The 144,179-nt window shown below is 39.3% G+C and overlaps 1 protein-coding gene across 1 annotated transcript; it reads right to left on the bottom strand.

The window, feature by feature from the left end:
- Window positions 1–34,150: 34,150 nt before the first annotated feature.
- On the bottom strand, window positions 34,151–143,387 carry LOC130141893 (rapamycin-insensitive companion of mTOR-like). The gene is given in 40 exon segments (XM_056323190.1): window positions 34,151–37,028; window positions 37,181–37,319; window positions 38,251–38,374; window positions 39,186–39,329; window positions 40,798–41,031; window positions 42,411–42,495; window positions 43,683–43,860; window positions 47,126–48,152; window positions 48,932–49,161; window positions 49,788–49,894; window positions 50,896–50,988; window positions 51,767–51,854; window positions 51,982–52,091; window positions 56,826–56,904; window positions 57,016–57,092; window positions 57,510–57,674; window positions 64,081–64,194; window positions 64,196–64,208; window positions 65,212–65,248; window positions 65,251–65,410; window positions 66,028–66,163; window positions 68,250–68,296; window positions 72,139–72,240; window positions 72,646–72,808; window positions 75,789–75,889; window positions 80,272–80,352; window positions 80,460–80,526; window positions 80,661–80,751; window positions 81,771–81,858; window positions 86,142–86,224; window positions 96,275–96,342; window positions 97,151–97,218; window positions 97,450–97,619; window positions 98,592–98,718; window positions 103,019–103,082; window positions 104,092–104,223; window positions 116,561–116,625; window positions 128,930–129,027; window positions 142,513–142,560; window positions 142,733–143,387. Coding segments are annotated over 40 exon segments (5,127 nt in total). The 5' UTR covers window positions 142,782–143,387; the 3' UTR covers window positions 34,151–36,953.
- Between the last annotated feature and the right edge of the window lie 792 nt (window positions 143,388–144,179).

The raw sequence follows: 144,179 nt of genomic DNA, 5'->3' as shown, positions 1-144,179 counted from the left end.
CCATGACCCAGCCACCATTTTTATACCTTTGGCCAAACAGGACTTTGATTTTTGGGTTAAGCAAAGCCTCTCACTGCAGTCTGCTCTGGCCAACTTTAGTGGAACCATTGCCTTTTCTATTCCTCGACATAAATTGCTTCACTCTTTAACTGATTTGTCCTTACAATTGAAAATGCATATTTCTCATGTACCTATCCCAAATGCCCTGACTGTTTTCATCGATGGCTCGGGACCTTTGGGAAAGGCTGTTGTATCATGGAAAAATGAGCAAGGGTACTGGGACTCAGATGTTATCTTTGTTACTGGCTCTACACAAATAGTGGAGTTAGCTGCAGCTGTTCGTGCCTTCACATTGTTCAGACAACAACCTTTAAACCTAGTTGCAGATTCTTTATATGTTGTAGGTATAGTGCCTAGATTGGAAGCTTCATTTTTAAAAATGGTTTCTAACCAACAGTTGTTTTGTTGAAACATCTTTTGTTCCTATTGGAGCATCACTGTTATGACTATTTCGTTTTGCATGTGCGGTCACACACCTCATTGCCTGGTCCCATTGTTGAAGGCAATAAGGTGGCGGACATTTTTACCACGTCTGTTGTTACCCCCGGTGCTTATCAACAGGCTAAGCTTTCACACGACTTTTTTCACCAAAATGCTAAGGCGCTGCAACATTCATATCACCTGACACAAGAATAGGCCCGGAAGATTGTGAGGGCCTGTCCCGACTGTCAAAACGTCAGCCCTTTACCCCTTTATCCCAGTGTTAAACCCTGTGACCTCCAAGCCCAAGAAATTTGGCAAACTGATATCACACATTCCCTTGTTTGGGAATCTTAAATATGTTCATGTTTCAGTTGACATCTTTTCACACTATGTTTTTGCCACTGTACCAGGGAGAAAAGACGTGACGTTTACCGTCATTGGCTTGCTTGTTTTGCTACCATGGGAGTTCCTGCTCAAATTAAAACCGACAATGGCCCAGCATATATAGCACAACACACATGCCTGTTTTTGCAAAATTGGGACATTACCCAAGTGGCAGGCATTCCCCACTCGCCCACTGGACAGGCTATTGTTGAACGAACTCATCGGTCTCTTAAAGACATGCTGCAAAAACAAAAAAGGGGGAATAGTGGTTTGCTTGTGAGTATTGATTTATGGTGTTTTATTAAAGTAATCATATTAATCACACAGTGAGTCCTAGTGTTTGGTTGCACCACCCGGGTCTATAACAACAGGTGAAGCGGATTCCCCACTCTGGGTAGCAGGCAGGAAGTCTGTTGAGTCACAACAGCAGCCCAGGTTATTAAGATATTGCAAATTATAGTCAGTAAATACTATGGCAGCAATAAATTATAACAACAATTAATTACAGCAACAATCAATATTATGGCAACAATCATTATAATAGCAAAACCTAAGTAGGTATATACTATTACAGCTTACTACAAACTTATCATTAGTAAAGCAAACTTATCAACAATTTAACAGCAGATATACTTGTGATAGATTACTTGCACAGATATATAATACTACCTCTGAGAATGCCTTGACTGAGACCAGGATGCAAACTACATCTGAGACCACGATAGCAGAGGCAGGGACCCAAACTGCATTTGAGGACACCATGGGTGAGATAGGGACCTAAACAACTACATCAACTGCTTCAGTAGTGAAAAAGAAACAGTGGACAAGGAGGTCAACAGGTGTTACCATCAATTAGTAAGGTGTCGTAGTTTAACCCTAGCCAGCAACCAAACACCACGCAGCTACTCGTTCATTCCCTCCACAGCGGGATGGGGGAGAGGGTCAGAAGAATAAAAGTAAGAAAACTCGTGGGTTGAGATAAAGGCAGTTTAAAAGATAAGGTAGAAGCTGCACATGCAAGCAAATCAAAACAAGGAATTCAATCACTACTTCCCATGGGCAGGCAGGTGCTCAGCCATCCCCAGGAAAGCAGGGCTCCATCACTCCATCACGCATAATGATTACTTGGGAAGACAAATGCCATAATGCCAAATGCCCCCCCCCCCCTTCCTTCTTCCCCCAGCTTATATACTCAGCATGATGTCATATGGTATGGAATATCCCTTTGGCTAGTTTGGGTCACCTGTCCTGGTTGTGTCCCTTCCCAATTTCCCATGCCCCTCCAGCCCTCTGGCTGGCAGGGCCCAAGGAACTGAAAAGTCCTTGACTGAATATAAACATTACCCAGCAACAACTAAAAACATCAGTGTCCTATCAGCATTGTTCTCACACCAAATCCAAAACACAGCACTGCACCAGCTACTATGAAGAAAATTAACTCTGTCCTGGCTGAAACGAGGACAGTATCCACCCTTTATTCCTGTCACGGGAAAGGAGGGGGAGATTTTATCAACCCCTAGCGTTTGATCTGTCTATCAGTGCCCCAGGAAAGCTGAGACCCTTGTGCCTGACCAGTCTGTCAGCATCCCATTATAGGGACCCTTCACTGAACAGTCCTGCTGGATCAGAGGGCAGTTCAACTGACTTGTTTAGAGAAATGCACCAACAGCATAAGGGGGACCCCTCAGCAGGTCTTCCCACTTTATTTGAATATGTTACCTGCTGCTGGCAACTGGTAGTGCCCACAAAGGACTAACACTAACAGTTTACAGAATAACACTATTAGTATAAAATCGTGACAAATCAAGATTCATGATTGCTAGTGATAGGTACTGTCTGCAAAAAGAAGCTTGAAGTGATATACAACCAAACTATAATCACTAATAACAGCTAGCATGAGTTAATTATTGTTGTGACCTGACAAACTTCCCACCTGCTACCCAGAGCGGGGAATCCGCTTCACTGGTTATAGACCCAGGAGGTACAACCAAACACTAGGACTCACTGTGTGATTAATATGATTACTTTAATAAAACACCATAAATCAATACTCACAAGCAAACCACTATCCCTGTTGATATAATGGAGGTAATGATCATATGCTGATCACCCTTGATAGTATTATAATAAACAACACACAGAAAGGTAAAGAAATAGACTACAAAGTTGATCGACACATTATAGTAAGCTACAAGCGGACAAAGTAAATAGACATATGACCTGCTCAGAGGGAAAGCGCTGCGTGACAATAAGGGATCTCAGGTCAGCTGAGAGGGAGCTCCATAGAGCACTCTCTGAGCTGAGATTTTATATCCTCACAGTCACGTAGGCTTTTCATATGGATAACTTTGATAGGCAAGCCTTTTTTATCAGTTTAGACACAACATGGAGGTGTTACAAAGCTGGATGTGTGCTCCCCTTTAGATGATAGATAGTTTTTGTGTTTGAGCTTTGTTCCCCTTGAGACGGAGGGTGTGAGTGAGGCATTGTTTTCACAATACACAGGAGGGATTGAGGGCCTCAGAAAGGAGAAACTACCCAGCCTACACCCAGTTCTGTTCCTCTCTTTATGGCTTCAGTGGTGTTTCCCTTCTTCAGCACACTTCTTTGTTGTTTTTTTCCAAACAACAGCCTGTACCTCACAACAAGTTGTCCAACTATGAGATGAGCAGGTACGCAGTGTGCTGGGTGAAGAACTGGCTGAATGGCAGGGCTCAAAGGGTTGTAGAGAATGGTGCTACAACTGGCTGGCAACCAGTCCCCAGTGGTGTTCCTCAGGACTCAATTCTAGGGCCAGTTCTGTTCAATAAAATTATCAATGATCTGGATGCAGGAGTTGAATGCACCATTAGTAAGTTTGCTGATGATACCAAACTGGGAGGTGCTGTTGACTTGCTGGAGGGATGAGATGCCATGCAGAGGGATCTAGATAGACTGGAGCATTGGGCAATCATCAATGGCATGAAATTTAACAAGAAATGCCTGATTCTGCACCTAAGATGGAGTAATGCTGGGAACAAGTATAGATTGGGGGAGGAATGGTTGGAGAGAAGTTCTACAGAAAGGAATCTGGGGGTGCTGGTTGACAGCAGGCTCAATATGAGTCAGCAGTGTGCCCTGGCAGCCAAAAAGGAAAACCATATCCTGGGATGCATTACACACAGCATAACCAGACAGTCAAAAGAGGTCATTATCCAGCTCTATTTAGTGTTTGTGTGGCATCACTTTGAATATTGTATTCGGTTCTGGGCCCCACAATTTAAGAAAGGGTCCTTGAATGTGTCCAGAGGAGGGCAACAAAGCTGGTGAAAGGGCTGGAAGGCATGTCCTATGAAGAGCTGCTAAGGACTCTGGGTTTGTCTAGTTTGGAGAAAAGAAGGCTGAGGGGTGACCTCATTGCTCTACAGCAGGGGTCCTCAAACTATGGCCCGCGGGCCAGATACGGCCCCCCCAGGGTCCTCAATCCGGCCCCCGGTATTTGCAGAACCCCCCCGCCCCCCCCACCGGGGGTTGGGGGGGAAAACCAAGCAGCCGCAGATGACTGCCTGCCCCTTCATCCGCGCCGGCCCCCTGGTTAAAAAGTTTGAGGACCCCTGCTCTACAGCTTCCTGAGGAGGGGAAGCAGAGAGGGAGGTGCTGATCTCTTCTCCCTTCTATCTAATGACAGGACACGTGGAAACAGCTGAATGCTGTCGAGGAGGTTCAGACTTGACATTAGGAAACATGTCTTTATCGACAAGGTAGTCAAACATTGGAACAGGCTTCCTAGAGAGCTGGTCGATGCCCCAAGCCTGTCAGTGTTTAAGAGGCATTTGGACAATGCCCTTAATAACACGCTTTATCTTTTTTTTAGTCCTGAAGAGATCAGGCAATCGGACTAGACAATTGTTTTAGTCCTTTCCCAACTGGAACTATTCTATTCTAACTAACTCCACAAAGGGTCAGAAAAGAAAAAAACAATTATAAAAAAAGGGAAAGTTATTTCAGTTTGTTGAGATGAGTGAACACATGACAAATTTGAGAGGATTTGAGAAAGTTAGTTATCTACCAACCTGGCAGATGAAAGACATGGAAAACCATATGTATCACAAGAAATAATTTCTTCTACTGTAAGCAAACAATTCATAAAAAAACCTGGTGACAATATGGAGAGGTTTGTGCAAACAACCTTTGTAATGTGCAGGGACAGGTGTGAGATTTTAAGGGTTATTAATGCATATGTGCATATAATACCAAATGGATTAGAGAGTCACTCTGTATATCAGTGGTGTACTCTCTTCTATAATTCTGGGTACTGTAAAAGAGATGCAGTAACAATAGAAGGGATTCAAAAGAATAGCATAACATGAAAAGACTTCTATAAGAAAAAGAAACTAATTCTTTGGCATAGTTAGCTTACAGAGGATATTCAGGAGAAAAGAAATTACACATTCCAAAACTACATGAAGTAATTTCTTTTTGCTTTCTCAAAATTACTATAAAACCAAGAGGCTATTAAATGACTGAATATCAGCTAATTAAAGGCAAAAACCATTATTTTATGCAAAATAGTAATAAAGCTGTGAAATTCATTGTCACAAAATGTCAATGCATAGGACTTCCTAAAAATAATATAAGCATGTCTTGTCAATGAAAAAAATAGTTTAAATATTCCAAGTCCCTGTTTCCAAGAGGCATGAAACTGTCATTAGCAGCTTGGGTCAATTGAAGAAAAATTCCCATTACTGGAATTGTTCACTGTTCTTTTGAAACACCTGACAGTGGCCACTGTCAATGAAAGGAGACCAGCCACCAGCTGTGTATATGCTGCCACAGCCCCACTGAAATGTGATCGATGACACAGATGAATTGAGGATGTGACTCCTATAAGGCTACTAACTTGACTTGAGCACTCCCAGTGTCCGTCCTTTTAAAATAAAAATTATCAACAGCTACTATATAAGACCATTTTGCAAACGCTTGTCCACAGTTAAAAGATGTTTGTGCAATCTTCAAGCACTAATCTTTTATGTCTTTTATTAGCTAGAGAGCTAGTGATAACCTGTAACCTTTTCTTGTTCTTCACCAGAGGGGGTGCAGGATTTTTTCTGAATCTCAATAAAACAGAACAGCTAGAACTCAGGCTAGCCATTGCTGAAAAAGATAACAAAAAATGTTTTTACAAATACATTAGAAACAAAAGGAGGGCCAAAGATAATCTCCATCCTTTATTGGATGCTGTGAGGAACATTGCCACAAAGGATGAGGAAAAGGCTAAGGTACTTAATGCCTTATTTTCCTTAGTCTTTAATAGTAAGACCAGTCACCCTGTAGTTATCATCAGTAGTGAATGGAGTTAAATCCAATTGGCGGCTGGTCACAAGCGGTGTTCCCCCGAACTCATTATTGGGGCCAGTCCTGTTTAATATCTTTATCCACGATCTGTATGAGGGGATTGAGTGTTCATCTGCTTGAGGGTAGGAAGGCTTTGCAGAGGGATCTGGACAGGATGGATCAATGGGCCAAGGCCTATCGTATGAGATTCAAATGGCTAAGTGCCAGGTCCTGCACTTGGGTCACAACAACTCCATGCAACACTACAGGCTTGGGGAAAGGGTGGCTGGAAAGCTGCCTGGCAAAAGAGGACCTGAGGGCGTTGGTCAAAAACCACCTGAATGTGAACCCCCAGTGTGGCTTGCCAAGAAAGCCAATAGCATCCGGGCCTGCATCCAAAATAGTGTGGCCAGCAGGACAAGGGAAGTGATTGTCCCCCTATACTTGGCACTGGTGAGGCCGCACCTTGAATACTGTGTTCAGTTTTGGGCCCCTCACTACAAGACAGACATTGAGGTGCTGCAGTACATCCAAAGAAGGGCAATGAGGGCTGGTGAAGGGTCTGCAGCACAAGTCTTATGAGGAGTGCCTGAGGGAACTGCGGTTGTTTATCCTGGAGAGGAGGAGACTCAGGGCAGGACCATATTGCTCTCTACAACTACCTGAAAGGAGGCTGTAGACAGGTAGGGATAAGTCTTTTCTCCCAGATAGCAAGTGACAGGACAAAAGGAAATGGCCTCAACTCACTATGTATATTCTTCTATTTCAATCTTATTATTAAAGCAATTCTACTATGCTGTTTCATAGCATCATAGAATCATTTAGGTTGAAAAAGACCTTTAAGATCACCAAGCTCAACCTTTAACACAGGACTGCCAAGTCCACCACTAAACCATGTCCCTAAGCACCTCATCTATGGGTTTCTTTAAACACCTCCAGAGACGGTGATTCCACCACCTCCCTGCGAAGCCCGTTCCAAAGCTTAACCACCATTTCTGTGAAGATTTTCCTGATATCCAATCTTAACCTCCCCTGGCATAAGTTGAGGCCATTTCCTCTTGTCCTGACAGAGGACATATGTGTCCTGGTTTCAGATGGGATAGTTAACTTTCTTCTTAGTAGCTAGTACAGTGCTGTGTTTTGGCTATGATGTGAGAACAGTGTTGATAACGTGCTGATGTTTTTAGTTGTTGCTGGGTAATTTTTATACTAAGTCAAGGACTTTTCAGTTTCTTGGGCCTTGCCAACCAGAGGGCTGGAGGGGCATGGGAAATTGGGAGGGCACACAGCCAGGAGTGCTGACCTGAACCAGCCAAAGGGATATTCCATGCCATATGACATCATGCTGAGTATATAAACTGGGGGAAGAAGATGGAAAGGGGGGGACATTCAGCCTTATGGCGCTTGTCTTCCCGAGTAACCGTTACAAGTGATGGAGCCCTGCTTTCCTGGGGATGGCTGAACACCTGCCTGCCCATGGGAAATAGTTGTGGTGACGCAGGTCAAGGTGGACTAAAAAAACACTATGTCTGCATGGCTGGGTTCGGACAAAATGGCCTTTATTGTTTATACAAATTATTTATATATCTTAGACAGTACATGTGTCAGACCCTGATAGGTTTTTGTGTTCTTCTTCTTGCTTGCTATTTGCTGTTGCTGTAGGTGCCCGTATGCTGCGGTTCTAAGTTCCGGTTCTTCACACCCTGTTTACATACCTGACAATTTGTGGTTGTCTTAAAGGTACACGGCTAAGTCTTTGAAGTCAACTAACTTGTCTGCAGACCCGCTGCAGACCCCAACAAATAGTGAATGAATTCCTTGCTTTGCTTTGCTTGCATGCGTGGCTTTTGCTTTACCTATGAAATTGTTCTTAGCTCAACCCTTGAGTTTTACATTCCTTTCTGATTCTCCTCCCCATCCCTCTGGGTGAGGGGGAGTGAGCAAGTAGCTGCATAGTGCTTGGTTGCCAGCCGGGGTTAAACCACGACAGTATGGAATGGAATATTTCAGAAATACTGAAAAGGTGTTAATGGAAAACTTTAGCCAGAATATGCAGGTTTAATTAGGACTTATGGAATAGGATCTGAGTAACGGGAGACATTAAAGTTCACTTTTTTATCCAGCTGTAGCAGGACAAGGGAGTGGGTAGGGGAAATATCTTCTTTGACCTACACAAAGGTCTTTTCTGCTATAAGATTCTGTGGCAATATTTTCCCACTAGTAGAGCTCCACCAGTGGCTGGAGTATTTGTATTGATAGGGTGATGTGAATCTATCAGTCTTCATCTGTTGCCTAACTCCATCCAAAAACAGTCTTAAAACTCTGCTGGTGGGCAGAATTACATTTCTGCTACGGCTCCATTGCTGACAAAGTAGAACACCTATACCTATAAAAGTGGCAGCAAGGTGCTTTTGGAAAAACAATTTTAGATTCAGGCCAAGTCTATCAATAAATGCCCTGATCTGCACATTTTACATGTGTTTAACTTTAAAGCACTTGAATAGACCTCATGCACATTCAGGAACTCTAGTTAAAAGTATACATCCATGCATAGGCCTTTTAAGAGATAAAGGACAAGATATTTGGAGAGTTATTATCATTAATCAAATGTCAAAGTGAGAGGAAAAAGCAAAAATAAAATTAAGAAGAGGAAGTCTGAGTCTTGTAGCAGAGTATCACAATTTGATAACTCTATTTTTTTTTAGCTTCCTTGGTATATCTTTGTTCCAGGATAGGATGTAAAAAGAGGTTTTTGTCTCATTTTAAATAGACCATGCCAGGTTATGGTTTTCTTATTTTTTTTATAACTAGGTATTTTAAATAATTAATTTCCTGCTAATTTCTGTGGATAACAATCTCACCCCAGGATCATAGAAGGAATATTTGACTAGTTTTTCTGCTAGCACAATGTTGCAACCATCTTTTCTCACAAATTGATAACTGACTGCTATAATCAAATCAAGCTCAGAGAAGTTGGTCTCTCCTTGTTTGATGTTTGATACTTCTGTTTCAGACCCAGATAAGACTTTTTTGTGTCCTAAATCTTGTTGATTGGATATTTTTAAATACTAAACCAGTTGGTGTATAAAAAGGCTATAGCTCCTCCCTAGAAACTTTTCATTTCTAATCCTAGACCTTCACACCCACACCACCACTATTACAAAGGCAGGTAAGTTCCTGATTCCAACCAATTACGGATGATTTACTTGCCTTCTGTGCATCTGAAAAATCCATATTTTCTTAAAATTAGGTTTTATTTTCACTTGCCTTTTTATTCTGCTACATGCCAATAAATGTGTATTTTACTTGGTCTAAGCATAACTGCATTTGACTCATTGATATGAAGCCTTTGCTTGCTCAGACAATATATCTGTCATTCTGAAGGAAGGAAAAAGAGTGAATTGACCATCAGGAAGCAAGGCAAGTATATCAAGAGAGCTACTGCCTTCTTTGAGTATATTGCCACTAAAATTTAAAAGCAGAAGAAAAAATGATTGAATTAAAGTATCAGACAGTCAGAAGCAACTCTGTTCTCAGCATAGAAGTAATTGCTGCATTGTTCCACTTCAAAAAAAATAAAAATTCTGTGATGCAACAAGAAAGTCCTTTTAGGAATGAATTAAGCAGTGAAGACATTGTACCTAGCACTATATTACACAAAGAGAGGCTACATGGCATTGTACTATGATGCAAAGACTTACTGCAATGCTGTCCATCCGGAGCACTGCTAGTATTATTGCACAGAATATTTTCTGGACTCAAGTGAGCTAAAATCTAACTGTGCTGAACTGGACTGTAATCACATTTACCCTGGAGAAACTAAGTGACAATGAATTATTATTTTATTATGATGATGATTATATCAGTATATGAAACCTCTCTACACAGAACAAAGAAAATCAGTGGCTAAAATGTAGAAAATAAAATCTCTCTTACTTAAAATTGCCTCTGTTTCATGGCAGATAAGATGAAAAAAACCAGAAAGGGGCTAGAATAACCAAAGGGAGTAATGCTAAGCCAAACTCCCTCATACCCATTACCACTTATGCGAAAAAGACCATAAACAGTCTTTAGCTCAGTACTAGCTACCAGTCACTATTTACATGAAAGCTACTTCAGAGGAAGCAGAAGTCCCACTCTTTAGAAAACATTCTCTTCTTCTGAGAACATCTGTCATATGCTTCTCATAATGGTGGGCACTTCAGCTTGTTACAGACAAGAGAGCAAAGGAGACATTTTGCCCTGAGAATGAAGCAACAATAAACTTGCTCCTGTTTTGTCCTTTGTAAGGGAGCACATTTTTTTTTTATCTAATGAGTATAATATCAACATGAGTAAACCTATTTTAAAACTTTTGCAGCCTTAAGGCATGTGATTACCTGAACATCAAGAGTTATAGCAAGCTTTTTGGGGAGTTCATAACTTCAGAACTACAGTGATTTATTGACAACACTGACCGTTGTCTGAGTTGCTTGCCAGGATGAAGGCCAGTTCCATTCATGACAGACTGAGGTTATCGAGGGGGAGAGGAATGGATCCTGTCATATATCCTTCATCAGGTTTTCATTTGTCTGTGAGTTAGGGTTTTGGTAGCAGTGGGAAAAGGGTCTCATCTGAATGTTTATTTGTCTAGACTGAAGGGCTCTGTTCATTAAAAGGGCATGTGTTTGATACCTGAAAAGGAGACATTGGCATGAGTGACTCAGCTCACTGACATGTACTGCCAGTCAATTTTCCTGAGTAAAATTAAGATTTTAGAAGCAAATAAATAAATAAATAAGTAGATACAAATACTAGATAGAGCACTCCTGATCTCTGAGTAGTCACATGGACAAGCCTTTGAAATCAGAATGCACGTCATGTGCATGTTACCCCAAGTAGAGAATCCTTCCAATTCACTGTTGAGTCTGTGTGCTTTGTTCAGCAGTGCAAAAACAACTAGAAGAGAGAGATCCTACAAAAAATGTATCCACATTATACCTCCATGGAAAATGTCAACAATTAGTCGTATGAGTGGGGATTTGCAAGACCAGGACTTTCTACTGGTGGACAGATAAATTGATTTGCTCTTTTGCCTCACAGTAACAAATTCACATATAAATAGCAGGTACCAGGGTCCTCACATTCAAGCATCCTGAAAACAACATTATGCCCAAAACTCAGGACTTTTAATTTCTAAAATGCCATTCCCTCCAGTGTCAACAAAAGAAAATTTATTCTCTAAGGAGCATTTTCTAAAGGCAGAAAACCTCAAAAGCCATAATCTATTAAACTACTGATATATTCAATCTGCCATCTTAGAAATGCATAAAACATTTGTGAAGATGGTACCTTTAGCTTTATATTCTCTAAGCCAGTCTGAGAAAAAACTAATAAATTTAGGAATAATGAAAACTTTATAACCATCAGAAGTTCTAGCACTGCAGCCCAGAACTTTGAAACACTCAACAGATGCAAGCAGCTTCTCAGTAGTAACTTACATCAGTTTTACATTTCACATATTTATCAATTTGTGTGGGTGCATGTGTGTGCACTAGAGGCACAAGCCCCTGTCACTGGAGCCAACGGAGAGATTGTGTTAGTCCCCAGTGAGTGGCAAGTTGTTGTCTTTGCTAAAAAAAAAAAAAAGCTCTCAGTCAGCACACTACAGTTGCAATAACTGAATGAATCCTTTCTGATGGCACATACAGTCTTAGAATAACAGTTAAAATATCAACCCATGGCTAATATTTATCTATGTGGCTTTGTTCCTTTGTGTGCTTCTCTTAATATAATTGATGAGCACTCATTAAAAATCCTCCCTTTTCCAAAAATCTCTTAATAACAACACAGCCATCCTCACAACCCAGTTGTGTCTCACTCTATATTAATGACTTGGATTGAGACTAAGTAAAGGGGATGTTTTTTTCCCATTAGCACTATCTGATGCAGATGTAACATGGTGAATGCAATATAGCCCTTCTTGCACTAACTCTTTATACTAGTAGGAATCCACTTTTTTCTATGCTTTCTGCAATGTGATGGGTGTTTTCCTTAAAGGATTTGACAAATTGTTACTTCTATTGCATTAGTGACAAATTCTCCTTTGAAAGCTTAGCTAGACACCAGAGCCCGAGGAGCTGCACTGTCCATATCCAAGAGAGCCTATAACTGAAAACTAAAAAAAGTTCAGAACAAAAACTTATTTCATTAATAATTCATGAAATCCCAACAGAATAGGACCTATTAAAAGAAGATATCTATAATAAAGCTATAATAATGTTCAAAAGCAGCTTATGCCTGTAATTGTTCTGACAGATTGTATTGGGTCTGTCTGAGAAGGAGTTAACTTTCCCCACAGCAGCCCTCATAGTGCTGTGCTTTGTATTTGTAGCTAGAAAGGTGTTGATAACACACCAGTGTTTTGGCTATTGCTGAGCAGTGGTCACACAGCATCAAGGATGTATCTCCAACATTCCCCCCCTCACCCCTCAAAGGCCAGTAGGCTGGGGGTGAGCAAGAGGTTGGGAGGGGACATAGCCAGGACAGCTAACCCAAAATGACCAAAGGGATATTCCATACCATATGATGTTTGGTCAGCTATAAAAGCTAGGAGAAAGGAGGATGGGGGCCATTCATCATTAAGGCATTTGTCTTCTGGAGCAACTGTTACATGTACTGAAGCACTACTTCCCAGGAAGTGGTTGGACATTGCCTGTTGATGGGAAGTAGAGAATAAATCTTTTGGTTTTCTTTGCTTCTGCACATGACCTTTGCTTTTGCTTTATTAAACTGCCTTTACCTTGACCCATGAGTTTTTTTCTGTCATAATTTCTTCTCCTCCTGTCCTGCTGAGGAAGGGTGTGATAGAGCAGCTTGGTAGGCATCTGGAATCCAGCCAAGATCAACCCATCACAGTCCTTTGTGGAGCCCAACTTGGGTCATGAGGAATTCAAGATAAAGAGAGTAATTAAGAGCCGTAACAGGCAAAACACGGACTGAACTCATCTAGAGAGCGAAGAGCAGAATGACTGTAGGGAATTTCGTATTTTGTAAGTTTGTAATTGTGGTGAAGGGACGAGGGGTGAATTGTGTGTAAATTGTCCACTTTTGTCGGCATTGTGATGTTATTTTGATTTTAGTGTGGGGTATTCTTTTTGTTGATGTAAGTAAAGTTTGTGAAGATTATGTAATGAATGTGGATTTTAATAATAATTCTTAAATATGTGATTCACAGAGGCAAGGGGTGGAATGGTGACCCAGATGGGACTGATACCAAAACTTTGCCATACAAATCCAATACACATTGATAGGATGGCACTGCACAGCAAGGTCACAGTATGCAATAAATGTACTGAAAGCAACTGGAGATTTCCTTGTGGGATGTGCTCCACAAGACAGATGCGAAACGCCAGGTGACACCTTAGTGCTTTCTGAAACATCTTGGACCCAATTGATGTATGGAATTAGACTCTATAACTCGAAAGTTATAAAGTAGGTATGTTTATTGCGCGCAGATGCACGGGGGATCGCTCCTCCACAAGCGTGCATGCCCGAAGTGATGAACCATCTCACATTTATACAATAAAACAAATGAATATTCAATTAACGCCTATACATATTCGTTACCTAAACCCCCTTACTCTCGCTTCGTATGTTAATTAGCTTATCAGTCCTTTGCCTGGAATGTGGTGGTCTTGCAGGTTTATAGGTGATTCATGTCCTTGTGACCATCTGATCCTCTCCAGCAAGGAGACTTAGCACTCCCTCCCTCTAGATAACATTGGAATGTCTCTCATCCTTTTCTCATCCTTTTTATAAATAGCCCCTTTGTTAGAGGAAGAAGGGTAGGTGTCTCCTCAAAGCTGTGTGACTATGTGACCAGACACCACACCCATGACCAGTCACCATACCCACATTCCTTGAGCAGACATATACAATCATGATCGATGTCCATTGTCCCCATTTCACACTATTTCTCCATATCAATCCCCCCTTTTCAATCAAACTAAGTAAATTCTTTTACTTAAGCAGTCTTCCCGAATGATATAAAGCATCATACGTAAGTGTTAACCTTTTAAACATTCTCCAAACCCACAAATATAACATAATGGTTAGTATTAAGGAAATTCCTAAACTGATCAATAAGATCACAATGGGGTGTACCAGAGTGTTAAGAATTCCTGTTGCAGAGGGTGACCAGCCAAAGAGAGTATCCCACCAATTATGGTTTCCATCCTGTTCTACCTTTTTTAAAACTTTCTTGATCCCCTCTACATCATGATGGATCATAAGAAGAGTTTCATGTCCCTTTTCTTTGGTTTCTTCCAGTATACGTTGTAAATCTGCATGTCTTATTAGTTCTTTTATACTGCTTATATTTAGTCCTATGGGGGTAGGAATTATTATCTGTGATAGGGTAAAATTGGATTTTAAGAATTGATGACACTACTGGGGCTGAGTAACTAAAATCGCATCCTGTGATAGTAGTAAAATTACAAATACAATAATTTGAATACTGTGCAGTCTCTTTTACCTCCCCATCTATGGTTATTGTGTTACACTTAGTTCTCAAACACGCACATCCCTTCCCTGCATATATAATTACTGTTTTCAAGTTTGCATTTGGTCGGGCCTCGAAATGACATATTTTTTGATCTGTATCTAAACAAGTATCCTGAGCCATTATAGTATTGCTTTCACAGAGGAAGCCCTGCTGTTCTCGCATAATACAAGATTCTAAATCTACTGTTTGCCACTTGTCGCCTATCTTTCTGGCCCATGTTCTATGTTCAAAAGGGTATAGGAGCACCCCATTATGGTTAATTCCAAGGGCTACAATGGGGTGTATGGTAGCTATTACTGCATTATGTATGGTTAATACAAAAGCTGTGATTGTGTGTGTGTTGGGGTCGTAGGTGAAGTTCACCATACTCCACCATGACTGGAGTTTTCTTTCTACCTCCGTAGCATTGTCCCAAACCATCTTTCGAATTTCCGTAGGAAATATGCCTTCCTCTCCTTCTCTTATTATGGATGCAGCTATTGATTGCATCCACATTTGGGCTTGGATACAACTTAGAGCCAGGGCGACATCGTCCTGTAAACCACCTAACGCCTTAGTGATGAGTTGATGATCTTCCATGTTTATTTGTTCCCACCTGGGGAGTACCTTCGATATCAACCATTGGTGTGCCCCTAATGCTAATAATGAAGATTTTAGTGGTTGTTGTAGTTTTGATAGATCGGCCGTGGTGGCGGCTAGTTTATTCATTATCACCTCTGAGTCTATGTAATTTAATACTCCGAGTCCTGTTCCCAACATTCCAGTTACATCTCTCACTATTCTGTTTCGATAAATATTTCCCCTTTTTCTTAACCAAGTTGTCCATCCCTCATAAGAGGTCCGTAAGAAGGGGGAACAGGATGGCTTAACATCAGAAACATTGACTTGTATCTGTAACTCTATTCTTTTAAGAGACCATTTGACGAGCGAGGGGAAGCGCGCGGCCGACTCAATATGAGTGATAGAGCAAGCTTCGATTTATCAGTCATGGGTATGTCCTGGCTTCCCGCATCGATAGCAGGGGAAGTCTCGGCGCGTGGTGGTTGCTGGCTTTGGGGGCGCGGTAGCCCCAGGGGGGCGCAGAGGCGCAAGCGCTGCAAAAGCCTGACTTTGGGCTTGCACTAAATCTCTCCCTACTGCTTGGATTGCTTCCACTAGCAAGGCTTGCTGACCTACTGGCACCCAACTCATTCGCTCTAGCATTGTTTCTACAGAAGAATCTAAGGGCAGGGTTACTAAAATGCCTTTGGTGTAACTGTTACTATTCTCCAGAATACACTGGCACAATAACGGCCCTTTCATAAAGTTAGGTATATCTGGTGGGCTCACTGTGGAGGCCTGACTCATTCACTGTACTACGTAACTGACTTAATATTTTCCAATCAAAGCCTCCCAGGTTCCCTGTCTTTGGTTAGCGGCATTCATCTGATACGTTACAGGGAAAGCTTGTGGAGGGTTGACTTGCTCAGCAATATCAAATATTCCCTGAGCAACTGCTTCTTGTGCTATTTTTTGCCAATTAATGTGCGTAGAACGCACCAGTTTGTTTACTGTATTTTTTGTTCCTTTTTTTTTTTTTTTTTTTTTTTTTTTAGAATTTTGTAATGACTGCCCACTGCTATTTTCTTCCTCAGCAGCACTTTCGTCAGATATGTCCCCGCCCTCTGGCCCCCCCGAGGCTACTGTGGCGGGGGGGGAGGGGGGGGGCAGTGGACACGAAGGGTCTATAGGTGGTACAGTGGGCTCTATAGGTGGTACAGAGAGCACTGTTTGTGATAAAGGGGGTATTGGAATGTAATTTTCACATGGCATAATTTTTCCTGCATTATCAACAGTGTAAATCACTGGATAGGCTTGATGATTAATTTGAGCTACGACATCAAAGTCTTTTTGTTCCATCGCTTCTCGGACTATTTTGTCCCAACCGACTCGAATTAGTCGTGGCTGCGGGTGAAGGCAAGGAGGTTTAAAAGTTTTATTAGCTGAATCAGTTTTTAACTTCCCATCGTCTGCCCTCTCATTTTTGTCACATGTCTCCTCCTCAGTTTCACTTTCTTGTGATTCTCCCTGCACCTCCTCTTGAGGTGGTGCCGAGGGACAAGCTTTTTCCTCTGGAGGAGGAGGGGGAGGAGGATGGTCTGAGGGTCGGCGAACAACAGGAACAGGGATTCCCGAGGCAGGGGGGGTAAAATAATCACCTCCTGCTGTAAGACACCCAGCAGCCGGGTCAGACCGTTCGAGTCGGCTGGAAGCAGCTGCTGCCATTTGTTTTTCAACTTTATATCTTTTTAAACAATTAATAACTTCTCTCCAAGGTTTCATTAATTTCTTAGCAGCTTTATCATCATCAGTTACTGAATCCCATAAACAATCCCCATAATTACGCCATTCTTCTACTTCAAACATATGCTCAGGATCTGCAAAATATCCTTTTGCTCTACCTAATGCAATTAACGCGGCCAGATCTTTTAAAGGGCCTACTCCCCGCTTTTCTAAAAAGCGTTGTAAAAGAGCGAGTGCTACCTCTTTTTCCATAGTGCGCTTTAAACAGTTCTTTTCCTTGATTAAGATGCAGCCTTTTCCCTGGGTAGTCACTCACGGACGGCGAACCTTTCCTTGATTAATGTTGGTTCAAGCATGGATCGGGCACGATGCCAGCATCAGTCGATCTTTGCTCCCTGGTCGCTGCTACCAGTGCTTCTCCGTCCTCGCTGTCCGGTGAAGAACAGGGATTGGGGGTCCCTGTTCGGGCGCCACTTTGACGAGCGAGGGGAAGCACGCGGCCGACTCAATATGAGTGATAGAGCAAGCTTCGATTTATTACGGCGCGATTATGTCTTATATACAGTTCCAGTTAATTATGCCTACTAGTCATCTGCTGATTGGCTGAGCTCTAAAGGGTTACATTTTCATACGTCCTCCTACTTGCGGTTTCTGCGGATAGCTAGCTACATATTTTTTTTTCCTCTCTTGTCTACGCGAATTCCTCAAAGTTATTTACAACATTAGGCACAAGGTCAGTGTTTTTCTCAGCTTCCTTATCAGCATGCCTCAGCATAGCTGCAAGGCCTGCTTCAGCTAACTTACGCTAACTTTGTTTCACAAAGATCTTTAAGGGAGTCATGGCCGTGATCACACAGCCATTCTGCAACAACCATTCTGGGTTAAACAACATTTGTTGCTGACCTGTATTTCTGATTACATATGGTCCAATTGTACAAATTTTTGGATTTGGTTTAGTTAATTTAATATCAAGCGTTAATGGGATTGTTGTAACTGTGGTGGTGGTAGGAACAGTGGTTAGTATGATTGTTATTTTAATCTTATAAATCAGAGCTGTTCTTGGGGATTCCTTTCCTAGGCATATTATAAAGATGGGCTCGTTTAAGTTAAAATTGTGCCAACATTCCCGTGAATTAAAGCACATGGTTGTATTTAGAAGGGTAAATTCCTTATCTACCTTTCTGACATTAATCAGGGTGTCTCCCGAAATCTTGGTGTTATCCTTTTCATTATATGTTTGACACCCTACTTTTATCCTATCTCCTAATTTTCCCCATAATCGGTCGACTTTGTGTACATCCTCCCGGTCCCATTGATTCCTTTGGTACACCTCATTTTCAGAAAAAAACTACCATAGCTAGTTTCGTCTTTGAGTCCACCTTTCCCATTATTCCAGTGTGTTTTTTCTGGGCATGATTCCAAGGCCAGTTATCAGGCACTTGGTTGTAGGCAAGAGAGAGGGTACAAAAAACCACAAATGATTTAAACCCACTATTGATCATTTTAAGAATCTAAACGTTCCTCATATATACATATAAAATCTGTTTTGATCAAAATATCTTTGTTTGAGTTGGGGCTTACCGATAACGAGTTGGGCAAGACTGGCCACTGGCTCAGTCCCAGACTCTTTTGTTCTATATTGTTTGTTGTGGTGCCCTTCCCATATGGTGGATCCACAACCGCTCAGGTTCACTTACTTGTCACCCACATTGTTCCCATTTGTCCGAGTAAATTTGAGTTTCAGTTCTTTTCTATCTGGGGTTACTTTCCACGAAGTTGCAGGGGCTTTCTTAATCCGGGTATGATGAATCCAAGAATTCTGTCCCTCAACCTTGATTGCAGTGTAGGTGGCGAGTAGGACTTGAAAAGGTCCAGTCCACTGTGGTTCCAGGGTTTTATCTGCAAAACACTTAACGTATACATAGTCCCCTGGCTGTATATGGTGAACAGGTCCATCCAGACTCCTACTACGTGTTCCCATCACATGCTTCTCAATTCTTATTAATTGTTTGTTTAGTGCCACCATATAGGAAGTCATTGTTTCTTCACCAATCTGTGAAGACATCCCCTTTTGCACCCCACAGGGTCATCCATATAAAATTTCAAATGGGCTAAGCCCCTCTTTTGCTCTTGGTCTAGTTCGTATTCGTGTAAGAGCTAATGGCAAAGACTGGGGCCAAGTTAGATTTGTTTCTTGACCTAACTTGACAATCTGTTGTTTGATTAGATGATTCATCTTTTCCACCTGGCCACTCGATTGTGGTTGGTATGGGGTATGCAATTGCCAATCTATTCCTAGATGGTGGCTGATCTGTTGTACTATTCTGGACACAAAATGTGGTCCTCTATCCGAGGACATTACCGCTGGGACTCCAAACCTAGGTATTATCTCTTGGAGTAGTATTTTGGTCACTTCCCGGGCTTTAGCAGTTCTGCACGGGAAGGCTTCTGGCCAACCTGAAAAGGTATCTGTTAGTACCAACAAATATCGATACCCCCCTTTTCTAGGAAGTTCCGAGAAATCGATCTGCCAATGTTGCCCTGGAACATTTCCTCTCCCAGTTTTTCCCAACTTTGGCCCCTTGGTAATCTTAGGATTAGTCTGGAGACAAAGGTCACATTGTTGGGTTACTTGTCTAATAGTAGTATACAAATTTCATGCTATTATGTTTTTAGTGAGATCCTTATATAGAGCTTCTGCCCCCCAGTGCCTTTTTCTATGTTCTTCCCGGACTACTGACCATACCATGTAGGAAGGAATCACTATTCTCCCATGTGAGATTATAGCCCACCCTTCCTCATTATATGATCCCTCTAGGTCAGAAATCAGTTTGCGATCTTCTTTAGTATAGTCTGGTTTACCTTCTAGAGATATTTGTCCATCGGGTATTAGCGCACCCTCTACCTTGATTGCTTTTCTGGCTGCCTGTTTTGCTTCCCTGTCCGCCAGTTCATTTCCTCTTTCCAATTCTGTGCTCACTTTCTGGTGTGCCTTAATGTGCATAATTGCCACCCTTTCAGGAAGCTGGACCGCATTTAGGAGTTTCAAAATTTCTTCCGCATGTTTGATGATTTTTCCTTGGGAGTTTAACAGTCCCCTTTCTTTCCATATTGCTCCATGAGCATGTACCGCTCCAAAGGCATATTTAGAATTAGTCCAAATATTTATAGGTTTTCCCCGAGCTCTCTCCAGAGCTCGAGTAAGGGCTATGATTTCAGCCTTTTGTGCCGAAGTGTCAGCCGGTAGCGGCCCCGATTCTATCACTTCTTCAGAGGTTGTAACAGCATATCCGGAATGTCGCTTTCCATTCAGCATATAGCTGCTCCCATCCGTGAACCAATGTTCAGCTCCATTAATAGGAACATCCTTGAGATCTGTCCGACTAGAATAAGTGGCTTCGATTGTTTCTAGACAGTCATGATCAACTGATTCTCCAATATTCCCATTAAGAAATGAGGCCGGATTGACGATGTTTGTAGTCACGATCTCAGCATCATCTTGTTCTACCATTATGGCCTGGTATTTTAGGAATCTCTGTGGGGAGAGCCAATGCCCCCCTTTTGTTTCAAGGACTGCAGACACTGTGTGGGATACTAAGACAGTCATTTTCTGGCCCAGGGTAAACTTCCGGGCCTCCTGGATGTTTAGGATGACAGCTGCTACTGCTCTCAGGCAACCAGGCCATCCTTTTGCAGTGGCATCCAGCTGTTTAGAGAAGTATGCCACTGCCCGTCTGTATGGTCCCAAATCTTGTGCCAATATTCCTAATGTCATTCCCTGTTTCTCATGGGAAAATAGGAAAAATGGCTTACTCACATCAGGAAGTCCTAGTGCTGGTGCCGACATCAAGGCTTTCTTCAGTTCATGGAAAGCTCTGTCTGATTCAGCATCCCACTGAAGATCCTTCTGATTAGCTGCTATCAGGGAATATAATGGTTTAACAAGCAAGCCATAATTACATATCCAAAGCCGGCACCATCCTGTCATTCCCAGGAATGTCTGTAGTTCCTTTACAGTTCATGGTCGGGGGGCTTGGCATATGGCTTCTTTTCGGGCCTTCCCCAGGACCCGTTGTCCGGCACTGATCTCGTACCCTAGGTATGTGACCTGTTGTAACACCACCTGTGCCTTCTTCTTAGAAACCCGATATCCTTGTAGTCCCTGAAAGTTCAACAGACTCACAGTCCAAATAATACAAGATTCTTCGGTTCTGGTTGCAATAAGAAGATCGTCTACATATTGTAACACTTTCCCTTCTCCTGACGGTGGTTCCCATAACTCCAAATCCTTTGCTAATTGGTTTCCAAAAATTGTGGGGCTATTTTTAAACCCCTGTGGCAACACCGTGCATGTGAGCTGGGTCTTTTGACCGCTTTTGGGATTTTCCCATTCAAAAGCAAAAATTCTTTGGCTGGCTTCGTGGAGGGGGAGGCAAAAGAAGGCATCTTTTAAATCTAAAACTGTGAACCAAGCTAGGTCAGGTGTCAGGGTGGTTAGTAAGGTATAGGGGTTAGCTACTACAGGATATAGATCCTCTGTTATTTTGTTAATGGCCCTTAAGTCTTGAACTATCCTATAGGACCCATCAGGTTTTTTAACTGGGAGGATAGGTGTGTTAAATTCTGACTCACATTCTTTTAGTAGTTTCAGTTCTATGAATCGCTCTATGTTTGGACAAATTCCTTCCCTATCTTCCCTTTTCAGTGAGTATTGTTTAATTCTTACCACACTCTGCTCTTCCTTCAGTTTTACTATTACGGGTGATGCATTCTTGGCGCTTCCCGGTATGTCAATTGCCCATACTCCGGGATATACCTGATCAATAATTCTGGTATCAATTTCCCTTTTTATAGGAGTACTGGCCAAAGATAGGCTCATAACCTGTATGTATTGATGATCATTTACCTCCAGAGTAACTTCCCCTTTTTTAAATTTGATTGTTGCCTCTAATTGTTCTGATAAGTCCCTACCAAGAAGGGCCTTTGGGGAATTTGGCATAAATAGGAATTTATGGATCCCTATCTGTTTTCCCAACTTATATTTTAAAGGTTTACAAAAATAAGCCTTTTCAGTTTGGCCAGTTGCACCCTTTACTGAAACATAATCATTTCCCAAAGGCATTAAAGCTTGGTTAAAAACCGAATAGGTAGCTCCCGTGTCTATTAAAAATTCCACCTCCTCCTGTTCTTCTCCTAATTTTATTTTTACTAATGGGTCGGCTAGTCAATTTTCTTCTTCTATGTGAGCTATTGTTTTCCCTTGATTATTGCGCCATTTAGTGTTTTCTTGATGTCGGTGTTCAGGGCATTCGTTTTTCCAGTGTCCTGTCCTTTTGCATATTGCACACCGATTCCTACCCAGGGGTGTCAGCCCACGCCTTGATTTAACTTTAGATTTTCGATTCTCATTCTCTCTTACTACTGCTAATATTTTCTTTTGGTCCTGCTTGTAACCTTCTTCTCGATTACTAAATATTCTCCATGCTTCCTCTACTAATTTTTCCAAGTCTTTATTTTCAGGAGGTCTCAATTTTTGCAACTTGCGCCTAATATCCCCCTGTGATTGTCCCAAAAAGAGGGATATTAGTTGCTGTGTGCCTACCTCCGAATTTGGGTCCAGAGACGTGTGCCGGCGCATTGCATCTCTTATTCTGTCTAAGAATTCTGAAGGTGTTTCAGAGGGACCCTGTCTAACCTTGTATAATGCTGCCCAATTTATTGTTCTAGGAATTGCTTTCTCCATTCCTCTGAATATCCATTCCTGGTATGCCTGTAATTTTCCCATTTCAGCGGCGCAGTTTGGGTCCCATTCCGGGCCCAACAAAGGAAACCATTCTCTATAAATATCTCCCTTTATATTATAGTGTTCCTTCGTGAGATCCCCCGCTGTTTTTATGACTAGTTGCTTTTCAGTTTCAGTCAAACAATCTAATAATAATTGTATATCACTCCAGTCAGGATTGTGCTGTTTTATTAGAAATTTAAAATTCTGTGCCGTCTTTATCGGATCATTACGGTATTCTCGGGCAACCTCTTTCCATTCTCTCAGATCAGCGCCCGTGAACGGAACTTTTATTTTCATTGTTCCTCCGTCCGGATTTATGGCTTCTCGGAGGGGTGCCTGTAAGATAGACTTCTGTCTGGTGCGTGAAGACACCGGACTATTTGGAGCCGTAATGGCGGGTTTTGTGTTTCCTTGTGTGGGAGCGGGTGTTTGGCTTTCTTTAGAAATAACTTGTGGGATTTCTTCTTCTTGTTCGCCTGGGGGTGGACTGGGAGCCCCGGCCGAACCTTGTCTCTCCACTCTATAAGGTGGATTGAATAAATCATTTAATTTGGGCTCTTGTTCTCCGTTTAATTTGATACACCTTTGTCCAATACTACATGCTGAGGAACATCTTTTCAACCTTCCTTTATGCTCCCTCCTATCCTCTCTTTGTAGTGCTAGTACGATAGGATCCCGAGGGGGTACTAATCCACAGTCCTTTTGCCACTCAGGTTTGTCCTGGAGGACGAAGAACGTGTCTGCATATGATACTTCGTCCCATTTTCCCTCTCTTCTCAGAAACAACATTAATTGCAGGAGAGTGTTATAAACTAACGTTCCTCCCTCCTGAGGCCATTTCGCATCACTCCCTGATTTATACAAAGGCCACCACTGATTACAATATTTAATCAATTTCCTTCTATTTTCGGTACCACCCTGTCCTACGATATCCCTCCAATGTTTTAATATACAACCCAAGGGTGATTTTTCACAGGGCTAACTTCTTCCATTTCCCATTTCGCAATTTTAATTACTTTGTTATTCTCCGGCCACCTTAGCCACCCAAGGTCGGAAACGCGGATAGAGCTCTTTACTCGTTTTGCACTCAAACGCGTGTCTCAAGCACTCTTGCACTCACACTCAGTCAAAATAATTAAGCTATACACAGAAAATCAAAATGTGCATCTCAATCACACCATTCACACTCTCCGGGCAGCCCTCAGTCACACAAGCAGTATGTTATACAGTACCGTGCACTTGTGTACAACCAATAGGAACAGTGACAGTTCACAAAGTATGCATTTCAATGAACAATTGCCAAAAAAACCAAACAACAAACAAAACCCCAATTTTTTCCTGGTCTTAAGCAGAGTGTTAAGTTTTCCGGTATTTGCCTAGAATTACCAGAATATTATTATTTTTCAACATACATTTCATAACTCCAAGTTTTCAACATGTAACAAGACAACACATAGAACAAACAAGACACAGAGTGCTATTTCAGTTGTTACATTCTAGGAATTCCCCAATTCTAAACCTAAAGGAAGTTTTTAACTTCCCCCTTTTTTTTTTTTTTTTTTTTTTCCTACGCAAAAGTTTCCTTTTTACTTTTGCTATGAGGTCCCTCTTGTTACTTGTTACTGTGAGATTCCGCCTTATTCCGTCCTGCCCCCCGCTTTCCATCACGAGGCCTCCGGGCTTTTAGGAATGGCAGTAACCTCGGGTTTGCTCGATCTGCCCTCAAGATCGCTAGCGGCCACCCCTTGGTCAGCAAACCCCCTCCCAAGGTACCTTTCCTCCTGGGGACTACGCTGCGCGCCGGACGTCTCCCTGCGTCTCACCAGCCGCCCCGTTTCTAAACATACTGTTTTATCCGTGGATCCAGGGGTTTCTCTTCTGCTCCCGGGTGAACAGCTGAGAAGAGGAGGCTCCTCCGAGGAAATATCCTGGGGCGCGCCTAGGAGCGTCCGCTCTGCAGCTGGTCCCTCAGCAGAGCAGAAATCCTCCTGCCTGGCTCGTCAAACTGACGTGCGGAATTAGACTCTATAACTCGAAAGTTATAAAGTAGGTATGTTTATTGCGCGCAGATGCACGGGGGATCGCTCCTCCACAAGCGTGCATGCCCGAAGTGATGAACCATCTCACATTTATACAATAAAACAAAAGAATATTCAATTAATGCCTATACATATTTGCTACCTAAACCCCCTTACTCTTGCTTTGTATGTTAATTAGCTTATCAGTCCTTTGCCTGGAATGTGGTGGTCTTGCAGGTTTGTAGGTGATTCATGTCCTTGTGACCATCTGATCCTCTCCAGCAAGGAGACTTAGCACTCCCTCCCTCTAGATAGCATTGGAATGTCTCTCATCCTTTTCTCATTCTTTTTTAAATAGCCCCTTTGTTAGAGGAAGAAGGGCAGGCGTCTCCTCAAAACTGTAGTTGTCTCCTCAGAGCTGTGTGCCTATGTGACCAGACACCGCACCCATGACTAGTCACCATACCCACATTCCTTGAGCAGACATATACAATCACAATCGATGTCCGTTGTCCCCATTTCACACTATTTCTCCATATCAAGATAAACAACCAAAATAAATGACACATGGCTTAAACATATGCTTTCAATTTCCTTAGAACTATTAAATGGAAAATACTGCTCTGTCTTTAACTGTTTTCATATATATTATTCAATATTTAAAGTTAGAACTGGATCATGTTTCCGCGGCAATTAATGTAGAAACAAAAACTCATTGTTCCATAGTCTTATATTAATTAAAAACTGTAGTAAAACTAAAAAACCCTATTTAAACATGTTATTTAAATATCTATTTCAAGATTCAGGAGATTCATCCAAATCAAAAGATGAAAAATACCAAATATCATACAAGTCCTACCAGATCGTCTAGCACAGGCTAAACTAAGCCATTCTTTCTTTTACCAGAATGCTGGAGGTGTCAAACGGCAGTTTGGGCTTACCTCCCATCAAGCGTCTATATTATCGCTGTATGTCCTGACTGCCAAAGGCATTCTTTTCCGTCCATAGCAGGAGGGGTTAATCCTAGAGGACTACAGAGCTTACAACTATGGCAAATGGACGTTACACATTATCCAGAGTTTGGTAAATTAAAATATGTCCATTCCTCTATTGACACCTTTTCAGGTGCTCTGTTTTCTTCTTGTCACACAGGAGAGAAAGCTCGCGATGTCTGCAAGCATTTGATGCATGCTTTTGCCACCTTGGGCATACCCTCCCAAATAAAAACGGACAACGGTCTCGCATATATCTCAGCTGCAACAAAGGACTTCCTTGCCTCATGGGGCATAACTCACATTACTGGTACTCCTCATTCCCCTACAGGTCAATCTTTGATTGAACACTCTCATCAGTCTTTGAAACGCTTACTACAACAACAAAAAGGGGGAATGGGGACTGCAACCCCTGAGGAACGACTAAAGAAAGCTCTGTATGTTTTCAATTTTTTGAATTGTTCTTTAATAGATAATAATCCTCCGATAGTTCGGCATTTTAATGCGAATGCTTCACTTGAGGCATGAATTAAACCTCCGGTGTTGGTCCGTGATCCAGAAACAGGTAAGATTATGGGACCATATCCTCTTGTGACATGGGGAAGACGTTATGCTTGTGTTTCCACAGAAAAAGGCCCCAGGTGGATTCCGGCAAAGAACGTACGACCCTTCCGTTAATCCCTACCACAATCATCCGGTGAGGACTCCGATCATCCTCCGGATCATCCCCTCGATCAACAAGCTTCTGAACCTTCTGGGATCATGAATAACTGAAGCAGTATAAACTGAATGCTGTGGACTGAAAATGTAGAGAAGTATCAGTCGCAGGAATTTCTTGTACTATATGCGGGCGCTGTAAGCCTTGGGTCTTATGTGTGTGTTATAACTGTAAAAAGGAATGGTGGTGTAGAGTAGTATTAGCCAAACGATGGTGTGAAGGCTGTCTTGTTAATGAAATTAATAGTTAGGTCCATGTAGCCTCGGATGCCTTTCTGTCCTGACTCCTAATACATCTATGATTTTACAGCACCGTCTCTCTCATAGGGCAAAGCGTGGCATTCATGCATATGCTCCCGATTGTGATGACCACGTGGAGTTTTGGTCTTTTAGCCAACGCTTTGCTGCCTCCTTTTTTAAACCTGGAGCGGCCGCTGGAAGAGCATTAGCGACTTTAGATAAGCTTGGCTACTGGCTTGCTAAAGAAACGAATGCTACTAGCAATGCATTGTCTGGTCTTTTATTAGATGTAGACAGTGTTCACCATGCTTCACTGCAAAATAGGGCCGCTATAGATTTTTTGCTTCTAGCGCAAGGACACAGCTGTAAGGATTTTGATGGCATGTGCTGCATGAATCTCTCTGACCATTCGGAATCGGTTCATGCCAGCATTCAACAACTTAAAGCTGTAGTCTTTAAACTTTCACAAGAAAACAGCTGGGATTGGTTGGATAAATTTTTTGGAGGATGGGGGCTGTCAGGATGGTTAAGAAGTTTAGTGAAGACGATTGTTTATGCCTTAGTCGGTTTTGTCTTCTTGTTACTCTTTTTACCCTGTTTGTATATAGGAATTTATGGATCCCTATCTGTTTTCCCAACTTATATTTTAAAGATTTACAAAAATAAGCCTTTTCAGTTTGGCCAGTTGCACCCTTTACTGAAACTTTTACTTGGTGTATAAAAAGGCTATAGCTCCTCCCTAGAAACTTTTCATTTCTAATCCTAGACCTTCACACCCACACCACCACTATTACAAAGGCAGGTAAGTTCCTGATTCCAACCAATTACGGATGATTTACTTGCCTTCTGTGCATCTGAAAAACCCATATTTTCTTAAAATTAGGGTTTTTTTCTTAAAATTAGGTTTCTCAAAATTAGGTCATGAGAAACCCACGCAATGCTACAGCCTTGGGGAAGAATGGCTGGAAAGCTGCCTGGCGGAAAAGGACTTGGGGGTGCTGGTTGACAGCCGGCTGAATGTGAGCCCCCAGTGTGCCCAGGTGGCCAAGAAGGCCAACAGCACCCTGGCTTGTATCAGAAATAGTGTAGCCAGCAGGACTAGTGAAGTGATTGACCCCCTGCACTTGGCACTGGTGAGGCTGCACCTTGATTACTGTGTTCAGTTTGGGGCCACTCACTACAAGAGGGACATTGAAGTGCTGGAGTGTGTCCAAAGAGGAGCAACGAAGCTGTTGAAGGGTCTAAAGAACAAGTCTTATGAGGAACGGCTGAGGGAACTGGGTTGTTTAGCCTGGAAAAAAAGGAGGCTCAGGGCAGACCTTATCACACTCTACAACTACCGGAAAGGAGGTTGTAGCGAGGTGGGTGTTGGTCTCTTCTCCCAAGTAACAAGTGATAGGACGAGAGGAAATGGCCTCTAGTTGCACCAGGGGAGGTTTAGATTGGCTGTTAGGAAAACCTTCTTCCCTGAAAGGGTGGTCAAGCATTGGAACAGGCTGCCCAGGAAAGTGGTGGAATCACTGTCCCTGGAGGTATTTAAAAAACGCGTAGATGTGGTGCTTAAGGGACATGGGTTAGTGGTGCATTTCAATGTTAGGTTTACAGGTGGACTTGATGATCTTTTGAGATGTGTTTTCCAACCTAAATGATTCTATGATTCTATGAATGCTTATAGCCCTAAGGAAGTCTGTTAAAAGTAAATTGTATCCCATCCCAAGTAAAAGCAATTTTTCTTTTATCCTCCTCTTGCAGTGGCACCATAAAGAACATATATTTTACATGTCGTATCACCATCCAGGGGTGAGCAGCAGCTTGTAGGATAGCAGTTAATCTTACAGTGTTTGGGACGGCAGCCGTAAGAGGAGCAGTGTTTGCACTTAACTTTCTATAGTGTAGGGTTAAGCGCCATCTCCCATCTGTTGTTTTAAGTGGCCACATGTGGAGTGGCTGGAAGACAAGGGACATATTATGAGCAATCCAGATCAAGTAACTTTGTTGTAATAGCAGGCTGAGCAGGTCGAAGCTGTAACAAGCTGCAGGTGTTTTGAAGGACATATGCAAGGCCAAGGGAGACAAAGAAACTGTGTATTCACAGAGAGATAAGAGAGTTGGACAGAAAGATCAGAAAAAGCAGGATGCCTGCACAAGGGGGGAGCAGCGTGTGGGTGCCACACCGGGACCAATCATAGGGGAGATGGAAGCGTGTGAACGAGTAGTTTTAACCTATCACCTTTACATAACAAAGCCTGAGTAGCGTGTGTATTTTTAGCTGGGGGTATAAATTGGTGTGGGTCTATTAATAGCACCTGTAGAGTATAAATTGCTGTGTAACCCTTAATAAAGTGGCACTAACTTGATCACATTGGTCGTACAAGTTGTGTCCGAGCCTTCCACGTCAACAGCCACACTGGGGAATTATATGAGACTGCATTTGGGAGATCACGTATGTTTTTCTAGGTCAGCTATGAACTCTGCAATTCCCATCTGGTCAGCTGCAGAGATAGGATACTGAGGGACATTCATTATTTTTGAGTCAGGCAGTGTGGATGCAGCTCACAGCAAGCAAACTATGCCAGTTCACTGACACACACGGGTAGCTGCTAACCAATTATGCTCTCGGCAGCCAAAAGACCAAACACTACTGTCCGGCATTTTCCAAACTCGTCCTTGTAATACATCAAAGCCTAAAACATTTTCCTTCCCTGAAACTACTGCTAATTGGTGCCTTGATATCCTTTTCTCCCCTGGCAATAACAATTTTACTTTAGCTACAGGGCATATTTAACTTTTGCTGGTAAATCCTATTATTTTAACCCTTTGTCGGCTGGGCTTAACATTAATTCTTTGAGCATCCAAATTTGAAAGTATTGAAATTTGAGCTACTGTGTCACTTTAAAATGTCTCTAGTTGTCTTTGGGGGCCAATTAGAACATAAATATGAGGGCCATCTGTGTTACCTCTTTGATAATCTTCCATTGCAGGGTTTAAGAGATCGGGGAAAGTGTCAGGGGTTCTGCAGAGTCTCTTTTACTTGCCAGATCCATCTGGTGTCTGCATCAGCTCAGGATTGCCCTGCTGGTGTTGGTTCATCCCACCCCATTTCTCAACTATGATTTACAATACCATGCACCACATCTGTCCAGGTCGGGATGGGTCGGAGGTGGGAGTGCCTGTCCTGACCCTCCTGAGCATTATGTTCTATGTTTTGTCTTATTTCATAACTTTTTGCAATGAGGCAGGATTTTAGAACATCAGGGGCTCCCCTTATCAGCAGTCTCATGGCTTAGGGACCTACAGGGGCAGAGACAGGGATAGCCTCCAACCACCACATCACCCATAAGTTTTTCTCTGTTCATAAACAGTAGGTCAAGTGGGGCATCTCCCCTGGTTGGCTCACTTAACAGCTGTGTCAGGAAGTTGTTCTACACACTTCAGGAACCTTCTAGACTGTTTCCTCTCCACTGTGTTGTATTTCCAGTGGACATCTGGTAAATTGAAGTCTTCCACAAGAACAAGGGCTAGCGATTGTGAGACTTCTCCCAGCTGCTTGTAGAATACTTCATCTTCGTACCAATCTTAATTGGCATACTCACTTCCCAGTCCTCCTACTTATCAAACTCAACCTTTTAAGGCACATTCTTATGATAAAACGCCATGGTGCATCACAATGCCCAGACATACAATTTTAACGGGTGTGGGGGAAACAAGCCAGGTTCCTTAGATGGTCTCAAACCTGATCTCCTACAGTGGGCGGTTCTTCATTCTCCCAGTCCCTGCCTTTGCGTACTGCAACTTGGGCAGTGTGACTGGAGCACTTGTTGGTGAAGACCAAGGCAAAGAAAACATTGAGTATCTCAGCCTTCTCCATGTCCTGGGTAACCAGGTCTCCCGTTTCCTTCCAGAGAGGGCCCACATTTTCCCTTGTCTTCCTTTTATTGCCATCATACTTATAGAAGCTTTGCTTGTTTTCATGTCCCTGGCCAGATTTAACTCTATCAGGGCTTTAGTTTTCCTAACCTCATCCCTGGATGCTTGGACAATTTCTCTGTATTCTTCCTGGGCTACCTGTCCTTGCTTTCACCTTCTGTAGGCTTTCTTTTTTTTTTTTTTTTTTTTTTGTTTTTGTTTGTTTGTTTGTTTTTTTTATTTTGTCCAGGAGCTCTTTGTTCATCTATGCAGTCCTCCTGGCATTTTGGCCTGATTTCTTCTTTGTTGGGATGAATAATTACCATATGCACCCCTGTTGTACATAGCCTGAGAGCAGGCTGCTTTTGTAGCAGCAGCAGAAAGTTCACTTAATGATCTTATTGGTATAGCACTGGGCTCCCCGCTGTCCTGAGGGTCTATGCCCCCTCCCTGATATGCTACTCGCCATGTAATAGAGTGTGGTTCAGTGTTAGGAGCTGGTCCCTCCTGGTCCCCAAAAGCCATACACTTCACTTTGATCTAACATAATATGATCACCTCCACTTAAGGAGACATGCCACAGATATTCAGTCTTGCTTTTTCCAGGCTTCCACCCACATTTTTAGTGCAGATTGGCCATTTGAAGGGGGTCCTATGGAATAGCCTTTATGGTATCTCTCTGGTTGCTCCCTTGAGATCCAGCAAATATCTCAATTTTAATAATAGGGGCTACCTTAAATTCTGATTCATCTAATTCACTCTCATCACAAAGTTCTTGGTGGGAATCGTCCCAAAGATCTCCATCCCAATCTTGCAGGGAAACAATTAGCTTACAAAGTTTCACAGGATCTAGCAGACTGGGAGCCAAAATTCTCATAAATTCTAGTTTATCCTCAGAATTCCTGCATTTTTATTTTTCCTCCACTAAATGTTTCTGCAATTGCTCTATTCACAGATATAACAGCATTTCTTGTTGCTTTCTTTGTTTAACCACATCTTGTAACACTCTCCTGTTCTTTAAATTTCTTATACTGTTATGAAGCTCCCAAACACATTCCAAATATTTTGCATCTTATCCTCTTCTCTTTACCATCTTTCAGTTTCCCTCTTACAAGGTTTAACTGTTCTTTTATCTTATTCCAATTATCCTGCTTTTCTCATGCCCAGTCATCTGAAAATTTTGGTGGTGTTAACTCCATGCCTCTGTAAGTAGTCAGTGATTGAATCTGCCATGGTGCTGACTATGCCAATTTTTGTCGCAGGTGAATTATTAAAAGAAGTCATTGTTATGGAGCTACCTAAAAGGGGTTTATTAATCATCAAACAATAATCAAATGGTAATTAATCAATGACTGAATGAAAATCAAATGGCAATCTTTTGTCTTCTTGTTACTCTTTTTACCCTGTTTGTTGCAGTGTCTACAAAAGTGGATAGCACGCTCTATGAAGAAAGTTCTTTTTGTGCAACAGGAAGGGGGAGATGTGAGACAGGGCCTGAGAGGCAAGTCTCCAAGTATGGTCCAGCTGATAAGTGGGGATGTGCTGGAGCTTGTCAGCCATAAACCTTGGGAGGACAGCTGTAAACCTCGGGAGGACAAGGAATGTGAATAGATAACAACCCACAGGCCGAGAAAAGATAAGGGAATGAGGAACTGATGGTGCCAAGAAGTAACATGTTGCTGTTAATTGATGACTGTAGAAACTTACTTAAAGTGTTCTTTGTTTGTAGTTAACCAATTAGGGATTGCCTAGTATGTAATGCTTAGTTTAAAGAACCAATCTGTTTAAAGAGCTTGGCCTCTGATAATATATATAAACTTGTGATTGTATACAATAAATTGACATTTGCTTGCATCAAGCAGTGTCCCGTCTCTCATCGCGGCACCTCTGGATGGCACCCCTGTCCTTCAGGTGTGTCAACTGCACCACTCAGCTTGGTGTCATTGCAATTTTGCTGAGCGTGCACTCAATCCCATTGTCTATGTCATTGATGAAGATACTGAAACAGCACTGGTCCCAATATAGACCCCTGAGGGGCACCACTTGTCGCTTATCTCCATCCAATTCCTTATCCACCAAACAGTCCATCCATCAAATCCATATCTCTCCAATTTAGAGAGAAGGATGTTGTGTGGGACAGTGTCAAAGGCCTTATAGAAGTCCAGATAGATGACATCCTTAGCTCTTCCCTTGTCCGCTGATGTAGTCACTCCATCATAGAAGGCCACTAGGTTGGTCAGGCAAGACTTGCCCTTGGTGAAGCCACGCTGGATGTCTCGAATCACCTCCTTGTCTTCCATGTGCCTTAACATAGCTTCTGGGAAGATCTGTTCCATGATCTTCCCAGGCACAGAGGTGAGGCTGACAGGTCAGTAGCTCCCAGGGTCCTTCTTTCTATACTTTTTAGAAATGGGTGCAATGTTTCCCTTTTTCCGGTTACCAGGGACTTAACCTGACTGCCATGACTTCAAATATGATGGAGAGTGGCTTGGCAACTACATCAGCCAATTCCCTCAAGAGTCTGAGATCCATCTCATGAGGTCCCATAGACTTATGTATGTTCAGGTTACTCAGGGGGTCTCTAACAGTGGGAGGGACTTTGCTCCCCAAGTCCCTGCTTTGCAGTCCATCCACTTGGGAGGTGTGGGATGAGAGAATGCCTTTGAAGACTGAGGCAAAGAAGTTGTTGAGTACCTCAGCCTTCTCCTCGTCCATTGTTACCAGTTTGCCAGTCAACAGAACAGAATAGATGCCTTCATTTTAAATGTGTTCTTCATGGTGAGGTGAGACAATTTGGCCTGGTTGGAGTTCCCACCTCAGCTCTGGCAGACACAGCTCCCTTGGTCTTTTCCTGGGGAGATTTTGCACTAATGAAATTTCATTATCTTGAAGCAAGGAAACAGTTTGCTTGGTGATGCGATGAGAAGTTAGCTCCTTTTTATCTATAAATCTGCTTGCTGGTTCTGACAGGTGGTGTTTCATGAAACTACCTGTGCTTAAAAGCACACAAACAGAAGATTCCAAAGAGCATAACGCCAAAGTCAAACAATACAGTCCAGGCACTAGAACTAAAAATTAGAAAAGGATTTTTGCATGGGTGGGTGGAGGGCATGTATAATTTTTTAAAACATCTGTCTTACATTAATGGTTGAATGATTTCAAAACTGAAAACTGTTTATTTCTGTCATTGTTTATAATTCAACTTTCACATCTGTTGTCAAAATGCTAATACTTAATGTGCAAACATCACATAATGGAAAATGATTTCTCAGTATCAGTACTCTTTTTTTAATTTTTAAAAAAGGCAAACTATGAAACTATTTTTATAAGACATCTTACAAACCATTAATGTAAAATATATTTTCGATTAAAAAAAGTTTATTTGGAAAGCTTCAGGTTGTTCTAGTTAATTAGTAACTTACAAATATCAATAAAATTCCAACCCATTTCTAATGCTGAGAGGTACAGATGAGAGCAGAACAACTTTAAGAAGTTTAAGCACATTTTATTAACAATGCATCCCTTTGATAAGATTACACTTCAGGAGGCTTTTAATGTGCATAGAGATGAACTGTACACGCTATACAAAAAAAGAGGAAAAAACTACACACACAAAAAATCAAGGTAGGCAATATCATTTTGGGACAAACCTCTGTTTAAATTATACACAGCTCAATGCAATATTCTTATGGAAAAAATATAAATACTTTTTCTTTCTATATTACAGGTATACAATATAAATCAGATTTCAATGTCTGTTCAGTGACCTACAACCACTAGAACCTCCAAACATGTAGCAGCGTGTTACTAAAAAAAAAAACCAACTACCACCACCACATGGGACAGGGGAATAAGTCTTGAGATTTTTCTTGATCCCTTCCCTCCTCAGAATGATTAATTTACATCATCTCTTGTAATGCATTTTTAGGGATGCTGACAGCCCAGTATTGAAAGAATTTTTTCAATTAAATCTAGAAGACATCTGCCTTCCCCCCCCCCCCCCAAGACATTTATTCCTGTGCTAAAACACCCTATTCAGTAGCAAAATGGCATGTTACGCTTTTTTGGCATAAATTACATTTCTCTAATAAAATAGTGTATTTTACAAAGCAATTCAAGCAAAATGTGCAATTTCTGCATGCTGTGGCATTGCTATCCATCTGTGTTACAAAAATAGTCCAAAGAAAATCCACATTCTTTACTGAACATACAAATCTGTTCAAAATAAAACTATCCAGGGAACCAGAATCAGGAGTTAATAACCAAGGAGATGGGGGGCTTCTAGCAAATTACAAACGTGGTTTCTAGCATGTCCCCAAAGGTCTTTTACAGTTATCAGATTTTACTCTCACCTAGTATACCTTTAATAAGCACATGATAATAGAAGTGTAACTGGGAAAAAAAAAGTTATGGGACTTGCTTTCAACTGGCTCCACAGCAAAGCCCTGAATAACAGGACTTCTGTGCAGCCCTGTCAGGAGGCAATAGGAAACCTCAGAGATGCTCTGAAGCCTGGCAATAATTCTTTCACTATGCTCAGCTTGAGCTCACACTTACAAGGTAATACCAGCTTCCTGAAGTCCAAAAAGCCAAACACCAAGATCAGGACATAGACTAAGAAGCAGCAACAAGTCTTTCATCTCTCACTAGGCTTTGATTATTACCTATTTGTCAAATTTTTCTCTTGAGGCACCTAGTAAAGGTGCTATAGGGTTTTTTTCAGCTTCTCACTGCAAATTACAACTCTCTCGTTCAAGACCACTAGATATGTTTTGAAATAAGATGACAAAAAGACAAGCAGTATTCTCACTGCTGCCTTTTAAAATGTTTACAGGGGCAGCTTACCTCAATGTGCCAAGCCACTGTACCCTAAACTACTGAATACTTTAACACTTCATTGTGCCTTGGGAAAAAACCACTGCCACCAGCCAATGAGAGCACATTTAGGGTACATAGGTCAAACAAGAATTGTCAGATGAGGAAAAGTGACTGTTTCAAATACAACATGCCAAGGGCCCAACATACGTCTCCAGCTCCAAGCAACGTCCATGACAGCTGGGAGCATTCTGTATCTCTGAATTTCAGACAGCTGAAAAAGTTTCTCTCTCCAAAAGGACACTTGCAGCACCCAGTTTTGTCTTCCTCCCCACTCAGTGGAGAGAAACAGACCCTTGTGGAAGTAATTGGGGAAGTCAAGTCAAATGCTAATATAAAATTATAATTACTGTTGCTTCAAAATTTGCTACTTAAGGCTTTTCACTACAATTATTAGTACTATTTGATGCTTGATCACTAATCCATTGAAAATTCCAATTAAAACTTTGTTTTTATAAAAGGCTGTTTCCATGGAACTTGGAAAACACTCATGTCTTCTCACAAAAGCAGCAATGATTAAATGTATTCAAGTTTAATTTATAAAATATTAATTTATCTGATACAAATAATGCTTTTTAAAGGTTTTTAGTTAAGAGTAAGACCAAAATTCATAGTATATGAGCATGAGTATAGAAACTGCAAACACGTGCATATCATTCAGGGAAAACAATCTGATTTCAGCATTTTAAGTTTAAATGATTTGTTATTTCTAAATTAAACTGTAGTGAAAATCCTTAACTGGTTCAGATAAGATACATGTACGTAAGTGTAATGAAATTGGAGAGACTGCTAATAAAATTGTTTACAACTATAGTAATATTAAAATAACTTAAAGGAAACCTCAGATTCAGAGGCTTTTCTTTCTGTTTGAAGTTAACCCCCCCCCCCCCCCCCCCAGGTAGCGTTATAAACAATACAAAAACCAACAGAGAAGGGCTAACATTAATCCCCTGGTGTCCATAATTACAGCACGGCTCCCCATTGCTGGCAATGGAATGCACCCTCATCTCTCCGATTCCTGGTATCCAGGGACTACAAAGCAAGGCATCATTCTGCTTCTCTGGAACAGAATCAGAAGTCAATCATAAAAGATGTCTCTGTGTGTTGTCCTTTTTTTTTTTTAATTTATGGCAAAATATGAAATGAAAACTTGTGGAGGTGTTCAGTGCTCAGCTCTTGCATATAATAGCAATTACTATTATTAAAACTATGGTAATATTTAATAACTCCCCAAAGGGCACAAAAGACTGGGGCAGTAATTGGTTAAGGAAAAGTTTTCAGTTCAGTCTTCAGGTACCAATAGCTTCTGGAACAGTCTAGAAAATGATGCTCTAAAGCTTTTTATCTAGTCATTCGGAGGTTGTTTGAGGATTTCAGAAAGTCTATATGCAATGCACTGCATGAGACAGTGGTCAGGATTCAGCTGATGTATCAATTACTGGCTGTTTTGTTGGTGTTGCTAAAATAGCCTCTGCTTCCTCATGCATCTAAAAGACAAAGACAGATAAAGTATTAATGTCACTAGAAAAACATCATAAAATGGTTTCCTTTAAGACATATCTGAAAGCATTCAGAACATGAAACCTGAACCCAGCTGGCACATTTTAGTGCATTCAATGCATCTGAACTTTCCACTTACTTGTAAGAACTGTACATCTTGAAATAGCTCCTGAATGAACCTTCGAGATGGAAGTCGAAATGTACAATGTGCTAACAAGTAGGACACCTCAGAGTAAAGGCATATGTCATCAAATGCTTGGGGATATTTCTCCTTAATTCTGATCAACAGGAAAAGCAAAATTTTAAGTCTTGAACAATTATCATCATATTTTTAAAAACTGTTCAATTAAATTTTGATTGACATCATTAAGAAAATAGAACTCTTCAGTAATAGGCGTTATACATTCTGGATCTGATGAAGCAAGAAAATCAGAACAGAAAGCATTATTTTGTGCCAAACTGGAAGAATTTCATATTAATGAGATGAAACAGAATATATAAATTGAAAGTTGCACAGAATCTCTGAGATCACCTAGTCTTAAAATAATGATGTTGAAAGAGAACAGTATATCAAAGAATAGGCATCCACATGTACAGCAGTAATAAAAAATACTAAAAGCTAACTTAATTACCTGTAAGCATTTTTAAAACTAAAATTAGCATTTCTGCATTTTCTTTTAGCAGTTGTATGTCAGTTTCCAACATCACTAGCCCATATACCTACATTTTTTATCATCATGCATGGTCCCTGGATTTATATTCCTATATTTTAACATGAGATTTTCTATAAATTAATTCCAGTAGTTGTACTCTTGTTTAAAGCAGATTTGTGTTTCTCAAGAAGTTACTTTCAGATTGTTATTCTGGTTATCTGATATATATTATTTGGCACAAATAACAAAAAAGAATTATCATTTCTTTTTTAAAGATGCATGACATACTGGGTACGTAATGAAACATCACTACAGTTGAATTATTGATTTGAAAAATAATGGGGAAGAGTAAGAAATTAAAGACAGAACAAACATATTAAAAGGCAAATTCTTTGCTTAGCTTTTACATTACGTTCAATCATCCCCAATGACCTACAATTATACCTGCCTGACAATTTTTTGAGAAGTCAGAAATAAGGTGAATCACTATCTCAGAGATCTTTGCAAATACATACAACTAAATGTTGCTAAAACATCTGAAATGTATTTAACTTACGTCAGAAGTCCTGTTTCATGACCCTTAGTTCCTACTGAACTACTCAAATTGATTACTAAACGTAAGACTTCTTTCCGCAGAAGTATTCTGCACACTGGTGTATCATCTGGGATTGATTTTACTCCTAGAAAAACAAATTCAGCAGTATGGAGTTTAACCAGAACAGTCTTTGATTGTGCTAATCTTATGCCACATAAGTCTGTTTTAGCATTACACACACACACGAGTACATATTTATGCGTGTATTCTGAACTACCACAAATGTTCCCATTAAAATTAAACCAAACAAAAATATTATTTTCATTAAATTTAACATGGAAATATTAAAAAAAAAGGTAAACTAGCATTTCATAAATGCTGTGTGACATTTAGAAAAATCTGTGAGATTCAATTACAGTGCTGTCTCTATCACTAAATCATGTTACAAATTGGGTGATTACCTGTTCTGTTTGTATCAGATACTGGCGAAGTTAGCAACCAGCTACTTGATAAGAAATTAAAATAATTCAAAATGTAAAACACAAGCCTAAAAAAGAAATGTCTTTCTCTTTACAGAAATTCAGTAATTATTTTTTTAAAGTGTTTGTTTTGGTTTTTTTTAAACTACCAACACTCTGGGGGAAAAAGGCAATTGATTATAATGTCAGATACAGAGCTGCATTTACATTACCTGCAAAAAAGTCATAAAGCTAAAGCAGAACAGTTTGAATGTATGCCATCTGCCATAGTCATTGATAATGCAACTACCTTCCTGGATAATGATTAGGGCATCCAAAGAGGGGCTTTTGCGGTTTTTTGTTTGTTTGTTTGTTGTTGGTTTTTTTAAATTAAGAGCATTACTTTGTTGCAGTATATATAAATATTATTTTTCCACAATACCTAAAAAATACTTTAAGAGTTATAGTCTCTAATAATCATAAGGCTTTCAAACTTACCTAGTACAAGATCTGTACTCCTGATGCTGCTAGATGAAACACGGGATACTGCATCACTACAGCTTGAAATTCCAGAAAATTTGGAGGAATGCACATCTAAGTGATTGTGTATGGTCTGCCCACACCAGTCAGTATATGGAATGTCTGAAAAATATGAGAGAAACAAGATTTTGCATCTTTGTTATTCACACTTTTCCTCACTTCAAATGCTTTTCTTATTTTTTAACAGTGGTAAGCATGCATATGGTAACTATCAGCATATAAACCAGCTGGAAACTAGATGTTTGATTTTGGACAAATCATACTCAAAACATCTAAAAATAACATTTTTAAAAAAATCTTATAATACTCGAGTGAAAATAATCAAATTTTTAGCACTGACAGAAGCCTAAAAAACTGTAATCACATGTAGAACTCATGTAAAATAGAGCATGGATATATCAATAACATAATAAAGATGCTCTTGCACAAGCTTTTTGTTCATACAATTACCGCAGGTCTTGCAGAAAGGGCTCTGACTTCATCAACAGAAAGATGTGACAGGTAAGATACTTCTGGGAGGTTTCACTATCCATAGCCTTTGGTGTTTTGGATGTAAAGAGATGAATGTAAAATCCAAGCTTTTAATTATTGTGCAGTTAACAGTACCATAGAAAAACAGGTCTGAAGGGACTTCTGGAGATCAACTAGTTCAATCTCTTGTTCAAAGAAGGGCTCACTTCAAACTGAGATCAAGTTACACTGCGAAGAGTTTTTCCCCTTATGTTTAACTGGAATTTCCATTCCTATAGCACATATCCATGGTCTCCATCCTTCAGCTTTGTGCTTCTGACAAGAGCCTGGGTCTGCCTTGCCTGTAATCCCCTCATGCTAATTGAAGACTATAACTGGAATTTTATTTGCCATCTCTTCTCAACACTGAACTTGAGCTCTCTCAGACATTCCTCACATTTTGTGCATCTTCCCCCTTGACAACAGTACTCTTTATGTGTTACTACCTGAATGCATAACACTGTTGTAAAATGGTAAGGATTCCTACTAAGAAATTGGAATTTCCATTATGGGATTATCTTTTTATGTAACTGCAAGCTCTGCAGAGGAGGTTAGGAAGAAAATCATTCTGAATCTGTTCTGAATCTCAAAATATGAAGAAAGATGACTAAATCCCAGAAGTTACAGCTCAACTGCAACAGACTCCTCAATCAGATTTCCTTTGTTTTGTTTTACAGTACAGACTTGCTTTGAAGTCAGACTTTTCATTGGTTTGACCGCAAACCTCATTTTTCAGGACATCAATTTGTAAGTACTAAATAAGCTTCTGAATTTTATATTTTTATTAGCTTTTAGAAATATTAAACTACTAACACCACTAGAAACAGAAAAGATGGAAACAACCATAGAAATACCATTGGTTACATAGCGAGCTTATTAAGGAGAATTAATGTCAAGGTCAATAGTAAGAAAAAAATCCCCAAACCACCCCCACCCCCAAAAAACCCCAATCACTCTAAACCCACCAACAAAACTCCTTATAGATTCATCAATTTTAAAGATTAACAAAATTCAATATTTTTATTCAGTTTTATCATACTTTCCCACAAGGAACACTAACCTGTATGACTATATGAAGAGTTCACTTTGTTGTTATGCTGGTAATCCAGTATTTGAATGCAGACACAGTAAAGGCAGTTCTCATCTGTGTGCTCCTGTAGCCCTGTATCCTCTGTATTTTCTAAAAACTGAGAGGCGTCTGAACGGCTGGTATTCATTATTTCTGTGAGACTGATCTGCTGTCGGAGCGTCTGAAAAGGACTTTTGACAACATCACTTGTACCTGATGGAAGACCTGTATATAAGCAATTAGACATCAGAAAAAAACCCCCACACAACAAAGAGTTAATAAAATATTATTTGAATTAAATTTCCCCTTTTAAGCTTTTTAAGGCTGAGAGGGGGGTGTGTGTGTGAAGATCTAGAAACTTTTTTTTAATGGTTAAGCTCCAAAGATTTGTTGGCATTCGGGAAATAAACATCACATTTTAGCCCTGTCTTATCATATATAACGAAACATTGCAACGGACAGAATACAACCTCTAAACAAACATACTGTTAAGAAGATATGTGGTAAATCCTGACATATCAACATTAGTAATACCCATGGAACATTAATATGTTACGAATTTTCATAGTAACAAACAAGATTAGTACAACAATATACCAGATGTATAAACAACATATGCACCAATGAAACCAGAAACATAATTTAAACCCCTGTAACTTAGTGCCTGTAATAGGATGAAACTAGACTCAACAATGCAGAAACAAGCCAAAGACAATGTAGTGACATGCCCTTCCCTGGGTGGAAATTACCAACAAATACAATCTTAAACAGGCGCTACTTTACACTGAAACAGTAAACTACAAAACCACACTTTCGGGAAAGTCATCTTTATATATTACATTAACAACACAAAAGAAAAAGAAATATCAGTAAGATGTGTCTTTTAGGATGTTCAAAGTGCTTGCAATAAAATTCCAGTTAATTAAGAAGCAAGACAATAGTTATCCTATACTACTTTAGGACCAGTACTGATGTTTCTTTTTCAGTTGTCCTACTGAAAAGATACATATTGATGCCCTACAGATTTTTGACAACTCTGGAGTAAAAAAACAAAAGTGCATTCCAGAACAAGCCAGGCATTACTGAGCACTTGCAATTTTCTTGTACCATGTTCCATCACCTCCACTGATCAAATGTCACAGAAACATCACAGAGAGACAAAATTTACTTTCTGAAATACGCATCTAACACTGTTATTGGCTCCTATAAATTCACGTGTAATCAAAGGGGAGTCAAAATATAACAGTTCAATATATATATGGCATACATATTTTATCTTAGCTTAAATTGTTACTTTCTTTAATGCAGTATCACTACCAGTTTTCAATTAACATTAGCTCATATTATAATCAAAGATATGTAGACTTTCCTTCTTAGTTTATTAGAGCTGGATCAAGCTTTGAAGCAACACCACATTGTCTTGAACTACATAAACCAGGGAATTAATAGCCTGCTATCCTGAATCCAGAAAACAGCTCTCAAAAATTAACAGCTAAAAATAACCTTTTCTGTAAAGAAAAATCAACAAATAAACCCCAACACTTCACCCCACCCAATGTACAAACAAACAACAGAAAGGTACAGAAGAGGAACAAAACTAATACCTTCTGCATCAGGTGCAAAGACCCTAGCTCCAGAGTCATCAAATGGGGGTGTAGTTTTCTTCTGGAAATATGGAATTTCCTTTACCTAGAATATTCAAATGAAAGTTAAAATAAGCACAGGTGGAAATAACATGTTGTCAATTTTTTACTTCAGGAAAAAGATCCAATTGGAGGAAGAAATTAAGAATGGGCTCCTAAGTAGTAAGGAAAAGCCAATGAGAAAAACATACATTTGTGAATGAACATTTATTAAGCAAGGCTTATGAACAGTCAGTAAATAGTAAAACATAGTGGTGACAGGCTGTAAGGAAACCAGTGACCCAGAAGTGGCTATTAATGATCTGTCCACAACCACTCTACAACACTGGAGAGCTCGGGAACGTAGAGCAAAACCACCCAGACATCTAAATTGTTGCCTGTAAGATGTTATCTACAAAAACAGTTGAGAGAAAAGAAGTGATGCAACATAAATATGCCATAAAGACTGTGGAGGAGAGAGAAATGAAGTAGTCTTTTCATAAAGGGGAAATAGAAGCAGGTATGATGGAAAATCTTGCATTTGCTCTATCTTTAGTAAGAAATTTAGGTTTGAAAGGCAAAGACTAAGTAAACTAAAGATAAGGAAGCCACTGATTTACCTTTGACATAGACCATATCCTGGTTTTGATAATTAGGTAACAGAATATTAAACATTGTGATGCATCAGTTTGTTAGATGGGAATGTGTTTTAACTAAGTAGAGAGAGGAAGACAATTGATACTTAAGATAAACTGTTTTAATTTAAAGAAATATACCTGTAAGGTTAAGTAAAGACAATATATTTTAATGCTATGATGATAAATATACAAATAAAGTAATATTAAATCAAGATCATGGTAGCAGAAAGTTTACTGTGGGATTATGCACATAATTTATGGTTGACCAATGAACATATGGTTGGCTAAAGAGATATTAACAAATGCCCACAGACTATGCTAATTTTAGTATAAAAGCTAGCTGACAACTAAAAATCTTATGACAGCTTATTTATGCTACAACTGTTGAACACACTTCTAACCTAGTGTGTCATTATTTGCCTAATAATACAAAACAGACTAGCACTTTTCTGTAAAAAGGGTTAGAAAAGTAACTCTTGTTCTCCAAAATGCATTCCTTGAAAGTACTACATCCAGTTTTCCTCATTTCTGTAGATCTAATCTATTCTGATGATAATGCAACAGTTAACTACCTTCCAGTATGAAAATGCAAATTAATCTGTTATCACATACATACCTGGAATATTTCATTGATATTCACTGGGAGAGCAAGGCCAAGGTAATCATCAGAGCTACCATACGTAGCATTAGAAACCATGGAGCGAACAGAGGAGGAACGCTGAAGTGTGGTTTGGTTAATAGGACTTAATAAATCTTCTTTATCTAAAGAGGCATAACTTAAAGCTTTCATGAACCTGTAACATTGAAATAATAAATCACAACCTTGGTAAATGTCTCATTCTGGCACATTACAAATAAGGAGGACTGCTGACACAAAGACTATCCTCATCTTCCCACTGTAAAACCCAGAGCTTGTTACAATATCAAATTACAGCTATAGGCTCACTGCCTTTGTTCTGTCTCATGTTGTATTGCATGGATTGGTAGTACCTCGGGTAAAAATTTGTGATTTTTTTTGTTTGTTTGTTTAAAGTCCTGGGACAGGGACTTGAAAGATAGCAGGATGGAACTTCTGCTTAAGGGGTTGCCAACCCTGTAAAAACACAAATTGTCTCCAACTTACCAGGCTTTGAAGATTTACAGCCCAGACACAGTCAATAAAGATTTAGGCTTTTAAACTGTTAGCACAGAGCTTGAGCCTGCTGAGTACCAGAGATGAGAGCAAAGAACATTTTTTTTCCTGTATTCTAAAGAAGCCACCCACTAGGTCACCCAAGCACGGAAGAAGAATTTGCTCAACATGAACAAAGAATAAACTTGAACCTGAGCAGTGAGCAGAGCTGACTGTGACAAGCAGCCTGAGGAACAAAGAAAGAAATAGGTTGGGAAAGGAGACAGGAGAGAGGAGGCTGGAGAACAAGTCCTCAGTGCTGATAAAAGTCCTGATAATGGAAATCTCTCTTTTGGCCATCTGTCATTTTACTTCTCATTGAAGATAAAATGCTTTCTGCTAATCAACCTAAACAGGTGGTCTATGCAGTGGATTAAAGCTTCCTAGTAAAAAGAGATGCTCCTTAGGAACAGTAAATTCATATTATATTAATGCAAATTATTTTAAATTGGAAGGTAAATACAGTGAACGTTTTATTTCTTGAGCTGGACTTTTTGCCTTAGAAATAATTTTCTATCATTTTTTTTTTTTTTGTTTAGATGGGCAATTAAAATGTCTTCTCATCCATAGCAGCTTAACAGATTTATACCAAGATAAAAATAAATTATTATGGTTTTACTATGTGTTGTTCAAGACATTATTATGCGATGGGAATGTGCAGAACGCAGATTATAGGACATCAACAGTTTTCTTGCTACTAATTCTGACCAATGCTAATTAAGGTAGCAGTGGACTTGCAATAAAACTCAAGCCATACTTCAAAACCCAAAGTTACCAATTGCATTAGTTATTTCATAATAAAGTATTCTATAATTACTCTCAATATAAAGATATATGTATTAATCCTAAACATTTGTCCCTGCTTCTGTTGGAAAAGCTAACACATATATCATCAGTAGTGATAAACACTGATAAGTTTTCATGAAATCATGTATGCAGGTGGATGGGGCAAGAGCCACGATCAGGATATGAGACATGCACCTTAACGTTTTTGGTTGGTCTTTAAAGACAGAGGTGGAAAATTTATCCTCATAAAATAATTTGTGCAAAGAAATAAGCCTTTCAAACTTTTGAACGCATGGAAGAACTAGAAACATCACTGAAGTCAATTTACAGCTGCTACTTGCTATGAATACCTGAATTTGTGAATGAAGCATGAATCAAAGAAAATTTCTGCAGACTGACAGAAGAATAGCCTTAGAAGACAAAAAAGGACAGAATATTTCTTTCCAATTTATTATTAAACAGCAGTTAAAGACAATATTTAGCTGGAAGTAGTAACATACTCTGAAATTAAAAGGACCACAATTATGCAGTGGAGATACTGAGCTATAACCAATAAGAAAAAACCCCATATACTAGTTAAATCACAGTCTTTCCAATCAATTATATCAGTAACCAAGACAATCTGACAATCTTTTGTAATATGTACATCTGTAATTTTTTTAACCTTCTCAGATATGAGCACTCTGGTCATTTCAGTTAAACATTAAAACAGGTCAGCTCAAATCCTTGCACCTAACCACTGATATGAGAGATCATGAACAACTAAGCACCATGAATACCGTTAGTATTACACTGCATGCTGAGTCTCAGGGTGAAAGTCCACTGCAGGGAGGCTGCTTTACATATCAAGGGCATGACTGCAAGGAACCGTACAGCATGACTACAGCCAGAACAGAATCTACTGCTACTGAAATGACACTGACTTGTTCCTGCATTAGCACAGGAAGCCAGTGACAAAGCAAGGAACAGCACTTCTGATTTCCAGGATGGTGCAGCTTAACTACCGAATCATCCTTAATTTAATTGGCACACACAGTCTAGTTCCAACTTAAAAGAACAAAGGGAACAAAACTTATCTTTTATGGCATCTTTGCAGAATCATGTGAAAATATAAATAAAATTAATGTTGCTCTTAACCAGAAAGGAAACTAGTAGTAATAAACAGGCACTACAGACATTCAACTTGGTATGTGGATTGAAATTCAGGGACCAGCATTTGCTCTTCTGTGCAGTAAGGAAGACTAATGTGCTGGTAAATTCCCCCCTTTCTCTCATGTGAGACAGGATATTCAGGTAAATACAGAGATAGAAAGTGTCTTTTCCCTTTCAATAATTATCTGAAAATCCAATCCACTAGCTAAAAGCTGATTTGAAAGGAAAAGTTTGGGAAGTAGAAGAGCTTTTAAGAGAAAAGTTGTTAAGCACTGACTGTAGCTGCTGGAACAGTGTCAATGTCACAAGCTACAGATATATAACTAATTAGTCTTCAGAAGAGCTAATATTACTCAAAAATAAAGAGGTGACACTGCAATCTAAAAATTAACCCTATGAGTAAAATCTTTGCTCTGTTGTAGCTAAGAAGCCAAACTCACATTCATATCAGTGGTACCAGTTTCTCATCACTGGCCTCAGTGCCACAGGGAACAGCAATATAGCATACTGGCAGGAGTCCCTGTCCTAAAACCTCACCAAATGACATTGAAAAAATTCTCATCTGAAATACAGCTCTGACTGCACGAGCAATTTTGTGTGATTGTAACTTCAGCAATGTTAGCAGTACAGTTGCATTTAAATATTAAAAAAAAGTTAAACAGGAAACAAATGTGATAGAAGGAAACATACTCCCCTTTGTCACTAACAGCATTAAAGGGACTGAGGACAGCTATGAAAGCTGGGCTTCTCTGACAGCACTTAGAAAATTCAGACTTCTCATTAGCCTATTCTCCTCCTAATATTGGTACTGCTTTCAGCAAAGTTATGAATCGTCCTGCAACAACTGTCACTTTTAGATGAAGATGGAAAAAAATATTAGAAAGATACTTTTCTTATTTAATTGCTCTTACATCTTTGAAGCAAGAAACAAGCACATAATAATCCCTTACCGGCTTGGGGTCAGCCGAGAATCCAGGCTGCCAGACTTCATGGTAATAGTGTCAGTAAACAGCACATCCTTTGCTGGAGATGCTAGGGCTTCTGAGTGAGACAGTGAAGGATGCATTCTCTGCTGTTGTAAGCGTTTTAGTGTAGCATAGCCAAAGGCATCTCGGGAACTTGCATAGCTAAAGTTATAGTCAGCAAGATTTTTTATTGTAGCAAAAGAAGGAGCCTTAAGAGACTGGGCTCTTCGGGGAAGCGTATGAGAAGTCCCTGGGAGTACCAGGGATACAGAGCTGGATTTTGAGAGAGTCAGGTGGTTAGACTGTGGTGTTGAACAGTGACTTGGTTTAACTGTTTTTGTGCTTACCACAGTACTCAAACTTCCACAGTCAGTATCTATGTTTGTAGTGTCCACACCTACAGTCTCCCTTGAAGGGCTAGAGCTCATTGAGCTTATGCCACTTGTTGTAGTATCTGTATTAAAACTTAGGCTACGACTCTTGAAATGTGTTTGTGTAGTACCATCTCCTATTAGCCTTTCTCTGCTTGTGTTTTCCTGATGAATTTCATTTCCAAGACCTTTTGGCAGCTTTAGGTCATGTTCTCCAATACTTGGAGTACAATCAGTATCTTCCATGTGCTTACTTCCAACAAAAGAAGTTTCTAATCGTAAAGCCTGGATTTTAGGAACTCTGAAAACAGGGTTTAATTCTTCCTCAGCAAGAAAGTCTATGCTACTGGAAGTTTCTGTTGCAGTACGATTTCGCCTCAGGCCTGATTTACTGTCCGATGTCAGCTTTCCTCCTTTTGGATCACTGCTACTTTTATGTTTTTTATTAGGTAGAGTAAGAGAGCTTAGAATACGGTTTTTCACAAGTCTGCTAGAAGAAAAAAAAGGAAAGGGACTACGGTCTTTGTCCTTTGAAGGTCCAGGTCTGTCATAAAATATTTGTTCTGCATCTTCAGTAATATCTAGGAAAAATGTACTAGTGGAAGTACTACCAAAACGGTCATCCTCCATGATGAACATACCTGAAATTATATGAAAATTTGTCACTGAAAATGGATGTTTCTTCAAAGTGTATAAACTATGTTGTGAAAAAGTAAGCAATTCTATAAAAGCTAAAGTGGGAGACACTGTGTTTTACCACAATTTGAATTCAACATTTTTTCTGCAGAACTTAGTACTGTAAATTATCTTCAGGTGTACTTGAGCTGAAGAAAAGCCACACTATCTTATTTCAGTGCAAATATTCAGCTACTAGGATTACAACTGATGCGTTCCTTTAACGATATCTAAATATGCTATATTTCTGGATTTAAATTTCAAATATCAATAGCAAAATTAAAATGTATTAAATACACAAAATATACAAGAATTTAAATACAGCAATACTATATATATGTGTGTGTATACACAGAATATATATTCAAAATATTCCTTTATTCCTTTGAGGACAAACAAGTAAATGTATCTTTATACCTAAAGCATGGAGATTTCTGAAGGGTATTATAGCAAGCTGCCATAACTTGACATAAAAACCTAGTAACTTACCCTAATGTTAAAATTTATTTCTACACCAAATGTAAATTTAAGACACTGTTCTCTTCCCTCTCACTTGATTACATCTCTCTGAATGCATATAACTGTCCCCTGGCTTGTACTCTTCTTTCTTGCAATACCACCTTTAAACCATTTCCCTGAACCTCATCCTGCCAAAAAATCAGTAAGAACACCAAAATGCATTTTTGTGGTGGTTTTTTTTGTTGTTGTTTGGTTGGGGTTTTTTTGTGTTGTTGTTGTTACTTACTTGAAGGCATAGATTCACTTTCACTGTTATGCCTAGAACTGGTGGACTCAGAGTTCAAGCTAAGAGTACTGGGTATAGAAGAAAGTTCATTGCAGAGCTGCTCCATGTCATCAGGGACCACTGGCCAAGGCTGTCTACGACTGTGTCTGACTGCATCCCAGTTATGATGCTTCAAAATGTCACATCCTTGTTTAGTTTTGGCTATTAGACCAAGCACGTAGACACAGGTTCTGTATTTAATGTATATATAGAAAAAAAGCAACAATAATAGCATCAAATTTAGCTAAACTTATTTCTCTCCTGAAAGGAAACAGTTTCAAAACAATTCAGCAGAAACTTCACAAAATTGCTAAATAGCTTTTTGTTCCTGATTTTTATTTGCAAAACAATGGAAGCTTAAGAAATACACTAAAATACCTGAGAACAATACACTAATAAAAAATAAAAAATAATTATTATGAGTGCCAAATACATAAAGTAGAAAAGTACCTTTTTTTTTTAAAGGACAAACATTAATGCAGTAGCAGTATTAGGCAAAAGATCATCTATTTGAATAAAAATTATAATTAATAAATAGATTCCAACAGAGATATAAGTAGCAAATATTTAATTATTTTTTTAAAAAAGGAAAAAAGTAGTATGCATCTTTTTTCATAAGTTTCATTTGCTTACTGCATGTTCTTTTAGACTTCCTATACAATTCTGAGATTGTATAGGACTGGGATTGTTCAATGATCTTTAAAAATTTATTTTCAAGTAAGTAGCAAAACTATATTCACATAAATTAGGTAAGGCTATTTGAAAACCTACTGGAACTACCATCTGTAAATTTTATGTATAAAACAGATACACATACCCTCTAATGGAGAGAACCTCACAATGTTGCGCAAGTGCCATTATATCAGGAATTACATTCTCCTCTTGAAGCAAGTTAAGACCCCAATTTGATGATCCGATATTGCCCTGGAATAAGACAGTTTGTCAAATAAGTTTTGATTTTGATGTTGATGTGATCTGCAGCACTATCAGTGTAAAGCTTTTGACATCTTTGTTTGGTGGGTGGTACAGTTTCAAGCCATATCTCCTCAAAGCAATTAGAGATTTGAGCACCCTTTTGGGCATTTCCTAGTCATGCAAATCCAAAAAAGGACTCAGGACACCATGTATAATACCTAAAACTGGTCACAGTTTACTACATATTCCTCATTTTACCAATTCTAGTACACTTAGCAGTATGATCTTGAATTACTCATTTTACATTCTTCTTAAACAGGTATTTTATTACATACCTACAATATCTTCCAGTAATAGTCACCTTGGATAAATGTTCCAAAATAAACTTTGGGGAAGACAAGAAAGAGGTAGATAAACAGTTGAGGTGGCAAAGCGACTTTAGAAGTGTAGCTTGTATAGGCACAGACACTAGGTTTTCCTCATATTATCCCAAGTATCAGGGATGTCATGACCATATATATTCACACGCATCAACAGTGGCAGCCAATTTTCTTCCAGAAAAACTGAATTTTGGAACACCACAATAAATATATTAAAAGTAGAAAAATAGATCACAGCAAGTGGCAACTACTGGTTCCATAGTAATACTGTTTCTATACGTGGCAGTCTGTTATTTTTATTTGGTTTAAAACAAAAAAAACCTCAAAAAAACCAACAACATCCCCTGCCTGCCTGCCCCTCCCAAAAAAACCCAAACCAACAAACCCACAAACAAAACCCCAAAAAGAAAGACAAACTGACTATTAAAAGACTCAGAACAAAACAGGTGCAGTGAACAATTTTCATCTGAAAGTCCAGTTAAAGTACTTTCCACTAATCTGGAAAATCACACACATTTTATGACAAAACCCCCAAAGAATGATTTTAAGGGATTTTGCTTAGTTATTTCAGAATCAAGTGACATAACAGAACTCAAACAGCTGCAAAAAGATTGTAAATCTATTACTAACCAAGGCCCAAAGGGCTGCTTTCAGCTGCTTAATACCTTCCCATTTATCCAGAACTGGGGAATGAACAGTGTAACTTAGATCTGTAACAATATTCTGAAAGAGAAAAACAGAAGAAAAAAAAATACTCAGTTGAAAATTAAAAGGAGACCTCAGTAAAACAAGTTCTCTTGCAGTTTTAATAAAAATAAAGTGCTAATTTAAAGTATGTACCCTAAAATAAAATAGTGGTAGTTCTAGCATAATAACCGTAAATTAACAGCGATAGTAATGCAGGTAGAAAATTTTAACGTTAACATCAGGTTAATTCAGATTTCATAAAGAGAAAAGATTAATCAGATTAACACTCTACAACATATAAGCTTTCTCTTGAACTTTTTAACTATTATATAGAATTCATTACATCATCTTGCAAACTCACATTAAAAGTAAATTTATTTAAGCTACTATGAATTGGCTTAGGGTTTGTTTTCTTAGCTCTTCAGGATATTAGAAAGATTTTATTCCCTCATCTCCATGTTTTTGTATGCATAAAAGGATAGGTACAGTTTTACTTGTCAATATACAAAATTCACTCACACACAGACTGAAACATTATTTCTGTTGATGAGTTGATTTCCATTCTAAGCTTTGGTAGCCATTTTAAGAAAAACGTTGCAAGGTATTTCTCTGATATTTGTGCTCAGGAAGGAATTTTACATGAGATGGCAAAAACTGTCTTCACAACTTTTTGGCCCCATGTAACTTGAGACTTTCATAAACTACCTATTTTGCAAAGACTGTTTAAATTCCATCTCTTTTAAAACATATTTTAAAAGGATTATAATACTCTTTAAAAATTGTTCAAGTTATAAGTAGTTATTATTATCCTTACCTGAGACTCCAATAAATAGCAGCCTGTTTTATGGTGCACCAGTTGGCCATAAAGGTGAACTGGCAGGTAGACATGTGGTCGTTGTAATCTGGTAGAAAGAGAAATCATGTTTTCTCAGCAATTCTGAAATTTTCTTTTAAAATACACTGCAGTGTAATGCAATGAGTTACTGTTGAGTTTTTTTCAGATGAAGAGGATTCTTTTGGAGAGTTTACCTTTGGTTGCTCCGACGAACATAGTTATCACCATCAACAGGTTTGCGATAAGTTGTAAGTGCTTCATTAAGTTGTTCTTCAATCAATTCAACATACTTTAAATTATATTCCTAAAAGATGACAAAGGTTGACAAAATACACTGAGGTGGTACAATTCAAATGGTCCTTAAGGAAGGCTGAATTTCTTTATGATTTGAAGGTGAGGCTCATCAAAATTACTGTACTTCATACATACAATGAGTTTGCAGAGAGTTGACAACTGATTCCATAATTATTTCAGTGAATTTATTAAAAAAGGAAGGAAAGAAGGAAGTATTCCACATGTGACTAACCCAAATAATCTCAACAGATCACCATGCATTTCAGTATTCCTAGAGAAGTGACAGCTTGTAAGTTATTAAAAAAAATGCTGAAAAGCCTACGGGAATGAAACCAAGCATTTGTAATGGATTATAAAAACAAAATAATGTATGAAGAGTTTTATTCTAGTCATGACAATGAAGTCTTTTTCTTAATGGGTCATGTGTTCCTATTTACTTCCTAACAGCATAAGCTCTTCATGAGATCTAGATTTAACTTTAATTAGCGACAACAAAGACCAATTGTTCTCAGGGTACCCAACCCCCTAAGCTGGAACACAGGGATGGGGAGCAGAATGAAGCCCCCATAATCCAAGGGGAAATGGATAGCGACCTGCTGCTCCACTTAGACACACACAAGTCTATGGGGCTGGATGGGATCCACCCAAGGGTACTGAGGGAGCTGGCAGAGGAGCTCACCAAGCCACTTTCAGTCATTTATCAGCTGTCCTGGCAAACTGGGGAGGGCCCAGTTGACTGGAGATTAGCAAATGTGATGCCCATCTACAAGAAGGGCAGGAAGAAGAATCCAGGGAACTACATACAGGCCTGTCAGTCTGACCTCAGTGCTGGGGAAGGTTATGGAACAGATCATCCTGAGTGCCATCACATGGCATGTGCAGGAACACCAGGTGATCAGGCTCAGCCAGCATGGGCTTATGAAAGGCAGGTCCAGCTTGATAAACCTGATCTCCTTCCATGGCAAGGTGACCCACTTAGTGGATGAGGGAAAGGCTGTGGATGTTGTTTACCTGGACTTTAGTAAAACCTTTGACACTATTTCCCACAGCATCCAGTTGGCGGCCAGTCACAAGTGGTGTTCCCCAGAGCTCAGTATTGGGGACAGTTCTGTTTACCATCTTTATCAACGATCTGGATGAGAGGACTGAGTGCACCCTCAGGAAGTTTGCAGACACCAAGTTGGGGGGAGAGTGTTGATCTGCTTGAGGGAAGGAAAGGTCTACAGAGGGATCCGGACAGGCTGGACCAATGAGCTGAGGCCAATTGTATGAGGTTCAACAAGAAGTGCTGGATCCTGCACTTGGGTCACAACAACTCCATGCAATGCTAGAGACTTGGGGAAGAGTGGCTGGAAAGCTGTCTGGCAGAAAAGGACCTGGGCGTGTTGGTCAAGAGTCAGCTTAACATGACCCAGCAGTGTGCCCAGGCAGCCAAGAAGGCCAATAGCATCCTGGCTTGTATCAGAAACAGTGTGGCCAGCAGGACAAAGTAAATGATTGTCCCCCTATACTCACCACTGGTGAGGCCACACCTAGAATACTGTGCTCACTTTTGGGTCCCTCACTTCAAGAGATGTAAAGGTGCTGAGGAATGTCCAGAGAAGGACAATGAGGCTGATGAAGGGTGTAGAGAACAAGTCTTATGAGGAGCAGCTGAGGGAACTGGTGTTGTTTAGTCTGGAGAAAAGGAGGCTGAGGGGAGACCTTCTCACTCTCTACATCTACCTGAAAGGAGGTTGTAAATAGGTGGGTGTTGGTCTTGGTCTCTTCTCCCAAGCAGTAAGTGATACTGCTGTATGCCCTCCTTGCTGCCCTAAAGATCTTGAACTGCACCATTTCATGCTTAAGGGCAGCCTTGGCTGCAGGGACCATGAAATGGTGGAGTTCAAGATCCTTAGAGCAGCAAGGAGGGCATACAGCAAGATCACTACCGTGGAATTCAGGAGAGCTGACTTTGGCCTCTTCAGGGATCTGCTTGGTAGAGCACCATGGGATAGAGCCCTGCAGGGAAGAGGCGCCCAAGAAAGTTCGTTAATATGCAAGGATCACCTCCTCCAAGCTCAGGAGCGATGCCTCCCAACAAAGAGGAAGTCAGGCAAAAACACCAGGAGGCCTGCATGGATGAACAGGACAAACTCAAACACAAAAAGGAAGCCTACAGGGGGTGGAAGTAAGGACAGGTCGCCTGGGAGGAATACAGAGAAAGTGTCCAAGCAGCCATGGATCAGGTTAGGAAAGCTGAAGCCCTGATAGAATTAAATCTGGCCAGGGACATCAAGGGCAACAAGAAAAGCTTCTATAGGTATGTCAGCGATAAAAGGAAGACTAGGGAAAATGTGGGCCCTCTCTGGAAGGAAACGGGGGACCCTGGTTACCCAGGACATGGAGAAGGCTGAGGTACTCAATGACTTTTTTGCCTCAGTCTTCACCTGCAAGTACTCCAACCACACCGCCCAAGTCACAGAAGGCAAAGGCGGGGGACTGGGAGAATGAAGAACCACCCGCTATAGGAGAAGATCAGGTTTGAGACCATCTAAGGAACCTGAAAGTGCACAAGTCCATGGGACCTGATGAGATGCATCCACGGGTCCTGAGGGAACTGGCGGATGAAGTGACTAAGTCACTCTCCATCATATTTGAGAGGTCCTTGCAGTCCGGTGAAGTTCCCAGTGACTAAAAAAGGGGAGACGTAACCCTCATTTTTAAAAAGGGGAATAAGGAAGACCTGGGAAACTACAGGCTGGTCAGTCTCACCTCGGTGCCCAGCAAGATCATGGAGCAGATCCTCCTGGAAACTATGCTAAGGCACATGGAAAATAAGGAGGTGATTGGTGACCGCCAACATGGCTTAACTAAGGGCAAATCATGCTTGACAAATTTGTTGGCCTTCTATGACGGGGTTACAGCACGGACGGATGAGGGAAGAGTGACCGATGTCATCTACCTGGACTTGTGCAAAGCATTTGACACTGTCCCGCACGACATCCTTGTCTCTAAAATGGAGAGACATGGATTTGACAGGTGGACCACTCGGTGGATAAGGAATTGGCTGGATGGTTGCACTCAAAGAGTTGTGGTCAGCAACTTAAAGTCAAAGTGGAGATCGGTGACAAGTGGTGTTCTTCAGGGGTCTGTACTGGGACCAGTGCTGTTCAAAATCTTTGTCAGGGACATGGACAGTGGGATCGAGCGCACCCTAAGCAAGTTTGCCAATGACACCAAGCTGAGTGATGCAGTCGACATGCTGGAGGAAAGGGATGCTGTCGTCCAGAGGGACCTTGACAGGCTAGAGAGGTGGGCATGTGCAAACTTCATGAGGTTCAACAAGGCCAAGTGCAAGGTCCTGCACCTGGGTTGGGGCAACCCCCAGTATCAGTACAGGCTGGGCAGAGAATAATGGATTGACGGCAGCCCTGAGAAGAAGGACTTGGGGGTGCTGGTGGATGAGAACCTCAACATGGGCTCGCAATGTGTGCTTGCAGCCCAGAAAGCCAACCGAATCCTGGGCTGCATCAAAAGAAGTGTGACCAGCAGGTTGAGAGGTTGAGAGGTTGAGAATCACCTCTCTGCTTTGCTCTTGTAATACCCCAACCTGGAGCATTGCATTCAGCTCTAGGGCCCCCAACATAAGAAGAACATGGACCTGTTGGAATGAGTCCAGAGGAGGGCCATGAAGCTGATCAGAGGGCTGGAGCACCTCTCCTATGATGACAAGCTGAGAGAGTTGGGCTTCTTCAGCCTGAAGAAGAGAAGGCTCTGGGGAGACCTTATAGCAGCCTTCCTGTACTTAAAGGGGGCCTACAGGAAAGGTGGGGAGGGACTCTTTATCAGGGAGTGTAGTGATAGGATGAATGGTAATAGTTTTAAACTGAAAGAGGGTAGATTTAGATTAGATATTAGGAAGAAATTCTTTACTGTGAGGGTGGTGATGCACTGGAACAGGTTGCCCAGAGAAGTTGTGGATGCCCCATCCCTGGAAGTGTTCAAGGCCAGGTTGAATGTGGCTTTGAGCAACCTGGTCTAGTGGAAGGTGTCCCTGTCCATGGCAGGGAGGTTGGAACTGGATGATCTTTAAGGTCCCTTCCAACCCAAACCATTCTATGATTCTATGTTTGTATGATTAGAGGAAACAGCCTCAAGTTGCCCCAGGGGAGGTTTAGATTGGATATTAGGAAAAATTTCTTCCCTGAAAGGGTTGTGAAGCATTGGAATAGTCTGCCTAGGGAAGTGGTTGAATCACCATCCCTGGAGGTATTTAAAAGACATGTAAATGTGGTGCTTAGGAACATGGTTTAGTGGTGGATTTGGTAGCGTTAGGTTAACAGTTGGACTTGATGATCTTAAAGGTCTTTTCCAACCTAAATGATTCTATAACCAGAGATGACAGGAATCTTGAAAAGCAGTATTCCTTTCCACACTTCTCTAGAGAAGACCTTACACAACAATCTACTTTGACAAGTCAGGAAGTCACGACTGCTGAAATATTTGCTGGAATATCTAAATTATATAAAAGGCCTGGGTAAATCAAAAGCACGCATGTACAGAGGAGCTATGGAACTTCTAGTCCCTGTCAACCATTTTCAGCAAAATCATAAGTCACTGAGGTAAAAAAATGTATTGGCATTAGCAATGCAGATATATGAATGTACACTATTTTTAATACTCTTTGACGTTCTAAACCTGCATATTCACACTCTTCCTCTTCCTACTTTCAAGCAAACACACATTTTATTCTTAGCATTACCTTTTGCCACTTTTCCATTTGTTTTGTTACATAACCTCTTTCATTTAGATAAGAAAACCCCTTTGGAATGGACAGAAATCTGTAAAGTAACATCAGACAGTAAGTACTCCACTTAAATTGCATTATTTGAATAAAAAAAACAACTTATTGTTTCCACAGTGCAAAGTCAAACAGCATATTCAACATTTACCTTAGGAGTAGAAGCAAACCTTTGTCTCCAAGGTGAGAAAGAGCTGGTTTCATTTGGATAAGGGCATGAAGATTGGCCTAAAAGAATTAAAAATGCATAAAGAATATCCAAGCACTATATAATTCTGAAAACTATAACAATTACAACAGTCTGCAAGCAATGAGGTAGCAAGTTTTTCATAAAAGTATCAAACAGCACTAACCTCATCCTAATATTATCCCCTTTACAAAAACTATAATTATCAAAATATCTGAATTAGTCTGAATTAATATTTAAAAGTAAGCATGATCCAGAAGTCTACATTTTCTTGTCATTAATACTGCAGTATTTTCAGTAAGGGGTCTATAAACTATTATGAAGTCCATCAGTGACAATCAAGAAAGAAAATAATCAGTAGCTTCTTGCATACTTTTATTTTGCTGTTGGGCAGAGGGTGGGAAACAGTTTACAGAGTAGCATACCAAAGAGAAGTTGAAAGGGGAAAGGATGCTCACCTTGTCTTCACATGCCTCATCTAGAATATCAAGTGCCTCAGAAGAAATAATTTTATTTTTATCATGTAACTGGGTCACCAGTAACTCAATCCCCCAGTTGCTGAAGAACTCTACATTTGCTCTCAGTAATACTCGTAAGTGTTTTGTTGCATACAACCTGCAGCTCTGCAAAAATAAGGAAAATACTTTTTTGAATGAAAGAAAAATAGCTAATGTAGTTAATGATTTATCACTTTTAAAAATACATTTCAATTACCATATTTTATAGCAAGTAACTGCATTGCACACCTTAATGCATCAAAACTACAGTCTACTTGAAAGCTATTTCTATCTTATCAAATGGGAAATTTGAGTCTGAGATCACAAGTAATCTGGTCACTGCAAATCTCCTTGGAAAGCCCTTATCAATTAGTCATTCGCTGTGATGGCATCACATAAATTCATCAGAATACTCAGTAGAAATACCTTGTAAATGACCAGTGCAATTGTATATACTATCATGTATGTAATGTTTTGAAAAAAACAAGAAAATCTTAGAATCTCTGGGGAATTTATTGTAATAAATTTTATTTCCCAAAAGTATCTGATCTTCAAAGCTTCTCAGAAAACCTTCCAAATATAAAAATGTTATTTTCTGTAATATGATAGTCTCCCAACACTTAGTTTACTACTATGAATTTCTCTAAGTGACAGCAGAAAGTACCACCTTGTCAGTTCCTTGCCAAATAAACAGCACAAACAGATTAACATAATTTTTATTAGAAAAATTACATGCAAAATAGAAGCAAACAGGCTTAATCTACAAGAATTTGCTCTGGAGTAAGCACAGAACAATCCTGAAAACGTATGCTTACCGGGAAAGGTGTTATCTTTACTTAGACAAGCATAGCTATAAAAGACAAAATCCTTCTTCAGGTCTTCAGTCCTTACACCTTTAAGGCTATGATAGCTATAATCAAGTACATTTTTTATATGTTAAATTATAAATTATCTGTGATGGGATGCATGTGAATATCTTTAACAGATAGGTGAATTGGTCCAGGTTGGACAGCACTACCTAGGTTAACAATATCTTCTGTTTTGTTGGTTTTTTTCCCCCCTCCAGAAATACTTGGCAAGCAGGACTTGAAAGAAAATGGGAGTAGGAAATGTCAATGTGCACAGTTAATTTAAAAAATATTGTCTTGTTATTTCAATTTCAAGTATCATGTGCACATTTCTATTTATTCAATATACAGAGGCTTATTTTTTGGAAGGGAGGTGGGAATGATGTCACACAAGTACCAAGAATGACTGTGGCAACAGTGATTTGCAATTCTAATCTAGGCTGCACAACTGTTTTGAAATGGCTTGCATCCCATTTGTGGTATACCTTGTATATGGAATAGAGGACTAGCAGCATACCTATTAAAGATGAGAACAAGAGCTACTATGCTGAAATGATCACTTGATCTAGATGTTAAGTCTACAGAATAACACAATAACGTGAAACCAGAATTCAGTGTCATTGTAGTTCAAGTGTTAAAATCTGTCTATAAAAAAAAAATCGTTACTACTATAACTATACTGAATGGGATACAGAGAACAAAAGATAATAATCTTCACTTCCTGAAATACTTCCTGAACATAAATTAATCTATCCAGATAGCTAGTGCAGAAATAGCACAATTTATTTTCTGCTTGGGGAAGGAAAAGATGAAGCAAAATCCTGGAATGTTTTTACTTTTGATGGGAAACAAAAGGAAAACCAGTGTAAAGGATATCTGAGGAAACAGGCATTCCCCTCTTTCCCCCAAGCATGAACTACATAAAAAACATAGATAAAGCCCTGTACTATATCTGTCAGAAGATTCTTACTTTTAATAGTAAAGGTCTTTGTGACCCACAGAAGTGATGACACAAGTCAGAGGTCACTATGCTCAGATGATTACATAAAGCTCAGCATAGATGCCAGTAGATATAGGATAAATCTACCTCTTGGTCACTCATGAAGAAAAAAGGTCATGAACTGCAGCACTTGAGGAAGCACTGGCTACTCTGCTATTTCTACCATGAGCTGGCAGAAAGGCAACTGAGGCAGTATTAATTTGCTTCAGCATGAATGACCAAAGCACATCTGGAAGTAGGTTAAGATGTTCTTCTGATTCGCTGATCTGTAAAGATATTGCTCTGTAAATGTTTCTGTTGTATATAGTCACCCCAAAAAAGCTACTCTCCCCTTCTAACACTAAACTGACTACAGAAATGACTTTTCCTTCTTCTGAGACACGCATTTGCAATGGCTAACAAACCTGCTTCACATCTTTGGGTAACTGCAAAAGGTGTATGAGGCTATAACCTCAGTTAGCTCATGAAATAGAGCATCTTTAGCTCTTAAATAAAGATACTAAAAGTAAGATATTTCATTTAAAAACTTCTCAGGGAATTAAAATTTCTGTAGGGAAGAAGCCTTACTGGAGATGGTCTTTCTCCCTTACAGAACACATCTTTTTAGAAATTATGCCCAGTTCCATGCATTTTTATTGTTTTTAAACATAATTTAGAAGCCAGAGGTAGCATACAGAATCAAAAAAATCACAATTTGTCTTCTAGATTCTGAATCAATACAAACCGTTCCATAGGCATTTGCTTACTATATGGGGTCTACTCATCCTACCAGATCCTCATCAGAAGTCCTTGAAAAGGGAAGTTGGAAGGGCTTGCAAGTGCCTTCTTTGAATGGAACTGCATGTTCATTTTTAATCTTAGGATTCACTTGTCCAAGGTGACAGAATGACAGTTTTGGTAATATTAAAAAATATATACTCCCTGTGGGACAGAGTAGTTGAGTGGTATAAACTGCACCAAGTTTCAATATTTTCCTATTGTGCTTACTAAACACAAAGGAGTAAATCTTTGTTTGTTGTTGACCATGCTGCTGTTTCAGAATTCCAGATGGTAAACATCAGAAAATGGCAGATACCTTCCCCTAACATCTAAGCAGACATACTTCCAAATTATTCCTCATTCAGTGAAACTGCCCATGCAAGTATCTGTCAGTTCATTATTTCCATATTCTTTCTGGTATCTTATCCTCTCTGAATTGACTACTACTTCCACCTCACACAAATATTTTAGTTTCTGGAAGAGACTTGTAGTTTTGCCAATTACAGTAGCTCAAAAATACCACTTATACCATTAAGAATACAGTTAATATCAGAATAATCAAAACGTTTTATCCTTTGGATTAGCTCTTTATGCTTTGATCTTCTATTGGGAGCACAAACACCAGAAACAATAAATACAAGCATTTTGTCCAAGAGATGATACTGGCAATATTCTGTACACCAAGCATTACCAAAGGGTTCTTTGAAAGGTCAGCATTTTGCTTTTTTGTCAAGTAGTAGTTAATGACATTTTCTCCTCAAATTCTCAGCAGCTCATTTTCCACCATAAGAATTTATGCAGCTGGGCACATGTAAATCAGGAAAAGAATTTCTTAAGGAAGTAAATAAATTTTATCCAAGTATGAAATCATCAGTGGTTGATGCAAATGTAGATCCATTTCTGCTGGCTGAGACAGTCCATTCTATTTGTGCTTTTCTTCTTTTAGACCAAAAATACAAAATATTTTCTTATGAATTCCAAGCAGGTCAACTAATTTGGGAAACAAAACACTGAAGTGTTTTTATTTATCCCTAAGGATTCAATACACTATCACAAAGAAAGTCAGGCTCTATTTAAGAGGTTCAAACAGTAAATCTTCCTTCTCTTATAGTATCCTGATAGTAAAAGATTCATTTACATCTGTGATAAACAAGATTTAATTTTTTTATATTTCTTAAATGTGTTATACTTTTTGTTTTTAAGAAAACATTCAAGGGATTCTCATGGTACTGCAGGGTACAAAAATCAGGGTACAGTCTCATCCAGTACAACACTGAACAGGAGAATTTAAGTCACAACACATCTCAGCTGTGAGTTTTCCTAGAGATCACTATTGTTAGAGACCTGCTATACCTGACTGCACACCTAACTCTGGCATTAAGGACTACTGACCTATCAATGCACATATTTTATAAATTAAACTGAAACCTTTCTCATAAGTTGGTGTTAGGCAGTTGAGAAAATATATCCTAATAATTTCTATTCTTTTACATTTCAAGAGACTTCCAAAAATAGACAGTTATTTAATCTCTGCTGTTTCCCTAGACAACGTTGCTAGATCCATGCATCAATGTGAGACTGGGAAACAGAAACATTAGAACTCAGCAGTCATAGGCTACTAACATAGGCTAAGACCTTAAAACATCACGGATGTGAGTACCAGTGTTTCTAGCAAGAAAGATCTCCATCTTTAATTATTTAGGTTGGAGTTCCAAAATTTGAGTTCTTAAGTTTCTGAGTCTGTATAATGTCTCTTAGCTTTCTCCAATGGGTTTTACCTTGACATCTGTCAAGCTTTGGCATTAAATACTCATGGTAATACCAGTGCAGCCTATTAAAATTCAGATCATGATCTTCAATCCTTTTCACAATCCCAAACAGACCAGAACTGAAATGGATAAACCTGTAGGCTTGTCATGGCTTAAATCTGGCCAGCAACTAAGCACCACAAAGCACTCGCTCACTTTCCCTCCAGTGGGGTCGTGGGGGAGAGAAAATCAGAAGGGTAAAAGTGAGAAAACGTGTGGGTTGAGATAAAAACAGTTTAACAACTACAAAGAAATAAAAAAAAATGGAAAAAAAACACACAAAGAGAGAGGAAAATAAACCCCAAGAAAAACAAGTGATGCAAAAGAAACAATTGCTCACCACTAACCAACCAATGCCCAGCCAGTCCCCAAGCAGTGGCCCCCCATTTTATTGCTGAGCATGACATCATATGATATGGAATATCCCTTTGGTCACTTGGAATCAGATATCCCAGCTGTACCCCCTCCAAACTTCTTGTGCACCCCCAGCCTACTCGCTGGCAGGGCAGTGTGAGGAGCATAAAAGGCCTTGACTCTGTGTAAGCACTGCTCAGCAATAACTAAAACATCTCTGTGTTATAAACATTGTTTCCAGCACAAATCCAAAACAGCCCCATACAAGCTGCTATGAAGAAAATTAACTATCCCAGCCAAAACCAGTACAGGTCTCTACAAGCTTTCTTAATTTCTAAGGTGCTGGAGAGTGACATCTATCCTATTTGCAACTGAAGTACAAGAAGTATTTACTACCCATTGTTCATTAAGCTGAACTACAAATAGGTGGAAACTGTATTTTTAGTTATCATCACTAACAGCAGCAGAAGCTCTCTTTCTGGCTTTGTATACGCTTGGGACCGTATGTTCAGACACTATCTCCACCCCACTTCAAGCCAGTCTGCTTACAGCTAGTGATACCTGTATCAGAGTTGAATGTATTCTGGTTTGTTTCCTTTGTTTCCTCCTGGGAGGCGGTGGAGGGAGCCAGTACCCATTGACATGAAATCTCAATAGAAACAGCTAAATGAAATTCCACTGTCTAAACAGCTTTTAACCAGCAGTCATCTAACAGAAGCTTAGAAGTCTAATAAAGACACAGGCATATCATCACAACATGTGAATTTCTATTTCCTTGCTCAGACTAGGCATAAAACACCTTTGGAGAAAGGATATCAAAGTCATCACTTCTTTGAAAAATTACTTAAAAATCAGTCAGTAGGGAGTCTTACCCTCTTCTTTCAATGAGTCATTCCTTCAACCCTAACTATCTTTATTACTTTTAGACTCCTCTCTTTACCTATAAGAATTATCACATCTTTTAGTCTTGGAAATATCCTTGATTTCTTTCTTTCCCTCTCCTCTTCCTAAATAAGAGATATTTAAAGCTAGTGTCTACCTTATTCCCTCTTGTATCTACTTTAGAGCATACTCTGCCTTGTCCAAGTGAGAGGAATAGCTTTCCCTTAAGTACTGAAAGTTCTTTCCTAGTTAGATTTCAACTTAATAATTGTCATTTCCCTGACATTAATGTTTGTCTACTATGCTACACCTGATTTCTCTTTTCTTAAAGGTTCAAGAGCTTCCTTTCCTAAGTCTGCATGTTATTTCCACTCACCTTTAATTCAGAAGTGCAAATCTCAATGCCTACTTCTGAACCACCCCCTTGTTCCAGGAGCTATACCTTCTACTCAATTCCACCACAGTAATCTCAATCATTATGAAAATAGTATATATCACTGGAAGGTTAATCTGCTTATTCCTGCTAGAAATACACATTTCTGTTTGTGAAAACAGTGCCTTCACCATTGATTTAGGATGTCCACTGACCTAGACAATAATGTTATATTTGGTTTATATTAGATTTACACATTTAAAGACTTTAGCTCCCTTCATACATGAGAGAAACATCTGTTTGAATGACTTAATTTCTTGAGCACAAATACAATGAAGGCATGAAGTCCACAGCAAATTCAAAAGCTATATGAATAGGAGTTTCATTTCTCTAAACACAAACATAAAAACCTTTCTGCATATATATTATCTTAAAGTCACACACCTTGAATAACAACATAAACTTCTAGTGGCAAATAACAATGGAACGTAAGTTGAATCAAACTTACATCAGTAGCTGCTGTCAGGATTTTAGAAAGGATGACTCTTGCTAACCCATCTCTGCTGTAATCCAAACTAGAAACAGTCAATTTTAACAAGTGATCCTGGTTCTTCAAAGAACAAAAGATTAAGGAGACTGGGGGGGGGGGGGGGGGGGGGGGGGGGAGGGGAGGAAATAAAAATTAGTATTTGAATCCACTCAAACTCACTCACTCACTAATTTAAACTTGAATACTCTGAATTAGATTTTCAGTTCCATAAATGCAGAAGAAAACAAAGTAAGGTCTTACATGAAATGGACTGACTTTAAACTGTTACAGCTGTTAGAGTCAAAGGGAGACCAAATAATGCACTAAACTGCAAGGGAAAAAACCACACCAAACCAACACTTTTTTAAATTGCTATGTAACAGTCTTGTCAGTATACTTGGATGTTCATGAAGCTCTGTGAACAATTCCACATTATAAAACATTCTGTGTATACAGCTTGACATAAGGTTAGTCCTATTAACTGTATAGATTTTATTGTAAATGAAGTTTTCTATAGCCAGTAAAAAACTTGCATTCTAATAAGCAATGAAAACAACTTAAAAAAACCCAGAGTACATCAAACCACCTGAATCTTCTCTTCAAATTTACTATATTTCAAATAACTGGCCATTGGCCAAATTACTCCCAAAGGAAGGTAAATTTATTTGTACCCAAAGAAAATTTTGAACTGAAGTTTAGGTACAACATGCATCATCACATTTCACACACAGTATGATACCTACCAGTTTGTTGAGGTTTTGTTGTGGTTTTTTTTGTTTTGGTTTTTTTTTGGTGGCTTGCTTTGTTTGTTTTTTTAAACATTTCAGTACAGTATCATCTTTCCTGATACTGATTTCTGTCAGATAGGTGTGGACAGGAAAAAGTAAGCTATTTTGTAACACAATCACGCATATCTGTTCAGTAAGACAGACTAAAAGGCCAACTTAAAAAAACACTCAAAACCTGCACAACTAAGGATCTTTACTTGAAAATAAATCAAAATAATTTTTAAATTTTTCAGCTTTACAGACAGTGGTCCTCATGCACAGTTTACAAGTTTCATAACAGTTATACCCGTAAGTACAATTCAAACAGAATAAAGACACTCACCACTGAAACACATTACATTTTTCAAGCATTTTCACTCATGAGGTTGACAAGAGAGAGTACCAAAAAACAGAAAGTAGTGCTGGCTAAGGGTATTTAGTAACCCATTATTTTGAAGACAATGTTCAGGTTTCGTTCCTGATGAAGAATTGAGCCAATTTACAATATCTTTAACCAATTCCTCCAGGTAACCTTGTCCATCCTAACAAAACAAAGAGTAATAGCATTTACTAGTAACAGAACTGGGCATCTCTTCTTTACCAAAATCCATCATTTAAAATTCCTTAAAATGTACAAACACAATACAGATACAAAATAGAAATGCTGTTTGGCAAACACAATTCAAACTAAAGAAAAAGGTTCAAGGCAAATAAAAGGAGTTTAGCTTGAAGACATCTTGGGACCAATTCTATTCTTTCCAAGAAAAGGATCATTCAATGACATTTAATTCTGGCCCAAGGCATAAAAGTCTTTAGCACACAAGAAGAAAGGAGGCAGACAAACAAAGGATATACATAGAAAAAAATCCAAACAAAAAACTCCCAACAGAAGCAAACAAAAAAACCCCCACAACCAAACCCTAAGTTGCATTTAATAAAGCTGTATTTAATGAAACTCGTACTTAAACACAGTTGTCTTCCCAGTGTCTTATCTGGACAATTCAAGATTTTAAGTTATATTTCTTAATTACGCTGATCATTTTAGGTTTAACACCCAAAGTCTACAGAAGTCTTTACTAAAATTAAGTTTTTTTCCTCTAAGTGGCGTACAGCAGCACTCCTCATTCTATCTCCAGTCTTGTAGCTGAAAATTTCTTACCTCTTCTGATTCAAGAAGAAATTCAGTAAACTGACAACCCACCACAGTGAGCTGCTTAGCCTTGGCATAGTCCAGATCCAGGTTGGCATACAGTTTACTGCTAGGCTTGTAAAAATATAGCAATCTTCTTACAAACCTATGGAAAATAAAAAAGAACTTGTTATATTTCAGTAAGATGAGGACAGTCTCACATTACAAAATGATACTGGTATAAAATATAATTTATCACTAAATTAGCTTATTGGCAATAAATGTTCAAAAGTTATTAAAAAAGAATAGCAAGTATCAGTAATGAGTCTATCCAGACACAATTTCAGAGATGCAGCTGTACGGTCTATGCCATGATGTAAAATAAGCAAAGGAACTCAAAATCTCTGTGCTCTTAGAAGCCATAGCTTCGTTCTCATTCTCATGCTTATTTATTCTGCTATAGTTTATCCTGTGGTGGGTTTCAAAGACCATACTATCTAGACTTACAAAGAGCTAAAGACGAGTCTGTCTTAATGTTTATGTGACATGACTTTTCCTTAGTTAAGAAAGAAATAGTTAACGCTACTGTAAAAAAAAAATGGCCTTTTTCTGGCAGAACATTTTTTTTCAGCAACAGTATTTTCATTCACCTCACAAACATTTCTGAAGCACAACACAGTGATCGCAAATGCAGACTCTCAGACTTTTTGAAACCATGGTGAGCAATATAGTTTGAATTTCACATTGCAGGAAAAAATTTCAGCAAAGAGCTTCCCCCATCAATTCTTAGTAAAAAAATAAACACATTTGTGCTTTAAAAGAATACAGAATGTTCTGTCTGAAAGTAGATATGTCAAGCATTAAGAAAGTTTAACTAAAGTACTGTCTTTAGTTAAAAAAATGAGAGTAAGCCACTATCCCAACTCCAAACACAGGACCAATTATAAAGGAAATCTGAGGGCTTCTTTAAATTTTGTCAAATGAAGTGTATTTTACTCTGGGTTATTAGCAATAAATATATTACATATATTTGCACACATTTATATGTGAGTGTATATATACATGTATACTTAAGTGTATATATATGTATGTATATATATGTACATGTGTATACACACACTGCATTAACTGTATCTCTATGAAATGATCTATTCTATATCAAAAATATCTTGAATTTCACTTTAACAGCCATAAGATCATCACAAACACACTAACAGTAAAAGAAAAAAAATCAACTTATGGAAGAACAAATAAATTTACATTTCAAAAACAAAGTGGATGAAAATTTTTTATGATCAGCAGTGAAACTAGAGAGATTTGGTGGTTAAATAGTTATAATTCAACAAGAACAACAGCAATTTAAAGCCATTAAAGCATCTAACCCACAATCCTGTAGAAAGGATCAACCAAATGAAAAGGTTTTAAAAAAAAATCAGAAAAAAACACAAATGTAAAATTAAATTATGACTATGATTACAATGGGACTACTACTTATGCTGGGAATATAAAAGTTGCCTGATTACTTTGTAGGAAAATGTAAAATTATGCAGCGTGAGCCTTTCAGGATATGTTTTTCCTTTAGGTTTTTCCTCAAATTCATGCAGAAGTAGCTTTCCATGCCTACAAATACAGAACTACTCTTCAAAGTAGTTTGTTTAATCAAATCAATTTCTGAAATTCATGTTAAAAGTGACATCCAAGAACTAATTAGGAACGCTATTACCACACATGCACAAAAGTAATAAAAATACCTTAATGCCAACAGACATAAAAAAGGAATCAGAGCTGTACTGACTGTCTTTTCAAATCACACATGCTTCCCTTGTCATTAATAGCAACTAAAAATAACTTCCTCTTGGGTTTTGATGAAAGCTATTAACTATATAGTGGTACAACTGTAGACCTATTCCATCAAAATTTGTCAAGTGCTGACATCAAACACTAATGTATGAAATGTTAAAGAGGTAATACTTTAACATTTAAAATGAAATAGGGCATTTGCAAAGCTAATATGATTCTTGTTTTAGGGAGTAAATATATAATGTATCTGTGCACAGAAAAGAAACCACTAAAGCTTAAAGACCTGTTTATTTAAAGCAAATATTGCAACCTAATTATCTGAATTTTTATTTCTGCTGCTTATCTATAGATTGTTTTATGTGTGACACATCAAAGAATGATTTATTGGAACATTAAACCCCAGTTTTTCCAAATTTTTTTCTTCAAAGGAAGTCTATGTAATTTTTACATACCTGTGCAATTGTTCATCTTTATAGTTCCTTAGATTTACATTTGGCCACTAGAAAAAACAGCAAATATAGCATTATATGAAACTTGTACATCAGTCCTTGATTAGTCACTAAAATTTACTAATTTCTATTACAGTTCTATTCACCTAATAATGTGTTATCTATAAAATAACCTCTTATTTTACTGAAAAGCCCACATTCTTGCTCCAACTGACTGCAACTCCCTTTCCCCATCCCCCCTGCACTGCCAGGAGAGGAGGTAGAAGAGTTATGAGTGAAGTTGAGCCTGGGAAGAAGTGGAGGGGTAGGGGGAAGGTGTTTTTAGTTTTGTCTTTGTTTCCCACTATCCTCCTCTGTTATTAATTGGCAATAAATTAAATTAATTTCCCCAAGTCGAGTATGTTTAGCCTGTGGCAGTAATTGGTAAGTGATCTCTCCAGCCTTAACTCAACCCATGAGCTTTCATTCATCTTTTTTCCACTTGTCCTACTGAGGAGGGGGAGTGATAGAGCAGCTTGATGGGCACCTGGTGATCAGCCAAGGTCAACCCATCACACCAGGACTAACAAGTCTCTAGGAATCACAGCTTCATCATACAGCCACTAAAGCCAGCAAGTCTAACCCAGGTGGCCAGGCATATAGCACTGCACTTAACCACGTTAAAATAAAATTCTTGATACTCAAGCAGACCTCTGTGTTAAATACTTTCTATGAAAATAGCAAACTATGACATGCTAACAAAAATAAACAATTTTTCTCAGTTTCTTCTCTGCAAATAGCAAACATTTTGATACACATAACAGGTAAATCAGGTGTTGTTGTTCTTGTTACTATTAATCTGACTTGGTTTAAAAATAATAATTTTTCTGTTATAGCTCACCTAAATATTGCTTATTAAAATGGTATTTAAACTCCTCTGTTGATACTTTGTAAGATGTTTTAAAAAGGATCACACAAAGCTATAATACTCTCTTCTGGAGCTATCTTTTCTTCATATTAAATTTTCCTCTGTTTTTACAGCCATCTGTTGACTCTATGGTTTTAGATTTATTTTTGTTGCTACTAGTATCTTGGAAGAGACAGAAAAAAGTATGTCAAACATTTTTCTTTCCTACCTAAGCAATACAGTTATATATTTCCAATTGGTATAGCAACATTAAGACATATAGTGCACTAGTTAATGATTAGTAAAACTGACTACACTAGTAACATTGAACCCACAGTACCATATTAAGTATGAAGCTCTACTGTTAACAGTCTCAATTCCTCCATCCTGACCACTGCCACTTTTGCTGCTCTTTTTAGCAGCTTAGACGGCAAGCTAAGCAAGTAAAAAAAGGCAGTAAGGGAGCATATGAGATGCAAGTAGCGAGGTGGTAGGAAAGCTGATGCTCCGCAGCTGTGAGGCTGCAACTGAGACAGAAGGGAGGTGAGTAGCCACATGAGATGGTGAAGTCCAAACACTGGAATCTGGATCCTGCTGATTCAGGGACTAAAGATGGACCACTCTAGTAAACTGCACAAATCCAGTGTAAGCTAAGATAATGTTAACAGGAACGAAAGTGGTTAGAATTTAACCAGAAAACACAGTAACTTCTCATTCTGAGAGACAGAAGTCATCTCTGATTTTAAGACATTTAGAACTGTTCGACAGGACACTAGAAAATATACTGCATGGGAGGTCTGAGATAACAAGAAAACTGACAGCTTGACCTAAATTTCAAGGGATAAAAAACCCAGAACAAACCAAAAACCCCCTTGGTTGTCAACTACATAAAACTTCCATTATCAAAGTACTACACAAACTAATTAAAAAGTGAGATTCTGAAGAACAGTTTCTTGATAATATCTTTAATACTGAATCAAAGGTAAAAATATCTATGATGAATAATCATAGATATCTAGTAGTCTAGTAGTATTACAGTAAAAATTCTGTAAACAGTGGAATTCAGTGGAACAAAGCTACTGTCATGTACCTATTCAAGTCTTTATACCAGAGAGATTCTTACTCTCTTAAGTTTATTAGTCCATGAAAAACTACACAGAAATTTTTAGGGGGATTTTATTTGGGGGTGGTGGTGGGATGGGGTGGCGGTGTGCTCCCCTCTTCCCCCCCCTCCCATCCTGACCTAACAATGAACAACTGTATTCAGCTCAAAGTGGATACGGGAGTTTGACTTGAACAGCATGTTTATCTTACAGAATAGATAACAGATGCAGTCTAACAAGCAAACCAACTGAGCGACACCTGGAGTGAAGCAGGGGCCTCATAGCTTGGTGTTGCTTCGTTGAAGGCTAGGAAGACTCCTGCACATCTGTAACCGTAAATCTATCTGTACTGAATCCTCTCTGCTCTGCACTGAACCATTGGGCCCAACTGACCTTCCTGAATGGACACCTTGTTAAGGGCCAATTGGCACACAATAATTGACTTGGTCCCACCTTGTCATGAGTATAAAATCTGGCATTTTAGATTATTTTTTTTTCTCTCTGAGGATGAGAACCCTGACTACAGGATGGGTTGACAGGCCTGGACCCCTCTCCTCCCCAAGCAGGGATGCCTCTTTGGTAAGATTTGTGCTTCCGATTACATCGGATGCTATCCAGGACAATATTACTAACAAAAGCGCTGTACTTTTAACTCGAGCTTGATTTTTGCAGTACATGTATTTATCAACAGCAATCCCGAACTTGTTATATCTGTTGCCTTAATGAATCATCTATTTATTTTTTTCAACTCTGTGAAACTGTTTTAGTGAAAATCCTTAACTGGGCTCTGACAGACAAACATTAACTCTGATGAGCAGCTGTACACATAATCCTTTAGACCCATTGACCAGGTCTGAGACTAGGATTGGATCTAGCTGCACCTAGACTCCTCTCTGAGAAGGAGTTTAGAAAGCAAGGGGATCCTCTCCAAACCTCCTGACTCAACAGGAGGGCTGTTGCCCCCACCCTGGCCACTCATCAGACTCAACGTGACAGGCGGGTGTTGGGTTTTTTAATATTATCCTGATAATGTTTGTCACCATTAACTCTGTTTTGTACTTTTGCCATCTTTATAATAACATAGTAAATATGACAGTATGAAAATGTTAGAAAATGTTACTTGGGGGTAACAATGGAAGGATGGCTTTGATGCACAGAATGACAGGAGCTATTTTGGCTCTAAGACTATATGGAGTACTCAGAAGGTTTTCTTACTCAAAGAAAGTAACTCCTCTGCTTAAAAAAAAGAGGCAGTCCCTTAAAAGCTGTACATTAAATATATTTAAGATAATTCCCTCTGTCAGAGATGTTTCCTATAATTTGTGAAAACAAATTCATTTTGTAATGAACTTGATGCTATGAAATTATTTGTATTAGTTCAAAACGTACAATAAGACTGCATAATACTGAAGTTTTCATATGTGGCTCAGTCTAAGCATGTGAAGCTTGATCTAAAACCCACCTCCAGCCTTTATTTTCAGTGCACATTATTTTTTATTTTTTAAAAAAATCTGCTATGAAACTGAACAAGGCAGTATCCTATGTAGTTTGGATTGAAGTCTAAATTATTAGCACCTTTAAAGTCACTATATCTCATTCCATAAAGTCTATTTCTATACAAATAAAGTTGTCTAAAATTTAATATATGCTTATTAAGAAACTTGTGATTTAACTGTAGTGTATTTTTGTATATAGTTTAAGGGTTGTATACAAAGATACTATATCAGCACTGATTAAACCCATGAGATCCTAATTTTCTGAAATCAAAGAGGTTATAGGATATAGTATGGAATTGATATTAGAAAGTCAAAGCTCACATGTGTAATGGAGACACACAACACACACCCCACTCCCATCCCCCAATAATTTTATAAAAATAGTATCACGCCCATTTTATGCTCACCTTCAATATGGTCCCTATCAGATTCCAATTCCACTCAAGGTTCTCTTTATGAATGAGAACTTGGCTGTCTCGAAGATTCATTACAAGTGCTTCTTCTGTATCCTGGAATACAGACATAAAAAAAATACAGTAAGTTTCCTTGCATCATGTCTTGTCACATGATATACTTACTGTTCATGTAATAATCATTAAAAGGGCTATGCTCCACAGTATTTTTTGCATTTGAAAGTAAACTGCATGGTTCTAGAACTGCATTAAAAATCTAATAGTAAGAGATTATAATTGGGACTTAAAAGCATTAAAAATTATTGTAATTTCACTCCTCAATTTCTAGAAATACAATATATTATCCACAAGTAGCTAGAAGAAAAATTAAATGAAAAATATTCTACAAAGAAATCACATAAATTACTCTGAATTAAATGACAGAATGAAGCTTGGGGGGTGGGATATAAGCCTCCAAAATACAAAATCAAATTCAGTTTTGAAAATCAGTAATGGTAATACCTTTAAAATAAAGATGTCTTTCTGCACACGGTATTGATCCCTTTTTTGGTGGGTTGAGATTGCTTTCTGAATAATATGATCTAAATGGAGGCTGTAAGGTTTAGGTCCTCTTTTCTTCATCTCATGAAAACGTTTTAAACAGCTGAGGGCGGCACTTGCTCGTCTAATAGAAAAAAAATACTATAATCGGTATTTGACAACTTATTCAACTAAAGAGTGCCACTGCTATATCTTGAGTTAAATAAATATAGCTCAAGAAAGAATTCATCAACAATTCCAAAGCCTCTTTATATGTTTTTATACTACCATATCCCTCAGTCTTGTACTAAAATTATACAGAAAAATGTATTTCAGAATTTCTAAGTATCAAAGTATGAGCCTTATTGATAACTTTTCTTCTACTCTGCAATTAGTGGTACCTTTCAGAGTTCCCAGAAGATATTGCAAAGTTTAAAGTTGGTAAAGTACTGTGAGATGTCACAGCAGATCAACATTCCACAGTGAAGTTGAGATGGCTAGCTTCAACTGACTAAAAATACTATTTCTTGTAAATTCTCTTCCCCTCCCCAGAGGGTGGCAGGAGTATCAGTAGTATATTTCCTGCTCTTTATATCTAAACAGCTCACCAAAAGCATGTAAGAAATTTTCTATGAAAAATAGGAAGTAATAGAAATGACATTTGACACGGGCAGAAACAGTTAATTGCAAAATAACAGTAGCAGAAAAAAAAATTACTGAGCAAATAAAATAAGGATGTGCAAAAACCAGGAGGTAAGTCTACCTTTCTTCCCCATAAACAAAAATTCTCATAGGGTAGGTGTTAAAGAAAATGTATTTTGAATTAAGAAATTGAAAGTGCTGAAGCTGCTAAATGGCAGAACCAGGCCTTGTCCCTTGTACAGCCTTAATCCAAGGCTGGTTTAAAACTTAGTCAAGTTAATCAGTGGGAGAATAGAGAAATAATAGGTGATCAATTTGTATACACAGGTGCTCTCAGAAACACAGGTGTTTCTAGAAAAAATTAGTATATGTGAATAGGAATTGATTGTTCAAAGACTAAATGTGCTCGAAGGATTGTGTGAGTTAAAGCAGGCAGAAAGAAGATCATGATCCGAGGAGGACCTTGGAACCGAGGCAGAGACTGGAATCAAATAGATGAATCAACTGGGACAGGGTCAGGTGATGGATTCACAGAACTGACAAGACCAAAGGAAACTTCTAAAAACTTCAGACATTGATTAATGATTTGATAAGTGTATATAAGCTGTGCTGTATCCCTTTGTTCTCTGCCACTCACTGAGGTGGTGGCCCAATCCTGAGTTGTGATTAAAGCAAGCCTAGTGGTACCCATCTCTGTGTAAATTTTTCCTTTAACAGTAGGAGAGTGGGTTTTTTGTATTCTCTTCAAACAAACAAATACCTGTGAATTCGATCACCTACCTAAATTACATAAATTTAATCTGTAACAGTGTTTACAGTTTTTCAGAGTATGAAACAATGCAGAGTGTTGACCAAAACCAAGATCTCTAAATATCACAAATACTACATCTACAAAATCACTTTATTCCAACAAAACCTGGACTTCTTACTACTCTATCAGGTATGTCCAAAAAGTAAAAATACTGCAAGTAATCCACAAATATATTCCTTTTGCTTTTCATCCTTCCTCTCCTCCCACACCTTTGACCAAGTGGAATACCCTGTGAAGGAGTTTCAGATATGATCTTTTTGAAAAATAGCTGTGTTTTCACGTATCAAAATCTTCTAGTAACATGCAAGAAACCTTCAAAACTAAAAAGCAGAAGAGCATTAAGTTTCTGGGAAGCACTCTACAAGCAGCATTTATCATTTCACAGTAGCATTTCAAAAAGATTCTGTACTTTATCACTGACAACACAACGGAAGACAAAATACAAAGTTACGATACATTTATCAGAATATTGACCTAACAAACCAGATCAGGAATGGCAAGGGTAATTAACAAAAACATTTCCTATAATTTACTATTAGAAAAAACCCCGACACACTCAATTTAAATGGTGTTCTACAAAGAAATGCAAGTAAGACCACTGAGTTAGAGAAACACATTTTAAAGACACTGGAATCTAATAAATTATTTTACACAAGAGAGTTTAAATTGTGTGAAATACCCAGGAGACAGTATTTAATTTATGACAGAGGACTTCTGAGGTTAAATTGCAAGATTACTAGATGTATAGAGAAATTCTAAAACTTAAGGAAAACAAAATAAAAAAGCCCATAGGTTTTTAAAATTTCAAAATTCAGGTATTTCTCATTCAAAGAGGAATAGAAAACTTCTATAAACATTTGTTTCAAGTCAGATGCCTAAAAATACCTCGAGTACCATGAGTGCCAAACAGTTCCTAATGCTGCTTAACATGCCACTGCAGAATGCTGCACGAAGATGTTTAAATTTTCTGTTCAGTGTTATATTTAAATGGAAATGAACTGAACTGAAAAAAATTATCAGTGCAAACTTCAAACAAAAGCACCAGAAAGCTTTAACATAATTACTATTGTTACAATGATAATTTTCTTCTAAAAAAAAGTTTTTAAAAAAACGGCCCCATGCCAATATTATGGTTTTTTGCTCTTGTTCACACTAATAATGATTCACTGATTTGGTCTATTACTATTTCATTAGCTATAGATAAACACCAAAAGATAAAAATTGGTACAGACTTTTTTAGTTTGGAAAGCTTAACTGTATCAAAATGCCGAAAAAGAAGTGTGAAACAATGAAGAGGTCAAACACACAGAACATGTCTCAGATGGTGCTTGGTCAAACAGTGCCTTAGAGTTAATTTAAGAAAAATTCTGTGTAAAAAAAGTAATAAAATCTTGCAGTCTGTGCAACAGTGTTCTGAAATCTACTATCAAAACTTTCTTTCCAAATGTCTGAATTTCTAAACTGTTACTGTAAATAGATCACACTTTGGGAATCATGCACTGGAAACTATTTCCCTAGTGTCACAGAGCATTTCTATATTCCATTTTTTTTTTAAATAAAGACAGAAGTGGTTTCAGCCATCAGAAAACTCGTAGTGTAGGTTTTCACTCAACTGCAGGGGGAAAAGGAGACATACAAATTTTCACTTTTAAGTGTAACTTAGAATTCTTACAGTCTTTTCTCTTTCATGATGTCAAAAGATGCTGCCATATTCATTAGCGTTGGTAAGCAGTGCAGGTGATGGCTGTGAGAATGAGGAAGGATTGTGTTTGCCTAAATAACAACAGAAGACTAGTTAGAATAACTTATTACAACATTTTCAGCCATCTCTTTAGGATGAGCATTTGAAGAATCTACCACTTTTCACAAGACTTTCACAAATGCATGAAAACAAAACTACCTTTTGCATAATAGCAGAGAAATAATTACACATACCATTTTGAATATTTGATCTAATTAATCAATCTGAAATACAACTGAAAATAACTTAAGATAATTTTAGGACTCAGAGCCTTCTTTTGGAGCCTTCTCATTTGTATTTTTTGCATTGGTGGTTTTTAAAGTTGTAAAATGCAAAAACATGCAAAGCATCACATATCCTTATGTCACATGTATAAAAGTACTAAAAAACCCTAAAATCAGAAACACAATTTATGATGTTCATTCAATACTTTTGACTACCAACGATTCTGCACCAAAAAATTATCTGATAAATAGAAATAACTTCATAAGTTACTGGACATTTAATAGTATACATTAATGCAGATTCCTCTTTTTAAACTACATGGATGACTGAAAACTCAAAAAAAATTCCACCAATTACTTAAAGAAAAAAAAATCACTGAAGAGACTAAAGAACAGATTTGTTGTGGTTGTAATCCATGCTACTGAACTGAGCTGTTGTAAATCACTGTAGTGATAAGCAATCCTATACCTGATGATTGTGGTCATCTTTTTTGGAGTTCATTTGGGGAAAAAAAGAGATAAAAAACCAAACCACAGGAAATCCGATCAAAAACTGCTCTGCTGCATATGCTTCTTGCCATCAAGAAAGGCCATAAAAAAGAAAGAACTGTTTTGCAAGAAAGGTAAATCATATCACTTCACATGACTAACAGTTTCTCAGCAGGCTGAAAGAAGGCACTAGAGTGTATATGAAAACAATATCATCTCTAAACCAAAATAATTTAGGTTAAGTTCTGCTCTTCAGGCAGGTTTCTTTTGGTTGGTTTTGGTCTAGAGTAGGCTAAATCAACCTGAGCAAGACAAATACAGTAGTGCTGTGATGGATGGTTATATGCTCCTCAGGAGGGATAGGCAGGGCAGGTGAGGCGGGGGCATGGTGCTGTACATAACAGATGGGTTGGATTGTATGGTACTTGCAGTTGGTGACAACATGGTTGAAAACCTCTGGGTAAGGATTAACAGGAAAACAAATAAAGTAGATCTTGTTGTAGGAGTCTACTATTGACTACCCAGCCAGGACAATGACACCAATGAATTATTCTACAAGGAATTAAGGGATATCTCTAGATCAGCTGCCCTTGTCCTTATGAGTGGATTTTAACTTCCCAGACATCAGCTGGGAATATCATACAGTGGACATGAACAGGTCCAGGAAATTTCTGAAGCATGTTGAAGATAACTTCTCGGTGCAGGTACTAAGGGAGCCAACTAGGAAAGGTTCCCTTCTAGATTTGTTGTTTGTAAACAGAGAGGGGCTTGTGGGCGAAGTGGTGATTGGTGGCTGTCTTGGTCACAGTGACCAGGAAGTAGCTGAGTTCCAAATCATTGGCGATAGTAGGAAAAACTGCCAGCAAAACTTCAACCCTGGATATGGGGAGAGCAGACTTCGGGCTGCTGAAGGAGCTAGTGTGTAAGGTTCCCTGGGAATCTGCTTTTGAGGGTATTGGGGTCCAGGAATGCTGGTCACTTTTTAAGAGCCATCTCTTAAAAGTGCAGGAGCAGGCAATTCCAAAGCATCAGAAGTCAAGCAAGTGGGGCAGGCCAGCTTGGCTGAGCAGGGATCTTCTAGAACTTAGGTGGAAAAGGAAAGTGTGCAGACTTTGGAAGCAAGGACAGGCAACATGGGAGGACTACAGAGATGCTGTTTACCACTGTAGGGAGAAAATGTGTGGCCAAAGCTCGATTAGAGTTCAAGCTGGCCAGCACTGTGAAGGACAACAAAAAGAGCTTTTTAAAATATGTTAACAGCAAAACAAGAATCAGAGATAACATTGGACTCTTGCTTGATGAGTTCACTCACCTCACAAATAGGGACATAGACAAAGCAGAGCTATTTAATGCCTCCTTCACCTCTGTCTTTAACACCAATGATGGGCCCTGGGACCCTCAGAGCCCTGTGTTGGAAGGCCCTGACTGGAGGAATGATAAGCTCCCAGCCGACCCTGAACTTGTTTGAGACTTGCTGCTCCAGCTGGATGCGCATAAATCTATGGGGCCCAATAAGATTCATCCCAGGGTACTGAAAGAGCTGGCTGATGTCATCACGGGACCTCTCTCCATTATTTTTCAAGGGTCTTGGGAGTCTGGAGAGGTCCCAGTCGACTGGAAGCTGTCAAATATTGCCCCAATTTTCAAGAAGAGTAAGAAGGAAAACCCTGATAATCACAGGCCTGTCAGTCTCACTTCAGTGCCTGGCAAAATTATGGAGAAGGTTATTCTGGGAGTTATTGAAAACCACTTGAGAGACAATGCAGGCATTGGTCATAGCCAGCATGGGTTCATGAGGGGAAAGTCCTGTTTAACTAACTTAATTTCCTTTTATGACAAGGTCACCCATCTAGCTGAACAAAGGAAGCCAGTAGATGTGGTGTTTCTGGATTTTAGCATAGCTTTTGATACTGTCTCTCACAGTATCCTTCTGGGTAAACTGTCCAGCATGCGGCTAGAGAAGTCCATAGTATATTGGGTGAGCAAATGGCTGACGGGTCAGGCTTAAAGGGTTATAGTAAATGGAGATACATCAGGCTGGCAGCCAGTGGGATTCCCCAGGCCTCTATTTTAGGGCCAGTGCTCTTTAATGTTTTTATAAATGATCTGGACTCAGGAGTCAAATGTACATTAAGTAAGTTTGCTGACAATACTAAACTAGGAGGTGCTGTGGACTCCCTCAAGGGTAGAGAGGCCTTACAGAGAGATCTGGATAGACTAGAGAGCTGGGCAATCACCAACCGTGTGAAATTTAACAAGAGCAAGTGCTGGATTCTCCACCTGGCACGGGGTAATCCTGGTTGTACATACAAATTGTTGGACAAGAGGCTGGAGAACAGCCCTGCGGAAAGAGATCTGGGGGTTTGGGTTGATGGCAAGTTGAATATGAGTCAACAGTGTGCCCTGGCAGCCAAAAGGGCCAACCGTGCCCTGGGGTGCATCGAGCACAGCATAGCTAGCCAGTCAAGGGAGGTGATTGTCCCAATCTACACCGCACTGGTGCGGCCCCACCTCGAGTACTGTGTGCAGTTTTGGGTGCCTCAGTATAAGAAGAACAAATTGCTAGAGTGTGTCCAGAGCAGGGTGACCAAGATGGTGAAAGGCCTCGAGGGCAAGACTTATGAGGAGCGGCTGAGGTCACTTGGCTTGTTCAGCTTAGAGAAGGCTGAGGGGTGACCTCTTCGCAGTCTACAACTTCCTCAAGGGGGACAGCAGAGGGGGAGGTGCTGATCTCCTCTCTCTGGTGACCAGCAATAGGACACGAGGAAATGGAATGAAGCTGCGTCAGGGGAAGTTCAGATTGGACATTAAGAAAAGGTTCTTCACTGAGAGGGTGATTGGTCACTGGAACAGGCTCCCCAGGGAAGTGGTCATGGCATCAAGCCTATCAGAGTTCAAGGAGCATCTGGACAATACTCTTAGTGATATGATTTAGTTTCAGGTAGTCCTGTGAGGAGCAGGGAGTTGGACTCGATGACCCTTATGGGTCCCTTCCAACTGGAGATATTCTATGATTCTACGAATAAATTTACAATTTCCTCTCATCTCTAGCTGTTGAAATAAATATAAATCCTGTCAGTATGGAATGGTAAAACTTTAATTTTCTTGTGATACAGTGTGAAGGAAAAAAAGAGAAGCTACTCTAAGAGAGATTTTAAGGAGAGGGAAAAGGAACGAAGCAAGGTCCCTTCAGCTTCTCTGCAGCAGGGGCTACCAACAGCAGTGCTGAAAGAGCACTCCAAGTTGGAGTTGCCTGAATGAATAACATGAAGTTCCCAAGCCACATCAAGGTGAACATGAAAAGAGTTTCATCTGCCTAGCCTGTGAAGCAGAAAGCTAAACAAACTGCCACAGAGCTACCATCACTTTAGGAAAATCAAAAAGCATCAATAGTCCTTTTCCCAAACACAGTAACCAATGAGTGAGTTTGCAGGAGTCCAGCTTTAAAGTACAACCGGTTACTGAGGATTGTCTTTGAAGCATAAGCCCTAGCACTTTCAGCACATTCCAAACTGCCTTCCTATCGATTCATGCTGGATTTAATATATGAAGTGACATATGCTGTAATATAAAATAACCTATTATTTTGAATGAAAAGTGGATCTTCCAAATTTGTAACATAAATTCAAAGCTATAATAGGAAATATCTATTTACAGTGAGCTACTAATACTACCTATTATCAGCAAAAAGTCTTACTTACCATGTGCAAAAGTTCTCCTAAAAGGATAGTTGCTCTAACAGATATATGGTCATCACTACTTGTGATCACTTCAACCAGACCCTTCAAAAAAGTTTTAAAATTATTACATTTAATGTATAACACCTTATTTTAATGTTTATAGAAAAAAAAGTAGCAAGCATCCATTTAAACTTCAAGACATTAGTTACCTCTAGAAGTCCATTAGTAATGAAAGCTGAAAGCACTAAAGCCAAATAATTATCCATGAGATCAGGCCTAAGGAGAAAAAGGTATGGAAATGGTTTAGAAAGTACATTTCTTATTGTGTCTGCAAGAAAACAACAAATATTTTTGTCAACAACAACAGAAAACTAAAACAAGAGTTTAGACTGAGTTTGCAAAATGTTCACCTTGACCTGGCTCGATGTGGTAGTATAGTTTTAGCTTCAGCAGCTACAAAGCCATCAGAAAGTCTCCAGCAGTCCTGAAATCTGCTTGGATCTATAACAAGAAAATATGGACAATGGTAATTATATCACTGGATTTCATGGTGTTAATTTAATAGTTGTCAATATGTAAATAATTCCTACTGTTATTTCAGGTTTAAAATTATAGAAAATTTTGTCAGAAGGGATCTCTAACAAGTCATAAAATCCACACTCCTGCACAAAACAAGGCTAACTTCAAAGCTAGGACAAAGATCTCATTTAAGTATCAACCAAAATAATGAAATTTCCAATTCATAAACACATCAAACTTGTTTAACAGAAAATATCATAAACATCTAAAATTTTAAACCATACATCCATATGTTGCAAAGTAGCAAGTTTGCGATAAAGAATGATTTATTTACTTATAAGCACATAACAGGGATTAAGCTTGATGATACAACTGCATGACAAAGACACTTATAACCAGGGTTTGAATAGAATTGCTGGAACATTAAAGGCCGAGACTTGCTTCTTTTGGGCTCATACTTTTGCACTGTGAGACAAAGCAGAAGATACTCTTTGGTTTACAAAGGAGCAATTCTAAAGATAAAAGACTAACTCTGCTAAATATATAGGCATGAAAACACATACACTTGCCCTGGGAAAAGTAAGTCTGCTGAAGTGCAGCAGATAGCTAGCAGATACACAATATATAGCAAAGACCCTTTTTCACAACTTCTGTAGCATGCACCGACACTTCTATATTACTAATGCTTCTAACACTTCAAAGAAGTCTAATTTATAGTAACGCATTTAGTCTTTTGTGTAAATGCTACACTACTGCTCTTGTATGAAACTTACAACTGATATATAGTAAGGATACCAGAAGAAAGTTAGACTTCTAGTAGCTTGATCAACACTGAACAATTGCTAAAGTTTTAAACAGGGCTTCAGAACACCCAATGAATTCAGTGATGAAATGGTTAAGATTGACATACTTTACAAGACAGAAGTAACAGTGAAGGCTTCAAATTTGTAGAAGAGCTTAATAAAAAGAATTTTTATGTGAACCAGTACTAAACTACTTACCTACACTGAGAAGTGCCTCAATAAACTCTTCTGCAACAACAGGGAGAGGAAGGCGAAATATATCATAAAGAACCTCAAGCAGACCATGCTAGCAAAAAACAAACAAACCAGAAGTTTCAGAAATTTTATAGATTTACAAAAATGTTTACTATTATTTTTGAAGTCGTGATTTCTAGAGTGCTAAAATTGGTGTCTTTGTTTCAGGGTTTCTTTTAGGATAACATGCTTATTTTCATAATCTGAATGAATCAAATGCTTTGCTGTTCTGCCAACTGAAGAGTAAAGACCCATCACATCACAAGAGATGCTGGAGCTGAGTAAGGCAGCCCAACCTGCCCGTTGTATAATAACCAGTGCAACTAAGAAAAAGAGATGGGTGACAGCAGTAGGCAAAATTCCTCTGAGAGGTACAGAGGCACCTATTTACCAATCTGATGTGCTCTCTGGAAAGGTATGCTGCTTGCCAGGGACTCATATCAGGGATGTTACTGACAGGCTACGAATCTTTACAATTCACTATTATCCACTGCTGTTGTTCCACATGGGCACCAGTGTTAAACCAGGAGCAGTCTGAGGGGCATCAAGAAGGATTACAGAGCCCTGGGAGCGGCAGTAAGGGACTATGGAGCACAGGTAGATTTTTCATCAGTCCTCCCGGTCAAAGGGAAGGGGCTTGAAAGGACCAATTGAATCTAGCAAATCAACAAATGGTTACAGGACTGGTGCCACAGACAGGAGTTTGGTACTTAGACCATGGACTTAAACCCGGTCTACTGGGGGCTGATGGGGTCCATCTGTAAGAGAAGGGGAAGAGCATCTTCAGTCATAGGCTGGCCAAGCTGGTGAGGAGGGCTTTAAACTAAAGTTGCTGGGGGAGGGGAACCTCAATCCATCCCACTCCTACCAGTTTGATGCCAGTGACAGCAATAGACGCCCAGAGCCTGGAGAGGGATCACAAGGCAGTGGGACATCACCTGAAGAGCAGCACAAAGGAATTCCAGCCACTCCAGCCAGTGAGTCAGCTTCATCATCATCAACTTAAATGTCTCTATTCAAACACACGTAGCATGGGGAATAAACAACAGGAGTTACATGCCCACGCCTGTAGGGCCATGGTCTTATTGGCATCACAAGATGTTGTGGGATGATGCATATGACTGGAGTGTTGGAATGGAAGGATATAGACTCTTTAGGAAGGACAGGCAAAGAGGAGGGGGTGTTGCCTTCTATGTCAACAATCAGCTGGAGTTCACAGACCTCTGCCTGGGGATAAATAAAGAGCTGACTGAGAGCTTATGGGTGAGGATTAAAGGGAGGGCAGGGACAGGGAAAAGTGACATTATAGTGGGGGTCTGCTACAGGCCACACGACCAGGAAGAATGAGAGGATGAGGTCCTTTAGAGGCAGATAGGAGATGCCTAAAGTTCACAAGCCCTGGTCCCATTGGGGGGCTACAATCACCATGATATCTGTTGGGAGGGGCAACATAGCAGGGCATAAGCAATCCAGGAGGTTCTTTGAATGGGTTGATGATAACTTCCTTCTCCAAGTGATAGAGGAGCCAACGAGGAGAGGAGCTATGCTGGACCTTGTTCTCACCAACAAGGAGGGGCTGAGTGAGGAATGTGAAGCTTAAGGGCAGCCTTGGCTGCAGGGACCATGAAATGGTGGAGTTCAAGATCCTTAGAGCAGCAAGGAGGGCATACAGCAAGATCACTACCGTGGAATTCAGGAGAGCTGACTTTGGCCTCTTCAGGGATCTGCTTGGTAGAGCACCATGGGATAGAGCCCTGCAGGGAAGAGGCGCCCAAGAAAGTTCGTTAATATGCAAGGATCACCTCCTCCAAGCTCAGGAGCGATGCCTCCCAACAAAGAGGAAGTCAGGCAAAAACACCAGGAGGCCTGCATGGATGAACAGGACAAACTCAAACACAAAAAGGAAGCCTACAGGGGGTGGAAGTAAGGACAGGTCGCCTGGGAGGAATACAGAGAAAGTGTCCAAGCAGCCATGGATCAGGTTAGGAAAGCTGAAGCCCTGATAGAATTAAATCTGGCCAGGGACATCAAGGGCAACAAGAAAAGCTTCTATAGGTATGTCAGCGATAAAAGGAAGACTAGGGAAAATGTGGGCCCTCTCTGGAAGGAAACGGGGGACCCTGGTTACCCAGGACATGGAGAAGGCTGAGGTACTCAATGACTTTTTTGCCTCAGTCTTCACCTGCAAGTACTCCAACCACACCGCCCAAGTCACAGAAGGCAAAGGCGGGGGACTGGGAGAATGAAGAACCACCCGCTATAGGAGAAGATCAGGTTTGAGACCATCTAAGGAACCTGAAAGTGCACAAGTCCATGGGACCTGATGAGATGCATCCACGGGTCCTGAGGGAACTGGCGGATGAAGTGACTAAGTCACTCTCCATCATATTTGAGAGGTCCTTGCAGTCCGGTGAAGTTCCCAGTGACTAAAAAAGGGGAGACGTAACCCTCATTTTTAAAAAGGGGAATAAGGAAGACCTGGGAAACTACAGGCTGGTCAGTCTCACCTCGGTGCCCAGCAAGATCATGGAGCAGATCCTCCTGGAAACTATGCTAAGGCACATGGAAAATAAGGAGGTGATTGGTGACCGCCAACATGGCTTAACTAAGGGCAAATCATGCTTGACAAATTTGTTGGCCTTCTATGACGGGGTTACAGCACGGACGGATGAGGGAAGAGTGACCGATGTCATCTACCTGGACTTGTGCAAAGCATTTGACACTGTCCCGCACGACATCCTTGTCTCTAAAATGGAGAGACATGGATTTGACAGGTGGACCACTCGGTGGATAAGGAATTGGCTGGATGGTTGCACTCAAAGAGTTGTGGTCAGCAACTTAAAGTCAAAGTGGAGATCGGTGACAAGTGGTGTTCTTCAGGGGTCTGTACTGGGACCAGTGCTGTTCAAAATCTTTGTCAGGGACATGGACAGTGGGATCGAGCGCACCCTAAGCAAGTTTGCCAATGACACCAAGCTGAGTGATGCAGTCGACATGCTGGAGGAAAGGGATGCTGTCGTCCAGAGGGACCTTGACAGGCTAGAGAGGTGGGCATGTGCAAACTTCATGAGGTTCAACAAGGCCAAGTGCAAGGTCCTGCACCTGGGTTGGGGCAACCCCCAGTATCAGTACAGGCTGGGCAGAGAATAATGGATTGACGGCAGCCCTGAGAAGAAGGACTTGGGGGTGCTGGTGGATGAGAACCTCAACATGGGCTCGCAATGTGTGCTTGCAGCCCAGAAAGCCAACCGAATCCTGGGCTGCATCAAAAGAAGTGTGACCAGCAGGTTGAGAGGTTGAGAGGTTGAGAATCACCTCTCTGCTTTGCTCTTGTAATACCCCAACCTGGAGCATTGCATTCAGCTCTAGGGCCCCCAACATAAGAAGAACATGGACCTGTTGGAATGAGTCCAGAGGAGGGCCATGAAGCTGATCAGAGGGCTGGAGCACCTCTCCTATGATGACAAGCTGAGAGAGTTGGGGTTGTTCAGCCTGAAGAAGAGAAGGCTCTGGGGAGACCTTATAGCAGCCTTCCTGTACTTAAAGGGGGCCTACAGGAAAGGTGGGGAGGGACTCTTTATCAGGGAGTGTAGTGATAGGATGAATGGTAATAGTTTTAAACTGAAAGAGGGTAGATTTAGATTAGATATTAGGAAGAAATTCTTTACTGTGAGGGTGGTGATGCACTGGAACAGGTTGCCCAGAGAAGTCATGTATGCCCCATCCCTGGAAGTGTTCAAGGCCAGGTTGGAACTAGATGATCTTTAAGGTCCCTTCCAACCCAAACCATTCTATGATTCTATGATCTGGAGAAGAGAAAGGAAGGGGCTTGTTTACTTTAGAAGCGTGCCTGACTGTCACTATAAATTCTACAGAAGCTCAGGCTACTCGGATTACAGTTTTTTAGAACAGTTAGTGCTGCCACCATCCACTTGATTTAGCAGGTAATTGGGAAGTCACATTTTTATTTATCTCAGATTCAATGCTTTAAACTCATAACTGCAGCTACTGTGATTTTGCTTGGACTTGTGGTCAGAGTAAAAGTTAATTCATGCACTTTTCTCTCCTCCACTCCCTGCTCTCAGACATACAGGGTGTGATTCCACTATCATTTTATGTGCAAGGAACTGAGACAGAAAAAGCAAGCAACTTGCTTAAGGAGTTTTATAATGGGATTATTGACTTAGACGTGGGGGTCAAATAAAGTCAAGGCTAGTTGTCTCATAATTGGAGTCTGCATTTAAACCACTAAACGGATAAAATCATCAAAATTTTAAATGTTCATTAAAACATCCAATATTATTCCTATATCAGTACTAATTATTCACTACCTACCCGTATTTCCATATTTGGTATACAGAGTACCCCAATAAGAGACTGAATCCCAGAATTTCCAGGTTTGCACAAACTGATAATACCTAGGAAACATTAAATACATAATATTCCATCACCAAGCAAAAAAAAAGCATTAGTCACATTGTTAAATTTGATTTCCAGTTTGAGTACAAGCACAGATGATGAAAATTATTAATCATAAACATTTTTCACCTCTATAATGTCATCTCCTTTCTAATAAATGTTTAACAAAGCTTTCTAATGACAAAACTTTGTTTCTTCATTAAAAAATAGAGCTACTTTTACCCTCTTTACTGTGAACAATATTCTCAAATTATCTGCATAACCAACATTTACGTGGATGAAATGGCAGAAAGAAAAGACAAAATTGTCAGTAAAGGATAAACATTAAACCTGAAAGATATAAATCATCTTAGCAGAACCGTGAGCTGTTTCTCCATCAAAAGCTGTATGTTAAACTAATAATTTAGTTACCTTTAATCTCAGGAGAATTCTAAACAGCGAGTTTAAATATACTTGGAATAACATTCTCTGTGCATCGTTTTTAATCATCTTTACCCAAATGACAAGTGCTCATCTCCAGAATTTTCATAGAATAAAACAAGTTTCTCCAAAATACAACTTTAAATGAACAAAAAGCCAGGTTTACACACCTTTACGTCTTACATATTATATATAAACCCAAATCTTCATTCATTAATATTTACTAAAAAATGAAAATTATTACCTACTCGTCTATTTATTTTCACTAATACATATCTAACTTTAATGACATGTGTTTTATATGAACTTGAAGATCAAGTCCTCAAGTTCGAAACTTCCATGTCACAAAAACTTATGACAAGTACACATGGCCACATAGACATTAAGGGCATTTAAATATGTTCCACTGAGGGAAGGGGTTAAAGAAATTTTAGTAGATCTAATTGCTTAATGATTACCTAAATTGTTGTTGATAAATAATGCTTTGTTTTACTAACTGTTGTGAGGTGGGGTTTGTTTTGTTTTGTTTTTTGTTTTTGGGGTTTTTTTTTGAGGTTTTTTTTTTACTAACCATTAACTGAAGCAAGGAGTCTGCAGTTCCTCCTGAAGGACAGTTCCTGATAAGAACTAGCTAAAACCAACTGTATAGTTTGGACAAAGACCAAGGAACAACTGAGAGGAACAACTGAGTCTGCGCAAAGAGATAAGGTAAAAAGTTCAGAGTGAGGGAGACTACCAAGCCTTCATCCCCATGACCCCCACCAAGAGGCACCACGCAAGCATAGTTGGGAGGGACTTATGGAAATGACTTCTTGGAACTAATTTTAATATGAAGTGGGCCTAGGCTATGAATATGTATATGCATATTTGGAAATCTTATGTATATGCAACATTTGATTGTATAAATTGAGGCAAGTTGTTGCCCCAGGCGCACATGGCTTTGGTGGGACTATCCCTGTGACCTACTTTACAATCTGATAGATTGTGGAGTCTGATTCCACAAGTCACCACAGTGCACCTCAGAGGCCTTTCCCCACCCCTACCTCCACCCCAAGAGTATAAAATGGTCTGTGGTGAGTTGACCTCTATTGGGTGCCAGGTGCCCACCAAGCTGCTCTATCACTCCCCATCCTCAACTGGACAAGGGGAGAGAAAAATATAACGGAAGGCTCGTGGGTCAAGATAAGGACAGGGAGATCACTCAGCAATTACCATCATGGGCAAAACAGACTCGACTTGGGGAAATTAGTTTAATTTATTACCATACAAATCAAGAGTAAAATAATGAGAAATAAAAACTAAATCTTAAAACACCTTCCCCCCACCCCTACCCTTCTTCCCAGGCTTAACTACACTCCTGATTTCTCTACCTTCCCCCAAGTAGTGCAAAGGGACAGGGAATGGGGGTTACGGTCAGCTCATCACATATTGTCTCTGCTGCTCCTTCCTCACTCTCTTCCCTTGCTCCAGCGTGAGGTACCTCCCACAAAAGACAGTCCTCTACAAACTTCTCCAACATGAGTCCTTTCCATGGGCTACAGTTCTTAATGAACTGCTCCAGTGTGGGTTTCATACATGGGGTGCAGTTCTTCAGGAACAGACTGCTCCAGCATGGGTCCCCTATGGGGTCACAAGTCCTGCCAGAAAACCTGCTCCAGCATGGGCTTCTCTCTCCATGGGGGTTCACAGGTCCTGCCAGGAGCCTGCTCCAGCGCAGGCTCTCTACAGGGTCACAGCCTCCTTCAGGCACATCCACCTGCTCTGGCGTGGGGTCCTCTATGGGCTGCAGGTGGATATCTGCTCCACCATTAACCTCCATGGGCTGCAGGGGGACAGCCTGCCTCACCATGGTCTTCACCATGGGCTGCAAAGGAATCTCTGCTCTGGTGCCTGGAGCACCTCCTCCCTCTCCTTCTTCACTGACCCTGATGTCTGCATAGCTGTTTCTCTCACATACTCTCACTCCTCTCTTCTGACTGTTGTTGGTGTTGCACAGGTTTTTTTCCCCTTTCTTAAATATGTTACCCCAGAGGTGATACCACTTGGTAAATGGTCATTTCAACTGATTTAGTTTATTTGCAAGACACTGTCTCAACTACAAGAACAAGCACTCTCTGAGGCAATATCTTCATGTTAAATATTGTAATATTGCAGAAAAAGGATTTAGAAAAATGTGAAAATCTAATTTTTCAATTTAGAAATGTCTACCACATAAAAAAATCTAAAACTATGTCCATACTGCAGCTCATCTTCAACTATAGCACTTGGTAAAAGCAGGCGCTAATGAAACTATTCTGTTGATATCTCTTTGCATAGGCAAATAGATTTCTTATTTACAATGGCAGAACCATCTCAAAGAGAAATTCTTATCTTATGATGCTATTTTCAACATCCTCTCACCCATCAAATGTGAAGAAGTACAATCAAGGTACAACTTATATGGCATTCTATACTAAGGAAAAAAAAGGCCAAAAAAACCCCCAACCTGTGTCTTGTTAGTAGTTAGTCAAAGAAAACTATGTATGAGTCCTCCAATTTAACAGCATCAAAACACATCTTAGTACCTGTTGTGAAAACTTATTAAATTGATTACTGCTTATGACAAAGTCTTTGTCTTTAATTAGGGATTGCTTAACATGGACAGGGAGCTCAGGGAGTTCAAGGGCAACTTTAACGAGCAGGTGGTGTTTGTCCTGAGCCCCCCAAACAAGCAAGATATGAGCAGGACCATCCAGACAATAAATACTGTGTGCAGCTGTGTCATGACGGTGACTCCACCACGTTCGGGCATCTGGCCAAGATCCCTGGTGTGTGTGAACCTTATGAACCATGAGATAGTGCATGCCTGCACTTAGCCTAAACTTAAAAGTTTGCATACACTAGGTGTGTAAACTATTTCTGTTTTTCACTGAGTATAAAGGCGGGCAAGCTCCGGGACTGGGCCAGAAGCCTCACCTACAGGTAGACGCACTGTGCAGGAATTTTCTGTTACCGAAAGACTCCTAGCGCTGGCTGCAATGGGGCTTCCCAGCTGAAGTGTGGGCCTGGATGATGTTAAAGGTGGCAATTGGTGATGTATCCTTTTCTTAGTCTCTGTAACACTTTGGAGTAATGATGTGATGCTTTGCTCCTATTGCTCTTTTATCATATTGTGCATAATAACTAGTACTGTTTCCTTTTATCATATTGTGTGCTATTTTCCTTTATTATATTGTAATATAATAAACTGCATTTATTCTTATATTTGATTTGGAATTCATTTTTGCTTGGTATCCAGTCAATCACCAAAATATAAATTGGCGTCACAGACAGGATATGAAGCAAAACTATCTCTATTTAGGAAAAAAAGGTAACTTCAAATGCCACTAGTGCAATGATAATATTCCCAGGTGGGAACAATTGCCTTATTGTACTTTGGCCACCAAGTGGTCTCATTGTGCTGGACTCTGTGAAAGTTGGGATTCATGCTTGAGAGAAGCAGAACCCCTTGATGTGCTAAGATGTATGCAAAAGATACCTGTTGAAAAAGGGAAGGAAGTGGCCACATTAGGGCAACGTGGATGGATTTTATTAACTGCTTATAGGAAACAGCATCAGCAGCGAGAGCAGATTTGTGTAGAGAAAGTGAAGTTAGAGAAACAAATATGTGATTTGCAAAGTAAGGTGGTCCTGTTACATTGCCAGTATTGTTTGTTGACAGCTAAGTTGGATGCTTATCAGACTGTGGCAGAGAAGGCAGCTGTTAGGGCTGCTCAGTATAAGTATCATAAGCAGTGGGGTAGAGTGAATAAGGTGTGCACAGTTATTGCTGAAGCAGGAACACAGTGGGATCCTGACAAGTGAGATGGTGATATATGGGACTCAACTGATTCAGATGCGAGTATAGGGGGAGAATTTGTTTCTGAGACTGTAGAGATAAAACCTGTCATCAGGAGAAAATTAGAACCAGGGCCAGATGGATGGCAAGTGAGACATGATGTAATTGAGGATTATACTCAGCATGAAATTAATAATGTGACTGAGCGATTCCAGCAGAAACCAGGGGAACCTTTGCTCACTTGGATGGTGCAGCTGTATGATTTAGGAGCGTCTGGAACTGCATTGGATGCTGTGGATAGCAAGAAGTTGTAATATTGAGTTCTGATTCTTTTGTGCAAGATACTTTTTGAAAGCATTATCAGGGAGACACTAATTTGTTAACCTTGGCAGCTGCGGGTTGCAACTGCAAATACCCCATGGAGGGGGAATGGCCAGGAGGAGATCGCCCCTGGTACACATTACAAGACTGCATACAGTGTCTTAAAGAGGAAGGGATGAAAACTGCTATCTTTATAGGAGACATTGACACAATGATACAGATTGGGTTAACCGCACCTATTAGGAATACAATCATTAAAACTGCTCCGCCTGCATATATGACAATCTTGTCATGATTACGATTTTAATAAATGAGACAGGGAACCCTATAGCAGAAGTAATTGAGAAGGTACAACAACTGGGAGGTTTAGGAGAATGGGGTCCGGAACAAAATGCAGGGTGTGGTGATAGAAATGAAAATAATAAAGCTGAAAATAGTAGGATTTCATGGAGAGGAATGTTTGCTGCCTTGTTAAAGGATGGGATGACTCGAGATAAAATTGATGGAATTCCTACGAATGAGATATGGAGGTTATATAAACAGTGAGGACTGAACAAACCAAGTAAGAAAGTAAATAGTTATAGCCAGAAAAGTTTGTAGAATCACTAGAGGATACAGCTCAGCCTTCTGCACTGCCTCTTGAACCTTGAAAGGATGCCCCACTCCCCAGCCAGAGGGCCCCCCGCTGGAGAGTCAGACATTCTGGGGGACAGGGAGGATTGGGGGCAGCTTGATGATGGTCTGTATCCCTGGCATGATGTTAAAATCCTCCATCGACAATTAAAAGAGTTAAAGACTAATTGAAAGGAAGGCCAAGCTCCAATACAAGAGTGGGTTAAGAAAGACCATGTGTCCTCAAACTTTTTAAACAGGGGGCCGGTTCACTGTCCCTCAGACACTGTCGGGGGCCGGACTATAGTTTGGAAAAAAATGAACAAATCCCTATGCACACTGCACATATTTTGTTTGTAGTAGTGCACAAAAAACAGGGAAAAGAATGCAATATTTTAAATTAAGAACAATTGTAATCAACAAAAACCAATAATATTTCAATGTGAACTATGGGCCTGCTTTTGGCTAATGAGATGGTCAGTGTTAGGTTCCATATTTGTCACTGCCAGTCGTAGCAAGTGATGCAAGTGTTCATCAGTTAGTCTGGATCTGACTGGAGATTTCAGATGTTTCATTCGGGAAAAAGTCTGCTCACAGACATAGGTGCTGCCAAAGATGGTTGCAATTTGGAGTGCATGGTTCCTGAGATTATGAGATGTCTCTGAGGGGAGAGACGCATAGAAATTAGTAAGGCTGCTTGATTTGAATGCATCTTTCAGCGAGTCACAAGTCTGTAGCTCGGCCAATTCCATTTGGTAAATCGGATCAACAGTTTCAATGTCAACAGAAAATGGGTTCCGGAAAAGCTGCATGTCCTGTTCATGGAGACGAAGCTCTTTAAATCTAATTTGAAACTCCTTTTGCAACATTTCTAGTACATCCATACACGTTTTGTTTGGGAATGCGACTGCTGGTTTTTCTGCAGACAGGTTTTGAGTTGTGGGGAGATGGCAGAAGTTTTCCTCCTTTACTTGGTTAATGAGCAGGTCTAATTTGACTTGAAATGCTTTCACATGTGAATACACATCACAGATGAGCTTCCCCTTTCCTTGAAGCTGGACACTGAAATTGTTGAGTAGCTCTGTTACATCTGTCAGAAACGCAAGGTGCCATTTCCGTTCTGCATCTTTGAGCTCTGGTACTTCTTTGTTTTTAGAAAGCACAAAATCATAAACCTGTGGAAGTAAGTCATAAAATCGTTTCAAAACTGTCCCTCGACTCAGCCAGCGGACTTCTGTGTGGTACAGAATATCTTCATAGGCAACATTTAGCTCAGACAGAAATTCCTGACACTGTCTGTGGTTTAGTGCGTGAGCTCTAATGCAGTTAACACAAGAAAGCACAATTTTCATGACAGAGTCCAGCTTCAGTGATTTACAACACAGGGCTTGTTGGTGGATGATGCGGTGTATGGCTATTGGATGTGAATGGCTGCGTTTGTCCATCTCTTTGTTAATGTGTGCAACCACTCCTTTCATGGACCCCACCACGCTAGGAGCACCACCAGGTGTCACACTGAATAGTTTACCCCAGTCCAGCTCCAAATCGTTCATAGTTTGGCAAACTTTCTCATGGATATCCTCTCCTGTAGTTGTTCCTTTGGTGCTTTTCAGTGCAGCAAGCTCCTCTGTGACTTTGAAACGATCATTTGTCCCACGAATGAAAATTAGAAGTTGTGCAGAATCACGAACATCATTGCTTTTGGCGAGTGCCAATGAGAAACAGCAAAGTTTTTTTGAGGAGTTTTGCAACTGCAGATTCAAATTTTCCCCCATTTCTTCAGTCCTTCGTGTAATTGCAGGTCCTGAAAGCCTCACTGTACTAAATAAATCCGCCTTCTCTGGACACATCTCTTTGGCCACAGAAAGAAGGCATTCTTTAACAAATTCTCCCTCTGTGAATGCTCTGCCAGTGCGCGCTACGAGCTTGGCAACTTGATAGCTTGCTCGAAGTGATGACATATTGAGCTGCTTTTGCTTCACAAACGTATTTTGCTGAGTTGTCAATCCATGTTTCAGTCTTAATATTTTATCTTTTCTCACTTGTCCGACCAAAGAATCATATTTACCTTTATGTTGAGTTTCGTAGTGTCGACGCAAATTGTATTCCTTTGACACAGACACTGAATTCTGGCATATCAGACAAACAGCTCGCTCTTTGTACTCCGTGACAAAATAATCAGAAGTCCACTTTTCTTGGAACACCCCGCACTCGGAGTCAATTGTTCTTTTTTTTGACACGATGGTGCGCGCGCTTCCTACTGGTGCTGGCTTGCTTGTCCTGCCTGGGAGCTGGAGGGAGGGAGGGAGAGACGGGGGAGCCGCCCCCCTCGCTGATGCCGCCGCCCCCCTCCTCAGCCTGGCCGCGCAGTCCGGACAGGGTGGCCAGAAGGGACTGAAGGGACTTTGCCGCGCCGGGGCTCTGGCGATTCGCCCGAGTTGGCTGGACCTCGCAGTGCAGAGGCTGCCGACAGCTTGCCCAGCAGAGGAGATGGGGTGTGTGTGTGTGTCTGTAAATACCAGGGGCCGGATTGAGGACCCTGGGGGGCTGTATCTGGCCCGTGGGCCGTATTTTGATGACCCATGAGAAAGACGGTCGCCCACATGTGGAGCTGCAAATTTATTGGAAAAATTGATTCCCCTCCAACAGGTTAGGGCCCTTTTAGATACTGAAACGGAGGCCTCTCTAATTTATGGAAATCCAAAGCGATTTAAAGGTCAAAAAGTTGTTATTACTGGATTAGGAGGGAAACAAATTGAATCTGTTCAAACTAAAATTGAAATGAAAATAGGAAATTTGCCAAAAAGAACCTATTTATTTATGATTGTCCTAATCCCTGAATATATTATTGCAATTGATATTTTAAAAGGGTTAACTTTACATTTACAAGACAATATCAATTTGGAGTAAAGCCATATATTATGGCTAAACCTGTACTTGTGGGGAAAGTAAGAATGCCCCCTATACAAATTCCTTCTGCAGCGAAAATTGTTACAATGAAACAATATAGAATTCCAGGGGGACATGAGGAAATTTCACAAACAATAAAGAATTTGTTAGAGACAGGAGTTTTAAAACCCACCACCACCACCTGGAATAGTCCAGTGTGGCCAGTAAAAAAAAGTGATGGGATCTGGCAAATGACTGTTGATTACAGAGGGATGAAGAAATATACTCCACTGTTAATGGCCAGAGTGCCAGATATCATTACTTTGATTGAAAAAGTGCAATAACATCCAGGAACCTGGTATGCAGTAATTGATTTGGCTAATGCTTTCTTTACAATACCCATTGCTGAGGAGCACTGGGATCAGTTTGCCTTTACTTGGCAAGGCAGACAGTATACTTTTACCCATCTGCCTTAAGGGTGAATACATATCCCCACTATTTGTCATTAAACAATGGGCTGAGCATTTGGATTTATTCACTTTACCAGCCACCACACAGATAGTACACTATATCAATGACATTATGATTCAGGAGGAAACTGAGCAAGAGGTGCAAAATCCATTAGAATTGGTAATCTAGCATATGAAAAACAAAGGATGGGAGATTAATCCAAGCAAAATCCAGGGACTGGCTCAGACAGTGAAGTTTTTAGGGATGCAGTGGCATTGTGGGCACAGAGAAATACTGCCAAAAGCCAGGCAGAAAATTTTGGATTTTGCAACACCACAAAATGAAACTGATGCACAAAGATTTATTGGATTATTTGGATTCTGGAAACATCATATTCCACATTTAGGGCAAATTCTGGCTCCTTTGTATAAAGTAACCCAGAAGAAATATGAATTCAAATGGGAATATGTCCCCGCTAACAGATATTATCTTTGAGAATGATATCATATCTTTTAGCCTTGTCTTTTACAGAACTACCTGTTTTGGATCCTGAATCTTGTCCTGTATCTTATGGTCCATTTGGACGGTGCCATTACCCCAAGAAACTATCTGAGAAAGATTAATACAACGACTGCAAGCTGGTGGTAGAGAAATAGCACCCACTTACGAACACAAGGCAACTATACCTGCGATGCGAATAAGCCTTGTCAGATAGTTAACCTGATGTTTTCACCAGGAGTGACCTTGTGGAGAGCCCTTGGAAGGAATGGACATCTCTTTGTGCAATATCAAATGGATCAAGACACAGTGACCTTATCAAATGATAGTACTGATGCTATCAAATGCTATAATATTTCTATTCCTTGCGTATGTACTATAGAAATAGCTTGTAATTGTTGTGTTAATGATACTACTAATATGTATAATTTTAGCAGTAGTGGTACCATAACTTTAGCTATGCTCAATATGCTATTTTGTATTAATGCTACTGTGATACAAAATAGATCAATCTGGGTTGATTATATAACTGTTTTTTGGAATCACCCTGTTACTAATACTAACTAATTAAATAGAATACTGGCCACCTGTGTTTCAGTTGCACAACAGTATCAGAAGAACGTTATTCATTTTAATATCTCATTTCCACATTTACCATTATGTCAGAGGAAAAGAGCTTGGTGGGACACTTGGGTAGCACAGGTGCTGGTATAGGATTTGTAAACAGTACAGGTACAGAATCATTACAAAATAAGTTAAAGATGGGAGAAAAGGATATATCCCAACTGATCAACTTACAAGCTCAATGGATGCCTACTGCGTTCTAACCTCAAAAGCTCACATTAAAATATGATACTGAATTCTTACAATTGTTTAAGTTGTCACAAGTCAATCAGCAGAACAGTACCATTGTAGGAAGGCATCAACAGAAATTATACAGATCAAGAGACAGATTCTGTGCTTAAATAAATCACTTTTTTACACTAGAAAGTAAAATTCCCCTTCCAATCATCCAACTTAGAAAAAACAAAAAAAACCTTACCTGCCCATGATCGAAATGCTGCCACTATTCCCATTTTACTAGCTAGGAACCGTGCTTCTCTGTCCTCTCTGTCATTAAAATAACAAATGTCACAATACACAGTTAATTACTGTAAAACAAACAGTGTTACTAACATAGCAAGTAAAAAGTAGTAAACTGAAATTTTAGATGGGGGACAAAATTCAGAGTAAGAAAAATCTGTTACTACATATATATGTATGCAATGTGTACACACACACACAGAGGTTAGAATTTTTAAAGTATTGTTAGTTTTCTTTTTTTAGTGGAGGTTCCACAGTAGGAGGTTCACATCAAAAGTGATCTATATTTGGTTGGATGATTCACTCTGAAGCCTTCACTGACAGTAAGACTACAGCAAGGTCTTAGAAACTCTCAAGGACAAAGGCTGCAGGACCTCTCCGGACAGCCTGTTCCAATGCTTGACTGGCCTCACATAATATATTTATTCCCCCCCCCCCCCCCCCCCCCCGATATCAAGTTAGAACCTCTTGTTTCCATTTCTGAGCCTGATCATACAACCATCAAACATAAAACTAGCTCAAATGCAAACTCCTCGTTGTTGATGTTTAAAGCTAGATAAAAAAGAAACCCATACCTGAAGTAAATTGTGATGATTTTTTAAAGTAAAAGAAATATAATGAGGGGAAGGGAAGAAGGGTAAAACTAATTTTCCCTTTTAAATCTGAAACACTTAACAATATTTTAGTAAGTTGCATTCTAACCTACTATCATATTCAACTTCAAATAGTTTAATATTATCTAATTGCCTTTATCTTGTCACTTTGGAAAGAAAAATAGTTTAATTCCAATACCATGAACACAACTAGCAGCATAAGTAGCAGCACTAACACTTACTTGAGTTGTCCTTCTGCTGTGTCTGGATTATGCCTGTAGTGAAAATCTGTGTAAGGAGCTAAAATTCGCTAAACAAAAGAAAGACATGCATTACTTTCACATGAGAATAGTTAACAAATCCCAGTCCAATCCATCATGTTATTCCTACTTTATAAATAATTAAGCTCTTAGCCCAAAATGTTGCATTTAAACATTTTGCACTAATACAGAGGGTGAAATCTGAAGTGAAAATGTTTAAAAATTTTCATTAGTAATACAATATTTAACTTCTGTCACTACACAAGTAAAACTGAACTCACCTCTAACTCTAGATCTGCTCGCACATACTGTCGGGTCTTTGGATGATTAATGAGGTGCAAAACTGTAGTTATCAAAGCCTCATTTATTCGGCTTATCTGACAATCAATCACATTTTTCAAGATGGTACTTAAACCACCCCGAAGAGCCACCACCTCGGGATTCTGAAGTGCTAAATAAAGAAAAAGACATCACTCCGGCTAACGATATGAAAGAAAACATTTCATGACTTCCAAAGCAACAAACTTCTCCGATTAGCACATATATCTTTTCCTTCCTAAACACTGCTGAGGCATACAATAAAGCTTTGAATGACTGATATTAGCAATAAATTGAGATTTTTTGATTAATTCATAATCAACAAAAATACTGGTCAGTCAGTCGCCACTGTGCAGCAATTTCCCAGCTTATTTCCAACCAAGTTTCCATACATTAGCGTCTGAATTTCCCTGCAAAAAGGTGTTGTGTTTCACTGGACTGACATGGATAAAATGTTTATATAAGAATATAAATGAGTAACAGATTGTTTAGTTCTTTAAAAGAGAAGTTTGTATCTTGAAAATGTTGCTGAAGTTATTTCTCATTGATTGATATAAAACTGAAAAAAATCTTTAAAAATAAGCACCCACACACAAGTATAGGGAGTTAATATAAATCACTGTCCAGATAGCCTTTACGTGGACACAAATACTGACTTCCAGAAGACAGCTAATCACAATACCCACTGTAAAAAGTTTTAAAGGAAAATATTTTTTAGTTTTCTGAACACTTGTACATTTGTCAATACCACGTGTATGGAACTTTACCTACTTCCAATCCACTAGTTTTAGAAACATCAACTGCACAGGGAAACATTTTTAAAGTAATGCAAAAATTGGCAAGTCTTAAAGTACCTGAAATCTTCAGGTACTTCACTTAAGAGATTTTGATTTTAAGTTAAAGTGATTTTGTTTTATATCAAAGTAATGACTAAAATATATTAAATGGACTTTAAGAACATTTAACATCTGATTCATTAGTTATTAAACAAATACCCTTAATTATTTGAATACAATCTATGTAATAGGAATCCACAGAAAAGAATCTTAGAAGACTGTTGACAACCACATCAAAATTTTTCTTAATTAGCTTTCAGTTATCTTACCTAGTTCACAGATAATGGCTATACACGCTCGAACCATTCTGTCTCTTTCTTGAAGACCATCATTTCCAACTGCTATTAAAGAATTAGTAATAGAACTGGGGAACAATGAAGCATTCACAGTGATCATCTGCCAAAAGTGAAAGAAAAAGCCCTCTTGTTTCTTAATAATATTTCTTTAAATATACTCACAGATTCACTAGCATTTTGTTTCCTAGATACTACCAGACCACTCCATATATTACTTGGTTGTATCCTGCAAATCCAAAAAACACTTTCTTTTGTTCTTGAAATTCTTCATTCATCAATTTACCATTCTCTTCCTGCTTCTTTTTTTTTTATTTTATATTATTTTATTATAAGAAAGAGTAAAAAAACCCTGACTGTTGCAGAGAGGACTACTGCTACCTTCAGATTTTTTCCAAGAATTTCTTTATTGCAAGAGAACACTATCCAATAAAACAGCAGATTACAAACTCTTCTAGAAGATTCATTCATGCTGCACCAGATATCTATCTTCAATACCTATTCAATTTTTTTAATTAGCCAAGACTAAACTCTCTTGTTTTGTAGAGAGATCCTTAGGCTGCTGCAGACTACAAAAAAGGACAGTCAACAAAAGAAGCTGCTATAGTATTTAGAAGGCAACTGTCAGCAACACCCCTATATCCTCTTGTAAAGTACCTGATCTTCCTAAAACTGCTGTGTAATAAAACTTCATCATAAGTTATATAGCTATATACGTCACAAAAAAACTCACACACTTTAAACACAATAAACTTTAAAAGTTTTTAGATGTTCAGTGGATACTGAGCATTTTTTAACATCTCAATTTTATTTATTAGTAGAAAAAAATGTGACATGGTTGAGTGGGTTATAACAAATTATGCTGTTCCCTTTTTAAGCAGTCAGACAAAAAAAACTATTTCCCCTTATTAATACATCTGTTTAACTATAGTGATGTTCATGTTCCATAGTATACAGGATATGTATATTGAATTTTAGCAAACTATGAAAAAATGTGAATAGAGAGCTACTCAGCCTTTGTAGTCAAAGTCTCATTTGGAGGGTGAAGTGGGGTTTTTTTGGCTTTAATGTGTGCACAGGGTTTTTCTCTTTTAATCTGGTATAAATCCTGCTTGTCCTAAACTAGCTTCCGAGGATTTCCATGACACAGGAGCTCTTCAGTAGTATAAAGGAGCACTGGCTGTTAAAATCTGTTCTATTCTGTCTCAAATTTATTGTAAATAGGTTTTAGTTTTTAACTGAAGAATGAATAACCAAGGTTTAATTTAATATCCCTTTTGTTTCCAACAAAAGCAGACTTATATCCATTATTTTTCCAAAACAGCTTTGTCCTATATTCATTTTACAGCTCCCTTAGATGTCTTACAGTTATTTGTTCAGAGGATTACTTCCTCCCATCTTTGCAGAGAATATTAAAATGAAGAGATCAACAATTATGACAAATTTATTTGAATGCTTTAACAAGTTTATTTTTAAGATGTGTTTTTGAGAAACTTGTCATACATAATGTTGTCACCCATAAAACAGGAAGCTTTAAGATAGGACTCTAAATAAAACCCAAACTCTTCCCCACCCACGTAGGTTTTCACTTTTACAGTGGCATGAAATAACAAGAATTAGCAGTAGAATGGGTGTACCAATCCACTCTACAGAATTCTAACCTTTTTTTCTACTGATATTAACATGTACTTAAGCGTGAGGACACAAGCAGCCTCCTAAAACTGTTTTGTTTCATTGTTTTCTTTGGTTTTAAGACATGAAAAGGAAAGATTTCTTCCTTGTAATATTAAATTCCAAGTATTTTAGTAGAATAAATACAAATAATAAATACAGTCCATCTGCCTTCGTTCTGCTCTACATATCAAAATGCAATTCTAAAGACCAAGGACAGGTAATGCAAGGCTACTTACAAGCAGCTATGATGAAATAAGTAACAAGGACTGTGAATTTGGTCTTTAAAGATTCCTTTAAAAAAAAAAAAAAAGAGGAAGAAAGAAGGTGGTTCATATTATACCTCATCCTGACTTCTGCTTTGAAGATAAAATTTTCTTCCTATTAAATTACTGAAGAATGGACAGAATGAATTCTATTAGATGAAGAAACACTTTTTGAAGCATTGCTAAAGATGACACTGCTAAATTACAAAGCTCTTACTATGAAATGTAGAGGTGATAGTACTAAACACTGCCCCACAGAGTATAGTCAAAAGAGAATATGAGCACTCAAAGTCCTAAAAAAATAATAATCAGAAACCAAGTTTAAAAACTTTAAAGTTGTTTTTCTTTTCTACACTACTTTAACCTGTATCATTTTTTAAACAAGTTTATTAAGTGCCTTTTATAAATTCACAAAACAGGGTTAATATTTTACATTTTGTTCTTTGACTCTATGAAAACAAAGAGAAGTGAGAGAATGTTTTAAAATTTTATATCCATGCTATTCATTTTAGTTATCAAAGATGAAGTTAAAAACTGCATCCATACTTTGGAACAGAAAACAACAGTTCTGAGATGCTAGTGAAACCCAGTTTAGCTCTTCCACAGCTTATGGTAAATTATCTCCTGCACAAATTAATTAAATCTGATTGTTATATTTGCCATTCATCTCCTCTCTTAAGATCTTCATATAATCTTTTAGGAATCCTGGTATCAAACTACTGAATCTGAAATCTTGCAAGAGATGAGGAAAGATGGGAAAAGGACAAGAGCTGGATAATAAAAAGACATTGTGAAAATACAAAATGTGCCATTCAGGACATGTGCCACAATATCCTTTGTGAAAGAGAGAGTTTCTCAAATATTGACTGCTCTGTGTCAATGCATGCTTAACTGCTGCAGCCCAGACAGGAATGAAAAAGGTGTTAACTTTATTTATAGGCAGGTTGGGTAGCTTTTTGTTTGTCTGACATGATCTTTTAAGAAACAAGGATGTTCTAGGTAGCAAAAGATGTTATGAAACATCATTCATCAACACAGTTCTCGGCATCAGAGAATCATCACCATCCTTGTAAAGCATGTACATTCCATGCGTGTACATCCCATGCACAGCATCTTTGTACAATGACAGAGAAAAAAAAGAAAAAAGCACATGTGATCAGCCATATTTTTTTAACATTTATCTTTCAGGTTCATTTTTTTAAGTCAAACTAATGGATTTATTTCTCTTGCTTCCTCTTGTTTCTTTCAAGCAAGACAGAAGTCTGCTCAACTAGGAAATACTCAAGAAAGCCCAGGAATATGAGGACACATTTCTGACCCATATAAAAACAATTCCTTATAATTGTGTTTCTATTCCATCTTCTGATTTAAGTTATTCTGCCCCTACACTGAAGCTCTTTTTTAAACCAGATTAGCAAAGAACTTTTTAAAATGGTGACTTCCTCAAGGATCCATTCCTTTATGGTTGTGGTTTTTGTTTGGGTGGCGTGGATGTTTAAGCTTTAAAACTTTTTGGCACAATTGTTAATCAAGCGTATTGTCTCTTCTGTAAGAAACCAAGTGAGCTCATTTTAAGAAAAGAAATTGCATATCAAGCTTTCATATTTTCAACCTAAATATATCTATCAAAAAATACATATACACATAAAACAGATTAAATACACACAGCGCTGCTGGGGAACAATTCTTCCAACTACTTCAAACCTTACTTGAGTCTTTGGTAGTTTTTCCTAAGATGCTCAGTAGAAGTAAAAAAATGTAAGCAAGATAAAAAAATAGAAAAGTCCAGTGCAAAGGTACAGTACTATACTGCCTGAAAAAAAAAAGCTTCAGTAGCTGCATATGCCAATTTCTCTAGGATTAACTTGAAAATGCAACTACCACAGCTTCAAACATCTCACATCCATGGGTACACAGGACAGTAACCACCACAGACTAAATAAGCCTTATCATGTATTTGAGAAAAGAACTACAGATAGCTTCAACCTCTGTGGATAAAGCAATAAAGCTAGAAGCATTCCTTCAATTGATTATTCCAGCAATAGCAATTAGCCTCATTTCTGAAATGGCAGAAAATGTCCCATCCTTGATTTACAGATGCTTAAACACACTATACAATAAAGTTAAATCATTAGATGAAACATAATAATATGGTTCTTACACCCTTGCATTCATAATTTGAATTTTTTTTCCAAATCTAATCCAGTTTGATCTCTATCAAAGAAAAATTAGGAGGATTTTTCTAGCCCACTCAAGATTCTCAGTGGTAAGAGGTTAAAATATAAACAAGTCTCAGTATTACCCTTCCTTCTCCCTTTTGAATTATCAGCGGTAATTTCTTCTCACATGATAAAGTGAGGTAAGGTATTAAAGACTGTGTGAAAAATAAAAATGCTGATGGAGAAAACTTGAAATCAGCACAGCTGACTGGCATAGCTGATAAGACCATATATAGTTAGATTTTACCTTTCTGACTAATCGAAGTGCTTGTGTTCTTTCTACTTCATTACTCTGCTGTATGTCAATACACCTAAAATACATTTAAAAACATGTTTTGTTTATAACAGTTAAGGTGAAAGTTAGTGTTGTTAACATCTTGCATTAATATTTATACAACTGAATAAACAGGAGAATATTATGACTGATTGTTTAAAAATTCTGCCTTTCAGCAAGCATACTCATCATGACTGGTCAATTAGTTACATTTTATATTTTTTCCAGTCATCTTCATTATAATTGAATCACTAGAATGTTCTCAAATATACAGTGATAAGGTGTAACAGCTTCAATAAATATTTTCTGAGCTAGCTGCATTTGTCATTTCAAAAGAAACTAAAAGTATTTGTAACATTTCACATTGTTTTGTGTGTTCTCAGATCAGAAAAGTCCTTTTGCTCCAACAAAATTAAACAGCATGCTAAAATTGACTATATGTGTATATTTATAAAAATACATATATATCAGTATATTAAATCTAACAAGATTTTAACAAAAGAAATGCTAGAAACTATAATATTTAGATCTACTCATGATATTGATCTTACTGTCTCGTTATTAGTTTGTCCTTTAGTATTCTTCTGTTGCGTCATGGATTATACTTAAATTACAAATTCTTGGGCATGAACTACTTTTTTCCCCTGACTTTGTACTAGAGGCTCTGAAGTACTGTGATAATACAAAGAATCAGAACAACTCCCATAAAACAAACTTAAGACATGAAAATTACTTAAGTTTCAACCTTCTAATAACACCACAGATTAATTTATGATTAGTGACATTTACAATTCAAAAACACCTATAATTTGTCTAATTTTTTAATTACTCATAGTATATCATATATTAGGTCATCTTTTTATTTGGATTAGCTAGTGTTATGTATTATCCCTCTATTTTTAATAAGGGACATTATTAAATTAAAGAAAAAATACTTTTATAAAGCTACATATCAAGAATGTAAGAAGATATGAAAATACCTTTTGTCACCTCTCTCAACCATGAAAAAACAAGTGATTTACAACAAGAAAGGAAGGGAAAATTACCTGGCTATCAAGTAATCCACTTTCAGCTTTAGCACCTTCTGGAGAATACTGGAGTCTCGAATGAGATAGCGGAGGGCTCGTAATCCTGCTGCTCGCACCTCTTTTGCTTCATTTAGTAAAGCTAACCGCAGACTACAATGAAAAAAACAAGGGGAACAAACAATTATTTAGCAGCATATAGACTTCACCAACTGACATGCAGCTAACACCTACCCATTTAAAATAAAGTTTGATTTCTAAAGAGAAATACTGCATTAATTTTGTCTTTGAGATATTCACCTGTACAGCTGAGAAGGCAAAACTTCACCCTGCCAGCAGATATAGACAATATATTAATCTGAAAAAGCTACAAACCAATTTAAAATTTTTTTTACAGAACAGTTTGTACATCCCTGAAATTATATATTACTAAGACTTCTATATGAGTTGTTATTTGAAAAAACAGCTGAGCACAATATTAGTCCTGAAAAGATATTCTGAATTAGTTGCAATTTTCAAGAAAATTAACAGGTGGAAAGCGTTTCCTCCTCTGCTAGACTGCCAATCCATAACCATGAGTCCTCAACACAATGTCTTCATACCTAAAAGACAAATTTGCACCTTAATTATATGCACCAGTCACTAAAGATGTTATAGCACCAATATGTTTACATGAAATATGAAAGCCATAACGTAAGCAGCCCCACACATCACAGATTTCTAGAGATTTAATTTCAAAATATAACCAAAATGTATTTATCTTTAAATAGATTTTGAAACCATTTTGCTTGCACCAAGGTGAACTATCCTAAACATAAGTATCATCATAATGTATTTTCCTAAATTTACAAGCTAAGTAAAAAGAATGGAGATTTTGAAAACCTCCAGAGATGGAGTTTTGAAGGCTCTAAAAAAAATTTGCCCCTCTTGCCTGACGACAGAGAAAGAAAAAAACCAAAACCAACAAAAAAAGCAACCATCCCCCACACCAACAAAACCAAGAAAAAAACCACAAAACATCAAAAGAACACCAACTCTCAGCCACATATTTTAGTAGGATTGTTTTAGTGGACATCTAAAAAACTAAGTACTTCAGTCAGTGAGACTGAATTTCAACATATACAAATTGAAATTTTATTTCATCTTTTCTTATTCTAGGATAGTCAAGAATGGTAAACAGCTATTCCAAGGACAAAATCTTCTGATTCTTTCTGCAGACAAGTCACCCTGTGTAAAAGTCACTCTGCCATAAACACGTAATAAAGGGACTAACTGTGGGGTCTATAACAGAACTGCTGGGGTCCTGAGTACTAGAGGCCTACACCAGGGGTCCCCAAACTACGGCCCGCGAGCCGGATACGGCCCCCCAGGGTCCTCAATCCGGCCCCTGGTATTTACAGACACACACACACACCCATCTCCTCTGCCGGGCAAGCTCAGTCGGCAGCCTCTGCACTGCGAGGTCCAGCCAACTCGGGCGAATCGCCAGAGCCCCGGCGCGGCAAAGTCCCTTCAGTCCCTTCTGGCCACCCTGTCCGGACTGCGCGGCCGGGCTGAGGAGGGGGGCGGCGGCATCAGCGAGGGGGGCGGCTCCCCCGTCTCTCCCTCCCTCCCTCCAGCTCCCAGGCAGGACAAGCAAGCCAGCACCAGTAGGAAGCGCGCGCACCATCGTGTCAAAAAAAAGAACAATTGACTCCGAGTGCGGGGTGTTCCAAGAAAAGTGGACTTCTGATTATTTTGTCACGGAGTACAAAGAGCGAGCTGTTTGTCTGATATGCCAGAATTCAGTGTCTGTGTCAAAGGAATACAATTTGCGTCGACACTACGAAACTCAACATAAAGGTAAATATGATTCTTTGGTCGGACAAGTGAGAAAAGATAAAATATTAAGACTGAAACATGGATTGACAACTCAGCAAAATACGTTTGTGAAGCAAAAGCAGCTCAATATGTCATCACTTCGAGCAAGCTATCAAGTTGCCAAGCTCGTAGCGCGCACTGGCAGAGCATTCACAGAGGGAGAATTTGTTAAAGAATGCCTTCTTTCTGTGGCCAAAGAGATGTGTCCAGAGAAGGCGGATTTATTTAGTACAGTGAGGCTTTCAGGACCTGCAATTACACGAAGGACTGAAGAAATGGGGGAAAATTTGAATCTGCAGTTGCAAAACTCCTCAAAAAAACTTTGCTGTTTCTCATTGGCACTCGCCAAAAGCAATGATGTTCGTGATTCTGCACAACTTCTAATTTTCATTCGTGGGACAAATGATCGTTTCAAAGTCACAGAGGAGCTTGCTGCACTGAAAAGCACCAAAGGAACAACTACAGGAGAGGATATCCATGAGAAAGTTTGCCAAACTATGAACGATTTGGAGCTGGACTGGGGTAAACTATTCAGTGTGACACCTGGTGGTGCTCCTAGCGTGGTGGGGTCCATGAAAGGAGTGGTTGCACACATTAACAAAGAGATGGACAAACGCAGCCATTCACATCCAATAGCCATACACCGCATCATCCACCAACAAGCCCTGTGTTGTAAATCACTGAAGCTGGACTCTGTCATGAAAATTGTGCTTTCTTGTGTTAACTGCATTAGAGCTCACGCACTAAACCACAGACAGTGTCAGGAATTTCTGTCTGAGCTAAATGTTGCCTATGAAGATATTCTGTACCACACAGAAGTCCGCTGGCTGAGTCGAGGGACAGTTTTGAAACGATTTTATGACTTACTTCCACAGGTTTATGATTTTGTGCTTTCTAAAAACAAAGAAGTACCAGAGCTCAAAGATGCAGAACGGAAATGGCACCTTGCGTTTCTGACAGATGTAACAGAGCTACTCAACAATTTCAGTGTCCAGCTTCAAGGAAAGGGGAAGCTCATCTGTGATGTGTATTCACATGTGAAAGCATTTCAAGTCAAATTAGACCTGCTCATTAACCAAGTAAAGGAGGAAAACTTCTGCCATCTCCCCACAACTCAAAACCTGTCTGCAGAAAAACCAGCAGTCGCATTCCCAAACAAAACGTGTATGGATGTACTAGAAATGTTGCAAAAGGAGTTTCAAATTAGATTTAAAGAGCTTCGTCTCCATGAACAGGACATGCAGCTTTTCCGGAACCCATTTTCTGTTGACATTGAAACTGTTGATCCGATTTACCAAATGGAATTGGCCGAGCTACAGACTTGTGACTCGCTGAAAGATGCATTCAAATCAAGCAGCCTTACTAATTTCTATGCGTCTCTCCCCTCAGAGACATCTCATAATCTCAGGAACCATGCACTCCAAATTGCAACCATCTTTGGCAGCACCTATGTCTGTGAGCAGACTTTTTCCCGAATGAAACATCTGAAATCTCCAGTCAGATCCAGACTAACTGATGAACACTTGCATCACTTGCTACGACTGGCAGTGACAAATATGGAACCTAACACTGACCATCTCATTAGCCAAAAGCAGGCCCATAGTTCACATTGAAATATTATTGGTTTTTGTTGATTACAATTGTTCTTAATTTAAAATATTGCATTCTTTTCCCTGTTTTTTGTGCACTACTACAAACAAAATATGTGCAGTGTGCATAGGGATTTGTTCATTTTTTTCCAAACTATAGTCCGGCCCCCGACAGTGTCTGAGGGACAGTGAACCGGCCCCCTGTTTAAAAAGTTTGAGGACACATGGTCTTTCTTAACCCACTCTTGTATTGGAGCTTGGCCTTCCTTTCAATTAGTCTTTAACTCTTTTAATTGTCGATGGAGGATTTTAACATCATGCCAGGGATACAGACCATCATCAAGCTGCCCCCAATCCTCCCTGTCCCCCAGAATGTCTGACTCTCCAGCGGGGGGCCCTCTGGCTGGGGAGTGGGGCATCCTTTCGAGGTTCAAGAGGCAGTGCAGAAGGCTGTTTAAAAAGTTTGAGGACCCCTTAAGTAGAGGATCAGGTTTAATTTCTTATGTTTTACAGGGCATGGGTCAATATCGACGGTAGCCTTACGTCCTGAGGCACTTCAACGACACCAACATCGACTGAACCTGGTCTTGACTCCATGTGAAGGCAGCCGCTCAGCTCAGAACAGATCAAGAAAAACGACACAGCTTGCAGAGAGCGTGGTCTGAACTTGGGTTTTAATACATTGCGCATGGTGTGACAAGAAGACTTGGAAAGTCACACGTGCATGTGATCGGGATAGTGTGTTTAAATGTCACTCATGTAATGATCGGGTTGTGTTTTGTTCTGAAGCGAGCGGGTTGTCTGACTTTGTAGCTGTGTTAGCATACTGGTAATCTGCTGTTAATATAGAAAGACAAGTGTCAATACTTAGAGAATAACAATAGTTTTCTTGAGGTTTTAAGCTTAATTAAGGACCTTAGGTGAAGGGTTTTTAGCAGAAATTACTTTCAGGCTTTTACGATGCTTAGCTTTGCAGTGTATTAATCAGAATAATAAGATAGTTGACAGGATTTGTAGAATTAGAATAAACATTCCTCGAAGCTTGCAGGTGCATTGGAGCAGTTGGAAAAAGGAGGTAAAATGATGGCAACACCTCAAATGTGGATCATGGTTATGTTAATTTGTTTTCTGCCAGGTAGCGAGGGAATTTCTGACATTTTACCCAGAACGAATATTTGGGTAACATGGGCAAATACAGCTGGGGTAACAGATTTTTATCTGAGCTTGCAACAAGCAGATAACCCTTTTCGAACCTGTTTGATAGGTATCCCTTTGCAGGAGAATGAAACAGACTTTGATGGGTATTGGAATCCACAGAGCGTAAGCCTGGCTAACAGAGAAAGCGGTTCTTGTTTAAGCCCAAATGGCAGATATGTTTGGCCCTCTATGTGTTGCGCAGCTTGCCAGAAAACGGTCATTGAGAATTTAAATCAATTATATCAGTTACCTTTACAGGAGTTAAGACTTATTGGCTAGTGTTGTGCCTGTCAAATATGTTAATGTTACTGCAACCACAATGCCAGGTTGTAAAAGCATGTCATCACAGCTCCAACCAGTGAATGGTACAGGAGTTATCTGGTTTGATAAACCGTGGCATAGTTGGTTTACAAGGCAAGGGGAACAGGGCCGGTATGTAGGTTATCTAAATGTCACAGGGCATTCTCTTTAGAGTAACTTAAGAACAGGAGGGTTACATGTAAAACCTCCTGTGGTGCTTAAAACTTCCGCCAGGAGTGTTTCTGATTAGTGGAGATAGAGGATGGCCTGGTATTCCCATGCAACCTGTTGGTGGGCCTCGTTACCTTGGACGGTTAACATCGTTTGCTCCTCACATGAAAGATTTATTAAATGCCAATAGGAATTATGGGAGATCACGCAGATCTATTCGAACATTTGATGATACATGTAATGACAACATACAGCTGCCATCAGTAGCCGCTGCTATAGCCACATCCATTTTTCTTCCAGGAGGAATGGCAGCCATAAATGCAAAAAAATATACGTAGATTAGCATGTTGGGGCCAGAAACAATTTAATTTGACTTCACGAATGATAAGTGAGCTACTTACTGATGTAGAGGGTGTTAGACATGTTACTTTGCAGAATCAAGTTGCCATAGATTTTTTATTGTTAGCACATGGACATGGTTGTGAAGATTTTGAAGGGATGTGTTGTTTCAATTTGTCTGATCACTCAAAAAGCATAGCTCAGCAATTAGCAGCACTGCGCAAGAATATGAAACACGTTACTGAAAGACATGATCCTTTTTCTGACTGGCTCAATAGCCTCGGGCTGAGGGGATGGTTGCAGACTGTAGTTAAAGGAGCACTGGTAGTGTCAATAGTGTTCTTGATTTTGAGATTGAAACAAACAAGGAAGTAACAATGTTTGCAACGCATAATGAATGGGTTAAACAAACAGATGTCTAAGAATGGGGTCTGGATTGCTCAAAAACAAAAAGGGGGATTTGTGGAGTGGCTGGAAGAAAACAGACATATTATGAACAATCCAGACCGAATAACTGGGTTGTAATAACAGGCCGCAGCTCTAACAAGCTGCAGGTGTTATGAAGGACATATGCAAGGCCAAGGGAGACAAAGAAACTGTGTATTCACAGAGAGATAAGAGACTTGGACAGAAAGATGAGAAAAAACAGGATGCCTGCACAAGGGGGGAGCAGCGTGTGGGCACCACACCAGGACCAATCATAGGGGAGATGGAAGCGTGTGAACAAGTAGGTTTAACCTATCACCTTTTACATAACAAAGCCTGCGTAGCGTGTGTATTTTTAGCTGTAGAGTATAAATTGCTGTGAGTCTATTAATAAAGGGGCACTAACTTGATCGCATTGGTCATATAAGTTGCGTCCGAGCCTTCTGCGTCAGCACCTACAGGTGATTAGCGTGGCTGCTTGGCAAGAGAATTTGTATGTACAGTTAACACAGAATATTACCCAAATTATAAATAAAACTGATTGTTGGATTTGTACCCAAATGCCAAAACATTCTGGCCATGGAATGCCCTTAATAGGTGTTCCATTGCCATTGAATGTTTCTTGGACAAATGTTACTTTCTGGCAAAATGCCACTCTTGGAAAAGATTCCCAAGCCAAGTGGGACTAGGAGCTAGAAATGGAAACAATAACAGCCAATACCTTGGGAGACCGTTGTTTGGTAAGTTCGGGAAACGGCATGTTTGTCAGAAAATACTCAAAGTGTAACGAATCCATTTCATTGAACAAGACAACTATAGACCCAGCGTTCCAGGCACATAATTATACTGGTCTTCCAGTTCCGGTAGGAACAGGGTGGTATTGGTTGTGTGGCACAGCAGCTCGGAAAACTTTGCCTCTGGGGTAGCAAGGAGTGTGTACCTTAGGCGCTCTGCTTCCTAACATCACTATTATTGATAAAACAACACTAGACCCTGTGAGAAGAGGACAGAGGAGCATTTTGATCAGAAATCAAAGGACAGATAACCCCTTAATTGAAAGGCCGACAGGCTATCATAGCTTTATACGATGGCTAATCCCATCATTGGGAGTTAGTGAGTTAGAGAAAGCTATAGTGAACATCTCAGCTGTAATATAAACAATTGAAAACAAAACTATAGATGCAATCAGAGCCCTCCAAGAAGAAATTACAAGCCTGTCAAAAGTAGTAGCACAAAATCGTATGGCTTTAGATCTATTATTAGCCTCGCAAGGAGGGGTATGTACAATAATTCATGTCAGCTGTTGTATGTACGTAGACCAGATGGCCGAATCACTGCTGACTTACAGGAAATCAGGAAACAGGCAAAGATCTTACATGAAGTAACTCAAGATGACATATCTTGGGGGTTTTCCGAGCTGTGGGAAAAACTGACCTTCTGGTTACCAAATTTAACATGGTTAAAACAATTGTTATAATAATAATAATAATTATCCTGTTGTCCATAATATTTTGCATAACAGTTTGACGCGGCTTGTGGTGTTTCCAAAACACAGGAGATTCCTATAGTGAATGGAAGAAAAATCAATTACAATGGAAACTAGAGTCCAACAAATATTTTGAAAAATTGTTAGATAAAAAACCAATGTATTAGATTGAGTATAGTAAAAGAATTTACTAATTTTCTAGAAAAGGGGGGACTGAGGGAAGGGGTTAAAGAAATTTTAGTAGATCTAATTGCTTAACGATTACCTAGACTGTTGTTGATAAATAATGCTTTGTTTTACTAACCATTGTGTAAATTAACTGAAGCAAGGAGTCTACACTTCCTCCTGAAGGACAGTTCGTGATGAGAACTAGCTAAAACCAACTCTATAGTTTGGACAAAGACCAAGGAACAACTGAGTCTGCGAAGAAAGAAGGTAAAAAGTTCAGAGCGAGGGAGACTACCAAGACCTTCGTCCCCACAACCCCCACCAAGAGGCACCACACAAGCATAGTTGGGAGGGACTTATGGAAATGACTTCTTGGAACTAATTTTAATATGAAGCGGGGCTAGGTTATGAATATGTATATGCATATTTGGAAATCTTATGTATATGCAGCATTTGATTATATAAATTGAGGCAAATTGTTGACCCGGGCGCGTATGGCTTTGGGGGGTAGTGCTGCCCAGCGCTGAATAAACATACCTATTTTACAATCTGATAAGATTGTGGAGTCTGATTCTGCCCGTCACTACTGAGTGATTTTAAAAGGAACCTTATATAAATAAAATGTCAGTTTGCATTTTTGTCCCAGAGTACAGCCCCAAGTCTCCAGAATTTTTTTCCTCACTGCTCAAGATGATTTTCAGATGGGTAAGTTCACAGCTCTGTGAATCATTGTTATACCTATTTTTCATGTGAGCCATTTCCTCTATATTTGTAACAAGTTATAAGTCTTCTGCTCTGTGAAAGTATATTCATGAATGTCTCTTTCTGAACATATAAACCAAAGAAATGTTTCTGGTTCCAGTAACAGTGAAGTTTTCCCAATGTAAGCCAGCATGTTTCAGCATTACAAGCTGATGGCCAACACACATTATAACCATTTTATGCAAAAAGATTTTAAACAAACATTGCCATAATTCTACATTCACAAGAAGGAGAAAAAGAGTATAACTTAAGTGTCTCTACATGATGAAGCACTCGTAAACAAGGAGCAAAAACATAGCCTAGTTGCTCTCATAACCAATCCCAATTACTATGTGTCTGTGCTCACTCTAACTAGAAACATCTGCCTAACCACCACCATTAACAAGCTAATGAATATTTCTGAATGTAAGGAACTGATATATTGATAATTGCCTTAAACATTGCTTAGTGCACAAATTCAAGCAGAAATGGCGCAAAGCTGTTCTGCTCAAATTGGAGAGGAACAAATCAGCTGTAGCTATTGCAAAGTGAGCTGCTGTTGCCTAACATGGTAACCACAAAGTGGTACTGAAAGGGTTAAGGCCCAAGAACAAGGAAGATGCCATAAGCACCATACGTACTTACCTGAACAAAAGAGGCTCTGGGAAAATTTTACCTTACAGAGATGTGCAGGACCATAACGATAAGAAAGTTACAAAAGAATGGCAACAATAGAAGACTCGGAGACCACCAGGAGAGACTACTGCACATGCGGACCAGACACTTGCATATGCTAATGAGTTCCAGGAAATCCCATGTATATGTGTAACTATGGTATATAGCCTCTGAAAGTTTGCCAGATTGTTGGAGCACTTATGGTGGAACTATCCCCAGTCCTACCCCAACGCTGTAATAAAGAATGCCTTGTTTAATAACAGTCTGCTGTTATTTTTATTCTGTCAGACTCCTTACTCAGCCACACCTAGCCTCCCACTTCAGCAAGGTTAGAAAGCAAGGGGGTTTGGATGCTGCCGATCTTTGTATCAGCACAGGATGTAATGGCTTTAGGTCTTGCAAAGGCAAGATCTAGCTAGCACTTCCTGGAAAAAACTTCCGTGGTAACACAAGGCAACTGCTCATGCACAGCAGGGGTTGCCTAAACCCCTCACGACCACTGATGAGGACCCCCTGGGACCACTGCTCACACACAGACCACACCCACCCTCACTTTGTATGTAAATGAGGAGGTGTCCTCTCTAAAGCATAACACCTGAAATGATGAAAGTTTGGGTGGGGCTTCTACCATCAAGACACCCAGGGTGAAGAGGATCTTCTTAGATCCATAGGTGGTAATATTCATTCTCCTCTCTTTATTGAATAGTGACTAGATCTAAGTAACATGTGGCACGGGACTTGCTTATCCAGGTAAGGTAATTGTCACTGAATTTAACCACATCTTGTATTTTGTGTTAATAAAGCTGGCTGGTTGGTGTTGTTTCACCTTAATTCAGTCCAAGGGAATCACAAACTTAGTTGCTGGTCCCAAGGGGAGTGAGTTCATCCTACATGACTCTTTGGGTCACAATACTGAATTATGCCTTACACTAACAGCAAAATACAAATTCAGAAACATGGAAAAAAGTTATTGGGAAAGAGAATCCAAACGAAAAAGCTAGTCGGTTTTACAAAATAACACTGCTTGCTCTAGTTGCTCCTCTACATAGCTTGCTCACTCTTTGCTGCTTTCAGCGCATGTTAATAACCTTCAACCCTGACAAATATGTTGCCCTCATGCTTTTATGATCTAATCTCTCAGAAGATGACACGTTCTGAGATTAAATACACCAGGATCCCAGTGTCAGCATAATACAGATGCAGTTGTGATGAATGCCAATTAAAACAGTGACAGCTGTTTGCAATTACTTTTAATTTGCAAGTTTTCAACACTGTTATCAGGCTCCTCTTTGAGGTATGCAGTTAGAGTAGGGTTTGAGTTCATAATTTGTTAGTCCTTTGAGTAGGCTTCTGCTAGAGAACTGCATGAAAGGCTTTAGCAGAAGGCTTTGCATGATCTGCTACTGTTTCCCTGAAAAATACTTCCTAAAGGATAAAGGAACTTTAGCTATGAAGGGAATTTGAGTACGGGACACTGCCCAGATGAACCGTTCAACACAATTTGCCTATAGTGTTCCCTATCCTCAATAATAAATGTTAAACTTTACATATAAATATACAAGTTAAGCTCTACAAGCAGGTACCTATGATAAAGTTCTGAAAATATCTACCCAAGGAGAAGAAAAGTTAAGGTTGCTTTTAAGCCCCACTTGCCAAGTCTCAGACCAATTTTAAAAGTAGGGTGTCTTCTCTCCTTGCCCTTAGGCAGGGGTCCTCAAACTTTTTAACCAGGGGGCCAGCGCAGATGAAGGGGCAGGCAGTCATCTGCGGCTGCTTGGGTCCCCCCCCCCCCCCAACCCCCGGCGGGGGGGTTCTGTAAATACCAGGGGACGGATTGAGGACCCTGGGGGGCCGTATCCAGCCCACGGGCCGTAGTTTGAGGACCCCTGCTTTAAGGTTTTCCATTCATGCTTCTCAACATGTTTATTCTGTAGAACAAAAAAGTTTTCCTATAGAAATTAAGATAAACTTGAGAACATCATCAGAGCAAATTACAGAACTCCCATATTATTTCCGAAGGACTTAGCCTACCCTCAAGGTAATTTCCTAAATTAATTAAAAAGCTCAGTATATGCAGGTTACTCAGAGTAGCTGTATAGCAAAATAACCTGCAAACAGAATACTACTGCAGAATGGCTATAATCCTGTAGGGCAAAATTTTTAAAATTGCTTGAAATATCTGTATTTCATAAAAACAATCCATCCTATAAATATTTCTGAAAAAGCACCAACCAGCACAATTATGGTTGTTAATATCTATTTGGGTTGTATGCTTGAGCTTTGAAAATTATCACTATAGCAGAATAATTACATATATGTATAAAAAATTTGCTTCTCATGTACATACACAGAAGAATCACTGGACTGACCAAAGTAACATTGCTAACCAAGATAATTTTCCTGCTCAGTCTTTAATTTTTTGAGAAACTGTTTTTGCCTTCTTTTTTTTTTTTTTAAGTAGAAGGCTGTTTTTCTTCACTTGTCTGCTTAGAATAATAATTTTATCTGCTCCTTATCAATATCCTTAATTATGTTTGGATTAGCAGATCTTTATGCAAACTTTTTCCTATAAAAATAAACAATAGTATTTGTATAACCTTTTAAGACCTGTATTTAAAAATATTTGGTAAAGAACTCTGAATTTTGAAGTTATACTCTTAAGTGATGTTTAGTCCCGTCATAAAACACTATAATAGATTACATAAATAAGATCAGAAGACAATAACCTATTAAAGCTCACAGCAAAATGCAGATTCACAAAACCACTTATTAACATTTTTTAGCTCTAGCAAGGAAAATCAGTTCTATTTAACAAAACAACTTACAATATTTCCACAAGAAAAAGTACTAGGTTTTCCCAAATTTTTACCTAAAGAGTAACTAGCTTTTCTAAGCTTGCTTGCTTTTTAAAGTCATATAACTAAACTGAACGAACACCTAAATTATATTAAATACTAGATTTTAGTTGTTTCTGCCACCAATGCTAAGCCTCAAGACAAGTTTACCAATGTCTGTGCAAAAACACAGAAGTTCTGGAAAAAAGCATGTAATTACTTTTGACTGTCAAATGGCAACACAATATAGGGAAATTCCCCTTGAAAGTACATACACAGGGTGTTTTACTAGCAAGGAAAGCAATGCTACAAAGATATTCACATCAAATTAATGTAAAATATTTATCTTTAAATCCTGGTTCTACATCAAGAGTATGCTCTAAATTCTGTAAGAGCACATTTACTAAAAGTGCTTTCTCCAAGTACTGAGATATTTAGAAGTATCTTTTACATTTATGAGGAATATAATAAAGAAATCCATACTTTATTTTGGAGGGGGTTTTCCCCCTCTTTGCGCAAAAGCATATAATGTATTTAATTTTACTCATTAAAATATTTTTAAGGCGCATATATTTGCATTGTGAAATTTCAAACACATTAAAACTACAAAATACTTGCTCAAGAGTACAACAAAAAAATTTATTTAATTGCACCTAGAATAATTAAAGTAGCCTAGTATTGCTCTAGTGCTCCTTACTACTTACCATATTATGATGCCGTCATATGTAAAACCTAGCTTTTCTTCAGCATGGCCAGTATTACAAAGAAGCTGAAAATAGAAGAAAACATCTATTACTAATAAGTCTTTAAAAATGACTATGTAAAACTGAAGATTTCTGGAAATGCTTTCGAAGAAAGCTGAGGAATTTCATTGATGGCAAGAGGAAATTTACCAACTTCAGACTTCCCTGAGAATTTCTGCTGTCAGTATTCTATGCTATATACATCAGAAACACAAACCTGTGGCCTCTCATACTAGAAAAAAGTTTGCACAATTATGTAAACTGCCTACAGGTTAATTTTTCAACTCCAGATTGCTCCTCTTGCTGCCTTTAAGTTATTTTCAGAAGGGCTATTAGTTGTGCAATTGGTAACCTGAGCAGAGATGAAAAAGACTGAAGTCAAAGCACATCTGCATTCAAAAAAGGACTTAGGTGAATAGTGAATGCTGTACCACTTATGTAAAGGATGACGCACCTATGTTTAGTTAGAAGTCAGGAAATGTCCAAGGACCCTTATTGCCACATGACGGATGCACAGACTGCTAAGTCCTTGGGTTGGTTATCTTTAGAAGGGACATTTGGTCTTAGATTCCTGTGGTACATGCAACGTGGCGAAGATGGAAACTTTAAACACGGCCGCTGAGCAATAGAGTCTACATAGAGACAACTCCTCAAGGACATTGTCCAGGCACAAGATATGTTAATGTTGTTAACTTGAAGATATACTAGGTCCTTGAATGGAATGTGCTAATTGTCCAGGTGCCAGATATGTTAATGATTTCCCAGAAAGTTAATGAATAGACATGAGTGACTTGTATAAAGAGGGGGCTGAAACGTTCCCTCGGTGTGCATGACTTTGGTGGAGCAATCCCCCATGCACCCAGCGCTGCCGAATAAAGATAACCTCTGCTCGCTTGAATACTGCTGACTGATTCTTCAAATCATAGGTGAGTTTTGAAGCAAAGACTGATACTGATGGTTCACTGTCATTATTTTGCCACAGCAGCACAGGCATAGAAAAAAGGCACCACCAAAAGCCCTTAAGTGACATTTGGCCTGGCCTGCCATCGATTCCATAGAATTTGTACCTCTGAAAACAATCAGTGCAAAGGCTGAATTTATACACATAAAAAGACACCAATAAACTGTTGCAAATTCCAAACATTTGAACCATATCTGTCTATTTTGAGCACAAAACTGAAGATTTACAAGTAAAATTTTCACGTCCAAAACCGATCTCAAAAGGGGCAGGCAATCTAGCACATGCCTATGTTTTAGCCTCTTGAGAAAAGGAAAACTGTCTCTTCTGTAAGAAGAGCTGATGCTGTTCTCCTTTGCAAGAGCGGCAAAGAAATTCCTACTTATCTCATTTACTACCCCTAGTTAAAATTATAAAATACTTTAATATTAAGTCCAATTCCCAAAGCACTTCGAAAAACTCAAGTGACTAATACTGATTGCAATAGCTGTGCACTTTGTCCTTTTTGAAGGAGGTTCCAGTTTTGCTTTCAGTTCTGAGCCAGTATGGTATTAGCCATTTCTCCTCAGTGAGGAATTCAGGAAGACTTTGTGCCAACTAGTGAATCTCTCTGTTATAATATTATTAAAATATATCAAGACTGTGCCATGTTCATGTTCTGTGCCAAGTGCAAGGTTCTGCACCTGGGTTGGGGCAACCCCCAGTATCAATACAGGCTGGGCAGAGAATGGATTGAGAGCAGCCCTGAGAAGGAGGACTTGGGTGTACTAGTGGATAAAAAGCTCAACATGAGCCGGCAATGTGTGCTCGCACCCCAGAAAGCCAACTGAACCCTGGGCTCCATCAAAAGCATGGCCAACAGCTTGAGAGAGGTGATTCTCCCCCTCTACTCTGCTCTCGTGAGACCCCACCTGGAGTCCTGCATCCAGCTCTGGAGTCCTCAGTACAAGAAAAACACGGACCTGTTGGAATGGGTCCAGAGGAGGGCCACAAAAATGATCAGAGATGGAGTGCCTCTCCTATGAGGACAGGCTGAGAGAGTTGGGGTTGTTCAGCCTGAAGAAGAGAAGGGTCCGGGGAGACCTTACTGCATCCTTTCAATATTAAAAGGGGGCTTATAAGAAAGATGAGGACAGACTTTAATAGGGCCTGTAGCAATAGGACAAGGGGAATGGTTTTAAACTGAAAGAGGGTAGATTCAGACTAGATATAAGGAAGAACATTTTTTACAATGGGGGTAGCGAAACATTGGTACAGGCTGCCCAGAGAGGTGATAGATACCCTTTAAAGGTCCCTTACACTCCAAACTATTCTATGATTCATTATGTGTATTTACTACCAACAATAAGAAATTTATAATCTAAATGAACAGTTAATTGAAGGCTACTGTAAGTTTAAATATTTAACATATTCCATGTTCCTGTTCTACTGCTCACTCCATGTGAAAAATCAGCATATTGTAGAAACTCTGCTTTTAAGTAAACCCATTTTATTAGCATAAAAGGTGTAAGATCAGACACTTAGGTTTATGCTCAACAAGTAGAAATTCTCCCAAGGACCACATTATGGGGTTTTTTACCACAATTATTTTCCATATTGTGAGAAAAATGCATGATGGTAATGCTGAAATCCAAAGTTGTTAATGAGATAGATTATTAAATTGGCCTAGATCAGCTCCATAATAAATAATAATAAAATAATAATAAAAGTTAGTTGAAATATTTAGGATTTTACATTTTTAACTGTGGATATAATCAGATTATTATAAAACATAAGGAAAGTTATTATACAACCTATTTTCTTCCACCTTTCAAATTTAAGTGATAATAAACTAGGTAGTTATGTGCATTAACTGGTTATGACAGTATGACACTTCCTAGTATCAATCTATTTTTATGCCATGTTCTTAGACTGCCTAAGGCCACCACTGCTGCTCTAGCATTTCTATTGACAAGTTATGAACTCTAAAAATTGGCTAGCAGTGTAAGCAAAACAGTGTGATAAGGCAGTGAGTAAAAACAGTTCATTGTTCAGTTTCAGACAAGTACATCAACAGTTGTTTAGATGTATAAAAGATGAGCCTAAACCTTTCCCTGTCATTGTACCCCAGACACAAATGAGAAATCCTAATTTAACATACCAGATTACCTTCAAGTCTTTTTTCCTACTTAAAAAAAAACAAACCAGAATCATAATTCTGATGTAGGGAAACAAAAAACCAAACCCAACCAAAATCAAAAAACCCCAAACCCCTATTTCTGAGAAAGCTGCTATTGTGTGGAACACGAGGACGTTTTTTAAGCAAGTCTGTCATCACACTTACCATGCTTTGGTTTGCATCTTAGGCAGTCCTGAGATGAAACTAAAGCAGACAACATTCCAGGAACCCACCTAACCTGCTGCAATTGCTAAAAGGCATTCAGTTCGCTGGACTAACTCTAGTCTAGTCCTCAGTAACCACTCCTTACCAAATATATAGTGTGGATATTAGCTCCTCAATACCAACTGTTTTCCTCTATGTATGTACTCCCATTGCACACACCCTCACTGATGTAGAAAGAAACTTGACCTTATCTTGAAACTCATAGTCATGTAACCTGACAACAGTTATAACTTGAGGAAAGTTTAACTGCTGTGTAGATACAAAGTTGCTGAATGTGATGATAATTATTATCAAAGTGTGTGATTGTGTCTGTGCATACATGTGAAACACCTCTCAGAAAATGAACAGATAAAAATACCTGGAAAAAAGTAAGTACAAGATTTGTTTACTCTCATTCCAACAGGCCACCGTTACCTTATGTATTGGCTTTCTTTACAATTTACACACGGTAATGTGCTTACAGGATTTCCAGTTAGAAAAGAATTTAAAATATGGACAGCAAGATCAGAATTCAAAATGTTTCAGTGATTTGAAAGAAGCGACCAAACTGGATAAGAAAATTCAATTAAATAAAGGTGTGGGAAAATCACCTTGAGGGGGGGGGGATTAGAGAAAAATTGGGTCCTAATAGAAGTGTAGTATTACGGAAAGCTTTTTAGGCTAAAATACAGCTAGCGTCTTCAGGACAGTTGGCATGCACGGAATCTACATCACCACAGTCCCCTAAGCCACACAACCTGCTATCCTAGAGGAGTAGTGGAGGGTGGAGCGGAGTGGAGAAACCACGGCCAGGCTCTGCTGTACTCCCTGCAGGATTGGGAACGTGATGGTACCATACAGCTGATAAGCTGCATAGCGGCTGTCAAATGGAAAATATATGAGAAGATGTCTGTTACTGGGCCAACAACTGTGTCAAAGACACAAGCAGGAGCTTCATTATCTGCGAGAAAGTCAGGAACTTGGCCCACTCAGCACTTCAAGGCAGATGAGCTCAACAAGAATGTAAATAAGGAGCCTTCAGACAAGGACTGCTAACTGCTGAAAGAAAACAAATTGCTGAAGAGATAAGACTCAAGGATGCTAGGGTAAAATAATAGTGGTAGTGGGAGATCAAGACCTCCTACTCAAATGGCCTCCCAAAGAGAGTGAATTCCCTGCTTGGGAAGCATGCGTGATAAATTTAAAATTAACTGTACCTTTAAATGAAAGCGAGAGAACTTTGCACCAATCATAATAAAGGAATGTATGACTAGAGTCACTCAAGCTCTACCTGAGAGTAAAAAAAAGTATAAAAAGTGAATGAATGAAGGGACAAGTGGGGAAGACACCACCGAGATAGACTCCTGGGATCAGTCAATGGGCTGAGTCTTTCTTCTCCCCTCCTTGGGATGCCTTGGGTGAGACTTTAACTAAGTGCTTCTTTGGGAGACTTAGAAATCTCTCTAGAGAGTTATTCTTTAACATTTATAGCCAGGCTGTATTGTTTGTAACTTTTCTGCGCATTTTATACTTTATAACATTTTATTTGCATGTGCCTTTTTGGAAAAAAGTCACTATCGCTGGCAATCCAAGAACCTATATATCTGTTGCACAAAAAAACCCTGCACTGTTAAGTAGCTGGTCATCGCAGTTTCTCATTGAACATGACCCTACCTTAAAGTGCAGCCGTGCTAGTTCACAAGTAAGACTGGACTGGCAGTGCAGACTGCTATCAGTGTATCCAGACCCGTGGTAGTTTAATATACATATTAAACACAACTGGACTGATAGTGGTAAATTGGACATCACTCAGTTTAAACCTAGCTGTATGTAACCTCCCACCTCGGTGAGGAGAATTAGAAGGTGAGGGGGTTTATTTTCTGCTAAATTACTCCATCCCCTTTAATGCATCAAAAGGGAACAGCATATCATATCATTCAAGGTTCCACACATTAAGAGAGACAGAAAAGTTGAAAGGAGTCCAGCAGAAAAATACAAGATGTCCAGAAAACATTCAAAATCTCAAATGCAAAAACAATTTCAAAAGTAAAGCAAGATCTATAAGTTACAGCAATATATAAACTAAATTACTTAAAGCAATGTAGTTTCCAAAAAGGGAAGTTTTACCTTTGGAAATACTAGTAGGACTACGTTATGTTTAAGAGACCTTTTTTCCACTTCACAGGTTGCTCTCAAAACTGCATAAACAACAAAATTTTGGGCACTACATTTTAAGAGCAGACAAACCGGAAAAAGTTGTAGCAGAAAAGTGTACAAGGCATCTAGAAAATACACCCATGAAGGCTGAAACATTGGATTTATTTAGTCGAGGGGAAAAGAAATAACAAAAGTAGGGTTGGATTGATATATGTTGGGGGGGGGGGGGGGGGGGAAGTCATCATGGAAGCTGCTATAAAGATACTGTTCATCTGGTCTCAATGCTTTGGGTATTTGCTCAGTTATAAGTAAATGTCTGGTTTTAAATACATTTAGTGGAAAACTTTGCCATTTTCTTCTCATTTCAACTTCAAACAACATTAAGCAGGTCAGTGATTCTGGCCCAAATACAGTGATGTTTGTTGATGCCTGAATTCCTAACAAAGTCAAGTATAACTCATGTTTTTGACTGTAACATTTAACGATTAATATGCATATCATTGTATTTTAAGTTTGAAGACAAGCAGTACTAGAATACTAAAATCTGCATTTGACTACACATCGCTATATTTTACTAAAATGGCAATGGATTATCATATTATGTAAATATTGTAACTATGCAAATATACTTTATATTTTACATACATGTTTTATATAAACTGTATATATTTTATATATACACACAATAAATTTCAATGTGTAGATACACACACAGAGGGTATACTTTGCATGTTAAAACTGCCTATAATTCAACTCTAAAATTAAAAAATTTTGATATAAAGGCAAATGAATGGGAATAGCACAGAATCTTTGAGTGGATGATTTAATATTAGGACGAAATGATACTTATGCTAGGCCAGACAGTGACTAACTTACAGTGAAGGTTTTTTTCATGTTTATTGTCAGCTACAAGTTTTTCATGCTACTTGGATGAGTCATAGCAATATGAGTAACACAACATGTCTTGGAAACAATAGCTCAAAATAACAAAACCACAGGAGGTCAACAGCATATACAAGTTGAGTGCATGCCAAGACTGTTCAAATTTATATTTAATAGTCACAGCAATTAATAGGTAAAAGTATTATATTATTCCATGTGTCTACAATGTAATTATTATACTGCAATTTTGGAAATACAGTTTGAACTATCACTGGTAATATTTATGAGGAGACTACTTAGTAGATCCTAACCTTAAGAGAAGCCCTTACTGAAACAGTGTCCTCTGGATTTAGACCCATTAGCTCTCCATGTTTGCTTCACAGCTGAATGCCCCTAAACAGATATTCTATCTGCTACATATCTCATCATGAGGTAACAAGTTTTGCCCATAGTGCTGTATAGCTATTTGGATGAATGTTACAGTCAGTCAATACTATATTCAGATTCTACAATACTTGGGATTTGCAAAGGACAGCCAAGACCCTAAAATGACAACATAAGCAGAGCAAGAAACTATGTAAGGAACAATAAATCAGAAAGACTGAATCCGTGAGAGCCCCAAAAATCAATCTATATCCTAGTGAAATTTAGCAGCATGGTCAAAAGCTAACAGATATATCAAGCAGAGTAGTAGAGTCTCATTAAATAATGATAGAATTAGTTTTGAGCTAACTGAAAATATCACTTTCCGTATCACTGATGCCATTCAATTGCTAGGGTTAAGCTAAAATGAATTAAGTTTCATTTCATCCTTAAAACAGCACCTTTTTTGAATGAAAAACAGAAATCCCTATAACAATACCTGTGGATCTTTTTTTCTGTTCATTATTTAAATATGCTTTTAAGTTTAAAAAGGTATGAAGGATTTCTCAGAAGCTAACAGTGGAATAAACCTTCTATAATAAAGGATTCTAAATGAATACTTCAAATGCAAAATATATTTTCCACTAGGTAAATGCAATTGTACAGTTCCTTCTGGTTTTCAGTAATTTATCACTTACTACTTTTCATGGGGGTGGGGAAAGCCCCAAAGAAATAACAATAATGTTTTAGTATTAATCAGCAAAAGTTAGGAAACTTCAAGGTGCTTGCTTTATGTAGCTGGCCATATAAATGAAAGATGGGTAAACCTAGTGTCCTGGTTTCAGCTGGGATAGAGTTAATTTTCTTTTTAGTAGCTAGTGCAGTGCTGTGTTTTGGATTTGGTGTGAGAACAATGTTGATAGGACACTGATGATTTTGGTTGTTGCTGGGTGATTATTAAGTCAAGGACCTTTCAGTTCCTTGGGCCCTGCCAGTGAGGGCTGGAGGGGCACAGGAAATTGGGAGGGGGCACAGCCAGGACAGGTGACCCAAGCTAGCCAAAGAGGTATTCCATACCATGGGATGTCATGCTGAGTATATAAACTGGGGGAAGAAGGAGGAAGGGGGGGGACATCTGGCATTATGGCATTTGTCTTCCCGAGTAACCGTTACGCGTGATGGAGCCCTGCTTTCCTGGGGATGGCTGAACACCTGCCTGCCCATGGGAAGTGCTGAATGAATTCCTTGCTTTGCTTGCATGCGCAGCTTTTGCTTTACCTATTAAATTGTTCTTATCTCAACCCTCAAGTTTTACATTCCTTTTCAATTCTCCTCCCCATCCCTCTGGGTGAGGGGGGAGTGAGTGAGTGGCTGCGTGGTGCTTGGTTGCCAGCTGGGGTTAAATCATGACACCTAGTCAGCTTACTGGAGCCAAAGCCACCTGCTGAACTTGCAAACTGCTGAGACAACTGAAAGCATCATTGACTGCTTACTAGAGGTCAAATCCTCAAACAGTTTTCAGGTCAAAATTCAGATTAGCTTAAATAGGAATGCAGGTGGTTTGAAAGAAGATTATTTCTGTCCAGTACAGATTAGGCAGTACTTCACAAGCCTTTTTGCCCACAAAACTGCAGTTTCAGGTATTAGGTGATGAGGAGAAAAATTTCCAAACCTGTACAGCTGCAATTCATAACAAAACATATGTACAAACCTGTACATATGCAATTCATAACTTTCCATAGCCTGAGTAACATCAGAAATGAGAATGCTAATTTCATGGAGCAGAAAACTTAAGATGCTACAGCACCTGTTAAGCAAGAATAATCCATGTTCTACAGCCAAAGAGCCATGAACATAAACATTGAAGTTTTTACTAATAACAAGTAGTAGCTAAAATTTGATGCACAAAATACAAGTTTTTGTAAAATATGTATACAGCATACTTTGTACAGTAAACATGGGTGCTGCGGTGACTTGAATGTCACTAGTTAAAACTCCTCTTGAAGGGAATGACAAATGAAAATAGTTACACCTCTCAGGCATGCAAGTGTCAAAGAAAATATCTGCCTTACAGCATTATTCCTGTAGATAAATTAACAAATTCTGTTGATTGCTGACTGTCATTATTTTAAATAACTCTATATAAAATTGATTAACTTCTGCATAAAATCCTGGAGTCTAGTTCACTAATTTTACAAGGGTGATTGCTTTCCTTCTCCTTAATAAATAGGGGATAACTCCACACACCGCCTTAAAAATCTAGTCCTCTTTCAAGGAAAGAAACTTGAACCTAACATACCTCAGATGTCTCCAAATATAAAACTTAATGTCTACCATGATCTCTGTCAGGAAAGTCCACGTTAACTTACATTACTTATTTCCACATGAATACAAACATTTTGCTTCCTCTGACCAAAAAAGAACAGTATTTCTTCCAAATGTGAGAGTTGCTCAGTCTTTGAAGGAAGAATTTGGGGCAGCTAGGAACAATTGCTTAGACTGGTGCCAACATTTTCTTTTAAGTACAATAATACTCCTAGCAGGAGAGTTAAGTTTTATAGATTTTTTTTTTGTCTGTATTATTTTATCAGAAATATGGTGTAAACATTTTTTCAAAGGTACTTTCCCTGCCCATAGGAAAAATATCCTAGATCACTAGTTGTTGCAGAATGGCTGTGTGATCATGGCCATGACTCCCTTAAAGATCTTTGTGAAACAAAGTTAGCGTAAGTTAGCTGAAGCAGGCCTTGCAGCTATGCTGAGGCATGCTGATAAGGAAGCTGAGAAAAACACTGACCTTGTGCCTAATGTTGTAAATAACTTTGAGGAATTCGCGTAGACAAGAGAGGAAAAAAAAATATGTAGCTAGCTATCCGCAGAAACCGCAAGTAGGAGGACGTATGAAAATGTAACCCTTTAGAGCTCAGCCAATCAGCAGATGACTAGTAGGCATAATTAACTGGAACTGTATATAAGACATAATCGCGCCGTAATAAATCGAAGCTTGCTCTATCACTCATATTGAGTCGGCCGCATGCTTCCCCTCGCTCGTCGCAACTAGTAGCCTTTCAAATGGACCATAAAATGCAAGAATTTACAGACAAATCAAGTTCACCACCATCAATATAATTCCAAGACAGAATACAAACATCTTCAGCTCTTAGCACATCTAACATCACAAAACCTCACCATCTTTCCCACATTCCTATCTCACAAAGGAGGAACTGAGACTATATCAACTCATGGTAGAAGACCAGAGTACAAAAAGGAAATTAAAAAAAATTTCCCCCAAACTCCAGGCTTTCATTCTTAAACACTGCAATGAAAACAAAACACACAGAACTGTTCCAACCACAAAGGAGACTATACAATACAATTTGCTACTTTTATTCTATTCATAACTGCATTTACAGTTCAAACAAAAATAGGAAGAGTTTCCAAAACCAAATGTACAAGTTATACATTTGTAAAACGTATTACAGGAAAATGAATATAAGAAACAAGTGCTAAACATCAAATAGAGTTGGATGATTCCTTTATACAGGGTCACACTGATTCAGGATCAAAACCAGGTTATGAACAGCCTCTGTCTTCAAAATTAATATTTAATTTTAGCTAGATGCTTTTCACAAATTCATCGTTTCTTGCCAATCTTAAGTTCAATTTATGAAAACCTTCCTTGTGGTTTTGTACATATTTTCCAATTTTAACACTAGGTAAAGTACAAGAAACCAATTCTTCAAATATTCAATTATCAATTTTTCAAAACTAACTTTAAAAAAGAATTTTTGGTTCATCCTTTAATTACATTATGCATATTTAATAATTTACCACATTTATAGATGCTTAACATCTGTAGTAGTAAAATCAACACTGTTTTAAGATCCATACTTTCAACTATTGGTTTTTCACTAGGATCATGCATCTGCAAATTAATCCAGCTCTGATTTTAAGGCAACTAGAGAATTTGAAAGCACCTACATTTATAAGTTTCCAGGTCAGCACAAAAAGGAAATACAGCTACACATCATTTTTTCTAGCAGAAAAATGGACTTTCTTGAAATACAGTTTGGAATCTCAGTAACAGCAGCAGCATTTTGTCAATGGTAGATGTCTGACATATACTGACATCTTTTCTTTGGGTCATTGCCTTATTGCATCTGTCAGTCTAAGTTGTTCCTCAGTGAATGCTATGTACCTACATGTGATCTGAACCAACTCGGAAAATGGAACATTTACAGATTTGTTATTAATGCAGTAGAAGATCAATTTGCTATCATAATTTTGTTCTCGTATGCACCCTCCTGCTAACTGAATCTCATACACTATCACTGAAGCGTTGTTCAATTTTACAGAGTGCTTTCAACAGCCAAGAAGCATGCCTACTTCAAAAATTATGATGCATGTTTGTCCTTCTCATATCAATCGGACCCCCAAACCTGCCCTCGAGCATTTATTCTTTCACTTGAGATTGCTTGACAGTTTTGAGACAGCCTCCCAGTTATCTTACTCAGTGATTTGTTATCAGCTCATCTACAACAATAACCTTGCTTTCCCCACAAAATTCTCCACTACTAATTTATTTTTCTTGGCTACTGCCAATTGCAGGATCCATTTGTTGTCACAGAAACCTGAGTTTCATGTTCAGGCATGTCACCCTATCTGTGGCGCTCTGTAAGAAAGGCAGCTCCTTCTGCGTATCAGTCCATCCGTTCAGGTAACACACTGAAGCTCAGATGTCTCCTAGCTCACTGACTGCAATGCACTTTTCCCTTGCCTCAACAAATGGAATGCTGGTCCAACCACAACCATCCAGTATGCTACAAACAACACCCCTTTCATAACTACCTGTTCACATCCCATCAGTCCTCTCTGCTGCTCTCCATGTGTTCTTCCTCTACCAAAAAAAATGGTACTTGCTCTCCTGAAGGCCTTTCACAGTCTCTTTCTTCAGACTACCATCTCTTATTCTGCAGTAAGTTTTTAATTCTTACCTCTTGTCAGCTCACATCAACTTCCAATGTATCTGTCATACTTTCAGGCAAGTACCTTTCACATTCCTATGATTTGGAAGCTTGTATTTCGAAAAAGCACCTCAAAAAATCAGCAATACAGACCATTTCTAGAAATCACCTCTTTAAATCTTTTTCACTATGAAATCAGCAATGAAAGTTAACAGTTGTTATTCTATTAGTGCCCAAACCACTGCATATCATGCTCATTGATAACAGTCCCCTCCCTTACCATACTTTGTCAGTTTACATCCAAAGTCTGGCATTTCACATTTTTGATTCAATTCTGTGGAGCAGGAACCAATCTTTAGCTCTGTGCAACTTAACCCACGAATTGAGAGATAATTCAGGCTTCTAAGCACTAAAATACTACAAAAAATCAGCCAGTAGGACACGTAGACAAACTTCAGCATAACCCTGCATTCACATATTTGCTTGTCCTTATTTGCTCCTTTCCTCTCCCACAGTACATAGATTCCAAGTACTGTTCCACAATACTAAGTTGTTTCATGAATCTCCCAGCCAACACCTGATAAAGCACATATAAAATATTTTGCCTATATGATCAGTTGTTTCAATACCATTTGAGCTCTTACCTTAGTAAAATTATTCAAGTGACCTAGTTTTCGCATATTTGAAACACCTTGTAACTTGGCCACATTTTGGAGAATCTCTCTCATATTATCACAGGGTTCTGCAAAAGAAAACAGGTTATTAGCAGATACAGTTCAAAAAAATAATAAAAAAAAATCTAAAAATGCATTCAAAATACACAGTTTCCCAAATATAACAGGTACTTTCCTGGTCTTAATTAAGGACACAGATCATTTTCCCTCAAGAATCATCAATTTGATTTATGCCTAGAACCAAAACCAGACATACCTGAGTTCTCTAGAATAAGTGCTAAAGCCTACGGTGGAGAGACTCCTATTTTAAAGCAGATTTTAATCAATATCTTGGACTTACAGTTAACAAAGAAATCCATTTAGTTTCTGAAACTCCAGTCCTAGCATCTCATAACTGAAAAGCTTTATCCTTAATCCCTTTGTAATTTAAAGGCAAGAAGCACACTTGGACAGAAGTAAAAAGATAGCATGTTACTGCCACACCACGTGATTTCTCCCTTTAGACAAAGGGTCAGTGAGATTTTGGGAAGACAGGTCTCTCTTCTGCTCTCCATATTAATTTCTGTCCACAATCACCCTAAACTTACTAGAAGGCTGGGACTTTTCAGTGAGAAGTGAACTACAGGGTAAGCAGAGGGACTAGGAGCTTCTCCTTTCTTCTTAAGGGTCCACTGTTCCAACAACACACACACAAAAAAAACTACCACCAAACACCCCCAATCCACCCCACTCCACCCCCTGGGATTCAGATACCAGTCAATGACCCTGCATTTTGTTGGGAAGTGGAAAAGGACTACCAAACATGGTGAGAAGAGACAATATTGCCCCACCTTTGGGAATAAGGCTGGGAGTTGAGGTAGTGGGGACAAGCAGTGTAGTGGGGCTGGGCAGAGAGCTGCACACAGAGCTACTGTAACAGAAACTGCAATAAGCTCTGTACACAGCAGTACTGGGGTAGGACATTTTTCAAAGAGAGATGATTGACTGCAGGATTTTTGTGCAATCTTGGATTAGACACTGCATTCTGCAATAGGCACTACAACACTATCAACAGCACTGTAGTTTGAAATAAATGAAATACCAAGGCTATGCTGGAGACGTGAACTGTTAAAAAGTATTACATTACCAAAAAAGAAAAAAAAATTGCATTATGTAAAATAAAGTCTTTAGAAAAAGCCTGAAGAATAGTCCAAACATCCGGAAAGCAGCAAAGAGAAGGGTTTTGTGTGAGGTGCTCCATACTAACTTCCAGTAAAAGAAACTTGCTTCCTACTACAGTATGAACAGCTACAGTTGAATTTGTGGAGTATATACATTCTTTTATTTCCCTGTTCATTCTGAAAGGATATTTATATACTTTTTATTTCCTTTGTATAATGAAAGGTATCAGAGATGTAAAGAAAGGACCTTCTCGCCACCTCTCTACAAACCAAGCTGAGTTTGTTATCAACTTCTGTAGTTTAAAAACTTAAAAAAGCAACACATTTGAAAAAGATTGCTAGATGTGTCTGCTTATCAGGATATATCCAGAACATATTTGGAAAGACAAGAGCCTGTACTTGCACTACCATCAGGAATACAAGACAGTATTTAAAGATTAAGACACCTACAGGTAGGCACCTGAATTCAGGTGTATAAACCTGTGCTAGATGTCTCAGCTCCCACTGTAGTTAATGAAGATCTCATCTATCAGCCAATTAAGTCTAAAACAATTAACCTGACTAGCTGCAAGGTGTCTACTCAAGGGTGAATCAATTGTACTGACTACACTGCTTATAATGAGACTTTAGCACATGTACAGACATGCTACTGCCACACCACATAATTATGATTTTTTTCAGACAAAGGGTCAGTGGGATTTTGGGAAGACAAGACAGGCATCAATCTCAATCATCAACAGCTTGTATGAAATATTCTCTTCCACAAACCTTAGTCACAACAAGAAGCAAAGTCAACTGTCAGATACACAGCCACAAGTAAAGACATAACCACCTTGCATTGCACAGAACACTACGCATAATGAAACCAAACATGCAATAACTTTGCATTTAAATTGGAATTTGTGTATGCATCTGTCTGGATACACCCATACCACCAACAAAAAACTCTTTGATGTGATCACAGAGCATTAGACAATGAAAATCTTACTGGATCCATCCCAAGTTTAGGATTCCTCTGAATATTGACTTCAAGGAAAGACAGGCTATCCTGTTTCTCCTCTTCTGGACATGCATGATATATTAGAAAGAAGTAGAAAGTTTACTGTTTCTCTACCACGACTCATTTTTAATAAAAATAAAGACAATAGGGAAGGTAGGCAGACCTAATGGAACTTCATGCTTTGCAGATGTAAATATTTAAACAAAATAACATGACTTTACAAATAGAGATATAGTCTCTGACTATTGTGTCTCTTACATTAAAATGGACTTGAAAAGAGATAAAATACATTCTAGATTCTACCAACTAAGGCATGTGACTTTCTCTTAAAGACCAGTTACAGCACTGCATATCTTCCTGCCACAAAATCTCATGCAACAGCATTGAGGAACATGAACTAATGCAGAAATGGGAAAAATGTGACACACAATCAGAGATTTATCCCCCAAAAGTAGTAGTATCATGGCCTTAACATTTCATTGTCAAGCCTAACAGCTCATGTTGGTGTTGACAAAGACAATTTTTATTTATAACCCCAGTTCAGACCATTGTTGCAGAGATTTCTTAGTTCTGATTAACCAACCCTTACTCTTTAACCCTTCAGAAGTTCTTGCTTTTCTAGCTAATAAAAAAAAAAAAGATAAATTACTCATTATAATTTTAAGACCCCTCAATAGTCTATTCTTTCTTGACTTACCTCATTTATCACTGAGATGCTGACTCAAGTTGGCCCATAATGATAACCGAATACCTTCATATTATTTCCCATGGTGCTTCTGAGGGTGAAGCTGTGTGAATTCAAAATCTTTGTGCTTTTCATTTTACACCTCAGACAATTAAGTGTCTTTCATTTCTACAAATAAAAATAATTTTTAAAAGTAGCTTCCTGAAATATTCCAGGAGCAGCTACCTGAATAAATGGGTCAGATGTGGCCAAAACAGTAACAATAAGTAGTACTCAGACAAAATCAAGGAGCTTAGAGAAGTCTAGACAGTGAAGAACAAAACCAGTAAATTTAAAACTTTTTGTTCTCTACTATGGCGTACAAAGGCACGGACTCAGGTTGTGGTGCAACCAGAGACCCTTTATTGTACAGAGAAGCTCATATTTTATCTCTGAGCCCAGACACAAATTCCAGCTGTATGTACCACCAGGCTCAGGGCAGAAACCATTCATGCAGTTACATAGCTATATATCTCTACAAGCATGCAGACACCTATTAAACACTAGATAACCATGTTCATCTTTCCTACTCTCCTTCACAATACCCAGCTGTTCTCTCATCTCCTGCCAGGTCAAACATTCTCCATCCTCCTCTCATACATCTCTCTCTTCAGACATCCTCTATCCTCCTCTCCCACATCTCCCCCTTTTTTGCTTGTTAATTGCGACAAGGCAAAAATTGTGTGTAGCTGGGTGACCACGACCTGATTTATGTTACAGTCAACTAAACACTGAATACAGGAAAAACGGCATGGGAGATATAAGGCAAACATCAACAAGGCAGTTAAGGCAATTATAATAAATCCTGCAATATTTTTGATCAATGGCCCAAAGTTTCCCAGCCATGAGAAGAGACCAAAGGCATCCCGCCCATGGCTCTGCTGCAGATCTTTGTTTAAGGCTTTTAAGTTTTGTATGCTTTTGTGAATTGATTCAGAGTGGTCACTCAGATTCATGCAACACATCCCACCAAAGTCTTCACACCCATGTCCCTGTGCTAACAATAAAAAAAAAATATCAATAGCAGCTCAGTTCTGTAGCGACACATGACAGACAGAATCGACACCTGCTAATAAGCGAGAAAAAGCAGTGCTTGTAGCATTACTTTCTTTAGCAAGCCAGCAGCCTAATTTATTAAGCAATTTAAGAGCATGTGCTATTCCTACAGAAGAGACTAGAGAAGAAAAAAATGCATCAGAAGAGATTGAAGAAGAAAAAACGCATTGCGCTGCATTCCAGAACTCAGCCTGAGAGTTACATTCTGCTGTGAGGTCTGTTATAATCATTTGACACAAGTTGGGGTTGCGATTGTGAAAGTGCTGCAATGCCCATTTGCAATCTTCATTAGCATTATCATATCTAGTTGTTTTAAGAGCAGCCCTCGAGCTTCCTCATGCTGAACTTGTTGCAAAATATTCTGAAGCCAATGAATAAAGTTAGTATATGACTCTTTAGGACTCTGCCAAACCGTGGCAAACAACTCACTCGAGTGACTAGAGGCACGCCCAGACTCCAGTATCTTCAGGACTGCCTTAATAGTTACCTCCTTAATTTGCAAATAGTTGTCCCTGGGATAACCTGCCCGAGTCATGGAAGCGGCATGATTATTTTCCCCAGCCAACTGCTCATAGTTAACAGCAATTCTCCAATTAAGGTTTTCAATCGAAGCCACTACACAGCTCACAAAAATCAGATAACCACATCATATACTGTATCAGTTAGTACCATACAAAGCAATAACTTCCAGTCATGCAGTGTGAGTGTATAAGGCTCTGCCATCACTTCAAGAAGGGACATAGCAAATGTGCTATGAATCCCCCCTTCCCGCACTGCTTTGCTTAACTCTTTAACAGCCTCATATTGCACAGGCTGCCACTCTCAAGGTTGATTTGGCCAATAAAATACTGGACATGCCATAGCGACTCCCAAATCCCCTCGCTTAAGCGCCTCCTGCTCGCATTCCTGCTACCAATCCCCCGGACCACCTTTCACCTTCCCCAAAAATACAATCAATGCATCAGGAGGGGGAGGAAAAAGGTCTGGTTCCTTTTCCAAATCTATAGGACCTGGATCAAAAAGTTTATCAGTGTCAATGGAATCATTGTCTGAGTTGTCCTGTTCCCGTGCTTGGTCCTGTGCTGTGAGGGTCGCTGCAATCACTGACAGGAGCTTTGGGGGCAGAGGAGGTGTGGATGGAGTCGCCGTTGTTGACGATGCGTTGAGAAGAGTCACGCTGTTGGTGGAATTTACAGCCTCCTCTGGTTTAGCAATGTTAGTAGAATTAGTCCACACTTGATGAAGAGTAGTCAGGATTTGCCACCAAGGTGCTAAATGCATTCCCGACGCGGAGTCCCCCTCCACGGCAGCATCATATAATCATCTGATGACCACTTGCCAGGCAGGAATTTGCAAAGTGCCATCAGGTGGAAAGTCCAGCACTTTGTCACGATTCCATTCTAACAGAGTCATTAGCTGTAGACCCATCACAGCTCATTGCTGAGCTGCAAGCAGCCGTCGCAATACATCCAGGCTGCACTGTTGATCTCGGGATAACTTCCCTCCCATGGTTCCTGACTGCTCACCTTTTTTGTGGGTGATGGGTGCACAAAATTTCCGCGGATCCCAGTTCAGTCAGGCTACACCACAGGTTCGGGCTCCATGAGCCTCCTACTTAAGCCCCACCGTGGGGTGCCATTTGTGGTGTACGAAGGCACAGACTCCAGTTGTGGTGCAACCAGAGACACTTTATTGTACAGAGAAGCCCCTATTTACATCTCTGAGCCCGGACACAAACCGCAGCTGCATGCACCACCAGGCTCAGGGCAGAAACCATTCATGCAGTTACATAGCTATATATCACTACAAGCATGCAGACACCTATTAAACACTAGATAACCATGTTCATCTTTCCTACTCTCCTTCACAATACCCAGCTGTTCTCTCATCTCCTGCCAGGTCAAACATTCTCCATCCTCCTCTCATACATCTCTCTCTTCAGACATCCTCTATCCTCCTCTCCCACACTCTACAGCTTCCTGAGGAGGGGAAGTGGAGGTGCTGATGTCTTCTCCCTGATATCCAGTGATAGGACACGTAATCATGATTCAAAGCTGCATCAGGGGAGGTTTAGACTGGACATTAGGAAGCATTTCTTTACCGAGAGGTTTGTCAAACACTGGAAGAGGCTTCCTAGAGAGGTGGTCAATGCCCCAAGCCTGTCAGTGTTTAAGAGGCATTCGGATAATACCCTTAACATAACTTGTCATCAGCCTTGAAGTGGTCAGGCAGTTGGAAGGGACCTACAACGATCATCTAGTCCAACTGAAAATATTCTATTCTATAAACAAAATCTCCCCTTTTAAGAAAACTTTCTTAAAGACTTCATCAGACTAATTTATTAATGAACAACGTTGATTTCAAAGACAGTGCTATTCAGGCAGAATTTGGGTGAAGAGACTTACTCATAAATATTTAGTTACCCAAACCTATTCAAGCCACTGTTGAGATGCAGCTTGCTATACTCTGACGAATATAACAAAAACATAAGAACATGAGTCCTATAGAGCTTTTAGTTCTGTGACTGAATTTTACTGTTAGCACATACCTAAGAATATACAACTAAATAGGGGGTTTTGTTCTTTGGGACTGGGGTTGTTTTTGTTGGGTTTTGTGTTGGGGTTTTTTAACTCTATTTTCTCACTTTCTCAGTTATACATCTTTATCAGCATTCCTCCTTCACTAAATCCTTGCAGCTGGTGAATACAGTCCTTACTAATCATGCTCTGAAGTTTTGCTAACTTCTACTTTTTCTCTGATCCATTCTACCCAATTTTTCCCTCACCACAACAGATGGTTGGCAAATGGAGAAAAAAAAAATAATTTCTGCAGTATACATGAATATACTAATACTACAGAGTTTTAAACTAGGATAAAGCAAAATGCATTTCATTGTGAGAGTGAAAGTTAAAAAGTGTTCCAGTTAAAACAATTTGTCAAATATCAACCAGCACTTGTGTAGCAGTGTTATGGCATCTTCCCTTCTGTATTAGAAATAATCACAGAAGCACTGCTCTATGCAGAAACCTGCACTATGGTATAAGCATCTGCCTACCTGCATGCTGTAAAAACCACTTCTAATGAAAAGCAAATCCCTTATTTTATGTAATCTATTGTGTAGTTATCAAAGCCTCAAGTCACATGCTTATGTCTTATCTGTAAGCAGCTAGTTGGTTTAAAGGCAGATTATTCATGACATTTATTGTTATTTTTTAAAAGTCTCAGGCGGGAGTCTTAATCAGTATGAAAGACAAAAAGCATATCTGATTTTCAGCACATTCTCCAATACTAGTCAGCCATCATTTCAACAAATTCTCAAGCCATCCTGTAACCCTCTTGAACATTCTTCTTTTCTGCAGTGTTTGGGTTTGTATGGGTATAACCAGTCTGTAAAACACCAATTTTTACTATAACCAAGTATTTAACTTCTTCCCATTTTTAAGAAAATAATAAAAAAAAAGAAAACCACACCACAACACACTACCTGAACATTGAGCATCTCTTCTATATTATTAAGGTAAAAAAATCTGAGATTATCAGGTAATTGGTAAAGTATGCACAAAGATCATGAGATCAGGCAAATCTCTGATGTATTTCTTTCTGGGAAGGCTATCATTAACATAACTTCCTTATTTACTGTAATTATGATGAGGGGTGTGTTTCTGTTGTTCCTGTTTTCAAGAAATGAAAGTGAAAATATTGTAAACGCACCATTTTAATACTTCTGAAAAGTCCTAAGATTGTAAAAGCAGTAATACCTTAGGAAGCAAAGCCGAAGGTATGCAAGTGTTAATAATCTAACCAGACCAGAGTACTATACAATTCCAAAACAATGGTCGACTGAAGCACAAGTACAGACAGGAAAGCTAATTATATGCATTAATTCTGGAGTGCATATACTGAGCACCTCTAAGTCCCTTACTTTTAAAACCTACCAAAAGGTTACATGTTGCCAAAGAAGTTAGCAGACCACCACTATCAACAACTTCCCCTTTAGTCTCCAACTACATAGAAAAACCCCAAAACAATATTCAAGAATAATACAGTAGAGAATTACTCAGTAATGCAAGTGAGATCTCCCTCCAGCTATTTTTCAAGTTGCCCCTCTATAACTCAGAAGAGCCAAAAGAAAAATAAAGTTGCTAAATACTGCCTTGTTCCTATTATGGCTTCTGTTACAGATTCACAAACAAGGAAGCAAAAAAAGAGCTATTGCTCTCACGCAAGCATCCTGTTATAGTCACCCACCACAATGATGGCATACTGCAAAGCAAGGGTTAAAGGTGCCCACATTTTGTTTATTTGGGTATTTTTAAAATAGTGTTTCTGAGGTGCAGTGGAGCCCCACTTCTCCATCTTTTCAAGCCAGACCATGTATTGCAAGAGCATACAACAAAGAACAGCTTTCCATAACAGTTTTGCCATTAGTGTGGAAGAACTGCCTTTGAGCCACTAAGAAAGTATAGACATCAGCTACCATCTCTGCACTGGTTCCCCACTGCCTTGCTGCAAGTGCTCCAAAAGGGTTTTTTTCCTCCCCTGCTACTTGAACTCTCAGTATCAGACAAGTGAGCAGCATCCCTCTCTGCTTTTTCCATATTGATGAAGGAAGCTAAAAATAGTGTGGTCACTATGTTACAGATCTGCTAATAAGTTAGAATTAATTAACTTTATTTGATTTTATAAAATCATTTGGAATAACAAATATATTTTAATGAAACTTGTACTTGCACAGCAAAAGCTGCTATGAAATCCTCTGTACAACCCTGTACCAAGGCCAGAAGAATGGGCTAGAATCATTGTTTTAAACTTAGGTAACAAATTTGGGATTTTACAGATTTCTTTGTATTTGACCAGTCTTCTGTATGTAGAAAGTGTATTGAAATGTCAGAATGTAGAATTAATGGGAACTGGGGAGAGTCGACTGGAACAGCTTGTAGCTACCTGCCAAGAAACCGTGAACTTCAGTAAAAGGTAATTCCGGCAGGGGGAGATCGCGACCACCGACCCAAATACCACCTACCCAAATCGTACCCCAGACCCATTTCTGGACCTTTCTAACCTTTACTGCGCAGAATCGGATATGGGAGGAGAGTATGGTAATGATTTTTGAGAAATATTATGTTTATGCATAAATACTTAATGAATATGTATGAATAAGTTCTATATATGGTGTCTGATTTTGAAACTTGGTGTGCGTTGATCGTGAGAGGACTCACTCACGCACCCGGCCGTTAATAAAGAAGTGTCTGCTTATCTGCATCACATTGGTGTTGATAAGTTCTTCATTCTGAGATTTCGGTAACAACTAAATTTCAAGCTGAATTTGGGGACAAAATTCATCCAGCCTTCTTTAGCTATCCTGCAAATAACCCTTAAAAACACCCAACATTTTTGTGGGCTGTAAACTACAAACAGCATCCTGAGACATTTGCCCTGGATGCAACACATTACAATTTGGCACATGGAATCAAATACAACATGGTTTAAAATGATGTAAGCACAGTAAGAAAAGCAATACAGTTCAGATCATGTGAAGTTAAAAATAAATACAAAAGTTCCATTTATCTACATGATAGAAGGAAATGATGGAGAAGGGAGGGGAAAAAAGGAAAAGGGTATTTTTATTTTTTTTTTTTCAGATAACACTAAGCCATTTTTGTGAAATTCACTCTTGGGGAGAAAAAAGCCAGTTTTCTCAGCTATTTTATTCATATTTGTCTCATGTTCTTGCTGTAAATGTTGAGTCTTATAAGATATAGGAATCAGCCATACAAGAAGAGCTGCTAAAGCATAGTAGTATCTCATAATGCACATTTATTAATAATTAATAATGTTGCAGATAATTTCCTCCTTTTTGAGGGTAACAGGTATGTTTCAGTTAATTAAAAAGTATATTTGAAAGTGAAGACTAAGACATACAGACATGAACAGCACTTAACCATCAGCATTTGCACCCTTGTATCTCTCCAAAGCTTCAGTAAATGAACAAGCTTGAAAAATTCCTAATAGCCATTGCAGACTCAGAGCTACAGGAATCCAAAAAAACAGGGATCCCTTAATGGAAGATTTAAAAAGGAGCTTGACTACAGATAAGGCACTGTAAGACACTGCTCTCAACTAGGAAAGTTCCAAACTATTTAGGCCTTCACAGCCCAGAGGCAACAGCTGAAACGCCAGCAAAGGAAGGGGTACTGGTCACCCAACAGGATAAGGTGATACTGAAACAGTAATAAATTTTTAAAATCAGTTTGTAAGTAGATTCAGTTACAGAGATAAGCAAAGAACTTAGCAGCAAACGAAGTGTGGATTACACAACCCTTTTACAGAGCCCAGAGCTTTGGGAGATACATAAACTTCTGTAATTCTGTTTGGAATCCCTGTAAAATATTGCAGATGAAGAAGAATTATGCTAAAAACATATAATACTTGTAGCATAGTTAAATACACAACCATGACCGGACTCAATGTAATAATTCCTACCGAATGCAATAACCTGGTTGATAATGCCAATTGGTTTGATTAGACTACTGAAATCAGACTTGTAACTTAAGGCCAGAAGGGACAGTCTGCCTCATCCTACTGCCAATTCCTTCCAGATGACTGCAATGGGAATTGCACTGGTGGTGAGTCTGTCCTTTTCTGTTCTATTCTGAGCAGGTAATATAACACAAGGCCAAACCCAAAGTACTCTGAATCCCAATTATTAACTGCAATTTTGTAATCAACAGAAAACACAATATATGACCTTAAGTAGACAAAAGCAACCAGTCTAGCCTGTATCTGCACAGGTTTTTTTATTGTTATACCAGCATTATGCCCAACCATATTTGTGCTGGGGTCAATTTTTCCAGTGTTGATCATCCTTTCAGCAAATTTATTTTCTACAAAAAAGTTAAGAAAATCATTGTCCCAAAAGAATATTTATCAAAATAAGAGATGGGGTACAGCCAGGGATGAGTGGCCCAGAAGTTTAAAAGACAAAAAAACAAAACCAGAAACCACAAACCACAGGCTTTACATTATTATCTTTTACCAGGCTAATCTTTGTACATAGTGTTCACACACACACACACACAATGCACCATCATATAAAATGCCTTTCATAAACATTATTATATATAATTTTTAAAGAAGCAGAGCACCAAAAAGCTCCAAAGAGTAAAACCTACTATACCAGCCATGGTAAAAATACGTAAGAGAACAACATGGTGTGTTCTGGGAAAACGTGGGCACCCCTCAAACTACAGCAGCATAGAAAAGAGCAAGCAAAAAGCACACAGAGAAAGTTAGATCAGCTCTACATGCAGCAAAGCATTTCTGAGTCTTACCGTACAAAAAGCCAAGAAGAAGTAGGAGTCAAAGCAGCACAAACAGGGCTAGCACCCTCCCTGCATCTATTATTAGTTCTGAAATACTTAACAGCACTGACTTCTCACATGGAAAGAATGGAGTTAGTATATAGTCCACAGCTATGGACTAGCAAAAGTCTGACTTGTATGCTAACTCATGTTTGGCAAGCCATCACTAAACAGCAACCACTCCAGTGCTGTCCAAACTCCCAAATTATCAAACTCTGATTTGGCATTTAACTGTATGTTAAACAAATCTGTGCACAAAGTTTAGGTCAGGCTGACTCTCTAAAGTTGTTAAAAGTGATGAATGAAGGGACTTCTAATCAAGGGAGTCAGCCTTGGGAAGGATGAGAAACAAAGAATGGATGGTGAAAAGAAAAGCATTATCTAAGTTATGCAGAAAGAAGCCTCCAAGTGAGAAAGTTCTGGCCAAAAGAGGAGACAAGCTGATAAAGTGTTGCAATCCACTGACATGAACAGAAAATTAGCTGAAAGTAGGACAAAGATAATTGTGGCAGTGGGAGATTGCAACCTCAGATTCAAATAAAACCCATTCATTAAAATCCTGATTCTGTAAGTATCTAAACAGATAACACTGCTTACAGTAAGTGATTGTGTCCCGTTTGAACTGTTAAGGCCCTTGTCCCCAATTTTGTTGACAAAAGTTCTGTTTGTTTTAATTCTAAAGACAGTGTCTCACACTAAAGCAATCGTGTCCATTTGGAGATAAGGTATGAATAGTGAATGCTGTACCACTTATGTAAAGGATGACGCACCTATGTTTAGTTAAAAGTCAGGAGATGTCCAAGGACCCTCATTGCCACATGACGGATGCACAGACTGCTAAGTCCTTGGGTTGGTTATCTTTAAAAAGGGACATTTTGTCTTAGATTCCTGTTGTACATGCAACGTGGCGAAGATGGAAACTTTAAACATGACTGCTATGCAATAGAGTCTACATAGAGACAACTCCTCAAGAACATTGTGCAGGCATGAGATATGTAAATGAATTCTCAGAATTGTAAGGAATATGTAAACGATTTCTTGGAAAACTAATGAATAGGTATGAGTAGCCTGTATAAAGGGGGGACTGAAAAGTCCCCTCGGTGTGCATGACTTTGGTGGAGCGATCCCCCATGCACCCAGTGCCGCCGAATAAAGATAACCTCCGCTCGCCTGCATATTGCTGACTGATTCTTCAAATCAGGTAAGAGGAGACATAAGAGCCTGTTGCTTTAAACTGAAAAACCCTCACAGCTTTTCCCAGGAACTAAAATACATTTGTAAATATATACATATGCAGACATAACTTTCAGCCCATGGTAAAACTGCTTAATAAAAAAAATTATAAATGGATCTATTCTGGATAGCATCAATCCTGAATCTCCAGAAGCAGAACAGTTACTTCCTCCCCCAGATCATGGTCTTCTGCCTGAGGGAAGATCATCACTGCTACTAGGCCAGTTTGGTTTCCGCATTTTATTCAGCTCTTGGAGAGAGTGTAACCCTTACCTTAACCTTCAGCAAAACTAGATGAGCTATAGATTTGGGTAGGGAACGAGTTACTATTGTCTGAGAGACAACTAATTAGTGTTGTAGCAAACATTATTGTTGTTTCCTTCCTCTTATTCCAACCAACCACACACACACACAATCTGAGAGCAGTGGAGGGCATTCTGGAGCAACTTAACAAATAAACGTGAGACGAGTCTTTTGGTCTCACGGCAAATACGGCGGCCAACCTGCCTAAGACAGGTACGGATATACGACAAAGGATTGAGGCAGGATTAGCCGCCACCGCCGAGGCGCTCCCCAGAAGTGTACGGTCCCGACCCACCGAGCTGAGCCACGGCCGGAGGGAGCCCCGGGGGCGAGGTTGACAAGCACGGCGCCGACAGGCCACTGTAAACAGCCCCATCTACAAACAACAACCCCCTTCGAAAACAATCCTAGAAGCGGCCGAGGAGTCTCAGCCCACACGCAGGGCCTCCCCTTGCCCGCGGCCAGGGGAGGCCAGCCCTGTGGGCACGTGCTGCCCCACAGGCAATGGGGGCTGGGGAGAGACTTCCACCTACAGACAGGTCCGCTCACTACAGGACGCCGGGCCGAGCACCAGCACCCGGCAACCCCCACTCCACCTTGCCCCCCCGCGCCGCCGCGCCGGCCCGGGGCACCAGGCCGCTCGCCGCCGGCAGCTACTCGGCGGGCGCGCAGCAATGGACAGGCAGCGACCCTCACCTCACCGGCCCGTACCGTACCTCGACTGAGATCAAGAGGGACGTTCTCCTCGCCGCTATCGTTCCGACCTGCGGGGATGGGGGAGAGAAGTGCGTTAGGCTGGCGGGAAGGAAGGAACCGAAGAAAGAGGAGGAAGAAGGAAGCAGAGGGAATGGCATAGAGCCAAACGACATAGAGCAAGAGCCGCCAAAGGAGAGCGGAGGAAGTAGCTTACTTTAGCGGCCTGCCCAAACCCCTTACCTCGGATGCGGAGGTGCCTCAACGAGCGAGCACGAAGACTCACCGCCATATTTACGGCTCCCAGAGTCACAACACCAGAAACCTCGCCCGCTCTCGCGAGAAGTCCGCGAAGCCGCCGCTGCCGCCCAGTAGCCGCGCCGCCAACGGAAAGAGCGTAGGGGTGGCTGGAGCGAGGTTGAGTGGCCGTTGCCGCCCCTGAGAGGCCTTGCTTAGCTATAGCCCCTCTCCCAGTTGAAGCGGTGCCTTGGGGCCGTTCGGGGCGGGCGGCAGCCTCAAATACCAGAGGGCGGTTCAGAGTTGCCGCTCCTTGGGCTTCCTGGAGCGGTGATATAGGGCTCTGCCTGCCCAGATAAAAACACTTGAGTCACGTTTCCAGCGCCTCTGTGTGGCGGGATGGGCGCTTGGGTATCAGGAGACACCCAGGTGCCCACCACACAGGGATGCTGGAAGCGTGATCCAGGGAGAAGCACCGGTGTTCTTAAAACCGCGCGGTCCAAAGGGCTGCATCCGCCGACGGGTTCGCTGCAGGGCTTCAGCGGGGTAGAACTTCTCCGCAGGCACCTCCGGTAGCTCTACCCCAAGAGGCTAAAGCTGAGGGGAGAGGAGGGTGGCGGCCCGGCAGGGGCGAAGGGACATCCGAGGGGGCTTCCCCTCTGCCCCCGCTTCGCAGCGGTGCGCCGGTTTCGGTAGCAAGCATTATGCTCCGCCAGAAAACGTGGCAAAAAGCCTTCTTTTCCTGAAGAGCTCGCGCTGCTGAGAAATGACTTTCTACATAACTGCTCTATCGCCACATCTAAAGATTTTGGTCTGTCAAGTAAAGTTACTTTTTTTAAAAAATGAATTTTCCTGCTTACTTTCCCTTTTTTAAATAGCACTTGCCTTGTGATGAGATAGTAATTCAAGTGGATACAGCATGACCATTGGCATTATACACCAGATGTTTTCAGTGCTCCACTCCTTAATACATGAAGTAATTAAAAACAGAAAAAGGGGAAAACATATATCTTTTCATTGCTTTCTTGATTTAGTTAATGGGTCTCACTGCAGGCTCAAGTGCTGATCTATTTCTTACCCTGACATTTGTTAAACTTACCTAATAAAATCAGTGTATGTCTAAAAATGTTAACTCATAAAGGAAAAGAAGTTCCACTACAAGAAATAGTATTTGCATATACTTGCTCTTCTCCTTTCTTAGGAAAAAGTTTAAATAAACAGATATACCCTACATCATGTCCTGAAGCTTCAGACAGCCATAGCCAAGACAAGTTCTGTCACCCAGACTTCCCAATTTCTCTGGAACAAACCCAGCAAATAATAATCAAATTGAAGTATAGAAGTAGCCAGCCATATAAAAATAGCTTCACAAGGTCAGGTAATTGTTTTCCTGTTTTGCAGTCCATCATTTTTCACTTAGTTTTCCCTTCTCTCTAAGGGTAGTTGTTCAATT

The sequence above is a fragment of the Falco biarmicus genome, chromosome W (assembly GCF_023638135.1).
Source record: "Falco biarmicus isolate bFalBia1 chromosome W, bFalBia1.pri, whole genome shotgun sequence".
Lineage (NCBI taxonomy): Eukaryota > Metazoa > Chordata > Aves > Falconiformes > Falconidae > Falco > Falco biarmicus.
Note: the sequence above shows the minus strand (reverse complement) of the source record. Positions and strands in the feature narration are given on the sequence as shown.